Below are 135,323 nucleotides of genomic sequence, written 5' to 3' on the forward strand. Positions count from 1 at the left end.
ATCCTCAATTTTCTCCTATCACAGCCAGTAAACTCTGTAACTGTTTTTAAATCACCATTGGCCTCATAGTGAAATCCCTGAGCAGTTTCCTTCCTCTCTGGCAACTGAGTTAGGAAGGATGCCTGTATCTTTGTATTGACTGGGTGTATTGATACACCATCCAAAGTGTAATTAATATATTCACCGTGCTCAAAGGGCTATTCAATGTCTACTTTTTTTTTACCCATCTACCAATGGGTTCCCTTCTTTGTGAGGCATTGGAAAACCTCCCTGGTCTTTGGTTGAATCTGTGTTTGAAATTCACTGCTCGACTGAGTGACCATACAGATAATTGTACGTGTGGGGTACAGATATGAGGTAGTCATTTAGCATGTTAAACACTATTATTGCACACAGAGTGTGAATTTATTATGTGACTTGTTTAGCAAAATGTTACTGCAGAACTTATTTAAGCTTGCTATAACAAAGGGTGTGAATACTTATTGATTCAAGACATTTCAGCTTGAAATGTTTTATATATCTGTAAAAATGTCAAAAAACAACATTACTGGGTATTGTGTGTAGGCCAGTGACATAACATCTCAATTGAATCCGTTTTAAATTCAGGCTGTAACACAACAACATGTGGAAAAAGTCAAGTGGTGCGAATACTTTCTGAAGGCACTGTCGCTATGTGTGTGTGTGTGTGTGTGTGTGAGAGAGAGAGAGATGTGGGGGAGGAGAGACAGAGACAGACGCGAGATGACAAGCACGCTGTCTCTCCTCGATAGATTTTCTAAATCTGAACCCAATCTTCGGGGACGCGCAGCTCTCTTTGGTACCACCCCCTTCCCCATTTCGGGCTCTCTCTCCTTATTTCTCCTTCTCTTGCAGTGTGATGTGTGGTCATATGACAGGGTCTGAATACCAACACACTCGACATGAGCGAGGAGGCGTAAACCGGAGAAAACAAGTGGCTAAGTGTGTGTCGCGGACACTGAGAGAGCGTGAGCGGTTACTGGGGAACGCCTATCTGACTGTGAAACTGCGGAGAAGAAAATTAGTTTAAAGCAACGGGGGGCACTAACTAACTTTAACTAGAGTTTAGGCATATCCGACCCAGCGAAGTTAAAATATATATATATTTACAAATCGCCTCGCGCTATTGCTTTCCCCTTTTCAGAGCGGTGTGTGCCAAATCTCAGAATCGGAGGAGGCTGGGGCTTGAGGAAGCAGTTCGGACATAACTTTAAAATAAAAGTATAATTTTTTTGTTAAGCGTCGGCCCTGATTTTGGCTGGTAAACTTGAGTTGTGAGTTTGACAATGGTCGGTGAGATGAGTGAGCAGGTCCGGGAAAGACCCAGACCAAGGCCCAGCCCGGACTACCTGATGCAGTTGATGACAGACCGGAAGGTGATGAGCTCGCTGCCCAACTTCACTGGCATCTTCACTCACCTGGAGCGGCTCTTAGACGAAGGTAAGTGCTTAGGCTACAATGCATATATATTTTTAAAGATTTACAAAAAATATGGTAGGTCTATAATTAGCAGTGGTGAAAAAAGTAGCAAATTGTCATTCTTGAGTAAAAGTAAAGATACCTTAATAGAAAATGACTCACGTAAAAGTGAAAGTCACCCAGTAAAATACTTATTGAGTAAATGTCTAAAAGTATTTGGTTTTAAATATACTTAAGTATCAAAAGTACATTTTAGCAATTACATTTATTTAAGTATCAAAAGTACAAGTATAATTAATTTCTAACTCCTTATATTAAGCAAAGTAGATGGCCACATTTTCTAGTTTTTAAATTTATTTACGGATAGCAAGGGGCATGCTCCAACTCAGAAATAATTTACAAACGAAGCATGTGTTTAAATCAAATCAAATCAAATGTATTTATATATCCCTTCTTACATCAGCTGATTTAGTGAGTCTACCAGATCAGAGGCAGTAGGGATGACCAGGGATGTTCTCTTGATAAGTGTGTGAATTAGACCATTTTATTGTCCTGCTAAGCATTCAAAATGTAACGGAGTATGTATGGAGTAAAAAGTACATCATTTTCTTTAGGAATGTAGTGAAGTAAAATTTGTCAAAAATATGAATAGTAAAGTACGGATACCCCAAAAACAACTTAGTACTTTAAAGTATTTCTACTTAAGTACTTTAAACCACTGATAATTAGTTGATTGATATTTCAACTATGTTGTTTGGTGAGATACTGTGACACACATTAATAAACAGGCACACCATAGACACTAAGAGACACACACCAGGCAGTTGGTGATGTGAACAAACGGACAGTTGTTAGTCTGGGTTGGTGACCTATTGTGCAAGGCGGTGTGAATGTGGCGGCCCATCCCCGGTTAGTCACGAGGCTCAGTACACGGTCAACGGGATGTCAACCTGAAAATACTTGACTTTGGAGGGTGTGCTTAGACTGTATGTATGTGAATAGAGAGCCAATCAACTGTGTGTGTGTGTGTGTATACAGTATGGCTGACTGATTGCTTGATTGATTGTAGTCTCTGAAGAGGACCCCCATCACAACAACCAAAAACACACCAAGCAGGTCAAACAACATAGTAACAAACAATGAGATGTCATTTGGAATTAATGATCAGATTATATTGATTTTGACAAAGGACAAGGAGATGGGGAGAAATAACGTAAAAATGACTAAGAGAGGAAGACAACGGGAGAAAGACAAGAGGGGAAGAGGCCGGGGAGGTATTTCTGCTTAGCTTTATCTCAACACTTCAACCTGCGATTACACTATCTAGAGTTCTCTCTGTGTATATATATATATATATAGACTGCACATACTCACTCACAGTCATGCACCATCTCTTTCCATTCTGCAGCCACATTATTCTTATTGTGGCAGTTAACTACTGTGGCTGTCTCATCCAAGACACATTTCCATTGTGTGTGTGTGTGTGTGTGTGTTGTACGCAGGGCTCTAAATTATTTATTTTTATTGGTAGCACTGGTACTCCCAACAATTTAGGAGCACCAGAAAATACGATTTTTATTTTATTGATTGCGATACAGCCTATATGAAATCTAGCTACTTTTTAAACACATGTTGTGCCCCAGAAACTAATATGCAACACTGTAAAGACAGTTTGTTATTAAAGCTAAGATGTTGCTACGAATACCTGTCATTGAAATTACAAAGTCATTAGTGGAATATTAGGTTTCTACATTTCCTTTTCTACGTTTCCTTTTTGTTGCTGTAATTGTTATTTCACTTTTCTTTTTTTGTTGACAAACAAAAACCTACTTAACATTGACATACATTTCCACCAACTGTAACGGCCGTCCCTCGGTGAGTGAGTAGACCAAGGCGCAGCGGGTGATGAATACATAATGTTTATTTGACAAGACGGAAAAACACGAAACGAAATACACTTGAATGATTAACAAAATAACAAAACGAACTAGACAGACCTAAACTATGAACTTACATGAAACGAGGAACACATAAACAGGAACGACCGAACGAACGAGACGAGACAGTACCGTGTGGTGCAAAATACACAGACACAGCGACAATCACCCACAAACAAACAGTGAGTTCCCCCAAGGTTGCTTAGCAGTTCAGACGTCTTTTTCTGTTCCGTATTGTTTGTGTCCTGTATATATATTTACACCTCTCTTCACTTATCTTTTATTTATTTTATTATCCAAGAACTCAACTACAAAAGCTTTCCTGCAAAAACTTTCCTGCAACCCGCTTCACCAATTACTAAAAAGTAATATTTACCTCAAACTGAAAATCCATCGTGGAAGCCAGCCAGGGGCTAATTCAGAAGCTAGCCTGAAAGCTAACCAGTAGCTACTCCGATAGCTAGCCAGAAGCTAATCTGTAGCTGCCCCGAAATTAGCCGGTTTGCTGGCTAGCGTTGGTTTTCAGCTGCCCTCGTGTTGTGGTCATCAGCTATTCCTCTAGCTCGATAATCTACCGGCACTTTTGTGCAACGCGACTCGGACCGGAGCATTCCGGGACTTTTCTTCTCTCTCAGTTTCCCCGGATTCCAGCCGCAGGCTCTGGTCACTTGCACCTTGACTTCGCAGCTAGCTAGCTGCAAACCGTGTGACGATTGGCTTACGTCGACCCCGGAGCATACTCAAATCATCCTGGAGCTAGCCAGCTGAGGAGTTCCATCACCATCCGGACACGTTTCTTTTGTTGCTGCTGCAGATACGGAACCCCACCGGGCCTTCACGTCTGACTGCCGACGTTATCTGCCCGAGGGATTTATCCAACTGGCACCTCCGTCCCGACGTTACCTGAACGCTCACCTGAGGCCCGCTAACCGTTAGCTGTCTTATCGGCTGCTACCTGAATAAGCATACCGGACAACTATTATTTATTTTTATTTTTATTTTTTATTTATTTTTTTTCTCCTTGGGTCACTATATCTATTCTGCCAATTTGGATTGATCCCCTCTTCCACACGGAACCCCACTACACGGAACCCCACTAACTTACCGACGGAAACGCACGAGGTATCTACAAACAGACCTCCATCCCATGCTGCTACCGAGAGCCACATACCCGGCCAGCTGTCTGGATCGCCACGACCCCAACCAACCTCTACTCACTGGACCCTTATTGATCACCCGATTAAGCATGCCTCTCCTTAATGTAAATATGCCTTGTCCATTGCTGTTCTGGTTAATGTTTATTGGCTTATTTCACTGTAGAGATTCTAGCCCTGTTCACTATACCATATCCAACCTCTCAGTTCCACCACCCACATATGCGATGACATCACCTGGTTTCAATGATGTTTCTAGAGACAATATCTCTCTCATCATCACTCAATACCTAGGTCTACCTCCACTGTATTCACATCCTACCATACCTTTGTCTGTACATTATTCCTTTAAACTATTTTATCGCCCCCAGAAACCTCCTCTTACTCTCTGCTCCAGTAGCTCTAGGCGACCAATTCTCATAGCTTTTAGCCGTACCCTTATCCTACTCCTCCTCTGTTCCTCTGGTGATGTAGAGGTGAATCCAGGCCCTGCAGTACCTGGCTCCACTCCTATTCCCCAGGCGCTCTCTTTTGATGACTTCTGTAACCGTAATAGCCTTGGCTTCATGCATGTTAACATTAGAAGCCTCCTCCCTAAGTTTGTTTTGTTCACTGCTTTAGCACACTCTGCCAACCCGGATGTTTTAGCCGTGTCTGAATCCTGGCTTAGAAAGACCACCAAAAACTCAGATATTTTCATCCCCAATTACAAGATTTTCAGACAAGATAGAACGGCCAAAGGGGGCGGTGTTGCAATCTACTGCAAAGACTGCCTGCAGAGTTCTGTCTTACTATCCAGGTCTGTTCCCAAACAATTTGAACTTCTACTTTTAAAAATCCACCTCTCTAAAAACAAGTCTCTCACCGTTGCCGCCTGCTATAGACCACCCTCTGCCCCCAGCTGTGCTCTGGACACTATATGTGAACTGATTGCCCCCCATCTATCTTCAGAGTTCGTGCTGCTAGGCGACCTAAATTTGAACATGCTCAAAACCCCAGCCACCCTACAATCTAAGCTTGATGCCCTCAATCTCACACAAATTATCAATGAACCTACCAGGTACCACCCCAATTCCGTAAACTCGGGTACCCTCATAGATATCATCCTAACAAACTTGCCCTCCAAATACACCTCTGCTGTTTTCAACCAAGATCTCAGCGATCACTGCCTCATTGCCTGTATCCGTAATGGGTCAGCGGTCAAACGACCTCCACTCATCACTGTCAAACGCTCCCTGAAACACTTCAGCGAGCAGGCCTTTCTAATCGACCTGGCCGGGGTATCCTGGAAGGATATCGATCTCATCCCGTCAGTAGAGGATGCCTGGTCATTTTTTAAAAATGCCTTCCTCACCATCTTGAATAAGCATGCCCCATTCAAGAAATTTAGAACCAGGAACAGATATAGCCCTTGGTTCTCTCCTGACCTGACTGCCCTTAACCAACAGAAAAACATCCTATGGCGTTCTGCATTAGCATCGAACAGCCCCCGTGATATGCAACTTTTCAGGGAAGCCAGAAACCAATATACACAGGCAGTTAGAACAGCCAAGGCTAGCTTTTTCAAGCAGAAATTTGCTTCCTGCAACACAAATTCAAAAAAGTTCTGGGACACCGTAAAGTCCATGGAGAATAAGAACACCTCCTCCCAGCTTCCAACCGCTCTGAAGATAGGAAACACTGTCACCACCGACAAATCCACTATAATTGAGAATTTCAATAAGCATTTTTCCACGGCTGGCCATGCTTTCCATCTGGCTGCCCCTACCCCGGACAACAGCACTGCCCTCCCCTCTGCTACTCGCCCAAGCTTCCCCCATTTCTCTTTCTCCCAAATACAGTCAGCTGATGTCCTAAATGAGCTGCAAAATCTGGACCCTTACAAATCAGCCGGGCTAGATAATCTGGACCCTTTCTTTCTAAAACTATCTGCTGAAATTGTTGCCACCCCTATTACTAGCCTCTTCAACCTCTCTTTCGTGTCGTCCGAGATCCCCAAAGATTGGAAAGCAGCTGCGGTTATCCCCCTCTTCAAAGGGGGGGACACCCTTGACCCTAACTGCTACAGACCTATATCTATCCTACCCTGCCTTTCTAAGGTCTTCGAAAGCCAAGTCAACAAACAGATTACCGACCATTTCGAATCCCACCACACCTTCTCCGCTATGCAATCTGGTTTCAGAGCTGGTCATGGGTGCACCTCAGCCACGCTCAAGGTCATAAACGACATCGTAACCGCCATCGATAGGAAACAATACTGTGCAGCCGTATTCATTGACCTGGCCAAGGCTTTTGACTCTGTCAATCACCACATCCTCATTGGCAGACTCGACAGCCTTGGTTTCTCTAATGATTGCCTCGCCTGGTTCACCAACTACTTCTCTGATCGAGTTCAGTGTGTCAAATCGGAGGGTCTGTTGTCCGGGCCTCTGGCAGTCTCTATGGGGGTGCCACAGGGTTCAATTCTTGGACCGACTCTCTTCTCTGTATACATCAATGATGTCGCTCTTGCTGCTGGTGATTCTCTGATCCACCTCTACGCAGACGACACTATTCTGTATACTTCTGGCCCTTCTTTTGACACTGTGTTAACAACTCTCCAGGCGAGCTTCAATGCCATACAACTCTCCTTCCGTGGCCTCCAACTGCTCTTAAATACAAGTAAAACCAAATGCATGCTCTTCAACCGATCGCTGCCTGCCCCTGCCCGCCTGTCCAACATCACTACTTTGGACGGTTCTGACTTAGAATATGTGGACAACTACAAATACCTAGGTGTCTGGTTAGACTGTAAACTCTCCTTCCAGACTCACATCAAACATCTCCAATCCAAAGTCAAATCTAGAATTGGCTTCCTATTCCGCAACAAAGCATCCTTTACTCATGCTGCCAAACATACCCTTGTAAAACTGACCATCCTACCAATCCTCGACTTCGGTGATGTCATTTACAAAATAGCCTCCAAAACCCTACTCAATAAATTGGATGCAGTCTATCACAGTGCCATCCGTTTTGTCACCAAAGCCCCATATACTACCCACCACTGCGACCTGTACACTCTCGTTGGCTGGCCCTCGCTTCATACTCGTCGCCAAACCCACTGGTTCCAGGTCATCTACAAGACCCTGCTAGGTAAAGTCCCCCCTTATCTCTGCTCGCTGGTCACCATAGCAGCACCTATCTGTAGCACGCGCTCCAGCAGGTATATCTCTCTAGTCACCCCCAAAACCAATTCTTCCTTTGGACGCCTCTCCTTCCAGTTCTCTGCTGCCAATGACTGGAACGAACTACAAAAATCTCTGAAATTGGAAACACCTATCTCCCTCACTAGCTTTAAGCACCAGCTGTCAGAGCAGCTCATAGATTACTGCACCTGTACATAACCCATCTACAATTTAGCCCAAACAACTACCTCTTTACCTACTGTATTTATTTTATTAATTTATTTTGCTCCTTTGCACCCCATTATTTTCTGTCTCTACTTTGCACTTTCTTCCGCTGCAAACCAACCATTCCAGGTTTTTTTTTTAGTTTTATTTTACTTGCTGTGTTGTGTTTGGTTCACCTCCATGGCCTTTTATATTTTTATTTATTTATTTTATTTATTTATACATATATTTGTTTGCCTTCACCTCCCTTATCTCACCTCACTTGCTCACATTGTATATAGACTTATTTTTTTTTTCACTGTATTATTGACTATATGTTTGTTTTACTCCATGTGTAACTATGTGTTGTTGTATGTGTCGAACTGCTTTGCTTTATCTTGGCCAGGTCGCAATTGTAAATGAGAACGTGTTCTCAATTTGCCTACCTGGTTAAATAAAGGTTAAATAAAAAAAAAATAAAAAGTGAGAACAACCTACCTTAATATGACTCTCAATTAGAGGAAAACGCAAAACACCTGCCTCTAATTAAGAGCCATACCAGGCAACCCAAAACCAACATAGAAACAGCAAACATAGACTGCCCACCCAAAACTCACGCCCTGACCATCACACACATACAAAACAACAGAAAACAGGTCAGGAACGTGACAGAACCCCCCCCTCAAGGTGCGAACGCCGGGCGCACCAGCACAAAGTCCAGGGGAGGGTCTGGGTGGGCATCTGACCACGGTGGTGGCTCAGGCTCCGGACGCTGTCCCCACACCACCATAGTCACTCCCCGCTTCTGTATCCCCCTCCCAATGACCACCCTCCAACTAAACCCACCTAGATGAAGGGGCAGCATCGGGATAAGGGGCAGCAGCTCCGGGCTGAGGGACTCCGGCAGGTCCGGGCTGAGGGACTCCGGCAGGTCCGGGCTGAGGGACTCCGGCAGGTCCGGGCTGAGGGACTCCGGCAGGTCCGGGCTGAGGGACTCCGGCAGGTCCGGGCTGAGGGACTCCGGCAGGTCCGGGCTGAGGGACTCCGGCAGGTCCGGGCTGAGGGACTCCGGCAGGTCCGGGCTGAGGGACTCCGGCAGGTCCGGGCTGAGGGACTCCGGCAGGTCCTGGCTGGACGGCTCTGGCAGGTCCTGGCTGGACGGCTCTGGCAGGTCCTGGCTGGACGGCTCTGGCAGGTCCTGGCTGGACGGCTCTGGCAGGTCCTGGCTGGACGGCTCTGGCTGATCCGGTCTGGCGGAAGGCTCTGGCTGATCCGGTCTGGCGGAAGGCTCTGGCTGATCCGGTCTGGCGGAAGGCTCTGGCTGATCCGGTCTGGCGGAAGGCTCTGGCTGATCCGGTCTGGCGGAAGGCTCTGGCTGATCCGGTCTGGCGGAAGGCTCTGGCTGATCCGGTCTGGCGGAAGGCTCTGGCTGATCCGGTCTGGCGGAAGGCTCTGTAGGCTCTTGGCAGACGGGCGGCTTTGCAGGCTCATGGCAGACGGGCGAGCTTTGCGGCTGGCAGACGGGCAGTTCAGGCGCCGCTGGGCAGACGGGCAGTTCAGGCGCCGCTTGGGCAGACGGGCAGTTCAGGCGCCGCTGGGCAGACGGGCAGTTCAGGCGCCGCTGGGCAGACGGGCAGTTCAGGCGCCGCTGGGCAGACGGGCAGTTCAGGCGCCGCTGGGCAGACGGGCAGTTCAGGCGCCGCTGGGCAGACGGGCAGTTCAGGCGCCGCTGGGCAGACGGGCAGTTCTGTAGGGAGGAGACGGAGAGACAGCCTGGTGCGCGGTACCGGAACTGGAGGCACTGGGCTGGAGACACGCACCATAGGGAGAGTGCGTGGAGGAGGAACAGGGCTCTGGAGATGCACTGGAAGCCTGGTGCGTGGTGTCGGCACTGGTGGTACTAGGCTGGGGCGGGAAGGTGGCGCCGGATATACCGGACCGTGAAGGAGAACACGTGCTCTTGAGCACCGAGCCTCCCCAACCTTACCAGGTTGAATGGTCCCCGTAGCCCTGCCAGTGCGGCGAGGTGGAATAGCCCGCACTGGGCTATGCAGGCGAACCGGGGACACCACCTGTAAGGCTGGTGCCATGTACGCCGGCCCGAGGAGACGTACTGGAGACCAGATACGTTGGGCCGGCTTCATGGCACTCGGCTCGATGCCCAACCTAGCCCTCCCAGTGCGGCAAGGTGGAATAGCCCGCACTGGGCTAAGCACGCGTACTGGGGACACCGTGCGCTTTACCGCATAACACGGTGTCTGACCAGTACGACGCCCTCTTACTCCACGGCAAGCCCGGGGAGTTGGCTCAGGTATCCAACCCGGCTTCGCCACACTCCCCTTTAGCCCCCCCCCCAAGAAATTTTTGGGTGTTACTCACGGGCCTCCAGCCTTGCTTCCGTGCTGCCTCCTCATAACGTCGCCTCTCCGCTTTCGCTGCCTCCAGTTCCGCTTTGGGGCGGCGACACTCCACTGGCTCTGCCCAGGGTCCTTTACCGTCCAGGATCTCTTCCCATGTCCAATCCTCCTTTTCCCACTGCTGCTGTCGTGGCTGTGCGTTAACCCGCTGCTTGATCTGGGTTTGGTGGGTGATTCTGTAACGGCCGTCCCTCGGTGAGTGAGTAGACCAAGGCGCAGCGGGTGATGAATACATAATGTTTATTTGACAAGACGGAAAAACACGAAACGAAATACACTTGAATGATTAACAAAATAACAAAACGAACTAGACAGACCTAAACTATGAACTTACATGAACCGAGGAACACATAAACAGGAACGACCGAGACAGTACCGTGTGGTGCAAAATACACAGACACAGCGACAATCACCCACAAACAAACAGTGAGAACAACCTACCTTAATATGACTCTCAATTAGAGGAAAACGCAAAACACCTGCCTCTAATTAAGAGCCATACCAGGCAACCCAAAACCAACATAGAAACAGCAAACATAGACTGCCCACCCAAAACTCACGCCCTGACCATCACACACATACAAAACAACAGAAAACAGGTCAGGAACGTGACACCAACATTATGTTGTTTCTGTGTGTAGCCAGATTTCTAAACAAATATTTAAATGATAAAACATTTGAATCTACCAATATTTACATACATTTCCACCAACATTAATGACATCACACTTGCTCAGACCTACGTTCCAATCGTACCCACATCTAAATGTTGTTTCTAATGCTTTGTAAGACTCTGACTTCAAATTGTGTTATGACGTTGCTGTCTGTAGCTGTCACGTTCTGACCTTTTATTTCCTTTATTTTTGTCTTTATTTAGTATGGTCAGGGCGTGAGTTGGGGTGGGTAGTCTATGTGTGTTTTTCTATGTTGGGGTTTTGAGTTTGGCCTGGTATGATTCTCAATCAGTGGCAGCTGTCAATCGTTGTCCCTGATTGAGAATCATACTTAGGTAGCCTGGGTTTCACTTTTGAGTTGTGGGTGTTTGTTGCCGTGTCAGTGTTTGTTCGCCACACGGTACGGTTTCGTTCATTTGTTGTTTTGTATTTTGTAGTGTTCTGTTTGTTGGATTAGCATTAAAATTCATCATCATGAGCACTTACCACGCTGCGCCTTGGTCCTCCTCTCGTTCACCCGAAGACGAGCGTTACAGTAGCCAGTTTCAAAAAGAATAATAAAGCATTTGATTGGTCCAGTATTTAAGTAATAGCTTTTTCAATATAAGTGCTAAAAATAATATTGTCCGAACCATTGAGTATCTTACTGCACCCCAATATGCCATGTCTTGAAATATGCAGATAGATGGATGAAAAGTAAATGTATATTGTAAAACTTCTGACAGCCAGTTTCTAACTCCGCCCATAACTTTTGGACTTTATAGTACTCCCAGAAGGCATGTGTCATTGAGTCACTGTTAGTTTTACACTTAAGACATGACTCTGAAGTTGTGCTGTAGAATTTGTATAATACATTTTATACATTAGTTTATACTGGATTAAGCGTACATTTGAGGTAACTGTGTAATTTTCTGTCTTGGTTCCAATAGTTTATATTTTTTTCTAAGAGATTGTCAGTTGGACAGGCTCTCTGCAAGGTTTTGTATAAATTCCATATCATATTAGTATATTTTTCTGTCTCAAATAGGATTGCTCTGATGTCCAAAAGCTTTCAGGTCAAAATGTTGTAATATAAAATTTAAGTTGCAAATATTTGAAAATGTCTATGTTGGTCAGTCCAAAATTGCTTTTGAATTCTGTCATGGAAATAAATGTATTTCCCATTACCACATCATTTACGGTGTCTATTCATTTAGTTTTCAATGTGTGCCAATTTGTCGGTGAATTCTGAAAAGCCAAGGATTGTTCCGTAGGGGTGTGTTTTTAGAGGGTGATATTGGTCCTTGTAGGATCCGTTTAATTTTCTTCCATGTCATAATGTTCTTAACTAAAAAGTTGTTAATGTGCTCAGCTCCATCCTTTAAAAACAAACACGTGAGAAGATTCTGGGGAAAAGCATGCACCTCTTCAATATGTACCCATTCTTCCTCTTTAGTGCATTTAATAATATGTTGCAAGTAAAAGCCTTGGGTTGTGAGTTGATACAATTTAGGGACATTGTCACGTTCGTCGTAATGATGAGACCAAGGCGCAGCGTGATTATAATACATCTTCCTTTTAAATAAATAAAGAAACACGAAGAACACGTGACGCTAATAATAACGAGTGCAGACATGCAACATCACATAGACAATAACCCACAAAACCTAAATGGAAAATGGCAACCTAAATAGGATCCCCAATCAGAGACAACGATAAACAGCTGTCTCTGATTGGGAACCAATTCAGGCCACCATAGACCTATAATATGCCTAGACTAACCAAAACCCCTAGACATACAAAAAAAAACTAGACAATACAAAAACTAAACAAACCACCCTTAAGGTCAGGGTGTGACAGACATGTATACTTTTTTAAAGAATGTCTTCGGTGGGGTAATTGGTATTACTGAAAATAAATATTAAAACTTTCGGAGCCATGCCATTCTGAAGATGTTTATTCTACCTGTAAGATTTATGAGGAGATTTTTCCATTTAATTAGATCTGCCTTAACTTTATTTCATTACTCAACAACATTATCTTTATATATTTGTTGTTAATTGTCACTTATTAAGCATCCAAAGTATTTAATATTTTTTGTTGTCCACTTAAAGGATTGCTGTAAATCATGAGTTATTATTTTTCCTATTGCCATTATTTAAAAAAATTCCACGTTCATTTTATATCCTGAGATTTTAGAGTATTCCAAAAATATTTTTAACAAGGGGGGCATTGAGTTTTCAATATTAGTGAGGTATATCAGGAGATTTTGAGCAAATAAGTTACGTTTGTATTCATGTTTGCCAATATTGATACCTGTTACGTTTGGTGCCTGTTTAATTATATCTGCAAGCAGTTCAATTGCCAGTGCAAACATGAGGGGGTAGAAAGGACATCCCTGTCTCAAATCAAATCAAACTTTATTTGTCACATGCGCCGAATACAACAAGTGTAGAACTTACTGTTAAATGCTTACTTACAGTTACAGAGTTAAGAAAATATTTACCAAATTCACTAAAATAAAAAGTAACACAATAACGAGGCTATATAAAGGGGGTACCGGAACCGAGTCAGTGTGCGGGGGTACAGGTTAGAGGTAAATTGTACATGTAGGTAGGAATGAAGTGACTATGCATAGATAATAAACAGAGAGTAGCAGCAGTGACCCCCCCCCCCTGTAATATGTAATAGTCCGGTGGCCATTTGATTAATTGTTCAGCAGTCTTATGGCTTGGGGGTAGAAGCTTTTAAGGAGCCTTTTTGTCCTAGACTTGGCGCTCCAGTACCGCTTGCCGTGCAGTAGCAGAGAAAACAGTCTATGACTTGGGTAACTGGAGTCTCTGACAATTTAATGGGCTTTCCTCTGACACTGCCAATTATGTAGGTCCTGAATTGCAGGAAGCTTGGCCCCAGTGATGTACTGGGCCGTACCCACTACCCTCTGTAGTGCCTTATGGTCAGATGCCGAGCAGTTGCCATACCAGGCAGTGACGGTCAGGATGCTCTCGATGGTGCAGCTGTAGAACTTTTTGATGATCTGGGGACCCATGCCAAAAATGTTCAGTCTCCTGAGGGGGAAAAGGTTTTGTCGGTGCCCTCTTCACGACTGTCTTGGTGTGTTTGGACCATGATAGATCATTGGTGATGTGGACACCAAGGAACTTGAAACCTTCGACCTGCTCCATTACAGCCCCGTTGATGTTAATGGGGGCCTGTTTGGCCCGCCTTTTCCTGTAGTCCACAATCAGCTCCTTTGTCTTGCTCACATTGAGGGAGAGGTTGTTGTCCTGGCACCACACTGCCAGTTCCCTGACCTCCCTATAGGCTGTCTCATCATTGTCTGTGATCAGGCCTACCACTGTTGTGTCTTCAGCAAACTTAATGATGGTGTTGGAGTCGTGTTTGTCCACTCAGTCGTGGGTGAACAGGGAGTACAGGAGGGGACTAAGTACACACCCCTGAGGGGCCCCAGTGTTGAGGATCAGCGTGGCAGATGTGTTGTTGCCTACCCTTTCCACCTGGGGCCGGCCTGTCAGGAAGTCCAGGATCCAGTTGTAGAGGGAGGTGTTTAGTCCCAGGGTCCTTAACTTAGTGATGAGCTTCATGGGCACTATGGTGTTGAATGCTGAGCTATAGTCAATGAACAGCATTCTCACATAGATGTTCCTTTTGTCCAGGTGGGAAAGGACAGTGTGGGGTGCGATTGAGATTGCGTCATCTGTGGATCTGTTGGGGCAGTATGCGAATTGGAGTGGGCCTAGGGTATCCGGGAGGATGCTGTTGATGTGAGCCATGACCAGCCTTTCAAAGAACTTCATGGCTATCGACGTGAGTGCTACGGGGCGGTAATCATTTAGGCAGGTTACCTTTGCTTCCTTTGGAACAGGGACTATGGTGGTCTGCTTGAAACATGTAGGTATTACAGACTCGGTTAGGGAGAAGTTGAAAATGTCAGTGAAGACACCTGCCAGTTGGTCCGCACATGTTTTGAGTACACGTCCTGGTAATCCATCTGGCCCCGCGGCTTTGTGAATGTTGACCTGTTTAACTTCTTGAGGGCAGGGGGCAGCTTTTTCACTTTCGGGAAAAATAGCATGCCAAAATTCAACTGCTTGCTACTCATCCCCAGAATATAAGATATGCATATTATTAGTAGATTTGGATAGAAAACACTCTGAAGTTTCTAAAACTGTTTGAATCATGTCTGTGAGAATAACAGAACTTATGTAGCAGGCAAAACCCTGAGGACAAACCATTCAGAATTTGTATTTATTTGATGTCACTGTCTTTTCAATTAGTTTTTTAAGAGACACCAGATTTTTAAAGGACTTGCTTGCAGTTCCTACCGCTTCCACTGGATGTCACCAGTCCTTGGAAATCGGTTGAGGCTATTCCTTTGTGTACTGAAGAAGTAGGGCTGTCGTAAATGAGGGTCACATGAAGTAAATGTTTGGAGAGAGTCATGTTATGAAAAAAGTTGCGTCAGTTTGGTTTCGTTTTGTATTGAACACAGATCATCCCGTCTTCAAATTGATCGATTATTAGCATTTAAAAATACCTAACGTTGTATGACAAAAGTAGTTTGAAATGTTTTGGTAAATTTACATGTAACTTTTGATATATTTTGTAGTGACTTGGCGAAAGTTGGAACCAAATAAATTGACATTTTGGATATATATCGACGGAATTAATCGAACAAAATGACCATTTGTGATGTTTATGGGACATATTGGAGTGCCAACAAAAGAATTTCGTCAAAGGTAAGGCATGATTTATATTTTATTTCTGCGTTTTGTGTCGTGCTTGCAGTGTTGAAATATGCTACTCTGTTTGTTTACAGATGTGCTGTCATCAGATAATAGCATCTTATGCTTTCGCCGAAAAGCTTTTTTGAAATCTGACATGTTGGCTGGATTGAGAACGAGTGTAGCTTTAATTTGGTATCTTACATGTGTGATTTAATGAAAGTTTGATTTTTTTATCATGTTATTTGAATATGGCTCGCTGTATTTTCCCTGGCTATTGGCCGGTGGGACGTTTGCGTCCGCAAACTCCCACTGCCATCAAGTACAATTGATGGCAGTGGGAGTTTACTCGCTCGCCTAAGGATTCTCAAAGGCAGCCCGATCTGCGTCCTCTTTTCCTCCGTCAAACTGAGCAATCGGGGGAGAAGGGCCTTGGTCAGGGAGGTGACCAAGAATCCGATGGTCACTCTGACAGAGCTCCAGAGTTCCTCTGTGGAGATGGGAGAACCTTCCAGAAGGACAACCATCTCGGCAGCACTCCACCAATCAGGCCTTTATGGTAGAGTGACCAGACGGAAGCCACTCCTCAGTAAAAGGCACATGACATAATTGGAGTTTGCTAAAAGCCACTTAAGGGACTCTGACCATGAGAAACAAGATTGTCTGGGCTGATGAAACCAAGATTGAAGTCTTTGTTCTGAATGCCAAAAGTCACATCTGAAGGAAACCTGGCACAATCCCTACGGTGAAGCATGGTGGTGGCAGCATCATGCTGTAGGGATGTACACTGCTCAAAAAAATAAAGGGAAAACTAAAATAACACATCCTAGATCTGAATGAATGAAATATTCTTATTAAATACTTTTTTCTTTACATAGTTGAATGTGCTGACAACAAAATCACACACAAATTATCAATGGAAATCAAATTTATCAACCCATGGAGGTCTGGATTTGGAGTCACACTCAAAATTAAAGTGGAAAACCACACTACAGGCTGATCCAACTTTGATGTATTGTCCTTAAAACAAGTCAAAATGAGGCTCAGTAGTGTGTGTGGCCTCCACGTGCCTGTATGACCTCCCTACAACGCCTGGGCATGCTCCTGATGAGGTGGCGGATGGTCTCCTGAGGGATCTCCTCCCAGACCTGGACTAAAGCATCCGCCAACTCCTGGACAGTCTATGGTGCAACGTGGCGTTGGTGGATGGAGCGAGACATGATGTCCCAGATGTGCTCAATTGGATTCAGGTCTGGGGAACGGGCGGGCCAGTCCATAGCATCAATGCCTTCCTCTTGCAGGAATTGCTGACACACTCCAGCCACATGAGGTCTAGCATTGTCTTGCATTAGGAGGAACCCAGGGCCAACCGCACCAGCATATAGACACAAGGGGTCTGAGGATCTCATCTCGGTACCTAATGGCAGTCAGGCTACCTCTGGCGAGCACATGGAGGGCTGTGCGGCCCCCCAAAGAAATGCCACCCCACACCATGACTGACCCACCGCCAAACCGGTCATGCTGGAGGATGTTGCAGGCAGCAGAACGTTCTCCACGGCGTCTCCAGACTCTGTCACGTCTGTCACATGTGCTCATTGTGAACCTGCTTTCATCTGTGAAGAGCACAGGGCGCCAGTGGCGAATTTGCCAATCTTGGTGTTCTCTGGCAAATGCCAAACGTCCTGCACGGTGTTGGGCTGTAAGTACAACCCCCACCTGTGGACGTCGGGCCCTCATACCACCCTCATGGAGTCTGTTTCTGACCGTTTGAGCAGACACATGCACATTTGTGGCCTGCTGGAGGTCATTTTGCAGGGCTCTGGCAGTGCTCCCCCTGCTCCTCCTTGCACAAAGGCGGAGGTAGCGGTCCTGCTGCTGGGTTGTTGCCCTCCTACGGCCTCCTCCACGTCTCCTGATGTACTGGCCTGTCTCCTGGTAGCGCCTCCATGCTCTGGACACTACGCTGACAGACACAGCAAACCTTCTTGCCACAGCTCACATTGATGTGCCATCCTGGATGAGCTGCACTACCTGAGCCACTTGTGTGGGTTGTAGACTCCGTCTCATGCTACCACTAGAGTGAACCTGAGACCATTCATGTGTGGGGTTGCTTCTCAGCCAAGGGAGTGGGCTCACTCACAATTTTGCCTAAGAACACAGCCATGAATAAAGAATGGTACCAACACATCCTCCAAGAGCAACTTCTCCCAACCATCCAGGAACAGTTTGGTGACGAACAATGCCTTTTCCAGCATGATGGAGCACCTTGCCATAAGGCAAAGGTGATAACTAAGTTGCTCATGGAACAAAACATCGATATTTTGGGTCCATGGCCAAGAAACTCCCCAGGCCTTAATCCCATTGAGAACTTGTGTTCAATCCTCAAGAGGCGGGTGGACAAACAAAAACCCACAAATTCTGACAAACTCCAAGCATTGATTATGCAAGAATGGGCTGCCATCAGTCAGGATGTGGCCCAGAAGTTAATTGACAGCATGCCAGGGCGGATTGCAGAGGTCTTGAAAAAGAAGGGTCAACACTGCAAATATTGACTCTTGGCATCAACTTCATGTAATTGTCAATATAAGCCTTTGACACTTATAAAATGCTTGTAATTATACTTTTAGTATTCCATATTAACATCTGACAAAAATATCTAAAGACACTGAAGCAGCAAACTTTGTGGAAATTAATATTTGTGTCATTCTCAAAACTTTTGGCCACGACTGTACTGTACCAAAAATCTGTGGATTATGTCATTGTAAATACATTGGAGAAAGACTGCCACTTAAATACTGTGGTCAGTTTGCAATACCTTGTGAATTAAAGTATAGTGCCTGGTGGGTCTCTATTGGGTGCACTGAGAGACCTAGGTGAGATAAGTGGAGGCACCACACATACTTCAGGGAAGTGTCTGATGCCCTCCCAGCTCCCTCATTCCGATCCCTCGGATATCTCCACTCTCGCCAATAACCACTGTTGGATCTTAACTATGTTTAATGGCAAACAAAGAATAATAATGACCTGACGTCCTCTCCTAATTTGGCCAGAACACTTATTCATTTTACAGCAGTCTTGCCAGTCCCGGACCTGCTGTTTTCGACTCTCGCTCTTTCTACCGCACCTGCTGTCTCGACCTCTGAATGCTTATTTGTGAAAATAAATCAAATGGAAGGTGTTCCTAATGTTTGGTATACTTGTGTATACCCTATGCATCCACCCATTCTCTCCCGCCTTCCTACGCATATTCAAATTCACCATTCGTCACACCTCCCTCACACATCCATTCATATACACACACATACCCACCCAAATACACACACTCATACCCACACACACACACATCCATAGGACAGTTATTGACATATACAGTGCATTCAGAAAGTATTCATGCCCCTTTACTTTTTCCACATTTTGTTACGTTACAGCTTTATTCTAAAATTGATTGAATAGTTTTTCCCCCTCATCAATCTACACACATTACCCCATAATGGCAAAGCAAAAACAGGTTTTTATATTTTTTTTGCAAATGTATTACAAATAAAAAACATATCACATTTACGTAAATATTCAGACCCTTTACTCAGTACTTTGTCAATCTACTTTTTTAACAACAGATTGTAGCAGTTTGTTAGTTTTGGTGGGCACTGAGAATTTTTGTATTGTTTTCCTGGAGAGCATTTAACTGTTCATTACTCTCGTTTGCATTTCCAAGTTGCCCTTTGTCCTTTCCTTTGACGGAGGCCATGATCTGTTGGGTTCGTGTTGCTGCACTGTTTACAAACTGATTGGTTCACTGTTGTACAAAATGGATTGCTCACCCTCTCCCAGTTGCTTGGGAATATGTTGATTTATCAACTTGAGGCTTGATTGTTTCTACATATAACCACAGTTTTGTCGATATGCGCCTCACTATTTTCCTATTGAGATGCATTGCATTGCATTGAACATATTACACTCTCTTTAAGAATGACAGGTTTGTGATGACGAAATGCAATAGATCTGCCGTTCATTGATCATTGACACAGATTATATTGACCAGACGCTCTAGTGGCTGCTCTAACATTGAAAATAAATGTCTTAAAAAATGGGACTAGGGCTGTGTCAGCTGGTGATTGTCAAGCAAATAATTGCCGGTCTCATGGTAATTTACCATGAATTAACATAAATACGTTTGGCATCTCCTGGCTTCGTCGCGTAGACTACAAGCCACCGATGCAGACCAGTGGAACATCTGCATTAAAAAACAAACATTTAATATAGCCTACACCATCACAATAAATCCATTATTTATTTTAAACAGGTCTAAAGAAACATGATATGAAAAAAATCTAGTCTATTTCAGAAGAACAGAATATCATACTCTGAGTTGTCCGTCTGGCTATGCCATATGCTTGTGTGCTACACTAGTTCATTTAGCAGACAATTTGCTTAGAATTCCTTGACATTATTTTATATTTATTTCTGAGGGAATGTGTTTAACAAAAGGAGTGCGTTAACAAAGAAACAGGTCCTCCTATATGCTTAATTTAGAGTTATTTATGCAACTTCAGTTGTGATTCAAACGCTGGGCTATATGTTTTGATTATTAAGACATTTTTAAGACATTCTAATTATGATTTGTAAATAGTCACATGAAAGGCATGAACTCTGCTTTGATTATTGTGCAGGCTGCACACACTTCATCAGTCTCTCATTCACAATTTGACAAGCACTTGATAATATTCTCACCGATCCTCGAATTTCCTGGTGGCATCCCCCTTGTGTGGCTGTAATGCCCCCTAAAAAAATCCATGCCTTTTGCGGCCAAAGTGGCCCGTTGTGCCCTTGTGCTGAATATTATAATTCCCTTCTCCTGACTGCCAATCGCCGTGCTCCGAAGCACCTCTCACTCACATGGCTCTCTCAGATATCTCAATTCTTATTAGCCAATGCCTGTCACATGATCGGATCCTTCTCACAGGTATCTCAGCTCTAAAGTAGGCTACAAGTGAAAATAGACACATCAGAGACGCAACTGCGTGTGTCCTTCTAATCGAATTCCGAGGCACATATTGAAGATGTTAAAAGAACTGTCCACATTTACTTTTCATCAGCCAACACGATGAGTAAGCCTAACGAACAGAAAAAACACTAGCCTATGTAAATCTACTATCCCCCCCATAGTACAAAAGTTGACCTATTCTATTGGTCAACTTGTCCTTCTGTGCGAGAAATAAATATTTGGAATATTCTCCGGGACAACTGGCTGTCCCCAGTCCACCTGGTCATGCTGCTGCTCCAGTTTCAACTGTTATGCCTGCGGCTAGGGAACCCTGATCTTTTCACCGGACGTGTTACCTTGTCCCGGACTTGCTGTTTTCAACTCTCTCTCTCTCTACCGCACCAGCTGTCTCGACCTCATAATGATCGGCTATGAAAAGCCAACTGACATTTACTCCTGAGGTGCTGACCTGTTGCACCCTCTACAACCACTGATTATTATTTGACCTTGATGGTCATCTATGAACGTTTGAACAGCTTGAAGAACAATCTGGCCTTAAATGGACATGTGCTCTTATAATCTCCACCCGGCACATCCAGAAGAGGACTGGCTACCCTTCAGAGCCTGGTTCCTTTCTAGGTTTCTTTCTAGGTTCCTGCCTTTCTAGGGAGTTTTTCCTAGCCACAGTGCTTCTACATCTGCATTGCTTGCTGTTTGGGGTTTTAGCCTGGGTTTCTGTACAGCACATTGTGACATCTGCTGATGTAAAAAAAGGGCTTTATAAATACATTGATTGATTGGAATGCGATAGATTCCAAATTTAATACAACCACTCGCATCAAACAATCTTTTAAAAGCAATGAGGTTGATGCAAAAGATCAGAGCGTTTAGCTTAAAATGCTGGTAAACGATTAGGCTATTTCTTCATATTATAAGCGCAGCAATGCGCACACGGCAGTAGGCTATAAGAGCAAATGTTTCAAAATGCAATCAATTAGCGGGAAAACACCATTCTCAAAAGTGACCGCAAATGTGATTATGCATGTAATGCATTATTATAAAGGTGCATTTTTATGGTGAAAATTGTCTTCCCCAAACTTAACTTAACTTCTAAAAATAATTTGGCCACTTTAGTTGTGATGCAAACCTTATCAACATATAGGCCTATGGGCTAGGCTACATGAGGTGTGTGACTATCATTTTTTTAAGTCACAAAAATAAGCATGCGCTGTTTCCTGCCTTACTGCACACTGGGCATCATTCACAAGCGATAATACATCATTCACAAGTGATAATACATAATTCACAAGCGATAATATTGTCACCCACCAGACTATTCTTAATTTAATCTTGTCTTTACATATACTAAATAATATATGTGTGAAATAAGTTTTGATTTAGAATGGACCATTATCATGCACCTCTCAGAACAGGGGCCGGGGAATAAAATACATGTCATCTATGCACTTAAATAGCGAATGGAGGACGCTTTTCCCGTGGTTCATTTGCATGCCAGGCAGGTAAGCTATACTCCTGTTGTAAAGCGAAGGAATGTGCTTAATAGTAGGAAAGTTGATAAGTAAATATGTAGGCTTAGTCTATAGAAAGCTGTAGGGATCCTCCTCTTTTTAATAGAGGCCATCAAACTCTGTTTACTCACGCAATTGCATAGCCTATAGAAATGTTGCGCAACATGAGCTGATGGGCTCTCATGAAGTGTTTGACTTGATTTTCGATTACATTTGCATTGATGTCAGAGTGATTAGAGGGACAATAGAGTGCTGAGTACCAGGCAGTTCACAAGTTTGGCAGGCTACTGATGACCAGCAGCAGCATCAGAGTTTGGAGAAGCCTAGTTAACATGACTAAACGGTCACGTGGAATTTGACTGCGGTCATGACTCGTGACTGCCGGTGTGGTGCTAATATGGTCACCGTATCACCCCTAGGTGGGACCACTCTAGCCAATGAGAGGGCAGATAAGCTCAACAGTTTCCAATAGTTACCACAAACACAGTCTAAATTGGCTATATCGTAAAAATGCATGTTTTTTTTGTTGCTTTTTGGTCTTAATTTAAGTTTAGGGCTAGGCATAAGGTTAGCAGTGTGGTTAAGGTTAGGTTTAAAATCTAATTTTAAGGAGAGAAATTGCAGACATAGGTGGGGTTTATAACTTTGTGGCTGAGGTAACTAGTGACGACAAGGCACAAGTGTTTTTTCTCAGTTTCCAGTATGTCCAGTACTCGTAAAACCCTAATCATTACGGAACTTCTATTCAATCAAGTAAGCCACACGTAGCAAATAAGCCATTCATTTTTTTGTTAACCAAATTTGACACTCTCCCTGACCTCCATACAAAAACTCCTCTCTTGGTCCGCGGTAAAAAAACGCCATCTGCTGGAGAAGACTGATTTTGGGCCCAGTTATCCCTCTCGCTTCGCCTCTTTCGTTCTGTCGTTGATCTCCTGAAGAAGCTAACCCTTACTTTTTTTCTGTTCCCCAAAATGTTTGGATATAAACCTACCAGGTTGTTAGCTAGCCAATGAGGTAACATGACTGAACAAAGTGTAAACAAATGGTTAACGACACGCGAGTAGTTTTACATTTTATCCAGAGCGACTTACAGTAGTGAGTGCATACATTTATTTATACATTTTTCATACTGGTCCCCCATTTTTTCATACTGGTCCCCCATGGGAGTTGAACCCACAACCCTGGCGCTAGACCACCATGCTCTACCAACTGAGCTACACTAGAACTGCCCACGACATGGTTTATGAATGTAAAATGCGGTCCCGGCGAGGAAGATAAAAATGTTGCACTGGTAATATATTATTTTTTTACCTGGTTGGGCCACAAGCAAGCTGTTTTCACTGTAGTAATGGTGCAACCATGACACTATCAAATCTGCGCTCTTTTCTCTAGGGCACTCGGAAACAACAGTACGGCGGTAGCCTAATCATTAAAACAATTATTATCTGGAATATATTTTTCCTAGTTGCACTGTGCCCCCAACAACAACTGCTCCCCTGGCGCCGATGATGTTTACGTCGATTAAGGCAGCCCCTCGCACCTCTCCGATTCAGAGGCGTTGGGTTAAATGCGGAAGACACGTTTCGGTTGAATGCATTCAGTTGTGTAACTGACTAAGCATCCCCTTTCCCTCTCCCAAATTGGTCGCTCTTTAGAGCCCTGAGTGTATGTGTGTATGTGTGTGTGTGTGTGTGTGTGTGTGTGTGTGTGTAACCAGGTTTACGTGTGAGGTCAAGTGTGTTATTAGTGGCGTATAGCTGTTGTGAATATAGCTTTAGATAATTATAGTTTCAGTTATTATAACTATGTTCACACTTAGTTATCACTCAGCTTCCGTCAGGCCATAGTTATTTCACAAGGGTATGTGTGTGTGGTGTGTGTGTGTGTGTGTGTGTGTGTGTGTGTGTGTGTCTAGCCTAGCAGGTTATTATAGTGGTTGGCATGCTGTTAGTAATGCATCGTGCAACAATATTGAAAGTCTGAGTCAGACAGCTTTAAACAAACACACACTGTCTCGATCTTTATTTTGTAGTGCTTGACTTTTTTATTTATTATCTGTTTCTCTCTCTCCCTCTTGCTCTCCCTCACTCTCTTTCTCTCTCTTCCCTTCTCTCAATCTCTTTCTCTCTCTCCCAATCTCTCTTCTCTTTCTCCCTCCATCAGAGATAGGTAGAGTGCGCAAGGACATGTATAACGACTCAATGAATGGCGGTGTGGCTGCCGAGGGGCGGGACTCCGAGGAGCTGCCTGATGGGATTGGTCCAGTGGCTCAGCTGCAGGAGAAGCTCTACGTGCCCGTTAAAGAGTACCCCGACGTGAGTAGACAAACCTTTTTTCAACCTTTTATAGATGACTTTATGTCAGTGTCTAAATGAATAACAGAATATCTATCGCTTTCCATAACAGAAACATCCAGCCCATTGGAGGGTAAGGTAAAGCCGATATATATAGAACGGGCTTGGAACCTTTAACCCTTGCAATTTCACTGGTAAACTCACGAGTACACTCACAATGGCTGCCTGGTATTGTGATGCAATAATTTCCATGGTAAGGTAGAATTTTTGTTCAAATGATGCTAACTGATGTGGCTCATGCAATGAATATATTTTCTGTAATGTCAGTTGCGTTGATTCAACAAATCACCACACAGATTGATGGGTACACTTCCTGCTTTTACTTCCTTCCTGCTTTGCTCCTAGATTGAAGATGTCAAAGGTTAAGACAACTGCATTCTAATATCCTATAACTCTTTGCAACAATGGGATCAGCTATGCTAGTTAGCAACGGCGCTGGTAGTTAGCAACAGCTCTGGTCCCAGATGTTTGACGACGTTGTCTTGAGCTGTATATTTTCAACCTAACTTTGATCCTTACTAGCATAGCTGCTCCAATTGTTGAAAAGAGTTGTCTTAACCTTTGACATCTTCAACGCAGCTCTGGTCCTATGGGTATACTCGCAATGGCCACCAGTCCAACCATGCCATCATTGACCTCTATTTTTATGGTAGAGCCATCACCATGTTGCTTACTCATGTCTGGTCCATCCGGATTGGTTAACATAGATGGGGTAGCAGTAAAGGGTAAAGGGCTGCTTTCTAAGCTCCCAGCCCTTATTAAAGTGGGTTAGAATGTATGGCTGAGGACATCAGATAGGGGTGACGACCAACAAGCTCTCACAGTCTCACTGCAGAATTAGACGTTTATCCACGTTACTCCAATGTTAAAAGTCAAAGTTGCTCCAAACGTCAAATTTCAGAAGTGTTTTGACACCCTGGGTTGACCACTCCTGCTCAGTATCATTATTTTTCTCCAAAGTCAAATTTGCTCCAAACTTCAATGACAGAAGCTTCTCTTCCTTCACATGATAAAATTACAATATAACCACGGTTAGTGCTATCCGGAATCATTGGGAAGTCCCGACCTTAACTTTTACAATGACCCTTTTAAATTTCAACTTCAATGGGGTAACGTCTGAGATGGGACGTCCAAGGATCCCAAATAGCATGGACAGTGTAACCACTGGTAACACACATAGACACATGCAAACACACAGAAGCACGCACACAAACCGATGGAACAGATGAGATCAGGGCTAAAAATACATTAGAATATCCCCTGTGTGTGTGTGTGTGTGTGTGTGTGTGTGTGTGTGTGTGTGTGTGTGTGTGTGTGTGTGTGTGTGTGTGTGTGTGTGTGTGTTCACTTTAAAGGGGTTATTTCGGGAAGGAAGAGAATGCGTTCACATCCGTATAAAAGTGTGGGGGTCAGAGAAACAAATAAAGACAGACACAACGGGTGTGAGAGAGGAGAGCGAGAAGAGGGCAGCTGTCTTGTTAATCTCTCAGCTCCAGTGACAGATAAGGTGAAGAGAGTGGCCTCACCACCACCTGCCAAAACAAACAATGACCTATTCCTGACTCACACGCTCTAAAGTGCGACAAAATATTTTCATGCGCCAAGGGGAGTTTTATTTTGGGAGCACTGTGCGACTGTGAAAAATATCTCCCAGATAATTGTTGTAATGATAAGGCTTCGCTGTACAGTTTTTTTCCGTGTGCCATAGAGGAAAAAAAGCGAATGCAGACTCATTAGCGTCATGGTTGCGCCATTACTATAGTGGAAACGTTAATTCACACACTGCGTAGCGTGTACACACTTAATTGTAAGGATAATCGCTATGTAGCCCTTGTGAATTATTGTTTGTTACTTTTGACTCCCCTTATATGTTCTACTGGAGCCACCTTACCTGCCTGTGCTAAACAGTTATGTTAGCTTACGAACGCGAGGACAGTTGTAGCTAATACACCCGCAGTGTTGCCAACTCCTCAGTAAGGAAAGTAGCTATTGGCTGTCCTAAAAGTCGCTAAATGACGTCATCACCTAATTTGCATAATTGACCATGTGCATGTAATTGTGATGGACGCTGTAGGAGAAAGGAATAACGTCATGGGAGAGGCAAAAAGTGAGTAAAAAACACCCTAAATATGTTTAGAACTACAAATGAACTTTCTTCTGTCTATTTTTTTATTTTTTTTATGTCACAATTCCAACCCCCCTCCTTTATCCGGGCTTGGGACTGGTAAAAGTGACCCAAAAGAGACACTCTGGCGGAGTTACTTCGTTTTTTTTTCTCCTTCGTTTTTTTCCTTATTTTTTTCGTTTAGTTTTTTACATTTACATCCCACCCTGAATGTAAGCTAGGGCGGGATCAGCCAGCGGCGGCTTCCCGCATGCGCGATTCATTTGCAGTCTGGACGCGGAGGTGTGAACATCTCCTACTCTGACTGCAGCTGGGAGGGACTGCTGCGCGAGGACTTTGGGACCGGGGTGGGGCCCACGGCAGCACCCGCTGCTCGTTGAGAAGAGTGCGATATGTGCTGATACGTGCTTTCACGTCAGAGTCCAATAACACCAGAAAAAGTTCCTAGATTTGTCGCTAGTCGCTTTTTTGAAAATGTGTCGCTAGAGGGGTCTGAATACTCGCTAAATATAGCGACTACGTCGCTAAGTTGGCAACACTGTACACCCGAGCAGTTTCTGAAGAATTTAGCTAGTCTCGTTTCTTGAGTTTTCCAGAAATAGCTATTCCTAGGCTACATTCCTATGATCGAAATCAACCCAGGTAGGCTGCGATTGTTTTCAAAAATGTTTAGCTGATTTCACTGAGAAACCTTAGCTTACAGCCCAAATAAATGTTAAACTACATCTTTAGACTTCTTAGCATAGGGAAGATCATAACAATTCCTCAAATCCTTTTCTACAAACAACCCACACAATTTATCTGCTTATTTTATAAGCATTGTTCCGCGGAGACACAATAAAAATAGACTTGCTTTCTAATTTGACACGCTATGATGCATCTGTTTTCTCTCGTTCACTTTTCGTACTTTTTACTCCATACATTTTCCCTGACACGCAAAAGTACTTGTTACATTTTGAATGCTTAACCGGACAGGAAAATGGTCAAATTCACACACTTATAAAGAGAACATACCTACTGCCTCTGATCTGGTGGACTCATTAAACACAAATGCTTGGTTTGTAAATGATGTCTGAGTGTTGGAGTGTGCACCTGGCTATCCGTAAAAATATATAATAATGGCGCTGTCTAGTTTGCGTAGATTTTGAAATAATTTGTTACTTTTGAACCTTAAGTATATTTTAGCAATTACATTTACTTTTGATACTTAAGTATATTTAAAACCAAATACTTTGACTTTTACTCAAGCAGTATTTTACTGGGTAACTTTTAGTTGAGTAATTTTCTATTAAAGTATGACAAATTGGGTACCTTTTCCACAAATAGTGATTTTTCACAATATAGAAACCTAATATTACACAAATGACTTGTCAATGACATGTATTCGTAGCAACATTTGAGCTTTTATAATAAACTAATGTGTTTGCAGTTTTTCATATTCGTTTTCTAGAGCACAACATGTGCTGCAAAGTAGTTTGAATATAGGCCCAATAAAGGATGTATCTCAATAACGGTAAATCATATTTTCTGGCACTCTTAAATTTCATGCGGTAAGTTGGGAGCACCAGTGCTACCAATGAAAAATGTCATGGAGTATTTCATGGCCAGGCCAACCGAGACCAAGTTACCGTCCAGGACCAGGATTATTTCATGGCCAGGCCAACCGAGACCAAGTTACCGTCCAGGACCAGGATTATTTCATGGCCAGGTGTAACGATCGTCCTGGAAAGAAGGTGACCAAAACGCAGCGTGGTAAGTGTTCATTGTAATTTAATAAAATAACCTGAACACTGAAACAACAAAAACAACAAAGAGAGTGAACGAAACGAAACAGTTCTGTCTGGTGCAATAACAGAAAACAGAAAACAACTACCCACAACAAACAGGTGGGAAAAGGCTACCTAAGTATGGTTCTCAATCAGAGACAACGATAGACAGCTGCCTCTGATTGAGAACCACACCTGGCCAAACACATAGAAATAGAAAATCATAGAACATAGAACATAGACTGCCCACCCAAATCACACCCTGACCAAACCAAAATAGAGACATAAAACGCTCTCTATGGTCAGGGCGTGACAGTAGGTGCAGGATTCTGTAACGCTCTGGGCGTAGTGGGTGCGAAGTCAGGCGCAGGAAGCAGAGAGTACAGGGTAGTGCTATTTATTGCACACAAGCGAGCATAAGCCACCCCACGAAACACAGGGCGCACACAAAACAAATGCCCCAAACAGGGGGACTCAAACAGTCCGGAGGAAGACCCACGCACGAAACACATCAAACTAGAACGTGTTCAGAGCAACACAAAACAGAAAACAACTACCCACAAAACACAGGTGGGAAAAGGCTACCTAAGTATGGTTCTCAATCAGAGACAACGATAGACAGCTGCCTCTGATTGAGAACCACACCCGGCCAAACACATAGAAATAGTAAATCATAGAACATAGACTGCCCACCCAAATCACACCCTGACCAAACCAAAATAGAGACATAAAACGCTCTCTACGGTCAGGGCGTGACACCAGGCCAACTTAGACCAAGTTACCAACCAGGCCATATAAAATAAAATACTATTTTATTGGTCACATACACATGGTTAGCAGATGTTAATGCGAGTGTAGCGAAATGCTTGTGCTGCTAGTTCCGACCGTGCTGTAATATCTAACAAGTAATCTAACAATTTCACAACAATTACCTTATACACACAAGTGTATAGGAATTAATAAGAATACGTACATATAAATATATGGATGAGCGATGTCCGTCATAGGCTCAGGAGTATTTCATGGCCAGGCCAATTTAGACCAAGTTACCAACCAGCTCCAGGAGTGTTTCATGGAAAGACCAACTTAGACCAACTCCTGGCCCTTCTTCTTCTTCTTAAAATGTCTCTCTCTCTCTCTCCCTATGTGTGTGTGTTTAGTTTAACTTTGTAGGTAGGATACTGGGTCCAAGGGGTCTAACAGCCAAACAGCTGGAGGCAGAGACGGGCTGTAAGATCATGGTACGAGGAAAAGGATCCATGAGAGACAAGAAGAAGGTATGTGTACACACACACACACACGCTCACACACACACACACACACACACACACACACACACACACACACACACACACACACACACACACACACACACACACACACACACGCACACACACACACGCTCACACACACGCTCACACACACACGCTCACACACACACGCTCACACACACACACACACACACACACACACACACACACACACACACACGCTCACACACAGATGCAAGCCCGAACACACAAACAAAAGCATGCACACACACACACACAGCATGTGTATTTATTTTTGGTAGTAGAGTCTAAAGAGTGGAGTAGAGGTGAATAGAGCTGGGTCCGTATGTTTCTCTGCTGGTTTAGGTTCTCTGGTCAGCCTTCCAGTGGAGCGGCTAACGGCAGGTGGAGCACAGCCAGCATTCCATCCACCTCTCATGAGAATACACCCATTCCATACCTCAGAGAAAGAAAGAGGGAGGGATGGAGAGATGTGGAAATTAGTTGAAAGAGTGGTTAGACATTAGAGATGAAACGGTATGGAAATTTCATATCACAATTATAGTGACCAAAATGATCACAGTTAATCAGTATTATCATATAATCAGTATTATCAGTATAATCAGTATAATCAGTATTATCATGGTATTATCAGTATAATCAGTATAATCAGTATAATCAGTATTATCAGTATTATCAGTATTATCAGTATTATCAGTGTTATCATGGTATTGTTCAAATGTGCCGGAAATGTTCAAAAAGCACAGATACAGACTGAAATCATTTCACCAAGTTTTATATTGAAAACCAACAAATAACAATAACATTAGCAACACTATGCACTTTGTGTGCATAAACAAAGTAATAACATTAATGTTAAAGATGGCACCATGTGGACATGAGAGGTAAAAGTTTCCCTAGTGCAGGTTTTAATGAACACAACCTTAAGTAAATCAAATGTGCATATAAAAGCAACACAAGTAAAGCAATGTCCAATTAAGAACGATACAACCATATGTAAACACATCCAATGTGCCTGTAAGAACGATACAACCATATGGAAACACATCCAATGTGCCTGTAAGAACAATACAACCATATGTAAACACATCCAATGTGCAGGTGTTGACATTAAAATAACACCACACAATATGTAAACAAATCAAATGAACAGCACTGATTGTATGTCCGTTCTCTCCTTCATACAGAAATAAGGTTCTGCTGGCCTAACATCCTGTATGCATCTTTGTTCACTTGAGATTGAATTGTAAAAATGGCATTATACAGTATTTACTTTGTCCGATTTTAAGTAGTGATCTACGAGGGGAGACAATGTGCCCGCTGGCACTGAACACACTTTCTGATGGCATGCTGAGATGCACAAAAGCTTCTTGACAACCCTGGCAAGGTGAGGCAGCTCTCATGCAGGGCCCCTCCACCACACCAGTGGATCCTCTTCTGCTGGAATGGGTGGCAGAGACAAGTAGACCTTCTTCCACTCTGTCTTCTAGGGGGGTCGGAATCTGACCCTCTTCACCTCTCTGCTGCCTTGTTGAGGTAATCTTTCTCAGCAACCCAGCCAGGCCTTTCCCCTCCGATGCCTCTGTGGGGCTGGTGGAGGTGCTGCTGGTGCTTTGTGGTTCTTTCCTGACTTGTGCAGCTGCAAGCTTCAAGGCCTCCTGGACACAGCTGTCAGTGTCAACTTTGGCAGCCCCAGGCTCATCTAAAAAGGTTCCTTTTGAAGCGGTGGTCAATGAAACAAGCCATGTGCATGACTCTCTTTGCATCTGTTGTTAAGGTCTTCTCTCATTACTCTTTTCATCTCCTTGGTCAGGGATGGCTCTGTATCCTTTTCCACCAGAACGTCACGGGTGATGTGGTCCAGGACAGGCTTGATGGCTGACAGTGTCACTCGTGTCTATGAGGCAAGTGCATCTGTAAACTTGCTCAGAGGTTCAAGGCGCTGGCACAGTTGCTCCATGACACTTATGTCGGCATCCTTGGGGCATCAGATGCCATGTTCCTCTTTCTCCAGCCAGTGTCGCACAGACTGGCTGCTGTTGACTGAGGAAACGCTCAAGCATCTTGTGTGTAGATCCCCATCGGGTCACCACATCATGGATCAGAGCCTTCTGTGGCATGTTGAGGGCAGCTTGCTTTTCTCTCAGTTCTCTCCTTCTCTTCCAGCACCGTGAGAAGCCTTGGACCAGATGATGGCAGGCCTTGACTGCTGTGTCAACTCTCTGAATTTTCAGAGCCTTTGAGATGGCCAGGTTCAAATGATGGCCAAAGCACCCAAGCCACAGATCTGGGAACTCTTCAAAAGCCTTGATCATGTTTGTTGCAATGTCTGTGGTTATGCAGACCAGGTCATTCTTGTTGACCCCCCCCCCCCCCCCACTCTTCCAGCATATTCTCAAAAAACTCTCTGATGTTGTGATCGTCTGGGAAGAACTGTGTTTCCAGGCAGTTTGATTCCAGTTGCCTGTCTGGGGTGAGGTAATGGATAGTGAAGGTGATGTAGGGTTGACCACCCCAGGGGCCAGTCTGGGGTGAGGTAATGGATAGTGAAGGTGATGTAGGGTTGACCACCCCAGGGGTCCAGTTGCCAGTCTGGGGTGAGGTAATGGATAGTGAAGCTGATGTAGGGTTGACCACCCCAGGGGTCCAGGGGCCAGTCTGGGGTGAGGTAATGGATAGTGAAGCTGATATAGGGTTGACCACACCTGCTTTCACTGGTCCAGAGGTCAGTAGTTGCAGCAAACCATTTGCTTTGAGCCAAACTTTTTCCAACATCAGTTTTAACCTGGTTGTACAGGTTTGGGATTTCAGTCATGGAAAATAATGTTTGTGATGACACTTTGTAGTAGGCACGGCAACCTTCATCAGGCTCAGAAAGCCAGGCCTCTCAACAATATGAAATGGCATCATGTCCTTTGCAATGTAATATGAAAGGGCTGCAGCGAGGTCTTGAGTATGTTTTGATGTGGGTCCATAAGCAGCCTGCCTTTTAAATGCTTGCTGGAGTGTCTGTGTCACAACTGTAGAGGAGGGACCAGTAGCATTACTGGGTTTGCCTGCTGCACGCCCACTCTTTAAACAAGGGAATAGCAAATGTATTATTATTACATTATAATTATTATTATTCACACACACAGTCTATCTTCTGTGTTGCATTTGAGCATATGCAATGACCCCATGCACAATTGACATAAATACAAATGAGTCTTAAGAAGACAGTGATAATAATTGCAATGAGCCCAACAATTGACATAAATACAGGAGTCTTGTATAGGAGTCTATAGTGTTTCTCCTGTTGCAACACTTTTACAACCAAGTCGACGTCTGCCTGATTTTAAATTAACGAAATATGTTGGTTGGGTGACTACACTACATAACCTTGTTATCGTGTTTAAGACACATGATGCAGACACATGATGCATACAGCAGCAGAACAACGTGTAGTGTTCCCTCAAAACAAAACCCACGTAGCTGCGCCTGCGTCGGACTGTTGCTAACTTTGGTTGATGCTGGACAGTATTTACCATGACTTTTAATGATGATTAAAATTTGAAACGGTAATACCGTTGGGAATTTTACCGTGGTTTATCGTGAAACCGCTAACCGTTTCATCCCTAGTAGACATTCTGACCTTCATGAGTGGGGATTATTCAATTAAATGGCTACAGTGTAAAACCAAGTGTTTAGGACCTGAACACATAACTAAACGCTTTTCTGTAACACTTTTTAAACACGTCAAGGCATTTAGAATGGCAATGAAAAAGCATCACAGTGTTTATATTGTAAACACCAGAACGTGTTTAATCCTTGTAACACTTTTTAAACACATGAACACGTTTATTCAGCACAAGACGTTCAGGTTTTAAACCCTAAACACTTGGTGTGAAGCCGTAATTTCATATTTCCCAGCATGCCTTTCGAGTGAATGTGAGAGATGCCCACTAATGACTGCTTGTTAGTGACAGAGACATGGTTCTTGCGTTCAGTTACATCTATTCTTGAAGCCTTCACTAAGTGATTGCTTAAGTGAATGTGTTTGAATTAAAACTAAACCCTTTATGACCTAAAATTATACATTTCATAAGGCCTTTAGTTATGGCCTAGTTATCCTTGACATTTTGGTCTGAAAATAATGGGCCACATCAGACCTGCAATTAACAGTACGCTGGTTTGTGAAGTGATTAGTACTTCCTATCGGAATCCAGCCAGAGGGAAGATATCCAAGAATTTAAATATTTGATCACAAACAAGAAAAAAATCTACCTGAAACAAAGGACGCTGGGAAATATGATAATGAGGCCACTGCCACGTCCTTTTCACTCTGAGAGACTTCAAGGAAAGGAACTCTACACAGTCGAGTAACGAGCACTCGACGATTTGAAAATAATTATTGAATCAAATGTCCTGTTCAGTTATACGTAAGTAAGGTGACAGACATTCTTAACACTGATCTGAATAAAAGGCATGGAAAGTCACATATATATTTTTTTATGACTAAAGTCTCAACAGGACAGTAGGAAAGGAAACGCTATTGTTTAAAATGTGAAGACTTAGGAGATATAGGTGTTCTCCTGGTTGGAAACCGACAGGAAAAAGATGACTATCATGTTTAATCTAGCCTCAATGGCAAATCTAAATACCTAATGGTTAAGTTTTAAACACTGACATTTAGTTTATGAGTGTGTCACATGTTTCTGGTTCTTACAGTGTACCGTGTCATTACAGAACTGAAGCCAATGTGGACAGTCTTCTGGGAAACGTAAACATTTTTTATGGATGAAGGAAGATGCTCACATACACACTCAAACACATACACACACACCGTAATATTATTGTTTTGTATGTGTATCAGGAAGAGCTGAACAGAGGGAAACCTAACTGGGAACACCTAAGTGAGGAACTTCATGTTCTCATCACAGTGGAAGACTCACACAACAGAGCTCAGATCAAACTACTAAGAGCTACCGCAGAGGTCAAGAAACTACTCGTACCAGCTGTGAGTACCAGGAGTTTCATGCTATAATTGTGTGTGTGTGTGTGTGTGTGTGTGTGTGTGTGTGTGTGTGTGTGTGTGTGTGTGTGTGTGTGTGTGTGTGTGTGTGTGTGTGTGTGTGTGTGTGTGTGTGTGTGTGTGTGTGTGTGTGTGTGTGTGTGTGTGTGTGTGTTGGGTAATTCGCCAGGCAGCATGTATAAAGGCGTAACCATGGTAATGCATGTGAAATTAGGGGATGAATGGTGAGACTGTTCACACTTTCTTTTCACTCTATCACTCCTTTCACTCCTCACACTTAATGAATTCCCTCTTCCTCTCTCTCTCTATTTTATTTTCTCACATCAACTCTTTCCATGTGTCCTCAACATTTCTCCCATTCTCTTAGCCTCCTGCCCCCTCACCTCACACAGACACATTTTTGCTAACAATGTTGCTCTACTGAAATTCAACTTTGAATAGAGTAGTTATGAACCCTCAACGAACTCTCAGATCACACTGCATTGATTTACAGTAATATAACTAATGCGGTCAACTTGTTCTGTCCCGCCCCTGTCTCTTAAAATGTCCAATCAGGGTGCAGTATCAACACCAGAGAGGTTATAATGATACATGTTAAAGGCCCAATGCAGCCGTTTTTATCTCAATATCAAATTATTTCTGGGTAACAATGAAGTACCTTAATGTGATTGTTTTCAAATTAAAATTGTAAATCATTTACAAAAATAGCTTCTTAGGAAAGAGCCATTTCTCAAACAAGAGTTTTGCTGGGGAAACTTAAAACTAGCTGTTATTGGCGAAGAGGTTTGAATTTTTTTTGGTCTATTAACTAATTTACCGCATGGTGATGTCACCATGGAATGCCAAAACTCCATCCCACCAAAACAGGCTGAAATTTCAGGTGGTCTTTTCAAACAGCTCTTACACTAAAAATGCATTATCATAATTTTCACAATTTAACAGTATTGTTCCAACCTCATAGTGTGGAAATAAATATAAAACACAGGAAAATCACATTTTTGGCCTTTAACTTAACCCAGAAAATCAGAGTGTGTGGGTAGGGGTTAATGATACAGTTGAAGTTGGAAGTTTACATACACTTAGGTTGGAGTCATTAAAACTCGTTTTTCAACCACGCCACAAATTTCTTGTTAACAAACTATAGTTTTGGCAAGTCAGTTAGGACTTCTACTTTGTGCATGACACAAGTGTTTACAGACAGATTATTTCACTTATAATTCACTGTATCACAATTCCAGTGGGTCAGAAGTTTACATACACTAAGTTGACTGTGCCTTTAAACAGCTTGGAAAATTCCAGAAAATGATGTAATGGCTTTAGAAGCTTCTGATAGGCTAATTTACGTAATTTAAGTCAATTGGAGGTGTCCCTGTGGATGTATTTCAAGGCCTATCTTCAAACTCAGTGCTTCTTTGCTTGACATCATGGAAAAATCTAAAGAATTCAGCCAAGACCTCAGAAACAAAACTGTAGACCTCCAAGTCTGCTTCATCCTTGGGAGCAATTTCCAAACGCCTGAAGGTACCACGTTCATCTGTACAAACAATAGTACGCAAGTATAAACACCATGGGACCACGCAGCCGTCATACGGCTCAGGAAGGAGACGCGTTCTGTCTCCTAGAGATGAACGTACTTTGGTGCGAAAAGTGCAAATCATTCCCAGAACAACAGCAAAGGAAGATGCTGGAGGAAACCGGTACAAAAGTATCTACAGTGGGGAGAACAAGTATTTGATACACTGCCGATTTTGCAGGTTTTCCTACTTACAAAGCATGTAGAGGTCTGTAATTTTTATCATAGGTACACTTCAACTGTGAGAGACGGAATCTAAAACAAAAATCCAGAAAATCACATTGTATGATTTTTAAGTAATTCATTTGCATTTTATTGCATGACATAAGTATTTGATCACCTACCAACCAGTAAGAATTCCGGCTCTCACAGACCTGTTAGTTTTTCTTTAAGAAGCCCTCCTGTTCTCCACTCATTACCTGTATTAACTGCACCTGTTTGAACTCGTTACCTGTATAAAAGACACCTGTCCACACACTCAATCAAACAGACTCCAACCTCTCCACAATGGCCAAGACCAGAGAGCTGTGTAAGGACATCAGGGATAAAATTGTAGACCTGCACAAGGCTGGGATGGGCTACAGGACAATAGGCAAGCAGCTTGGTGAGAAGGCAACAACTGTTGGCGCAATTATTAGAAAATAGAAGAAAATAGAAGAAGTTCAAGATGATGGTCAATCACCCTCGGTCTGGGGCTCCATGCAAGATCTCACCTCGTGGGGCATCAATGATCATGAGGAAGGTGAGGGATCAGCCCAGAACTACACGGCAGGACCTGGTCAATGACCTGAAGAGAGCTGGGACCACAGTCTCAAAGAAAACCATTAGTAACACACTACGCCGTCATGGATTAAAATCCTGCAGCGCACACAAGGTCCCCCTGCTCAAGCAGGCGCATGTCCAGGCCCGTCTGAAGTTTGCCAATGACCATCTGGATGATCCAGAGGAGGAATGGGAGAAGGTCATGTGGTCTGATGATTCAAAAATAAAGCTTTTTGGTCTAAACTCCACTCGCCGTGTTTGGAGGAAGAAGAAGGATGAGTACAACCCCAAGAACACCATCCCAACCGTGAAGCATGGAGGTGGAAACATCATTCTTTGGGGATGCTTTTCTGCAAAGGGGACAGGACGACTGCACCGTATTGAGGGGAGGATGGATGGGGCCATTTATTGCGAGATCTTAGCCAACAACCTCCTTCCCTCAGTAAGAGCATTGATGATGGGTCGTGGCTGGGTCTTCCAGCATGACAACGACCCGAAACACACAGCCAGGGCAACTAAGGAGTGGCTCCGTAAGAAGTATCTCAAGGTCCTGGAGTGGCCTAGCCAGTCTCCAGACCTGAACCCAATAGAAAATCTTTGGAGGGAGCTGAAAGTCCGTATTGCCCAGCGACAGCCCCGAAACCTGAAGGATCTGGAGAAGGTCTGTATGGAGGAAAGGGCCTAAATCCCTGCTGCAGTGTGTGCAAACCTGGTCAAGAACTACAGGAAACGTATGATCTCTGTAATTGCAAACAAAGGATTCTGTACCAAATATTAAGTTCTGCTTTTCTGATGTATCAAATACTTATGTCATGCAAAAAAATGCTAATTAATTACTTAAAAATCATACAATGTGATTTTCGGGATTTTTGTTTTAGATTCCGTCTCTCACAGTTGAAGTGTACCTATGATAAAAATGACAGACCTCTACATGCTTTGTAAGTAGGAAAATCGGCAAAATCGGCAGTGTATCAAATACTTGTTCTCCCCACTGTATATCCACAGTAAAACGAAAGGCCGCTCAGCAAGGAAGATGCCACTGCTCCAAAACCGCCATAAAAAAGCCAGACTACGGTTTGCAACTGCACATGGGGACAAAGATCGTACTTTTTGGAGAAATGTCCTCTGGTCTGATGAAACAAAAATAGAACTGTTTGGCCATAATGACCATCGTTATGTTTGGAGGAAAAAGGGGAGGCTTGCAAGCCGAGAACACCATCCCAACTGTGAAGCACGGGGGTGGCAGCATCATGCTGTGGGGGTGCTTTGCTGCAGGAGGGACTGGCGCACTTCACAAAATAGATGGCATCATGAGGCAGGAAAATTATGTGGATATATTGAAGCAACATCTCAAGACATCAGTCAGGAAGTGAAAGCTTGGTCGCAAATGGGTCTTCCAAATGGACAATGACCCCAAGCATACTTCCAAAGTTGTGACAACAAAGTCAAGGTATTGGAGTGGCCATCACAAAGCCCTGACCTCAATTCCATCAAAAATTTGTGGGCAGAACTGAAAAAGTGTGTGTGAGCGAGGAGGCCTACAAACCTGACTCAGTTACACCAGCTCTGTCAGGAGGAATGGGCCAAAATTCACCCAATTTATGTGGGAAGTTTGTGGAAGGCGCCCCGAAACGTTTGACCCAAGTTAAACCATTTAAAGACAATGGTACTAAATACTAATTGAATGTACGTAAACTTCTGACCCACTGGGATTGTGATGAAAGAAATAAAAGCTGAAATAAATCCTTCTCTCTACTATTATTCTGACATTGAACATTATTAAAATAGTGGTGATCCTAACTGACCTAAGACAGGGAATTTTTACTAGGATTAAATGTCAGCAATTGTGAAAAACGGAGTTTAAATGTATTTGGCTAAGGTGTATGTAAACTTCCGACTTCAAGTGTATCTGTTAGTTTAACCTGACCTAGCTGTACATCCCTCACAATCTGTTGGCCAGAGCGTAGCATAATCCAAACTTCAACCAACTGTGTGTGTGTGTGTGTGTGTGTGTGTGTGTGTGTGTGTGTGTGTGTGTGTGTGTGTGTGTGTGTGTGTGTGTGTGTGTGTGTGTGTGTGTGTGTGTGTGTGTGTGTGTGTGTGTGTGTAGGCTGATGGAGAGGACAGTCTAAAAAAGATGCAGCTAATGGAGCTCGCCATTCTCAACGGAACCTACAGAGACGCCAACATCAAGCAACGTAAGGATGACATCATCAGGAAGCGGTCTCTCTCTCTCTATGTGTCTGTGGGTGTGTCTGTGTGGGTGTGTCTGTGTGGGTGGCTGTGGGTGTGTCTGTGGGTTTGGCTGTGTCTGTGGGTGTGTGTGTGGGTGCATGATGTGTGATGACATCTTCAGGAAGCGCCTGTCCTGAAACTGACTTTTTGAGGGAGGTGTTTTCTTTTCCATCTAGTAATGGATTGTCTATTTGTTCTTTCTCTCGGTCTCTCTCTCTCTCTCTATGTGTGTGGGTGTGTGTCTGTGTGGATATCTGTGGGTGTGTCTGTGTGGGTGTGTCTGTGGGTGTGTGTCTGTGTGGGTGTGTCTGTGGGTGTGTCTGTGTGTGCATGATGTGTGTAGCCACTATGGCCTTTTCCCTAGCCTCCTCTCAGCAGCCTCGGCTCATCTCCAGCCCCTCCCCTGTCATGCAGCAGGCTATGCGAAGCCCCGCCCCTGGTCAACAGCCCAACCTCATGCCTCACCTGATTCGTCAGATCCAGAGTCAGCAGGCCCTCATGCAAGGAGCCAATCAGCACGCAGCACTGATGCAGCAATCACCTGAATCAGGAGGGTTCTTCTACACTCCCTACGAATATTCCCCCTACACCCTAACTCCATCTATACTAGAATACCCCATGGACACTACTGGTGTACTAGGTAAACACAGATACACTGATACACTGATACAGACAATTATAGCATGAAACTCCTGGTACTCACAGCTGGTACGAGTAGTTTCTTGACCTCTGCTGTAGCTCTTAGTAGTTTGATCTGAGCTCTGTTGTGTGAGTCTTCCACTGTGATGAGAACATGAAGTTCCTCACTTAGGTGTTCCCAGTTTGGTTTCTCTCTGTTCAGCTCACACACACACACACACACACACACACACACACACACACACACACACACACAGATCAAGTTGATTTGGGCATGAGGGTTGTGTTGTTGTGTTGTGACCTGGTTCTATTTCTCTCTCTGTCTCCAGGTATGGCTTTCCAAACCAAAGGCTGAGAGATGAACTCTCTCCTACACATGGACCTCTCTCACACACACATGCACACACACACACACACACACACTGGACAGGCTTATCTGAAATGGGCCTCTTGTCTGTCTTCTTAATGATTCTGTCACTGTTTGATGATGTCACTGTTTGATGATGTCACTGTTAACCTCCTGTGTTTTGGTGATGTGGTTGCGTGGTGAGCAGGAGCGATGACGGCTCAGGTGCAACGCCACAATATGAGAGCCCATCCTTACCAAAGAGTAGTGAACACCGACAGAGGTCAGTTAGATCACCAGACTGTGTGAGTGGGAATACGCATTCGTGAGTGGTTTTCATTGTGTTTGCGCGACAGTGTGTGTGTGTGTCCGTCAGTTGACCAATGTGTGCCGCCTGCTAAGAGAGGAATGAGACCAGAATGTGAGGGGAAAGTCAAACAGTGGGCTGTGTGTAAATGTCTAACAACAGTCTGTTGTCCCCTGCTTTTAGAATGGACCGTTCCTCCATCTGACTGTGACCTTGTGACTCTCTTTAGAGTTCTGAGAGCTCTCTTCACATATTATGTTTCTCACTCTCTTTCTCACTGTCTCTCCTCTCCCCTCTCCCCTCTCCTCTCTCCCCTCTCCTCTCTCCCCTCTCCTCTCCCCTCTCCTCTCTCTCCCCTCTCCTCTCTCTCCCCTCTCCTCTCTCTCCTCTCCTTTCCTTCCTCTCTCATATATATATATATATATACACATATCTATACAAATATACTGTATATACAGTTTAAGTCGGAGGTTTACATACACCTTAGCCAAATACATTTAAACTCAGTTTTTCACAATTCCTGACATTTAATCCTAGTAACAATTCCCTGTCTTAGGTCAGGATCACCACTTTATTTTAAGAATGTGAAATGTCAGAATAATAGTAGAGAGAATTATTTATTTCAGCTTTTATTTCTTTCATCACATTCCCAGTTTACATACACTCAATTAGTATTTAGTAACATTGCCTTTAAATTGTTTAACTTGGGTCAAACGTTTCGGGTAGCCTTCCACAAGCTTCCCACAATAAGTTGGGTGAATTTTGGCCCATTCCTCCTGACAGAGCTGGTGTAACTGAGTCAGGTTTTTAGGCCTCCTTGCTCGCACACGCTTTTTTTGTTCTGCCCACAGATTTTCTATAGGATTGAGGTCAGGGCTTTATGATGGCCACTCCAATACCTTGAATTTGTTGTCCTTAAGCCATTTTGCCACAACTTTGGAAGTATGCTTGGGGTCATTGTCCATTTGGAAGATCCATTTGCGACCAAGCTTTAACTTCCTGACTGATGTCTTGAGATGTTGCTTCAATATATCCACATAATTTTTCTTCCACATGAAGTCATCTATTTTGTGAAGTGCACCAGTCCCTTCTGCAGCAAAGCACCCCCACATCATGATGTTGCCACCCCTGTGCTTCACGGTTGGGATGGTGTTCTTCGGCTTGCAAGCCGGTCATTATGGCCAAACAGTTCTATTTTTGTTTCATCAGACCAGAGGACATTTCTCCAAAAAGTACGATCTTTGTCCCCATGTGCAGTTGCAAACCGTAGTCTGGCTTTTTTATGGTGGTTTTGGAGCAGTGGCTTCTTCCTTGCTGAGCGGCCTTTCAGGTTATGTCGATATAGGACTCGTTTTACTGTGGATATAAATACTTTGGTACCTGTTTCCTCCAGCATCTTCACAAGGTCCTTTGCTGTTGTTCTGTGATTGATTTGCACTTTTCGCACCAAGGTACGTTCATCTCTAGGAGACAGAACGCGTCTCCTTCCTCCTTCCTACTATTGTTTGTACAGATGAGCGTGGTACCTTCAGGCGTTTGGAAATTGCTCCCAAGGATGAATCAGACATGTGGAGGTCTACAAAAAAAAATTCTGAGGTCTTGCCTGATTTCTTTTGATTTTCCCAAGCAAATAGGCACTGAGTTTGAAGGTAGGCCTTGAAATAAATCCACAGGTACACCTCCCAATTGACTCAGATGATGTCAAGTAGCCTATCAGAAGCTTCTAAAGCAATGACATACTTTTCTGGAATTTTCCAAGCTGTTTAAATGCACAGTCAACTTAGTGTATGTAAACTTCTGACCCACTGGAATTGTGATACAGTGAGTTATAAGTGAAATAATCTGTCTGTAAACAATTGTTGGAAAAATTACTTGTTTCATGCACAAAGTAGATGTCCTAACCGACTTGCCAAAACTATAGTTTGTTAACAAGAAATTTGTGGAGTGGTTGAAAAACGAGTTTTAATGACTCCAACCCAAGTGTATGTAAACTTACAACTTCAACTGTATATTCATACATACATACAGTACTAGTCAAAGGTTTGGACACACCTACTCATTCAAGGGTTTTTCTTTATTTGTACTATTTTCTACATTGTATAATAATAGTGAAGACATCAAAACTATGAAATAACAAATATGGAATCATGTAGTAACCAAAAAAGTGTTAAACAAATTAAAATATATGTTATATTTGAGATTCTTCAAAGTAGCCACCATTTGCCTTGATGACAGCTTTGCATACTCTTGGCATTCTCTCAACCAGCTTCATGAGGTAGTCACCTGGAATGCATTTAAATTAACAGGTGTGCCTTGTTAAAAGTACATTTGTGGAATTTCTTTCCTTCTTAATGCGTTTGAGCAAGACCAAGACCAAGTCCATATCAGCAAAGAGAAATGACAGTCCATCATGACTTTAAGACATGAAGGTCAGTCAATCTGGAAAATTTCAAGAACACTTTTTTGGTTACTACATGATTCTATATGTGTTATTTCATAGTTTTGATGTCTTCACTATTATTATACAATGTAGAAAATAGTACAAATAAAGAAAAACCCTTGAATGAGAAGGTGTGTCCCTTGCTTTCTTCTCTCTCTCTTTCTCTCTCTTTCCTGGTTATTTCACTACTGTTCAACCTTAGAGACAAGTAGTCATCTTTTTTATATTGTCTTACATTACACCATTCCTTTCATTTGATTTTGTCAAAGTAAACTCTACCTTTTAATCTACTCTTTTATTTATTGATGTGGTTTTATAATGATTGTTTTGTGGATCTCATGGATCAGAGACATACAGTACTTGAAGCTGAAACAGCCACCTCATAGCCATACTCCATATGATCCTATATACTGTGTAGTATATGACCCTATACTTCTAAAAGACTACTGAAATCTCTATTAGGAGATTTCCGTAGTGTGTGTGTGTAAAGTAAGCATTACTGGACCTTCGGGGTGGGGATGGGTTTACACGAGAGAGAATTTAGATTGACATTCCGTTGTCATCTCATTATGCGTAGCCTGTTCTTTTTAGATAATTGTCATTTTTGCTCATGTGCTTTCCAAAAATAAATGGATGTTTTCTTTAGAGTTTAGACTTGAAGCTCTAATTCATATTTATGAAGCAAGCGGTTCAAGGGTTGTTTCGGTATGACTTTGTGTGTTAAAGTGATGTTGGTGTTTTCTTGGTGTCACTTTGGTAACAGTAGGACTTGCCTTGCTGTGTGTCAGCTATAGTTTAACTGGTGTGCATAGAGAACCAAAGATTGAGATTTAAAATAAATAAATAATAATAATCTGAAAACCAATGTAAATTATTATAATTTGAAAATATCTGTTAAAATATCTGTTCTTAATTCCTTCTAAAAACCACATCTCTTAACATGTCATGGCTCTCTGTTAACTGCAGGCCTCGTTTCTTCTCTAATGCTTAACAGCAGTCTGGAAATCATCACCAGATCATTTTTAATCAATTAATTGGTCATCATTGCATTTGGTCTTTTCTGTGAAGACACCATAACGTTACACCGTGACTACTGCTAACCACTGCTGAACCCAACCTCTAGGACCTAGTGGTCATTTCACATGTCTGATTTGGTCCATCAAGGCATTGATGATTAGGACTAGATTATGTGAGACAACTTGTGGTCCACACAAGTCGACTGGGTTGAGAAACACACTGGGTTAGTCAGAGCAGCTTTAGACGTCATTGACACTCACAAGAAACCATACCCTCTGCTCTCTCCATGGTTTCTCAGTCTGTAATGCAGCTAGCCTCACTGTAACAGTGTTCAAACCTTCTACAAAGGCTCTTTTACAATGCCTTCATTAGCAGTACATAAGCATTTATAAGTGCCTATGTCAGCAGTCACTGGTTGGCATCTCACATCGTGTCACTCACTTAATGCAGATGCCAGACCTTATGTCAACCTGCGGCTACTGACTTGTAACTGTCAATGTAGTGTTTATGAAGGTGTTGTGTGTGTGTGTGTTTGTGTGACTGGAGTAGATCTTTCATGTGGTCATCTTGACACCACTAGCTGACACTAATCTCTTTCTATCTTTTTCTGTGTGTCTTTTTTATGTTCTCATTTCTGTGTGTATGTCCGTCTGTCTCCTAACCCCCCCCCCCCCCCCCCAGCTGCCACGGCAACTAACCCCTGACCTCTGCCCACTGATGACCCACCCGTCTCCGCCCGTGCCTCGCTCGTTGCCATGCTCTGGACAGCAGCCACGCCCCTCCCCCAGAGTCACCTCTGCCTAACCAACCAGAGACCAGCGGCCATGGTAACGACCCTTCAGGACCCAATCAGGACCCAGTCACCAGCCACACCCACCCAAACACTACACTATCAAGCCATGTGCCACTTTTATAGGAAACCCCACAGCCAAACCACCCAACCACAACCCCCTTTAACCAAATCTCCCCAATCTGCACTGGTCAGATAACCTGGCTCTATTCCTTGCCCTGCACTGAGTCAATGTGGAGCTATAATATTATAATAATTCAATAATCCATATAATAACAGTCATATGTATGATCATAATTATACTTGTCGAGCACACTGACCCTCCACCCCCACTAGTCTGACTGTCCCTGTTCTCAAAACGTCACTGTCACACAAAACGTTACTTAGATCGGGTTTACCAGGTCACACCAGTTTCACACGATGTCCTCTCTAAGACTAGAGTCTCGACTGTTGCACCATGCCTGCCTTTCTACAGTGAGCTGAGCCTATCTAATGTGTAAGATCTAAGCTCTCCAGGTATAGTCTCAACCACAACGTTACAGTATTATAGAAATGCGGAGAACAAAGTGCCTTTTAGTTATTTAAATAGATCTGTTACAGACCAGCCTTTTTATGAAGGCTTTCTAATCTCCATGAAAGAGGAATAACCTGACGCCATCTTTTCTATCAACACAGTGAAAGAGATGTGGTGTATTTTACAGAAACCATCTCAATGTTGTGGTTTAACATAAACCCACACGTCTTCTGGGTTTAGAGTGAAGTGCCAAAGGGTCTGTTCCTTCCGTTCGTGCAGTAGGACCTTCTCAACACAGTATTAATGTTGTGTGTTTATTTTATTTTGGGGAGTGATGTTTATGTATTTGTGTGTGTGTGTCTGCCTTTGAGAACACACTCTATCGTATAGTGTTGTGTTATTAGATGTGTGTGTGTGTGTGTGTGTGTGTGTGTGTGTGTGTGTGTGTGTGTGTGTGTGTGTGTGTGTGTGTGTGTGTGTGTGTGTGTGTGTGTGTGTGTGTGTGTGTGTGTGTGTGTGTGTGTGTGTGTGTGTGTGTGTGTGTGTGTGTGTTACATATTTGACCCCCTAACTAGCCTCTTGCCAAGCGGTTGTGTTTACTCCACACAAACCGTCTCCTTCAAGACAAAACATGGACAATACTGTACATGTATAACATCTGTAACATCTGTTTTATAATGCAATTTTATATTATATTTTTTATGTGAGAAATAACATTAAATTATGTTTTCAGATAAGAACAGTATGCCTTACTATGAATATATTTTTTCATTCAGTTTAAGAGATAATATTGCCTCCAACCAATGTGCCATTCACAAAGTGTCCGGAGTGTTTTTAAAGTCCTGATATACTGAAAACCTTCACATTTTCTGGAAGATTCTTGTTTTTCAAGTTAATCTCAGTGTTGCTTACCTTCTGTAACTTCTGTATGTAAAGGAGGATTAACTCTGTAGTACTGAATATTAATCTACTCTTTGTACTAACTGACCAGTCCTGTACTTTTAACCTCTTTACTCATATCTGTCTCTGCTTTGGTTTCTTTTCAAATATATACTGTGTGAATCAGATAATTAAAAAGTGTTGTTAATGTTTAACTTTTTAAAAGCTGGTTAAAAAAATAACTCTTTGTACTGGAAAACGATAACATATTATTAAACTGGTAGTTTAAAAAAACTAACAAACTTTGTCACTTTTTCTCTGTAGCATCTAAAGTTTCCTCAGAGCTTCCTTTCTGCGTACTAATCTTAGACACACTGCAGATACCATTGGAATACACTTATATACTTTAGAAAGAAAGTACGCTAGACATACTTGTTCCCCCTTCCCCCTCATCTCTCTGGCTCTCTCCCACTCAAACAGCTAGACAGATTTCAAAAAGGAGATTCCAAGATGATGGGCAATCTGAAGCAAATCGATTGTGCAACCTAACCTCACTCACTCACACCTACCTACCTACCTACCCACACACAAACATGCAAACACATCTGCTGAGCGAACTATACTGGAACACTGTGGCTCTCCCTAACGTATAGTATCTCTCTCATTCCACGGTTAATTACAGCCATGTGTCATATTTTAACTGCTGTACATTCTTTCTCTCGAAGACTGCACCCGAGCACACATACGGTATATAGACCTATAAAATATTTATTTGACAGGGCTGTCAGTGGGTTGTTCTCTCCCTGCCCTTCCTGCACCCTCTCTGGGTGTAATTGAGGTAATTGAGCCCCAGGCTTGGCTCTGGGCCTGTGTTCCGGATACTGCCCCTGCAGCTGTTGGGGGAGAAGGAGTATGATCTGGCAACCCGCTAGACTAGAGTGTGGGAGCAAGAACATCAATATGACATTCCTATGGAAGGAGAGTGGGCTAAAAGAGAAAGATTGAGAATGAGTGCGAGGGAGAAGAAGAAATGCCAAGGAAGAGAAGATAAAGGTTTGCCTTTCCCCATATGCTCCCTTTTCCTACTGCGTCATTCTCCCATTTGGGGTTTGAGGCAGATGCACCTGTCAGAAACATCTAGAACACTGTGTGTGTGTGTGTGTGTGTGCTCTCGATTTTGGCTGTTCCTGTTTTGTCTAGTTTTATGATGTTCAGTCCAGGATCCAGTGGTGGAAAAAGTTCCTTTACAGAAAATTACTCAAGTGAAAGTAACCCAGTAAAATACTACTTGAGTAAAAGTCTAAGTATTTTGTTTTAAATATACTTAAGTATCAAAAGTAAATGTAATTGCTAAAATATACTTGGGTATCAAAATTAAAAGTATAAATCGATTAAAATTCCTTATATTAAGCAAACCTGGATAGCCAGGGGCACACCTACACTCAGACATAATTTACAAACGATGCATTTGTGTTGAGTTAGTCAGCCCGATCCGAGGCAGTTGAGATGACCAGGGATATTCTCTTGACAAGTGTGTGAATTGGACCATTTTCCTGTCCTGCTAAGCATTCCAAATGTAACGAGTACTCTTGGGTGTCAGGGAAAATGTAAAAAAAATTCTTAACGAATGTAGTGAAGTAAAACTTTTCATAAATATAAATAGTAAAATATTTTTTTCTTAAGTACTTAACACCACTGCCAGGATCTCTCAGACCATCGCCAGACCATGTGGTAAGCTCCTCTCCTCTCTGTCTAATCTAGCCTACAGACAATACTAGCCCACAGCTTCCAATACTCGGATAACCATGTCATCGCTACCTTGAAAGGAAATTCATATAGCAAGTCAAAACGTACAAATATCTAGGAGTTTGAGTGAATGAGAAGCTGAGCTTCACTAATCATGTTGAGAAGCTGGTAAAGAAACTCAAGTTGGGCCTCCCGAGTGGCGCGGCGGTCTAAGGCGTCACTACAGACCCAGGTTCCTTCCCAGGCTGTGTAACAGCCTGCCGAGACCCATGAGGCGGCACACAATTGGCCCAGCGTCGTTCGGGTTAGGGGAGTGTTTGGCCGGCCAGGATTTCCTTGTCCCTTCACGCTCTAGCGACTCCTTGTGGAGGACCGGGCGCCTGTAAGCTGACCTGGGTCGCCAGCTGGACGGTGTTTCCTCCGACACATTGGTGCGGCTGGCTTCCGGCTTAAGCGAGCAGTGTCAAGAAGCAGTGCGGCTTGGCAGGGTCGTGTTTCGGAGGACGCATGGTTCTCGACCTTCGCCTTTCCCGAGTCCATAGGGGAGTTGCAGCGATGGGACAAGACTGTAACTACCATTTGGATATCCCGAAATTGGGGAGAAAAAGTGTTAAAAGTAAAAAAACGTTGAGAATAGGTTTTTATTACCTTCATAAGGTTTGTTTTTCTTTGGAGCCAGAAAAGCGCTGATACGGTGTACATTCCTGTCTGTGTTGGACTACAGTAATGTTATTTACATGCAAACCTCAAGTTCTACCCTGAAGACACTTGATTCTGTGTAGCATGCATCACTATGATCTCTATAGTGCTGTTGGCTGGTCTTCTTTGACTCCACGTAGGCTTAAATATAGGTATACTATGATCTACACTGAATATACAAACATTAAGAACCCCTTCCTAACATTGGGTTGCACCCTCCCACCCCCCACCCCCACACTTTTGCTCTCAGAACAGCCTCAATTTGTCAGGGCATGGAATCTACAAGGTGTGGAAAGCGTTCCACAGGGATACTGGCCCATGTTGACTCCAAATCTTCCCACAGTTGTCAAGTTGGCTTGATGTCCTTTGGGTGGGTGACACTACACATAGGAAACTGTTGAGCGTGAACAATCCAGCAGTGTAGCAGTGTTGCAGTTCCTGACACAAAACAATGTGCCTGGCACCTACTACCAGACCATAGCTTGAAACACCAGAATCTTGTTTCCTTGGAGGAGTTTAAAAGTTTGCTTGACTCACATGTTACTGAGGAATGTGATTGTCATTAGGGCTTCATGCGGTGTTACATATGGTTGATTTTTATCTACGACGTTTGAATGTTTCTGTAATTGTAACGTATAAATGTTGTTAACGGTGTGTCTATGCCTGATATTTGTCTGAAACATGGTCCCCCCCTGTCTTGTTAGGACCAGGTCTCACTTGAAAAATAGATTTGATCTCAATGAGACTAACCTGGATATATAAAGGCTATATCAAATAAAATTGTAAAACACTGCACTGAGCCTGTTTAAAGAGCCACAATGTTCACTTCTTGTCTCTGTGACAGCAAGCACACACACACACGGGTCCTGTTGAGGCCCCTTTCTGTACTGGTTTAGTTCAGCTGAGAGAAAAAAGAGAGGGTGGAGATAGCTAAGATCGAGAGAGATCTAGTAACAAGTGTGCATGTGGGATAGAGAAGAAGAAGAAGATTAAAGATGACATCACAGCTATTTTTCTCACATACACCATTTTTTGGGCTGTGCCCCCTCCTCCCTCCTGGTGATTGGCTGAGGATGAGCTAGCCTCTTGGCCAGTCCGTATGTGTGTGTGCGTGTGTGCATGCGTGCGCGTGAGACTGAATAGGGTATTGTATGAGGCCAGCGGGTTCACATATCTCCCATTCGGAGACAACAGTTACTCACAGACTGTGCCAGGCAGCTTGAACACACACACACACACACACACACACACACACACACACACACACACACACACACACACACACACACACACACACACACACACACACACACACACAGCAACAATGACAATCTTCATCGCTCCACTTGGACTGGGCTGAATACACAATAACACAAGGCAGCTACAGTGGCTGCATCTAAATAAGATGTTATTTGTGGGTGTTTTTTTTAAATCACAATAAATGTATTCAGTATCCCTCTGACCCGCAACAGATGGCTGGACTGTGTGTGTAGGCCAGGCCTACACACACTAAGGAGGGCGCAAGCCAAAACATTTGTGTGTGTGGGTGTGTCTATGCAAAGCAAAACAGATTTAGAGTGAACAAAGACCTAACACACATTAAAGTCTCATCAAAGAGAGTACTGGTGGTCTCCATAGTCTGGTCACAGATGAAATGGGAATTAAAGGGAAGATGAAAGGAGTTAGTTATTATACTCTTTGGGGTCTGGTCTTTCGGTTACAGACGAACTGGCGTTGAGCGATTTAATGTTACTTTGCTTCCATCTAGCGCAATATATTAGTACTTTAACTGACCCTGTGATGTCATGAACTGTCGCAAAGATTATCGGACACTTTACGCTTCATTTACATCTGAATGTATGGCTTTTGTCACTTCAGTCATCTCAAATATATTTCGATATGTTTATAGCCCCGTATCAAATGCAACAATTGCTTTATTTCACCCGTTTTACGTTTAGTTATTGACCTCAATGCTGTGTTTACGTTTTTTTACGTAATCACCTGTGTGGTCGCTTTACGGCAGAGCGTGGAGGTCAGAGAAGCATGATGAAAAGGCGAACCCAACCATCCATTACAAAAAGCAGATCAGTTCAATACCTGACTACTTACAGTAAGACAGTGTACAAACCCATTGAAACGTAAACATATTACTGCGTTGTAGATACCAGGAAATATCGCTATATAGCTTTTCCAACGAGAACTGTCGGTCTCTTGGCTTGCATTATACCGTTTGGTCTGCTAGGCTAGCTAGCTAGCTCACGCAACCAGCATCTCCAATCCGAAGCATTTGCCGGGTGTGTTTCCAGATCTTCCCCAGACATGGACAACAATTCCCCCGGATCGGGAGGGAAAGGTGGCTTCGGGAGTCTCTTTGGCGGCAGCGAATACTCCAACACAGAACTCGCCGGTGTCCCATGTAAGTGCCCCTGCCAATTTATGCATGTACCTAGCTAGCATGCTAACTAGCGTTAGCTAGACAAGTTGACATCACAGAGGTGGTTAAGGTTTATGTTGAACATGACAACTGTTGAATTGTCCAATTTTCTACACAGTGACTGGAATGAGCCCTCTGTCACCTTATCTCAATGTCGACCCCCGCTACCTCGTACAGGTAAAATATTCTAGTTAGTTAGTAGTATACATTTGACCTCAATCAATAAATGTAGAATTGATTTGTGACATTCCCAATAACATGTCGACTAAGATAACAGATGTTAACCTGTGTGTGTTCCAGGACACAGATGAGTTCATTCTGCCCACAGGGGCCAGCAAAACCAGAGGGAGGTTTGAACTGGCCTTCTTCACCATTGGGGGCTGCTGCATCACAGGTGAGAGGCATACTCCCTCTCTCCCTTCCTTCCTCCCTCAGTTTCTCTCTCTCCCTCTCTCATCTCTTCTCTCTGTCCCTTTCACTCCCCCTCTCCCAGATTAAGTTATGTTGTCTGCTGGTTCTGCTTGTATCTGATTCTCTCCATCTCTAGGAGCTGCGTTTGGGACAGTGAATGGTCTGAGGATGGGGTTGAAGGATACAAGAGAAATGGGCTGGACTAAACCTCGCAACGTCCAGTAAGCACCACTATGTTCTTCCAGTAGTATGTGGCTTTAGTGTTATCACGTTGGAGGCGGGTCTTAGTCATGCTAATAGAAATGCTATATTGTATGGCGCTCTATATACTGCTCTCTGATTGGCTCGCTTATCTGACCTCTGACCTTGACCGCAGGATTCTCAACATGGTGACCAGACAAGGTGCATCGTGGGCCAACACACTGGGCTCTGTTGGTGAGTACTCACATCTTCCTCTCTCCTCATCTCTTCTTCATCACCATGCTAACCAGGTGTCAGGGTCTTCTGTCCTTAGTATTGTTGTATTAACCAGTGTGTGTGTGTGTGTGTGTGTGTGTGTGTGTGTGTGTGTGTGTGTGTGTGCAGCATTGTTGTACAGTGTATTTGGCGTTGCCATAGAGAAGGCTAGAGGAGCAGAGGATGATATCAACACTGTGGCTGCTGGGACTCTCACAGGCATGCTCTTCAAATCCACAGGTAGGTGTGTGTGTGTGCCCTGTCTGTGATTAGTCAAGGAGCTGTGTAAACACCATGGTCTGTCTCACTCATCTTATTGTGTGTGTGTGTTGTGTTTCAGGAGGGCTGAAGGGAGTGGCGCGTGGTGGTCTGGCGGGGTTAGCCTTGTCCGGTGCCTACGCTCTCTACAGCAACTGGGACCATATCAGAGGCGGCTCCTCTTCAAGTGTCTACTGAACACGTCCCTGTCTATTTGGTTTATTCCAAAATGGCACCCTCTTCCCTCCCTCCAGATCCTCAGGGAATAGGGTGCCAGTAGTCAAACCCCTCCCACAAATATCAACAGCCTATCCCCCTGTTCACTTCCTGATTTATTTTATTATTATTATTTTTTAAGCGGTTCTGGGATATTGGAGGAAGGACTGAGATGTCGTTAAACCATGGACAAAATGACCTCCGAGAAACATCCCTCTGTCTACACACAACTGCCCCTGCTGCCCCGCCCACCCGGTGACAGAGCCCAGTCCCTTTGGGGTACCTCCCCTCTCACCCCCCATAGATCTGAAAAGCTATTTCCAAGGGGTTCATGTGTTATTGTATTGGGAACTGTTTTTAGAAATGTATCTTTTGTTATATTATTGAATGCTGAGTCTAGTAGCCGGGAAGAAAGAGAGAGAGAGAGACATGTTAAGAGTATTTAGTAAGCAGAGGGAGACTGGGGCCCTGTTGTAATACTTTTCACATGCCTCCTCCCTCCCTGTGAAGTAGTCACTGATCTGACATGACTGGAGCGATGGAAACAATGCAGTGGAGATCTGTTTACACCTATCTAGTCAAGCTCTCCCGAGTGGCGCAGTGGTGTAAGGCAAGAGGCGTCACTACAGTCCCTGGTTTGAATCCAGGCTGTATCACATCTGGCCGTGATTGGGAATCTCATAGGGCGGCGCACAATTGGCCCAGTGTCGTCCAGGTTTGGCCCGGGGTAGGCCATCATTGTAAATACGAATTTGTTCTTAACGGACTTACCTAGTTAAATAAAGGTTAAATGTAAAAAATAAAATGTCCGATCAGTGATTACATCGAGAAGGGGTGAAGGAATGATGGATATATTTGAAGACCTCTGCTGGTGTTACCGACTAGGTATTTAAAGGGCAACTCCTCCACTTTTCAACCTAATTTTCATTTTCTCCAACACAATACGTGTCAACGTTTTGTGAAAACGGTGCATTTCTACATTTTGTAGAAAAGAAATGTGAAGTTTAAAAAGTTCTACCTGATAACATCAAAAGTGATTTTTAAACACTGAGATTTGCAGTGACGTGGGGAGCAGGAACAAACCCTGCCTTGGGCCAGAAACTCGTTGTAGGTTTTAATCTTACCCTGTGATGTCAGTTTTTTTAGGACATTCTTTTAAACCACAGATCCTAGAAACACTGTTTTCACATATGTATACATTGTTTTGATGATGGATAGGAGGTTGAAAAGTGGTGGAATTGCCCTTTAACATGTAAAGACTATTAGCTCCCTATTGTAAAGCCTAGTGGTTAGTACAGAGAGCAAGTCTTCTCAGGCAAGGTTATTCATCATCTAACACTGGTTCATTGAACAACCTCTACCACACTGGTCTTAGACCTGATCAGAAAGCTGCTGGAAACCATGATTGTAGTCCTGTCTCTTGATGTTGGTTGTAGTCCTTCAGATACGAACCACAAGACTCTTCTCTTCAAACTGAAGAGCAATGAGAAACTTTCCCCACACACACCCTACCAAGGCCTTACCATCAGTACTGTTCTAATGCAGCTGTTCATAGTGAGTACTATTTTCCTGTTAGTTGGGCTTGATGCTGGCCTGTTTAAAAAGTTACCTCCAAACAGTACTGGAAGTGTGTATATTATCTGTGTCGCCTTGCCTGTTAATCCCACTGTAAGAACAATACAACAAACAATGGAAATACGAATGTGTTGCCCTGGGTCTTTGTCAGTTGTGCTCATGCTGTTTACACGGTGAAAGCCTGTGTGGGGGGGGGGGGGGGTGCGCCATTGTGACTGACTGGGTTTGAATTCACCTGCCACAATCTCAGCTACACTATCGGTCAGTAAGCTAAACTAATAACCATAGTGTTCTACACCAGAAAGAAGAGCTTCACAATGTTCTGCTTTTTCTGCTAACTTTATTGGGTGCATGGTGGGAAATGTAGTCAGGAAAGAGTACAACCAGGAAGTGGAGTAGTGGTTGGGGACAGGGTGGGGGTCAAGGTGTCATAAATGCCATGCAAATATTGCACCATTTAAAATAGGATAACATGATTCTGAATGTTACATTTAGCAGAACAGAATGCTCAAGACAAAATTGATAGGTTATGGACATGGAACAACACTGAATCATTGACATGAGTGTGATTACGAAACAAACTGCAATATGCTATCTCTCCCCAAAAAACACTGCTGTAGTTTGATGGGTGCAGAAGGGTTGTAAGGTTCTGTGTGTGTGGTCTAGTGCAGGAAGAAGTCTCTGATGCGGGTAGCCTCGATCCAGGGGATGTAGTTGGCGGTGCGGGTGAACACGCTGGGCTTGTTCTCCACAGTGCAGCCGATGGGGCCGAAGCTCACCACACCGTGCACCTCCCACCTGTCACGCCCCAGCTGACACAGCAGAGGACCCCCTGAGTCACCCTGAGAGGAGAGGGGGTAGAGACATTGTTAGATCACATTACGATGTTAATACAAAGTACAAGTATGTATTTCTTCCTCTCTTTTCTTTCCCATTCCTGCCTCTGTCTCTCCCTTCTCTCCCTTGCTCCCTCCCTCTCTGTCCCCATCTCCCTCCTGCTCTCCCTTGCTCTCTCCTCCGTCCCTTTCTACCTGGCAGGCAGCAGGTGGTCCTTCTGTATCTCTGAAGCCGGCACAGATCATGGAGTCCCGGACGCGGTCTCCCCAGAACTTCTTCTGACGGCAGGTCTTGAAGTCGATGATGGGCAGACGGGCCTGGTTCAGAGCCTCAGCCAGAGACACGTTCTCCTTCCCACCTGATACACAGACAGGGATACACCACAGGATTACCTTTGAGTAACATTCTTGTTACTACTGAACACAACCCTGGTCGATGCTCTCTTGTCCTCAGTCTTAGTTCTCACATAAGTGGTTATAGTCTCCCTCCAGCCTCCCACCTCAACCCTTGTGCCTCCCCCTCATCCCACCTTACCCCGAGTGTCTCCCCAGCCGGTCACCCAGCAGTATTGTCCAGGCTTCAGGTTGATCTGTTTGCGCGGCAGGCATGCGTAGCGTATATGGTTGTTGGGCACGATGTCGGTGGCAGCCTTGACCAGGGCGATGTCATAGTCCAGCTCGCTGTGTGTGGGGTAACGGAAGTGCTCGTGACGGTAGATCCTCTTCACCGGGATAGTCCTCTCGGGCGTCTCGGAACGTTTCAGCCGATGCTTCCCCAGGACGATCCTCCAACTCCCAGCATCCTCGGCTTTACCCCTGAGACACACAGCATGGTGGGTAACTGAGTTCACACAGGGTTCAGACTGAAGCTGTCACAATCCACACAGGTAATCTAGTAGTCTACTAGTCGTTGACGTTTTCTGAAGATGTTTTGACTCTAGTCTTAACTGAGTTTTAGTGTAGGTTAATGAGGTTAATGAGTGGTAGCACACAACATTATTGAAATGGCTCATCTTACTTAGGGAGTCCGTGTGTGTCTACTGTCTAACTGGTCTTACTTCTGGAAGCAGTGGGCAGCGGTGAGGACCCAGTTCTTGTGGATGAGTGTTCCGCCACAGACGTGGATGTAGTGCTTACTGCCTCTGGGACGAACCTGAGACACACAGGTACCATTAACCCACAAGCAAGACCTTCCTCTACAAGTAACTGTTCAGTGTTTCCAGATTTCTATGAAATATAACCTGCATTTAATTACAATATGAGTGGAATATTTTTCCTTCCAAAAAATGGCAATAAAGTATATTTAAAAAGCAGCCTTTCTGTATTGGAATGGTGTGGGCGTACCCCGACAACAGAATGGTGTGGACGTACCCCGACAACAGAATGGTGTGGACGTACCCCGACAACAGAATGGTGTGGGCGTACCCCGACAACAGAATGGTGTGGGCGTACCCCGACAACAGAATGGTGTGAGCGTACCCCGACAACAGAATGGAGTGGGCGTACCCCGACAACAGAATGGTGTGGGCGTACCCCGACAACAGAATGGTGTGGGCGTACCCCGACAACAGAATGGTGTGGGCGTATACCGGTCATTAAAAATATTAATGCGAGTAGACCGCTGATTGGTCAGCTCAGCCAATGAGCCAACATGACATCATGTTCTATTTAAGCAATAAGGCCCGAGGAGGTGTGGTTCCTTATTGCTTTTATAAACCAGTTACCAGCGTAAATATAACAGTAAACAAGTCATTTTGCATATATATTCTCAAATTTCTGCTTTGGCCATATACGATTATCCGACTAGTCAATAACATTATTTGGAAACAAGTTAAATTATGGACAGTTACTTTTAAGTCAAAGTTTCACTTCGTCTCTAAGTACAAATGAGATGCCCTAAATTAGCAGGTAGAAGTATGTTTATTGGTTGATTTGTTGATTGATTACCTGTAGGGAGACCTGCCATGGCCAGGAGTGAGGTCTGGCCTCGTTGCCAGAGACAATCCGTTCAGCCATGTTGGGTTTGTAGTGTGCCATGCCACAGTCCTTAGGCCAGTCTATAGGAGACAAAATACACATGAACTGTCAGTACAGTCAGACTAATACTGATCCTTGATCAGCCATGTCAAAGTCTGTGGGCCGGTTCAAGAATATAAGAGATCAGAGACTATGGCTGCGTTTACACAGGCACCCCAATTCTGATACTTTTTCCACTAATTGGTCTATTGACCAATCAGATCCGCTCTTTTGCTGATATTTGGGCTGCTTGTGTAAACACAGCCTTTGTGACTGTCACAGGTCAGAACAATTAGAATTATATATTTTTATGTTTGACTTTGTTTTAGTTATTGGCCCAATTAGGAAGGGTTGAGATCACACTGAATAAATGAGAGAGAGGTGTAGTTAAGATGACTGTGTGTTTCTGGCTCACCTAGTTGCAGGACTTTGTGCTGGGCCTGGGGCAGTCTGCCGGGGGTCAGGGTGTATGCGGCGGCAGGCAGAGCCGACACACTCAACAGCAGCAGCAGAGATATGAGCGGAGGTCCAGGAACATCAACCATCTTCAGCAGAATCACTGCCTCGTGCCCACAGCTCACTATTTATACAGCACTGGACAAACTCAGTCATATACACATACACACACTCATAAACAAACTAATATGCGCACACCCCCCCCCCCCCCCCCTTCCCCCAAGGACAAAAAGGACCACAAAGCACCAGCGTTGGATTGTTCTCCTGCAGCCAGGGGCTTCTGGGAGGCCCATCAGCACTTTCAACACACACGCACACATTCATACATGCGCATGCATGAATACATACACACAGGCACAACACGCTCCCTTGGCCGCAGACATAGGACAAACATGTAGGTCAAACACAGCTGTACTCGCCACTCACCCCATCAGTCCACCTCCTGATCCTCTGTCACCTGACCCGGTGACCTCTAGATGACCTTACCTGTACCCCCCCCCAAACCCCACCCCCTACCCCCATAAACACACACACAATTGATCAAATCATCACTCTACCCATTCATGCCTACAAGCTATTACACCCCATTACTTGTAATTATAAACTTGGTGGTTTGAGCCCTGAATGCTGATTGGCTGACAGCCATGATATATCAGACCGTATACAATGGGTATGACAAAACACTTATTTTTACTGCTTTAATGACGTTGGTAACCAGTTTATAACTCCGCGTTGTATTGTGCCTAAGAACACCCCTTAGCCGTGGTATATTGGCCATGTACTACACCTCCCCGGGCCTTATTGCTTAAATAACATCCCTCACAAGGCTTACTTTTATTTATCTAAACATTTACTTAACTATAAATTGTCACCAGTTAACCTCTGTAACCTATCCAATAAAATACAAAACCACTTCATTGGAAATACATTACATTAAATTCATCCAAACCTCCCTAGGGCTGTGGATGGATGAAGTCATCCTATATAAGTACGGCCTGCAACTAGGCCCAAGACTGTACCACTTTCATCCCACAGGGGGCATGATGTAAAAAGAGAGAGAGAGGGAGTGAGAGCTTTGTTACTCTACATGATACATACAACTACCGTGTTTGTTCGTGAACAGTGAGACATGACAACAGTAGAAGCAGCTAGCGAGGTAAGGTTTCAGGCCTTTACTACGGTGAAAGACAGGGAATGTGCCTGCTCATCTGAACAGTGGCACTACACAGGGCCTGAATGAACCGAACATATATAGTATAGACTCACTCACCACCATGGTTCACCAAGTTTACACACACTCTGTGAGTACCTGTGTGTTTATTTTGAGAGGGTGAGGGAGTGTACTGTATATGTATAGTGCAGAGAATACATATGAAAGTGACAATAGTTATGTTTTGACCGGATTATTTAATACATGACATAGTTTTTTTTCTTCCATTGTAGATTCTTTACAATCAACCATAGCATCCATACATTCACATTCCCACACGTATTGTAATACCCTGCAGTTAGGCAGTAACTGATAAATAAAAACACATATTGACGTCAAGGAATCCTGGACCTTTATGTTATTGCAGCCCTGAACCCAAGTAGTATCTCTTCTATTAAAAAGCCCAAACTTGTTTTACCTACTGGCAGATACATTTGAATACCAACAGAAATACATTTTGTTTGAGGTAACAACAAAAATATGAAGTAGCTAAAAACTACACTACATCAGTACGGAGTCCAGGTTTATACAGATGGAGACCAGTGTTAGGTTTATACAGATGGAGTCCAGGTTTATACAGATGGAGTCCAGGTTTATACAGATGGAGTCCAGGTTTATACAGATGGAGTCCAGTGTTAGGGCAATAAAGATGGAGTCCAGTGTTAGGGCAATAAAGATGGAGTCCAGTGTTAGGGCAATACAGATGGAGTCCAGTGTTAGGGCAATAAAGATGGAGTCCAGTGTTAGGGCAATACAGATGGAGTCCAGTGTTAGGGCAATAAAGATGGAGTCCAGTGTTAGGGCAATACAGATGGAGTCCAGTGTTAGGGCAATACAGATGGAGTCCAGTGTTAGGGCAATAAAGATGGAGTCCAGTGTTAGGGCAATACAGATGGAGTCCAGTGTTAGGGCAATACAGATGGAGTCCAGTGTTAGGGCAATACAGATGGACTCCAGTGTTAGGGCAATACAGATGGAGTCCAGTGTTAGGGCAATACAGATGGAGTCCAGTGTTAGGGCAATACAGATGGAGTCCAGTGTTAGGGCAATACAGATGGACTCCAGTGTTAGGGCAATACAGATGGACTCCAGTGTTAGGCCAATACAGATGTACTCCAGTGTTAGGGCAATACAGATGGACTCCAGTGTTGGGGCTATACAGATGGAGTCCAGTGTTAGGGCAATACAGATGGACTCCAGTGTTAGGGCAATACAGATGGACTCCAGTGTTAGGGCAATACAGATGGACTCCAGTGTTGGGGCAATACAGATGGACTCCAGTGTTAGGGTAATAGAGATGGAGTCCAGTGTTGGGGCAATACAGATGGACTCCAGTGTTAGGGCAATACAGATGGATTCCAGTGTTGGGGCAATACAGATGCACTCCAGTGTTAGGGCAATACAGATGGATTCCAGTGTTAGGGCAATACAGATGGAGTCCAGTGTTGGGGCAATACAGATGGACTCCAGTGTTAGGGCAATACATATGGACTCCAGTGTTGGGGCAATACAGATGGACTCCAGTGTTGGGGCAATACAGATGGAGTCCAGTGTTGGGGCTATACAGATGGACTCCAGTGTTGGGGCTATACGATGACTCTTTTCCCTTTTAGACTGAACCCCACCAACCCCCTGTGTTAGTCCTATACAGTCATCGGTTAGTCTTATAATGGGAGAATGTCCACCTCTGGGTGTGCTTCCAGTGTTAGTCATTGGGGTTTGAGGAGCGAATGCATCGCTTTAGTGACCTCATCACTCCTCCACTCTTCTTTCTGCGCCGCCCACTCTCACGGGACGACGACTTACGAGACAGCACCGGTGTCCCCTCCTCCTCTGTACCTTCTCCCTCCTCCTCTCCTCTCTTTACCTCTCCTCTCTCTCCCTTTATTTCTCCCTCTGCTTCTCTCTGTACATCTCCTTCTCTCTCTAGCTCTCCTCGCTTTCTATCTCCCCCTCTGTCTCCCTCTCCTTTAGTGTCAGTCTCAGTCTCTAGGGCAGCAGTTACCATGGTATTAATCGATAAGGGTGTGACAAGGGTTGCCATTGGGGAAGTTGCCATGAAAGTGGCCTTTCTTTTGTTTGTGACAGGGGTTGACGTGGTAGCGGTTTCCATGGGAGGGGTCTTGGTCTTAGAAATGATCTTAACCCTTGACTTGGGATTGGTCTTGGAAGTGGTTTCTGCGTTTGTGCTGTCTGTCCTGGTCAGGAGTTGTAGGTGTTTCTGGAAGACACAATAAGATAAGATTGGAGAAAAAAATTTACATATAGAAACCATCACCTGAATAGTCAAGCTACACACACACACCTGTAGGGACGGAAACCACGCAGGGTTAACACACACACGCACCTACACACACACACCTGTAGGGAAGGAAACCACACAGGGTTAACACACACACACACACGCACCTACACACACACACCTGTAGGGACGGAAACCACGCAGGGTTAACACACACGCACCTACACACACACACCTGTAGGGACGGAAACCACGCAGGGTTAACACACACACGCACCTACACACACACACACCTGTAGGGACGGAAACCACGCAGGGTTAACACACACACGCACGCACCTACACACACACACACCTGTAGGGACGGAAACCACGAAGGGTTAACACACACACACACGCACCTACACACACACACCTGTAGGGACGGAAACCACGAAGGGTTAACACACACACACACGCACCTACACACACACACACCTGTAGGGACGGAAAACACGCAGGATTAACACACACACACACACACACACCTACACACACACACACCTGTAGGGACGGAAACCACGCAGGGTTAACACACACACGCACCTACACACACACACCTGTAGGGATGGAAACCACGCAGGGTTAACACACACACACCTGTAGGGATGGAAACCACGCAGGGTTAACACACACACACCTGTATGGATGGAAACCATGCAGGGTTAACACACACACACCTGTAGGGACGGAAACCACGCAGGGTTAACACACACACACACACCTGTAGGGACGGAAACCACACAGGGTTAACACACACACACCTGTAGGGACGGAAACCACGCAGGGTTAACACACACACACCTGTAGGGACGGAAACCACGCAGGGTTAACACACACACACACACCTGTAGGGACGGAAACCACACAGGGTTAACACACACACACCTGTAGGGAAGGAAACCACGCAGGGTTAACACACACACACCTGTAGGGACGGAAACCACGCAGGGTTAACACACACACGCACCTACACACACACACACCTGTAGGGACGGAAACCACGCAGGGTTAACACACACACGCACGCACCTACACACACACACACCTGTAGGGACGGAAACCACGAAGGGTTAACACACACACACACGCACCTACACACACACACACCTGTAGGGACGGAAAACACGCAGGATTAACACACACACACACACCTACACACACACACACCTGTAGGGACGGAAACCACGCAGGGTTAACACACACACGCACCTACACACACACACCTGTAGGGATGGAAACCACGCAGGGTTAACACACACACACCTGTAGGGATGGAAACCACGCAGGGTTAACACACACACACCTGTATGGATGGAAACCACGCAGGGTTAACACACACACACCTGTAGGGACGGAAACCACGCAGGGTTAACACACACACACACACCTGTAGGGACGGAAACCACACAGGGTTAACACACACACACCTGTAGGGAAGGAAACCACGCAGGGTTAACACACACACACCTGTAGGGACGGAAACCACGCAGGGTTAACACACACACGCACCTACACACACACACCTGTAGGGACGGAAACCACGCAGGGTTAACACACACACGCACGCACCTACACACACACACACCTGTAGGGACGGAAACCACGAAGGGTTAACACACACACACACGCACCTACACACACACACCTGTAGGGACGGAAACCACGAAGGGTTAACACACACACACACGCACCTACACACACACACACCTGTAGGGACGGAAAACACGCAGGGTTAACACACACACACCTGTAGGGATGGAAACCACGCAGGGTTAACACACACACCTGTATGGCTGAGCTGAGCACCTCTGGGTCCAGGGAGGCTCCGTAAACATCCCAGGTCAGTCCCTCTTCATTCCACTGCACCTGTTTCATACTACTCCTTTTGCTGTGATCCCTCTCTCCACTCCTCCTCTCCTCCTCCTGTACCCCCACCTTCAGACAGGACCTCCTCCTCCCCATCTCCCCCAGCGGGGGAGAGCTGCTCTCCTCCCACTTCACCTCCTCCTCACTCTCCTCTCCAGGGCTGTCCAGACGGAACATACTGGAAGAAGGCGACATCAGGTTGGAGTGGGAGCCAAGCGATGACCTCAGGTTCAACCTTGACCCCGGAGGGGACCCCAAGATAGACTGTGAACCTAGATAAGAGTTGGAGCCAATGTAGGAGTGGGACCGAGGGGGAGACCCCAGATTACTGTCCGACCCATGATCCTTTATGGAGCTCTGGAAGGACTTTGACTTAAAGTTCAACTTTGACCCAAGAGGTGACCCCGCCTGCACCCCTACCTCAACCAGCTCCCTCTGTGATGTCATCGTCCCCTCCTCCTTGAACCCTGACCCCTGGGGTGATGACGTCATCAAGTTCATGACCCCTGAGTGGGCAGAGTTATAGCAGCAGCGGTGGCAGCCATCCAATCGCGAGTCACTGAGGGAGGAGACTAAAGCCACCGACCTCTGACCTCGGCCAGACGGACAGGTGTGCCTCTGTAACCATGACAACGCCAGGTGAGATGGTGGGCTCGGGAAAAACACCCAAGGGTCCATCTCCACATCTTGCTGCTGTACAGGGCTGCCCAGGCTAACACCCAGGGGATGTGTGTTGTTATTAGGACTGGGACTGGGTTTTGCACTCAGGATAGGGGGCTTCTCTCCATAGCATGTCCCCACACTGGTGCACCCTGGCTGGGGTGGGACCAGCTCATTGCTGCCCCTCTCCACTAGACCTTCCTCACCTTGAGCTCTACAGGAAGGAGAGGGGAAGGGGTAGGGGGAAGAGGGATGCTTGTGGGGGGAACGAGCCTCGTCTGTGTAAGGATTTGGTGTGCATCCTTTATGTGTCAGGGATGAGGCTAGGGGTGAGGTTACTGGTAGGGGTGAGGGTAGGGGTGAGGTTACAGGTAGGGGTGAGGTTACAGGTAGGGGTGAGGTTACAGGTAGGGGTGAGGTTACAGGTAGGGGTGAGGTTACAGGTAGGGGTGAGGGTAGGGGTGAGGTTACAGGTAGGGGTGAGGTTACAGGTAGGGGTGAGGTTACAGGTAGGGGTGAGGTTACAGGTAGGGGTGAGGTTACAGGTAGGGATGAGGCTAGGGGTGAGATTACAGATAGGGGTGAGGGTAGGGGTGAGGTTACAGGTAGGGGTGAGGTTACAGGTAGGGGTGAGGGTAAGGGTGAGGTTACAGGTAGGGGTGAGGTTACAGGTAGGGGTGAGGGTAGAGGTGAGGTTACAGGTAGGGGTGAGGGTTGAGGTGAGGTTACAGGTAGGGGTGAGGTTACAGGTAGGGGTGAGGGTTGAGGTGAGGTTACAGGTAGGGGTGAGGTTACAGGTAGGGGTGAGGGTAGAGGTGAGGTTACAGGTAGGGGTGAGGTTACAGGTAGGGGTGAGGGTTGAGGTGAGGTTACAGGTAGGGGTGAGGGTAGAGGTGAGGTTACAGGTAGGGGTGAGGGTAGGGAGGATATTAAAGGTAGGGGTGAGAACACAGGTGAGGGTGTGTGTGTCTGATGGGGTGTGTCTACAGTTAGGTGTGATGGTATGTATTGGAGGGGGTGTAGGGGGTGGCGTGATTGTAGTGTTGGGGCGGGTGTGGGTGTGTTTAGGGGTGAGGTTACAGCTAGGGGTGAGGAAGACTGAGACTCTGACGCCAGTTTGGAGCAGCGAGTGAAGTATGGGACGCAGGGGCTCTCCTCAGTTATAATCCAGGCCCCTCCCTTCCATATGACCGTCTCTGGCGTGCTACCACCACTACACACACTCCAACTCTCCACACTCTCGTTGCCAAGGGGAGATCCGTGCCCGTGTGTGTTTTGAGATGTGTGTGAGGGTGTGTGTTGTCTGTATTGCTGCAGCTGTGTGAGCTTTGGTGTTTGTGTGTTTGGGGAAGAGTGTGTGGTATGGCTGGCACTCCGTCTCAGCTCCAGTTTTGCCCAGGCCGGGTCTAGCAGATGCTGGTGTCCGGTTGCCATGACTATGTCCATGGAGCTCTTGGAGAGAGAGTAGATGGGCGAGCGTTCTTCCTCCTCTTCCTCTTCTTCCCCCCCTTCATTTCTCTTTGTCCTGAATCCACCTGTTGATCCAAAATGGCAGCTGGCAGCGGGGAAGTGGTCCGATGACGGACGCCAGCGCCTCGCCATGGCAACAACACTGACAAATAGGAAGAAGGGATCAATCAATGCGTCTTCCAGCAGTGGCCTGGTTGTTTGTTCTACTCAGGTTCATTCTTTCCTTCTTTCTTTCTTCTTTCATTTCTTTCCCTCTACCCCCTGTCTTTCTCTCCTTTCATAAACCTTTCCTGTCAAATGCTCCCTGACTCTTCTCTTACTCTCTCGTAACACACACACACACACACACACACACACATACACACACAGACACACACACACACACACACACAGACAGATTAACTTCCGGTAATAAGATTACAGGGTCCAGATTATTAGATTATTTAGTAAAACGTACGATTGAGTTAGAGTTAAGAGATCATTTAGCCCTAACAGGTGGCCACTTCCTCTCCCTTCTGTCTCTCTTCCTCTCTCTCCCTTCATTGTCTTTTCCCTGGCGAACAGCCTTCGTTGTGTTTTCGCTGGTGACCAGCCTTCTCTGTGATTTCGCTGGTGACCAGCCGCTGTGTTTTTCGTGTGTCAAGTTGGCTGGGTGTCCTTGGGTGGTGGACCATTCTTGATACACACAGGAAACTGTTGAGCATCAAAAACCCAGCAGCGTTGCAGTTCTTGACACACTCAAACCGGTGCGCCTGGCATCTACTACCCCGTTCAGAGGCACTTCAATATTTTTTTCTTGCCCATTCACTAGTGATGGGGAAACAAAGCTTCCTGAACCATTAAGCCTTTACAACCAATTGTGTTGAAAATAGATTCATTACTCGAGACTTTGATCAACACAGTGTACGCTAGTGGCACCTGCTGGTCAAAATCATTTAGAGCAGCCTAATTATTATAGATGACGTCCCACACCCCGTAGCACGTGCGCAGAGTAGCATTTTTGTCTTTGACCCGAAACCAATACCAAAGCAATCAGGTGGTTGTTCGGCGAAACAAAGCTTTGGACGTAATGCCCCAAAAATATAAATAACGTACATTTTTCTAAACCAATCCGATCTGTTAGTTGGATTTATTACACCCATTTCTGAAATGGTTGTTCCAGTTTAGATGGTTTAGGTATTCTCATTCATTCATCTTTCAAACTGTGGCAGCCATTCTAAATGCAGACTATGGAAATCCACTCTAGGATTTCAATTGTAATTATATATCACTATGCTAGCCAGTTTGTGACTTGATGATGGTTTTTCTTTAGCTTATGCTGGTCTCCAGTGTCCAAAACACAGTGAAGGCTGGTCACCAGCAGAAACACAATGAAGGCCTGTTACCAACGAAAACACCATGAAGGCTGGTCACCAGCAAAAACACCATGAAGGCTGGTCTGCCAGCTAGACCATGCTGGTCAGATCAGCTTTACCACCCAGACCCTCATATTCAACTAACAGATCCAGAGTTGAGTTTTATCTATTTTTTCTGCAATAATAATGTATGCACACTAATAAAGCAGCTCACTGTTTGCATCTGCATTCTTTTCACACGACAACCAAGTAACGCAGGGCAGGATCAACTAGGAAATCATTGTGTAATGTGAGCACCCACGTCCTGGGGTTGAGGATAAACGGAAAGAAATGGGGAAATGTGAGCACGTCTAAGTTAAGATTTTAGAAGTTGTGTAGTGTATGCCCAGCATTAAACAATGCTAGTCAGACCACATTGAGCAGCACCCAACAAGCACTGACCAGCACTGACCAGCACTGACCAGCTGAAGAGCACAACAATAGGCTCATGGAAAACAATTCAACTAAGTTTAGCTCTCTGGATCCTATAATTGAGTTAGCGATGAATTGAAAAAATACAAAGCCACATGACCTACGCCAACTGAGTGTTTGTCCTGTGTCCTGTGTCTGTGCCAGACAGTGTGTTTGTGGGTGTATTAAACCTTCCAGATAGTTGAGAAGCTTTTGAAAACCCAGTCAAACTGCCTGCTATTGGAAAGAAAAACACACAACACAGATCCACATTAGTCCCCAGTCAAACCCACACATCCCCTCTGTCTCCTGTCTCTCTCGCACAAACTGACCTCACCGTACAAATGCTTTAGGCCAGTTTCACACACTCAGATTAAACCTACAGATGAGGTTAAATATATTGGCACCCTTGCTTGGTTAACTATTTCTTTTAAAATAAGTTGCGATTTAAACACTTTTGGTGTTTAAACATTTATTTGTTTGATTTACAACTGCACAGGACCAAGAAAACATATATTTTTTAAATTGAAATTAAGATTTTTCACTTCAAAGTAAAAAACTTTCAAAGTAAATTATAAAAAATTCAAATAAATTTGGTTGGAAGCGATTATTGTCCTTTACTGTGGTACGTTTCAGGTGCCTACAGGGTAAAACATTACCATTTAACCAGTTTTGAAAGAAAAAACGAAACATTCTGCTCGAATTTAACTAGGCAAGTCAGTTAAGAACAAATTCTTATTTACAATGTCCGCCTACCCCAGCCAAACCCAAACCCGGATGATGCTGGGCCAATTGTGTGGCGCCCTATGGGACTCCCAATCACGGCTGGTTGTGGTACTGCCTAGAATTGAACCAGGGTGTGTAGTAACGCCTCTAGCACTGAGATGCAGTGCCTTAGACCGCTGCGCCACGCATTGTAAAATACAAGGGTGACAAATATTTTACTGTATTCCCAGACTAAAATACTTTCAATGGAGAGTCAATATTGAGCGTGCCATCTAGTACAGGAGTATGGTTAATCTGGGCTGTGGAAATCAACCCTGTACTCACGAACACTCACTCTTTATCAACCGTGGGATACACTCTATAGTGTCTTACCTTTATGAGTCCTGTTGTACTGCTCTTCTCCTCCACACCTGACTCTACCTGCTTCATACTGCTCCTCCTCTTGTACACCTCTCCTCCACACCTGACTCTACCTGCTTCATACTGCTCCTCCTCTTGTACACCTCTCCTCCACACCTGACTCTACCTGCTTCATACTGCTCCTCCTCTTGTACACCTCTCCTCCACACCTGACTCTACCTGCTTCATACTGCTCCTCCTCTTGTACACCTCTCCTCCACACCTGACTCTACCTGCTTCATACTGCTCCTCCTCTTGTACACCTCTCCTCCACACCTGACTCTACCTGCTTCATACTGCTCCTCCTCTTGTACACCTCTCCTCCACACCTGACTCTACCTGCTTCATACTGCTCCTCCTCTTGTACACCTCTCCTCCACACCTGACTCTACCTGCTTCATACTGCTCCTCCTCTTGTACACCTCTCCTCCACACCTGACTCTACCTGCTTCATACTGCTCCTCCTCTTGTACACCTCTCCTCCACACCTGACTCTACCTGCTTCATACTGCTCCTCCTCTTGTACACCTCTCCTCCACACCTGACTCTACCTGCTTCATACTGCTCCTCCTCTTGTACACCTCTCCTCCACACCTGACTCTACCTGCTTCATACTGCTCCTCCTCTTGTACACCTCTCCTCCACACCTGACTCTACCTGCTTCATACTGCTCCTCCTCTTGTACACCTCTCCTCCACACCTGACTCAACCTGCTTCATACTGCTCCTCCTCTTGTACACCTCTCCTCCACACCTGACTCTACCTGCTTCATACTGCTCCTCCTCTTGTACACCTCTCCTCCACACCTGACTCTACCTGCTTCATACTGCTCCTCCTCTTGTACAGCTCTCCTTCATTCCCTTCTTTCCCCTCACACACATTCTATCACTTCCTTTCTTCTTCTGTCTCGCTCTCTAACTCTCTCTGAGCCCAAGATGGGCAGGTGGCTGTGTGTGTGTGACTTAGAGCTGTAGCATTAGCATTAGCCCTAAGGATTAGCATCTTGTCATCTCATTAGCTGCAGCTCTGCTCTCTCAGACTGACCAAATCCCTGAGCAAAGTGTGTGTGTGTGTGTGTGTGTGTGTGTGTGTGTGTGTGTGCGCAACGATTACTGCTCAGATGTAAAATCAACATTTTTGTGGCCCAATAAAAAAAAATATGAATAATATTTGTGTGTGTTGATTTCCATGGCCCAGATTAAGCGTACTCCTGGACTAAATGGCACGCTCAATGTTGAATCTCCATTGAAAGTATTTTTAGCCTGAGAAAACAGTTGCAGTCTGATATATTGGCACCCTTGCGTTTTATAATAGAGTGCAAATGAGCAGAATGTTCAGTTTTTTCTTTCAAAACTGGTTAAATGGCAATGTTTTACCCTGTAGGCACCTGAAAGGCACCACAGGTGAGATACATTACACAGTCAGGGACAATAATTGCTTCCAATGAAATTCATTTGAATTTTTACAAATTTAGTCCAGGCCATTTTTTACTTTGAAATGAAAAATAGTTTTTTCATTTTTGAAAGTTTGTTTAAACACAATCTACATGAGCACGCCCCCATCCATATCAATGAAGCTTAGGACTCAAAACATATTCCACACACACCCACACAGTCGTGTAGAGGGTACTACAACGCCTTTCCCCCCTCAGGAGTCTTGATCATCTTGATTGGCTGTATCACCACTTGGTATGGGAAATGCACCACCCTCGATTGCTACAGAGGGTGGTGCGGACAGTCCAGTACGTCACCGGGGCCAAGCTCCCTGCCATTCAGGACCTCCATATCATGCGGTTACAGAGGGCCCGAAAAATTGCCTAAGAATCCAGCCACCCAACCCATAGATTGTTCACTTTGCTACCATCTGGCAAAAGGTACGGGAGCATCTGCTCTCGGAACAACAGGCTCCAAGACTGCTAAATAGTTAATTAATGGTTACACAGTCTATCTGCACTGACCCTACCCACTAGGCACATACAGGTTGAATCAATGTTGTTTCTATGTCATTTCAATGAAATGACATTGAACCAATAGACGTTCAATTGACGTCTGCCCAGTGGGTATCTTGCACTGACTGTATGCACACTCACAAGATGATATATATATATAACACACACACACACACACACACACAATTTGCTGCTGCTACTCTGTTCTTTATTTTACTCTTATCCTGATGCCTAGTCACTTTACCCTGCCTTCATGTACATATCTACCTCAAATACCTTATTATTATCTATCCTGATGCCTAGTCACTTTACCCTGCCTTCATGTACATATCTACCTCAAATACCTTATTATTATCTATCCTGATGCCTAGTCACTTTACCCTGCTTTCATGTACATACAGTATCTACCTCAAATACCTCATACCTCTGCACATTGATCTGGTACTGGTACTCCCTGTATATAACTCCACATTGATCTGGTACTGGTACTCCCTGTATATAACTCCACATTGATCTGGTACTGATACTCCCTGTCTATAACTCCACATTGATCTGGTACTGGTACTCCCTGTATATAACTCCACATTGATCTGGTACTGGTACTTCCTGTATATAGCTCCACATTGATCTGGTACTCCCTGTATATAACTCCACATTGATCTGGTACTGTAACGGTGTTCCTCCTCCCCTTCATACGAAGAGGAGGAGTAGTGATTCGACCAAAATGCAGCGGGTTTTGAATACATAATGATTTATTAAATCAATCCATGAGACACGAAAACAAACACTGGGAAGGATTACAAAATACGAATGTAGACTGACCTACACCATGAGTACTTACATAAAACACGAAGCACGTAGGAACAGGTACAGACTATAACAAACGAACGAACAAACGCTACAGTCCCGTGTGGTACGCAGACACAGACACGGAAGACAATCACCCACAAACAAACAGTGAGAACAACCTACCTTAATATGACTCTCAATTAGAGGAAAACGCAAAACACCTGCCTCTAATTAAGAGCCATACCAGGCAACCCAAAACCAACATAGAAACAGCAAACATAGACTGCCCACCCAAAACTCACGCCCTGACCATCACACACATACAAAACAACAGAAAACAGGTCAGGAACGTGACAGAACCCCCCCCCTCAAGGTGCGAACGCCGGGCGCACCAGCACAAAGTCCAGGGGAGGGTCTGGGTGGGCATCTGACCACGGTGGTGGCTCAGGCTCCGGACGCTGTCCCCACACCACCATAGTCACTCCCCGTTTCTGTATCCCCCTCCCAATGACCCCCCTCCAACTAAACCCACCTAAATGAAGGGGCAGCATCGGGATAAGGGGCAGCAGCTCCGGGCTGAGGGACTCTGGCAGGTCCGGGCTGAGGGACTCTGGCAGGTCCGGGCTGAGGGACTCTGGCAGGTCCGGGCTGAGGGACTCTGGCAGGTCCGGGCTGAGGGACTCTGGCAGGTCCGGGCTGAGGGACTCTGGCAGGTCCGGGCTGAGGGACTCTGGCAGGTCCGGGCTGAGGGACTCTGGCAGGTCCGGGCTGAGGGACTCTGGCAGGTCCTGGCTGGATGACGGCTCTGGCAGATCCTGGCTCGCTGACGGCTCTGGCTGGTCATGGCTCGCTGACGGCTCTGGCTGGTCATGGCTCGCTGACGGCTCTGGCTGGTCATGGCTCGCTGACGGCTCTGGCTGGTCATGGCTCGCTGACGGCTCTGGCTGGTCATGGCTCGCTGACGGCTCTGGCTGGTCATGGCTCGCTGACGGCTCTGGCTGGTCATGGCTCGCTGACGGCTCTGGCTGGTCATGGCTCGCTGACGGCTCTGGCTGGTCATGGCTGGACGGCTCTGGCTGGTCCTGGCTGGACGGCTCTGGCTGGTCCTGGCTGGACGGCTCTGAAGGCTGGTCCTGGCTGGACGGCTCTGAAGGCTGGTCCTGGCTGGACGGCTCTGAAGGCTGGTCCTGGCTGGACGGCTCTGAAGGCTGGTCCTGGCTGGACGGCTCTGAAGGCTGGTCCTGGCTGGACGGCTCTGAAGGCTGGTCCTGGCTGGACGGCTCTGAAGGCTGGTCCTGGCTGGACGGCTCTGAAGGCTGGTCCGGTCTGGCGGAAGGCTCCGGCTGATCCGGTCTGGCGGAAGGCTCCGGCTGATCCGGTCTGGCGGAAGGCTCCGGCTGATCCGGTCTGGCGGAAGGCTCCGGCTGATCCGATCTGGCGGAAGGCTCCGGCTGATCCGATCTGGCGGAAGGCTCCGGCTGATCCGATCTGGCGGAAGGCTCCGGCTGATCCGGTCTGGCGGAAGGCTCCGGCTGATCCGGTCTGGCGGAAGGCTCCGGCTGATCCGATCTGGCGGAAGGCTCCGGCTGATCCGGTCTGGCGGAAGGCTCCGGCTGATCCGGTCTGGCGGAAGGCTCCGGCTGATCCGGTCTGGCGGAAGGCTCCGGCTGATCCGGTCTGGCGGAAGGCTCCGGCTGATCCGGTCTGGCGGAAGGCTCCGGCTGATCCGGTCTGGCGGAAGGCTCCGGCTGATCCGGTCTGGCGGAAGGCTCTGGCTGATCCGGTCTGGCGGCTTTGCAGGCTCATGGCAGACGGGCAGCTTTGCAGGCTCATGGCAGACGGGCAGTTCAGGCGCCGTTGGGCAGACGGGCAGTTCAGGCGCCGCTGGGCAGACGGGCAGTTCAGGCGCCGCTGGGCAGACGGGCAGTTCAGGTGCCGCTGGGCAGACGGGCAGTTCAGGCGCCGCTGGGCAGACGGGCAGTTCAGGCGCCGCTGGGCAGACGGGCAGTTCTGTAGGGAGGAGACGGAGAGACAGCCTGGTGCGCGGTACCGGAACTGGAGGCACTGGGCTGGAGACACGCACCATAGGGAGAGTGCGTGGAGGAGGAACAGGGCTCTGGAGATGCACTGGAAGCCTGGTGCGTGGTGTCGGCACTGGTGGTACTAGGCTGGGGCGGGAAGGTGGCGCCGGATATACCGGACCGTGAAGGAGGACACGTGCTCTTGAGCACCGAGCCTCCCCAACCTTACCAGGTTGAATGGTCCCCGTAGCCCTGCCAGTGCGGCGAGGTGGAATAGCCCGCACTGGGCTATGCAGGCGAACCGGGGACACCACCTGTAAGGCTGGTGCCATGTACGCCGGCCCGAGGAGACGTACTGGAGACCAGATACGTTGGGCCGGCTTCATGGCACTCGGCTCGATGCCCAACCTAGCCCTCCCAGTGCGGCAAGGTGGAATAGCCCGCACTGGGCTAAGCACGCGTACTGGGGACACCGTGCGCTTTACCGCATAACACGGTGTCTGACCAGTACGACGCCCTCTTACTCCACGGCAAGCCCGGGGAGTTGTCTCAGGTATCCAACCCGGCTTCGCCACACTCCCCTTTAGCCCCCCCCCCCAAGAAATTTTTGGGTGTTACTCACGGGCCTCCAGCCTTGCTTCCGTGCTGCCTCCTCATAACGTCGCCTCTCCGCTTTCGCTGCCTCCAGCTCCGCTTTGGGGCGGCGACACTCCACTGGCTCTGCCCAGGGTCCTTTACCGTCCAGGATCTCTTCCCATGTCCAATCCTCCTTTTCCCACTGCTGCTGTCGTGGCTGTCCGTTAACCCGCTGCTTGATCTGGGTTTGGTGGGTGATTCTGTAACGGTGTTCCTCCTCCCCTTCATACGAAGAGGAGGAGTAGTGATTCGACCAAAATGCAGCGGGTTTTGAATACATAATGATTTATTAAATCAATCGACGAGACACGAAAACAAACACTGGGAAGGATTACAAAATAACAAAAAACGAATGTAGACTGACCTACACCATGAGTACTTACATAAAACACGAAGCACGTAGGAACAGGTACAGACTATAACAAACGAACGAACAAACGCTACAGTCCCGTGTGGTACACAGACACGGAAGACAATCACCCACAAACAAACAGTGAGAACAACCTACCTTAATATGACTCTCAATTAGAGGAAAACGCAAAACACCTGCCTCTAATTAAGAGCCATACCAGGCAACCCAAAACCAACATAGAAACAGCAAACATAGACTGCCCACCCAAAACTCACGCCCTGACCATCACACACATACAAAACAACAGAAAACAGGTCAGGAACGTGACAGGTACTTCCTGTATATAGCTCCACATTGACCTGGTACTGGTACTCCCTGTATATAACTCCACATTGATCTGGTACTGGTACTTCCTTTATATAGCTCCACATTGACCTGGTACTGGTACTCCCTGTATATAATTCCACATTGATCTGGTACTGGTACTCCCTGTATATAACTCCACATTGATCTGGTACTTCCTGTATATAGCTCCACATTGACCTGGTACTGGTACTCCCTGTATATAACTCCACATTGATCTGGTACTGGTACTTCCTGTATATAGCTCCACATTGACCTGGTACTGGTACTCCCTGTATATAACTCCACATTGATCTGGTACTTCCTGTATATAACTCCACATTTACCTGGTACTGGTACTCCCTGTATATAACTCCACATTGATCTGGTACTGGTACTTCCTGTATATAGCTCCACATTGACCTGGTACTGGTACTCCCTGCATATAGCTCCACATTGATCTGGTACTGGTACTCCCTGTATATAACTCCACATTGATCTGGTACTTCCTGTATATAGCTCCACATTGACCTGGTACTGGTACTCCCTGTATATAACTCCACATTGATCTGGTATTGGTACTCCCTGTATATAACTCCACATTGATCTGGTACTGATACTCCCTGTATATAACTCCACATTGATCTGGTACTGGTACTTCCTGTATATAGCTCCACATTGATCTGGTACTGGTACTTCCTGTATATAGCTCCACATTGACCTGGTACTGGTACTCCCTGTATATAACTCCACATTGATCTGGTACTTCCTGTATATAACTCCACATTGACCTGGTACTGGTACTCCCTGTATATAACTCCACATTGATCTGGTACTGGTACTTCCTGTATATAGCTCCACATTGACCTGGTACTGGTACTCCCTGTATATAGCTCCACATTGATCTGGTACTGGTACTCCCTGTATATAACTCCACATTGATCTGGTACTGGTACTTCCTGTATATAGCTCCACATTGACCTGGTACTGGTACTCCCTGTATATAATTCCACATTGATCTGGTACTGGTACTCCCTGTATATAACTCCACATTGATCTGGTACTTCCTGTATATAGCTCCACATTGACCTGGTACTGGTACTCCCTGTATATAACTCCACATTGATCTGGTACTGGTACTTCCTGTATATAGCTCCACATTGACCTGGTACTGGTACTCCCTGTATATAACTCCACATTGATCTGGTACTTCCTGTATATAACTCCACATTTACCTGGTACTGGTACTCCCTGTATATAACTTCACATTGATCTGGTACTGGTACTTCCTGTATATAGCTCCACATTGACCTGGTACTGGTACTCCCTGTATATAGCTCCACATTGATCTGGTACTGGTACTCCCTGTATATAACTCCACATTGATCTGGTACTTCCTGTATATAGCTCCACATTGACCTGGTACTGGTACTCCCTGTATATAACTCCACATTGATCTGGTATTGGTACTCCCTGTATATAACTCCACATTGATCTGGTACTGATACTCCCTGTATATAACTCCACATTGATCTGGTACTGGTACTTCCTGTATATAGCTCCACATTGATCTGGTACTGGTACTTCCTGTATATAGCTCCACATTGACCTGGTACTGGTACTCCCTGTATATAACTCCACATTGATCTGGTACTTCCTGTATATAACTCCACATTGACCTGGTACTGGTACTCCCTGTATATAACTCCACATTGATCTGGTACTGGTACTTCCTGTATATAGCTCCACATTGACCTGGTACTGGTACTCCCTGTATATAGCTCCACATTGATCTGGTACTGGTACTCCCTGTATATAACTCCACATTGATCTGGTACTGGTACTTCCTGTATATAGCTCCACATTGACCTGGTACTGGTACTTCCTGTATATAGCTCCATTCTTGTCTATTTTATTCCTCTTGTGTTACCAATTCATTTTTTTTATTCGTCATCGTACCGGAAGGGCTCATAAGCAACATTCCACAGTTACAGTCTACACCTACACCTGTAGTCTACACCTACACCCGTAGTCTACACCTACACCTGTAGTCTACACCTGTTGTATTCGGTGCATGTGACAAATAACATTTGATTTGTGTGTGTGTGTGTGTGTGTGTGTGTGTGGCCTTCGTTGTGTTTTCACTGTTGACCAGCCACCGTTTTGCTTTCGATGGTGACCAGCCTTCATTGTGTTTTCGCTGGTGACCAGCTTTCATTGTGTTTTCGCTGGTGACCAGCGTTCGTGGTGATTGTGCTGGTGACCAGCATTGTGTGTGTTTTCACTGGTGACCAGCCTTTGTTGTGTTTTCGCTGTTGACCAGCATTGTGTGTTTTCACTGGTGACCAGCCTTCAATGTGTTTTCACTGTTGACCAGCCTTCATTGTATTTGCATTGGTGACTAGCCTTGGTTGTTTTCACTGGTGACCAGCCTTTGTTTTTTATTGGTGAACATGCTTCATTGTCTTTTCACTGGTGACCAGCCTTCATTTTGTTTTCAATGGTGACCAGCCTTCGTTGTGTTTGTGCTGGTGACCAGCATTTGTTGTATTTGTGCTGGTGACCAGCCTTCAGTGTCTTTTTGCTGGTGAATATATTTTGTGTTTTCCCCTAACCCAAGTCACACTCACTCTGTGTGCAATTATTGTGTATAACATGATTTTGAAAGACTACTTCATCTCTGTACCCCACACATACAATTATCTGTAAGGTGCATTTCAAACACAGATTCAACCACAAAAAACAGGGAGGTTTTCCAATGCCTCACAAAGGGCACCTATTGGTTGATGGGTAAAAAAAAGCAGACATTGAATATCCCTTTAAGCATGGTGAAGTTAGACTTTGATTGGTGAATCAATACACCCAGCCACTACAAAGATACAGGCGTCCTTCCTGACTCAGATGCCAGAGAGGAAGGAAACTTCTCATGGAATTCACCAGGAGGCCAATCGTGACATTAAAACAGTCACTGAGTTTAAACTAAGGATGGATCAACAACATTGTAGTTATGCCACAATACTAACCTAATTGACATAGTGAAAAGAAGGAAGCCAGAAAAAAAATATTCCAAAACATGCATCCTTTTTTTAACAAGGCACTAAAGTAATACTGCAAAAAAGGTGGTAAAGCAATGAACTTTTGGTCCTGAATACAGTGTTATGTTTGGGACAAATCCAATACAACACATTACTGAGTACCACTCTCCAAATTTTCAAGCATAATGGTGGCGCCATCATGTTATGGGTATGATTGTAATCGTTAAGGATGGGGGAGGTTTTCAGGATAAAAAATAAACTAAATGGAGCTAAGCACAGGCAAAATCCTAGAGGTTAACCTGGTTTAGTCTGCTTTCCAGCAGACACTGGGAGATTAATTCTATCATGACACAAGGCGAGACCCAGATGCAGACACAGGAGGCAGATGGTTGGAGTTTATGGTGTTTAATAAACCAAAAAGGAGTAGGGAAGAGAATGGTTGTGGACAGACAAAAGGTCAAAACCAGTTCAGAGTCCAGGAGGACCAGCGTGGCAGACAGGCTCGAGGTCAAGGCAGGCAGACTGGTCAGGCAGGCGGGTACAGAGTCCAGAAACAGACAAGGGTCAAAACCGGCAGGACTAGAAAAAGGAGAATAGCAAAGGTAGGAGTACGGGACATACAGGACAAACTGGCACAGAGAGAAAGGAAACACAGGGATAAATACACTGGGGAAAACAAGTGACACCTAGAGGGGGTGGAGACAATAACAAGTACAGGTGAAACAGATCAGGGTGTGACAAATTCACCTATCAGCAGGACAATAACCTAAGACGCAAGGCCAAATCTACACTGGAGTTGCTTACCAAGAAGACCGTGAATACAGTTTTGACTTAAATCGGCTTGAAAATCTATATCAAAACCTGAAAATGATTGTCTGGCAATGATCAACAACCAATTTGACAGAGCTTGAAGAATTATTATTTTTTTATCCACAAGTGTCAAGGGTCAATTGTCAGGTTCATTACAATTGTTTTATAGAAAAATTTAAATTCACAGTCATTATTAATAGAAAAATATTCATTCACATACTTTTATATCTTATATTCAGTCTCTTTAACAGTACATATAGATATTGTTATTCAATGAATTAGTATCTGTACCAAAATAAAGGCATTTCACTTACAAAAGGTATGCAATCTAAAACCATCAAATTGTATGTATGTTGTCCAACACATATCAACAGATTACCCACTATAGTAGTGTAATAATAAATGTTACACAATTCTACACAGTCGCCAAGCATGAGGCTACGCTAGCTAGCAAACTTTCTAACCATTAATTACGGCAACAATATCAAATACTAAAACAACTAAATACAAGGATTAATTTTAGAATAAGGCTGTAACGTAACAAAATGTGTAAAAAGTCAAGGGTTCTGAATACTTTCCGAAGGCCCTGTATTTCTTATTAAATATATTTAATTAAAATACATTTTTACACACATACAATGCTAATACATTTAAAAAATGTATATTATTTGACCAATTCTGAACATTTTGACATACAGTATATTGCAAAAATGTATTTTAAATTAATACAAATTTAATGAATGTGAATAAATAAATAAAAACAAAATGTATTTTAAATGTATTTTTTCTGTTTGTGTGGTGATAACACCATGCTAGAAGCGGACATCTGGTTATAATTGGCAAACTGTTTCAACATTGCAATGACAGGTTTCAGTGAAACCCAGCCTTCCTTTCCGCTGAATAGTCTTATCACTAGTGGTCTGTCACTGATAGTGAAAGTGGATCAGAGTGGCTCAGGGGCGGATTGGCCATCTGGCAATTCTGGAAAATGCCAGATGGGCTGGACATTTTTGTTGTTGGGTGGTCTGGTCAAAGTTGACACACACACACACAAACAATGATATACTAAATAGAACAATGAGAAAGGTGACATGGCCATTCTAATCTATAATGAGCCTTTGGCTGATCAGTGGACAACAGCCGGCCCCCCGACCAAGATGGGCCGGACCGTTTTTTCTGATAGGCTGAGCTGAGGTCACGCAAAGACACATTCAATGTCAAATGTGACATCAGCAGAGACCTGCTCCAACTCTCTCATCAGTTAGATAGACAACATCATGGATTGTAATACAGTGGCTTGCAAAAGGTATTCACCCCCCTTGGCGTTTTTCCTATTTTGTTGTATTACAACCTGTAATTGAAATTCATTTTTATTTGGGCTTCATGTAATGGACATACACAAAATGGTTTAAAAAAACAACGGAAAAATGGTGCGTGCATATGTATTCACCCCCTTTGCTATGAAGCCGCTAAAAACAATCTGTCGCCACCAATTACCTTCAGAAGTCACATAATTAGTTAAATAAAGTCCACCTGTGTGCAATCTTAGTGTCACATGCTCTCAGTATGTATACACCTGTTCTGAAAGGCTCCAGAGTCTGCAACACTACTAAGCAAGGGGCACCACCAAGCAAGTGGCACCATGAAGACCAAGGAGCTCTCCAAACAGGTCAGGGACAAAGTAGTGGAGAAGTACAGATCAGGGTTGGGTTATAAAAAATATCAGAAATTTGAACATCCCATGGAGCACCATTAAATCCATTGTTAAAAATGGAAAGAATATGGCACCACAACAAACCTGCCAAGAGAGGGCCACCCACCAAAACTCACGGACCAGGCAAGGAGGGCATTAATCAGAGAGGCAACAAAGAGACCAAAGATTACCCTGAAGGAGCTGCAAAGCTCCACAGCGGAGATTGGAGTATCTGTCCATAGGACCACTTTAAGCCGTACACTCCACAGAGCTGGCCTTAATGGAAGAGTGGCCAGAAAAAGCCGTTGCTTAAAGAAAAAAATATGCAAACATGCTTGGTGTTCGCCAGAAGGCATGTGGGAGATTCCTCAAACATATGGAAGAAGGTACTCTGGTCAGATGAGACAAAAATTTAGCTTTTTGGACATCAAGGAAAACGCTATGTCTGATGCAAACCCAACACCTCTCATCACCCCGAGAACAACATCCCCACAGTGAAGCATGGTGGTGGCAGCATCATGGGGGTGTTTTTCATCAGCAGGGACTGGGAAACTAGTCAGAATTTAAGGAATGATGGATGGCGCTAAATACAGGGAAATTCTTGAGGGAAACCTGTTTCAGTCTTCCAGAGATTTGAGACTGGGACGGAGGTTCACCTTCCAGCAGGACCATGACCCAAAGCATACTGCTAAAGCAACACTCGAGTGGTTTAAGGGAAACATTTAAATGTCTTGGAATGGCCTAAAGCCCAGACCTCAATCTAATTGAGAATCTGTGGTATGACTTAAAGATTGCTGTACACCAGCGGAATCCATCCAACTTGAAGGAGCTGGAGCAGTTCTGCCTTGAAGAATGGGCAAAGATCCCAGTGGCTAGATGTGCCAAGCTTATAGAGACATACCCCAAGAGACTTGCAGCTGTAATTGCTGCAAAAGGTGCCTCTACAAAGTATTGACTTTGGGGGGGTGAATAGTTATGCACGCTCAAGATTTCATTTTTTTTTGTCTTATTTCTTGTTTGTTTCACAATAAAAATTATTTTGCATCTTCAAAGTGGTAGGCATGTTGTGTAAATCAAATGATACAAACCCTCCCCCAAATACATTTTAATTTCAGGTTGTAAGGCAACAAAATAGGAAAAATGCCAAGGGGGATGAATAATTTCGCAAGCCACTGTACATGTAGAAAGAGCACAATCTACATTGTAACCTCACTCAAAACGTCCTATTTTTTGGGTGGCTAAAACCATGATTTGGTCAAACAGTAAAAGTGCATTATCCTCATGATTCCTGTAATGAAAGTGTCTGCCCTGCTCCTGTGCCTGTGCCCTTGCTGGGCCATGCTGCTGTGATGAGCGAGCCACTCTCCTCTACCCCCATAGCTCGAGAGAAAAATGCAGTCTGATCATATAACATTTCAAAATGTAAAAACACAGCTTTGGAAGCTTCGTCCCCTTGTCGAAGAGATGAGGGTCTCAGCTTTCTGTAGGTATAATTTGTACTTCTCAACTCTCAATATTCAGCTCAATAGCAACTATTTTATATTTGATATGGCTTTGAGATATGGAGTGGCGAGCGTGAAATGCGGACTGGCCATTGCGAGGGGATAGCCCTAAAGGCCACATGGGTAGTAGCCTACAACTGCAAAGTTTTTTAGGACATTACATTTACTGTTGGATGAATACATGACTACTGGCAGTGGGTGTTATATTTAAAGTTAGCAGTGGGTTTTGAGTTTCCACTTCCTCAGGTGTTGAACCCCACATTAATTAGCCTATGATATTAATTAGTGCACGTAAAGATGTATGTAATTCATCTCTATTGAACCCCAAAAATTCTGGAAATTCTGGAGTCCTATTTTGACTAGGATGACCAGACGTCCCTGATTAGCCCTCATAAAGAAAAAAACAACTCTGAAGTTACATTTAATCCAATATTTCAATAATCAAACGGTGTATCCAATGAGATTTGGCATGTAAAAGTCTATCCCTGTACCAAACTCGTTTGCTTGTGTGGTGATCAGTAATAGATTGTAACCACCGCATGAACAACCCACTGCATGAACAACCATGCCCAAGGCCAGACAGTTCACCCAACAGCATAGGCTACCAAACCTGATTGTAAAATTACTAGATAGGCAATTTTTTCTATCCGATTATCATTTCCAAAATCTGCAACTATAGTCTACATATCAACCCAAAATCCATGACTATCACTGGATTCGGTTGCACATCAAAATATCCTGCTTGGACGTGTTAGATGAAACAACTTCTGAATTACTTTATAAGATGTTCAGCCTACTCATGATATGGGTCCAACAAATCATGGGCTGCTGCCACCAACTGTAAAGTTAGTGGCACCGGTAATAATGAGTTTGCGGTGCGCAGTGATGTGGTCTGGTGTGGATAAAATTCTAGGGCCGAATTGTCCCAGTCTTCCCCTGGAGTGGCTACAGGTTATATGAGCAGGTAACACACCTGCCTTACACCTGTTATGAAAAATATTCCTATCAGAAAAAAACATTAAGTCCCCTATTTAAGGGACTTTCGTTTACAATGTCATTGTTTTATCAAGGCATATCAAGGTAATTCGCTTTTAAATCAAATTCTGTTAGGCCAAATCGCTTCGCGACTGTTCTGGCTGACAGACCCGTTTTCCTACAGTATGGGTAGCTGTAGCCCATAGGAGGTTGGTGGTACCTTAATTGGGGAGAACGGGCTTGTGGAAACAACTGGTGCGGAATCAGTGGAATGGCATCAAATACATCAAACACATGGTTTCCAGATGCCATTCCATTTGCGCCGTTACGGACATTATTATGATTAATTGGGCTGCACGGCTAGTTGATAAGCCGGCAACCAGTGAACCTGTTTCCACTAGATAGCACAGCCACAAAGTCAAAGTGCCTGCCGACTTATTTCTTAATTTTTTTTTTAAACCTTTATTTAACTAGGCAAGTCAGTTAATGGCTCCTTGAATCACCTATTGTTGCTCATCGGACCCTATGATCACTCGGCTACACAGCTGATGCCTGCTGGTCTGTTCATTAACACTGTATGTCATTTTGTTTATCTGTTGGCCCCAGCCTCGAACTCAGGTCCTGTATGTACCTAACTGACCCTCTCTGCCCATTCATCGCCATTTACACGTTTTTGTGTTAGCTCTTCCGACAAACACCCATGATTGCTTTATGCCTATCTCTAATGTCAATATGCCTTGTCTACTGCTGTTTCGGTTAGTTATTATTGTTTTATTTTACTGTAGAGCCCCCAGTCCTGCTCAACATGCCTTAGATAGATCTTTTGTCCCACCTCCCACGCATGCAGAGACCTCACCTGGCTTAACTGGTGCCTCCAGAGACGCCACCTCTCCCATCGTCACTCAATGCCTAGGTTTACCTCCACTGGACTCACATCCTACCATACCCTTGTCTGTATATTATGCCCTGAATCTATTCTACCACTCCCAGAAATCTGCTCCTTTTATTCTCTGTTCCCAACGCACTAGACGATCAGTTCTGATAGCCTTTAGCCGTACCCTTATCCTACTCCTCCTCTGTTCCTCTGGTAATGTAGAGGTTAACCCAGACCCTGTAGCCCCCAGTTCTACACCTATTCCCCAGGCGCTCTCATTTGTTGACTTCTGTAACCGTAAAAGCCTTGGTTTCATGCATGTTAACATCAGAAGCCTCCTCCCTAAGTTTATTTTATTCACTGCTTTAGCACACTCCGCCAACCCTGATGCCCTAGCCTTGTCTGAATCCTGGCTTAGGAAAGCCACAACAAATTCTGAAATCTCCATCCCCAGCTACAACATTTTCCGTCAAGATAGAACTGCCAAAGGGGGCGGAGTTGCAATCTACTGCAGAGTTAGCCTGCAGAGTTCTGTCTTACTATCCAGGTCTGTGTCCAAACAGTTCGAGCTTCTACTTTTAAAAATCTACCTTTCCAGAAACAAGTCTCCAGAAACAAATCATCCTGACCAACTTGCCCTCCAAATACACCTCTGCTGTCTTCAACCAGGATCTCAGCGATCACTGCCTCATTGCCTACGTCCGTAATGGGACCGCGGTCAAACGACCACCCCTCAGCACTGTCAAACGCTCCCTAAAACCCTTCAGCGACCAGGCCTTTCTAATCGACCTGGCCCGGGTATCCTGGAAGGATATTGGCCTCATCCCGTCAGTAGAGGGTGCCTGGGTGTTCTTTAAAAGTGCTTTCCTCACCATCTTAAATAAGCATGCCCCATTCACAAAATGTAGAACTAAGAACAGATATAGCCCCTGGTTCACTCCTGACTTGACTGCCCTTGACCAACACAAAAACATCCTGTGGTGTACTGCATTAGCATCGAATAGCCCCCGCGATATGCAACTTTTCAGGGACGCCAGGAACCAATATACACAGTCAGTTAGGAAAGCAAAGGCTAGCTTTTTCAAACAGAAATTTGCATCCTGTAGCACTAATTCCAAAAAGTTTTGGGACACTGTAAAATCCATGGAGAATAAGAGCACCTCCTCCCAGCTGCCCACTGCACTGAGGCTAGGAAACACTGTCACCACCGATAAATCTACGATAATCGAGAATATCAATAAGCATTTTTCTGCGGCCGGCCATGCTTTCCACCTGGTTACCACTACCCCGGCCAACAGCAACCAGCCCCCCCCCAAAAAAATCTACTACTTACTTCATACTATTTACTGTTGAGTGTCACAGTATGAGTCATAAAACCCGGAAATGGTTCCAATTGTTCCATCTGGGATTTTATAACTACTTCATATAAAGTCTGTGTTTCGTGTAGGATTACCCTGGCATGACATTTCGATAACCACGCAAATCTCTCTCTGACAAGGTAACTTTCATCAATAATTAGCATTGCGAATTTTTAAGAGTAAATTGAGGCGAATTAATTGATAAAACTCATCTTGTCTGAGAGAGAATTACACGGCTATTAAAACGTCATGCCAAGGTAAACCTACACCAAACACAATTAATTATACTTTTTTATTTATTCACAATGTGAAAAATGAATGGCGGGAAAACCATTGGAACCATTTCCGTGTTTTAATCGGTATTATGACGCGTCAACTGTGGCGGATTATAGCAGTGCATACTACTGCAAAAATGCATAAAATCACAAATAATGAATACCTAATAAAAAAGCACTAAATCTGAGCCTTCTAACAGTATAAGGCATTACTAGGTACTGTTCATGGCCTTCATGGAGATATGTTTTACACAGCCATCCACTTAACATTAACATTCAACAGGTTAAAATTATGTAGAATGAGGATGAAATACTGGTGAGGTAAAATTGACTAACGAATTGTCAAAAACATGGTTTTATATGGCACAGCAGAAATTACAAGTGTCACTCGTTCTTGCATATGACATTTTTTTTATGAGAAAACTACTGTTCTGACATTTTAAACATTGTGTATGATACAAAACCTAGAAATAGAGAGAAAGAGCTACACAGTAAGAAGTTCAGTCTAAGATTGTATTGTGTATAATGAATGTTATGAACAAACCTATCGGCCGCTATACGGACCTAGTAGTGTGTGTGGGTAAATCCATTTGAATTGAATCACTTTTTGACAGCATCACTTTTGATTAAGCAAAATGTATCATACATGTTTGTCCATTTAAGAAGTGGTCAGAAAGGGACATTTTGGACCTGAATGCCAAAACCTTCAAAAGATAAAGGTGCTCAAAGTTGACCCATTTTGCATACCCCACCATACCATGATACATGTCTTCATCACTGATTGAAAAAGATAAAAGTTTGATATAATTTAAAAGTGTACAAAACAGGGTTGTCAAACTATTTTAGAATTTCTTAAAAACAAAATAAAGAAATACATTTGAACCTTTAATGTCAATTTTGAAAAAAAAATGTAGCCACAACACCCACAGTCATCTCGGTTTCTGTCTGCAGTCCTGATGTATCTGCAGTGACTTTCAGGGTCAACCTGTTTGTAGTCCATAAAATGCCATGTTTGTAGTCCGTTCCTCTCTAAGAAGGTGTGAATGAGTTCTCCTGTTTGTCAATGATAGAATACCATATTCATAGTCAATGAAAAATGTTTTTAGTTCATAATATGGTGCGTTGTTTGTAAACCATGATATGCTGCCATGTTTGTAGTCCATAATATGCTGCCATGTTTGTAGTCCATTCCCCTCTCAAAGGAAGATGTGGAAGATCAGTGACTTGAGGCTTCTACTGTTGGGAATGTTCTGGACGGAGTACTTGATGGCTTTGTAGAACCTAGGACACGTTCCCAGGTGAGAGAGTGGCGAACGTCGCACTGTCCGGCGGTTGTTATGCATTGTCCAGAACCCGATGGAGTAACGGGATAACACCTCGATGCTGACGGTGTGTTGCCCGGGCGACCACTGGGTCAGTCTGACGACTGTAACCATGGAGCCAAAGCCGCAGGAGTGACAAGTCACGCCACGAAACACAGACTCCTCGGGACATAGCGACACGCCTCTCTCCCACGATATACCTCCATCTTCCCCCCCCTCTCCCATGTCACCTAGGTTACACAGGGCCACAAGACACACACCCTCCAGAGCCTGGTTGCTTTTAAAACCCAGCAGGATTCCGACCAGCCTAGGGACCACCCCCAAACGCAACAACTGCTCCTGTTGACACCCTGAGAGAGAGAAATATGTGTAAGAAAGGTTAGGTTAAGGGCTTAGACTTGAAGCGTTAGAGATAAGGCTGTGGTCGAGGGTTAGGGGTCAGTGGTTAGCGATGACTCACTGCTCTCGTAGCAGATACGAGCGATAGCGCGGCCAGCGTGTATCAGCAGCTCCTGATCCCTGGAGAGCAGCACAGACAGCAGAGCAGATGACACCCCTGTCTCACCACACCTCTCCCTGATCACCGCTGATGGAGAAAGAAGCAGTGAATGACAACCATGAGAGGCAGAGCGAGAGAGAGGCAGAAAGAGAGAGAGAGAGAGAGGCAAAGAGAGAGAGAGAGAGAGGCAAAGAGAGAGAGAGAGGCAAAGAGAGAGAGAGAGGTAAAGAGAGAGAGGCAGAGAGAGAGCGAGAGAGGCAAAGAGAGAGAGAGAGGCAGAGAGAGAGAGAGAGGCAAAGAGAGAGAGGCAGAGCAAGAGAGAGAGAGGCAAAGAGAGAGAGAGAGGTAAAGAGAGAGAGGCAGAGCGAGCGAGAGAGAGGCAAAGAGAGAGAGAGGTAAAGAGAGAGAGGCAGAGAGAGAGCGAGAGAGGCAAAGAGAGAGAGGCAAAGAAAGAGAGGCAGAGAGAGGCAGAGAGCGAGAGAGAGGCAAAGAGAGAGGCAGAGCGAGAGAGAGAGAGGCAAAGAGAGAGAGAGAGGCAGAGAGAGAGAGAGAGGCAGAGAGAGAGACTTACTTTCTCTGGCCAGTTCTGACACCAGTTTAGCAGTAATTAAAGTAAGCGGACCTCTCCTCCTAAGGGCTTGAGCCAGAGTAGGTAATACACCACTCACTGCCACCTGTTCTGCAGCCCCACGCTCTACACACCACACACACACAGAGAGGTTAAATGCACAGCATCATATTAACAAGCACAATATACACTCTTTACTGTATTCTCCCTCCATTTACCTACGAGCCATCCAGGCATGCATGCGAATACTGTGTGTACGTAACTGTGTGAATACTGTGTGTGCCATGTAAACTCAGCAAAAAAAGAAACGTCCCTTTTTCAGGACCCTGTCTTTCAAAGATAATTTATAAAAATCCAAATAACTTCACAGATCTTCATTGTAAAGGGTTTAAACACTGTTTCCCATGCTTGTTCAATGAACCATAAACAATTAATGAACATGCACCCGTGGAACGGTCAGGAGATGCACTGCAGTACTTAATGCAGCTGGTGGCCACACCAGATACTGACTGTTACTTCTGATTTTGACCACCCCTTTGTTCAGGGACACATTATTCCATTTCTGTTAGTCACATGTCGGTGGAACTTGTTCAGTTTATGTCTCAGTTGTTGAATCTTGTTAAGTTCATACAAATATTTACACATGTTAAGTTTGCTGAAAAAAAACACAGTTGACAGTGAGAGGACGTTTCTTTTTTTGCTGAGTTTATGTACATTGTGTATGGTTTGTTTACGTGTGTGTTAGTTTAATCCAGGCAGGTTAATCAACCCTGTGACCTTTTCGCCTCTCCCTCCTGTTTCGTCTCTTTCTCCCGCCCTCCCTCTCTCTCTCCCTCAGACACAAACGGCTTAGCGACTGTTTGTCCAATTGGTCACGCATCCAACTCTCTCGCTCTTAACCCCTTCCTTCCTTCTCTCCCTTGTTCCTCACTTGTTACCACAAATTTCTCTTCTTAAAATTTGATTTTAAACCTAACCTTAACCCTAAACTGAAAAACACACTGCTAACCCTAACCTAAAATAAGACCAAAAAGCACATTTTGGTGTTCATGATTTTCTACGATATTTTGACTTTGTGGCTGCTGTAACTAATGGAAACCCACCCTCCCATCCTGTTTAACAATGGCTTGGCTACTGTACATTATATACTTTTGGAGAATAGACAAAATCGAAGTTCTCCCTTGAGGGAAAGGCCACGTTTTGTGTAACTTTTGGTTTCGTTGGCAGGTAGTGGCCTCTTGGCTGTGGTCAGAGGTGTGTGTGTGTGTGTGTGTGTGTGTGACTCACGTTTTTCCTGTATGACAGTAAGTACTGTTTCCAGGTGAGGTCGGAGTTCATCCTCGATGAGATCAGTACTGACCACAATGGCATCTAATGCATTAGTGAGAGGGTCTGAGAGGGTGAGAGAGCGAGATGATTGAATATGAATACTTCCTGTACCAGTTCGCTTGTTACGATCTCCCTATAACCATATTACAGCATTGGTTAATACGTTTGGCTATGGGCTGGGAGACCTGGGGTCAAGACCCTTCAATATGAACCCTGGTACAGTAAAATTATGGTGAGCTCTGGCATCGTTTTCATCCCACTTCAAGTACTGATTTGAAATGACTAACATTGTACCACATATACATGACAGCGCTATAGACACCACAAGCAAACGTAGCAGACATGAGTTTAACGGTCAAGACGTTGGTTTCTCCCATTGGAGACCCGGGTTCAGATCCCCGCCTGTGACACATACAACACGTACCCTACTGAGTAGTGTAAGCATAAGTGACCATGTCAGTGTATACTTAAGCAATAAGGCACGAGGGTTGTGGCATATGGCCATTATACCACGGCTAAGGGCTGTATCCAGGCACTCCGCTTTTCGTTGTGCGAAAGAACAGCTCTTAGCCGTGGTATATTGGCCGTATACCACAAACCCCCGAGGTGTCACTGGTTACCAACGTAATTTAGCAGTAAAAAATAAACGTTTAGTCATACCCGTGCTATATACCACGCCTGTCAGCAGGGCTCGAACCCCCCAGTTTATAATGTACTGATATAGAAGTGTAAGGTCCATAGCAACAGCAGCTGTGTCAGGTCACATAGTAATCTCCTCTCCCGTGGCGCGCTGCACACACTGGCGCCATGCTAGTGTTCATATCAAATGAAGCGATATCCGTGGTGTAATGCTCAGTGCTCAATAGTATGTTTAGGTAGGTGTGTGGCTCAGTCCAACACAGCGTAGTGTCTATCTTCACACACCAAACTTTAAAAAAAAATGCAATTCTACTCAACAATCGCGCATACCAACACTAATCACTCACCTTTGGGTACCACTGGCAGTAGTCGACCGGAGTCACTGGTCGGCGGCAGTCTAGCCATGTGTGTGTTGTGGGTGTGTATGCGTGCATTTGTCTCAGTATAGACTCCCATCCGGCCTTTTTGTTGCAGTCGTTTCTCTGCACACCTCTGCACTTCCCCTCTCCTCCTTTCCCCTTTTCTTATCCGTATCTCTTCGCCAGCTTTCTGGAACATCTGTCTGTTGCTGTTTCAGACACCATCTTCTCCTTTCTTTCTACCTCGTCTCTCTTCTCACTGTCCCGTTCTCTATGATACGCTCAGCAAGCCCCGAATCCATTTATTTCCTTCTTGCCTTTTATGTTACATATTCACGTACTCCCGCTCTTTCAGGCGTGTTTCTTTCTCTCCTACTCTAACTCCTGTGCTCTCCCTCTCTCTCTACACTAATACGGAGTAAATCCTAATTCCCTGCAAAGCTGCTCTCCCTCGGTCACTCCCTCCCTTTCACCCGCCGTGTTGGCAGGTAATACAGTACCACAGTAAAAATATCCTTACAACCTAGAGTTGAAACAGGGACATGGTTCCAATCGTTTTTCTACCCTTAATTCTTCTATGGGATTTTAGAAACACTTATAATTCATTTTATCAATATATTTGCCTGTATTTACCCTCATCAAATGAAATGCTGATTAGCTGCTAATGTGGCTATCATAAAGAACTACAAATGCCATGATGATCTGGACGAGGCTGACAAATCGAGGCAAAATTAAACATCTCTGGATTAACTATCTAAAGTTAGCTAAATGTTGTAATGAATAAATTGGCAACATTTCTTTAAATTGACAATTCTGAACTGTCTTGGGCAAGTTCTAAATCGACACAATACCTGTTAGCAAAGGTGTCGGCTAGAGATGAGGTGCAGGACCTTGCAGGGATTTATAGTCTTGCATGATGTCTACTTTGATGTTAATTAGCACTTTCGAATCAGAGCCGAATATATTGAATAAAGTCAACCTTGTCCAAAAGAGATTTACATGGTTATCAAAACTCCCCGCCAGCGTAAGCCTACATGAAACACAGCCCTTATTTTAGGCGTTTCTAAAATCCCCTTTGGGAAAAATGAATGGTGGAAAAAGGATTGGAACCATTTCCCTGTTTGAGCGCCAGTTTTATGGGGCTTGATAGGCTCTTGGCTTGGTTGACTCGACCGAATTACATTTGGCTGATTTAGCAAAGTGTTTCGCTAATCCTTGTACGTGAGGACTTCTTACTGGGTAGTTCTTTAGAATGCAGGATGATTTGTAGATCAGTGGTTCTGCACAGCACCTCGCTTAAACAATTTTAAAGTAGTACATTTCCTTATTTGTGTTTTGAAAAAAAGCTTAAGGCTAATAATGCTAATAATGCATTGTCTGATCGCTCCCAACCCATAGGAATGCCCACCCAGTTTACTTTAAAATGGTGGAAGCCCTCTACAGGAGAACTCCCCTACTGCAAGCAGTGAGGACAGCAGGAAAGAGTGATCTATCATCCTGCCTGTCCAGATGGAAGGTTTATCTCATGCGTTAAATACTTTTAATATTTCAGCAGCATCTGTTTATCTAACTTGAGGTTCAGCCTCTATAGTCCAATGAGTGTGTGTTTGATACAGCCAGAGGCTGACTGTTAGTAATCAATCAATGAGTGTGTGTTTGATACAGCCAGAGGCTGACTGTTAGTAATCAATCAATGAGTGTGTGTTTGATACAGCCAGAAGCTGACTGTTAGTAATCAATCAATGAGTGACAGGAATATTAGGGTCTTATGGTTACTGTCTGGTTGTCTTTAGTTTATAGATATTAAACATTCCACATTTTCTTTAGATGTACATGTTATTTTTTTTAGATGTAGTGAAAAAGCAATTAACCCTCCCAATTTTACTTTTGCTGTTCTAAAATGGATGTACAGCCTTCGACGGCTATGAAGCTTAGGCTCGCAGGCAGTTTTTGGCCTAGCATGCTGTTGGATTTGTTGATTTTAAATGTGTAATAAGCCCAACCTTTCTAACCATCAATAGGATAATCTAGCTAATTAGACAGGCATGTCAGTCTGTTAGCGCTTCATCAAACGCAGAACCAGATTGAAACTAAGACACAGTGGCAATCTCAAGTCTGTTGTTACGCACAATAACCTGTTGATGGTTGGAATTAAACGCATGCTAAATCGGACACAGGAAACTCTGAAATTTGGTTGAACGCGGAACTACAATCAAGTGGGACATTACTGAGTTTCCTAGTTCGGACTAGCACGTGAACGAGGCAAGTAAGAGACATGTTCAAGTCTTGCGTGGATGCAACGTTTTATTTATAATTGTAAACAAAACAGAAGTAACCAAGAGCTAAAAAGTATAAAGACATGTCTATGTGAAACAAAACATTTACCAGACCGCATCAATTGACAGAGTAGAAAGTCTGCACTAGGCTACACATATATTTTCTGCCTCAATGGCAATGTCCATGCTAAAACGGGTTATATCCATCTAGTCTGCCATCTATCTCTACGTGTGAGGCAGAGCTCCTCGCTCCCTAAAATCTCCCTGAATGTACCAAAACACCCAACCGCCAAAACAGTGAGATAAAGACATCAACTAGCTTCAGTAACTCTATAGAAAAGGATTCTCAAACTGATAGAAGAATTTGTATGTTTAAGATAATGACTAAAGTAGTCCACCCTGAAACCATATAATTGTATTAAATGTGTTAGAGTCATAAGACAATAATGTGTGTGACTATACCTTTTAAGACTAGGCCATTGTGTTACTTTTTAGCTATGTAAGCAGGGTGCAAGTGTGAAACAAATGACAAGGAGCTATCGACAGACAACTTGTGCAACTGTGAAACCAATAACAGGACATTCTGTCCCCACCCGTGGAGTGGAGAAACTTTTAGGCTTGCAGAAAATTATGAAACATGTTGCAGAATATGATAAACAATGTATGTGTGTAGTGGAAAAGAACAGACTGTCTGAGCAAGGCGTAGCTTAAGATGACAACTTGTTTGTGTGTGTGTATAAAAGATTCGCTCTGCACTTGAAGGGCAGAGCACTCTCCGAATAAAGAATTGATCTATTGCAGGCTGAGACTCTGTCTATTTCTTTGAACTGGAGCTTTACAACCTTCAGGAATCAGACAGAGATATAAAATAGTTCAGTGAGAACATTGAGATAGAAATTCTCGTGACACAAACTCCACTGCATGTGCAGGATTTTGGTCCATCCCTGTTCTAACACCCCTGATTCTACTAATTGTCTGTTCATCCAGACCTTGATTATCTGAATCAGGTGTTAGCAGTAGCTATTCAGGACCAGTCGGAGAACCCTGATCTAGGCATGGCTCTCTCTACTCAAAGGAATCACCATGCTTTGGAAAATTACAACTTTAATATAAAGTTGTCCCAATAGTCAATGTAAATATATTACAGTAATTTACAATTTAGTCAATGTGTTCCAAGGCACTTAAACTCTTTTGCCTCTTATATCCTTCTTCCATTTCTCTGTCCTCACATCACTGAGTGCTCAGTCCACTTCCCAAATCAACACTTGGCCCCTACCCCCTAGGTATAATAATGGCACCGGAGAGGATGGCTGCCATTTTATAGGCTCCTAACCAATTGTGCTATTTTGTGTGTTTTTTTTCACATTGTTTGTACCTTATTTTGTACATAATGTTGCTGCTACCGTCTCTTATGACCGAAAAGAGCGTCTGGATATCAGAACAGCGATTACTCCCCTCGAACTGGACAAAGATATTTTCTTTTAATGAGTCCGACGCAAAGGATATACTGCTTCTCTGAGACCAGGCCCAAATCCCAGTCATTCGCATGAAGGAAAGACGGAAATACAGGGGGCGGAGATCGGTTCCATTGGCCAACGTGCAATCACTGACAAATAGACTGGATGATCTCCGTTCGAGACTGTCCTACCAACGGGACATTAACTTCTTATGGCTGCAGGAGCAGTATTGAGTAGCTTGGATGAAAGGTGCACAGAGGTGCCCATAGTAAACTGCCTGCTCCTCAGTCACAGTTGCTAATATATGCATATTATTATTCATATTAGATAGAAAACACTCTGAAGTTTCTAAAACTGTTTGAGTGATGTCTGTGAGTATAACAGAACTCATATGGCAGGCAAAAACCTGAGAAAAAAATCCAAACAGGAAGTGGGAATTCTGAGGCTGGTCGATTTTCAACCAAGATCCTATTGAAATCACAGCAAGATATGGATGAGTTTGCACTTCCTACGGCTTCCACTAGATGTCAACAATCTGTAGAACCTTGTCTGATGCCTCTACTGTGAAGGGGGGCCGAATGAGAGGGGAATTAGTCAGGTCTGCCATGACGTGACCATGCTCTAACCATGCGAGGGAGCTCTGTTACATCGCTCATCTGAAGTCAATGTAATTCTCCGATTGGAACGTTATTCAAGATTTATGTTAAAAACATTCTAAAGATTGATTCAAAACATCGTTTGACATGTTTCTACTGACTGTTACGGAACTTTTGGACATTTCATCAGCTTTTAGTAAACGCGCTTCCTGACGTTGGATTTGTTTACCAAACACGCTAACAAAAATAGCTATTTAGACATAAATGGACATTACCGAACAAAACAAACATTTCTTGTGGAAGTGGGAGTCCTGGGAGTGCATTCCGACGAAGATCAGCAAAGGTAAGTGAAGATTTATAATGCTTTTTATGGGTTTTGTTGACTGCACAATTTGGCGGGTAACTGTATGGCTTGCTTTTGTGACTGAACGCTGTTTTCAGATTATTGAATATTGTGTTTTGCCGTAAAGCTTTTTGAAATCTGACACAGCGGTTGCATTAAGAACAAGTGTATCTTTAATTCTATGTAAAACATGTATCTTTCATCAAAGTTTATGATGAGTATTTATGTTATTTGACGTGGCTCTCTGCAATTTCTCCGGATATTTTGGAGGCATTTCTGAACATGGCGCCAATGTAAACTGAGTTTTTTTAATATAAATATTAACTTTATCGAAAGGAAAAGGGAAGCCCAGCCACGAACTGCCCAGTGACGCGAGCCTACCAGACGAGCCAAATGTCTTTTATTTGGTATTTTATTAAGATCCCCATTAGCTGTTGCAAAAGCAGCAGCTACTCTTCCTGGGGTTCACACAAAACATAATACAGAATGGCATAATACAGAACATCAATAGAAAACAGCAGCTCAAGGACAGAACTACATACATTTTTTAAAAGACACACGTAGCCTACATATCATAACATACACACAAACTATCTAGGTCAAATAGGGGCGAGGCGTTGTGCCGCGACGTGTTGCTTTATCTGTTTTTTAAACCAGATTTTCTGTTTATTTGAGCAATATGAGATGGAAGTTCCATGCAATAAGGGCCCTATATAATATCGTATGTTTTCTTGAATTTATTCTGGATTTGGGGACTGTGAAAAGACCTCTGGTGGCATGCCTGGTGGGATAAGTGTGTGTGTCAGAGCTGTGTGTAAGTTGACAATGCAAACAATTTGGGATTTTCAACACATTAATGATTCTTATAAAAATAAGAAGTGATGCAGTCAGTCTCTCCTCAACTCTTATCCAAGGGAGACTGGCATGCATAGTATTTATATCAGCCCTCTGAATACAATTAAGAGCAAAACGTGCCACTCTGTTCTGGGCCAGCTGCAGCTTAACTAGGTCTTTCCTTGCAGCACTGGACCACATGACTGGACAATAATCAAGATTAGACAAAACTAGAGTCTGCAGAACTTACTTTTTGGAATGTGGTGTCAAAAAAGCAGAGCATCTTTATTACGGCTAGACCTCTCATCTTTACAACCATTGAATCTATATGTTTTGACCATGACAGTTTACAATCTAAGGTAACACCAAGTAATTTAGTCTCCTAAACATGTTCAACAGCCACACCATTCATTACCAGATTCAGCTGAGGTCTAGCACTTATGGAATTATTTGTACCAAATACAATGCTCTTAGTTTTAGAGATGTTCAGGACCACTTTATTATTGGCTACCCATTCCAAAACATACTGCAACTCTTTGTTAAGGGTTTCAGTGACTTCATTAGCTGTGGTTGCTGATGCACATACAGTTGAATCATCAGCATACATGGACACACATGCTTTGTTTAATGCTAGTGGCAGGTCATTGGTAAAATAGAAAAGAGTAGAGGGCCTAGAGAGCTGCCCTGCGGTACACAACATGCTCGCTTCGAGGCAAGCAACACTGAAGCATGCATGAGAGCACCAGCTGTTCCAGACGACTGTGTGATCACACTCTCCGTAGCCAATGTGAGCAAGATCTTTAAGACAGGACAACATTCACAGATTACCAGGATGTGTACTCAGAGCATGCGCGGACCAACTGGCAAGTGTTTTCACTGACAATTTCAACCTCTCCCTGACCAAGTCTGTAATACCTAGATGTTTCAAGCAGACCAGCAAAGTCCCTGTGTCCTAGAAAGCGAAGGTAACCTGCCTAAATGACTACTGCCCTGTAGAACTCACGTCGGTAGCCATGAAGTACTTTGAAAGGCTGGTCATGGCTCACAACACCATCATCCTGGAAACCCTAGATCCACTCCAATTCGCATACCGCCCCAACAGATCCACAGATGATGCAATCGCACTCCACACTGCCCTTTCCCACCTGAACAAAAGGAACTCCTGTGAGAATGCTGTTCATTGACTACAGCTCAGTGTTCAACACCATAGTGCCCACAAAGCTCATCACTAAGCTGAGGACCCTGGGACTAAACACCTCCCTCTGCAACTGGATCCTGGACTTCCTGACTGCCCCCCCCCCAGGTGGTAAGGGTAGGCAACAACACATCTACCACGCTGATCCTCAACACGGGGTGCGTGTCCCTCCTGTACTCCCTGTTCACCCACGACTGCGTGACCAAGCACGACTCCAACACCATCATTAAGTTTGCTGACGACACAACAGTGATCACCGACAATGATGAGACAGCCTATAGGGAGATCAGAGACCTGGCAGTGTGGTGCCAGGATAACAACCTCTACTTCAACGTGATCAAGACAAAAGGAGCTGATCGTGGACTACAGGAAAAGAATGGCCGAACACACCCCCATTCACATCGACAGGGCCGTAGTGGAGCGGGTAGAGAGTTTGATGTCCCTTGGTGTCTACATCACCGGTAAACTATCATGGTCCAACCACACCAAGACAACCGTGAAGAGGGCACGACAACACCTTTTCCCCCCCAGGAGACTGAAAATATTTGGTATGGGTCCCATTATCCTCAAAAAGTTCTAGAGCTGCACCATCACCGCCTGGCATGGCAACGGCTTGGCATCCAACCGTAAGGAGCTACAGAGGGTAGTACGTACGGCCCAGTACATCACTGGGGCCAAGCTTCCTGCCATCCAGGACCTAAATACTAGGCGGTGTCAGAGTAAGGCCCAAAAAATTGTCAAAGACTCCAGTCTCCCAAGTCATAGACTGTTCTCTCTTCTACCGCAGGGCAAGCGGTATCGGAGCGCCAAGTCTAGGTCCAAAAGGCTCCTTAACAGCTTCTATCCCAAGCCATAAGACTGCTGAACAATTAACCAAATGGCCAACTGGACTATTTATATTGACCCCCACCCCCCCGACTAACCTGTACCCCCGCACATTGATCCAGTGCTGGTACCCCCTGTATATAGCATTGTTATTGTGTTACATTTTATTTTTTTTGTTAATTTTGTAAACATTTTCTTAACTCTTTCTTGAACTGCATTATTGGTTAAGGGCATGTAAGTAAGCATTTCAAGGTAAGGTCTACACCTGTTGTATTCGGTGCATGTGACAAATAAAATTTGATTTGCTATACCTATCCAATTGCTTTCACCTATCCAATCCCCTTATATCTAGGCCTACACAAGTGTAGGAGCCAGAAATTGTTTCTGGAATGAGGCTATGTTTCTGTTGGCGCAAATGTTGGGGTTTCCTTTCTGCTGGAGCTTGCAGCTGCACATTCTGTAACTTTTCAATTAGTTTGTGTACGTTCAGCTGCAGAGTTTCCTTCTGTGTTGCCAGGAGTTCTCTTTTTGGTCGTCTATGCATTCCCCTCTTCCTCGGTATCCATGGCAACGTGTGGGGAAGGGTTCAGCTTAACCTTCTTACCCCTCCCCTTCTCCTGAGCCGCTCCCTGTTTCCTGTCTGAGGCCCCTGAAGTGGCTCTCTTTCTGTAAGGTCCCCTGGGGTCACGCTGGACGTCTCGACCCTTCTGCTGTTTCAGTGGTTTCTTAGGGAGCTGGGTGTCTGTCTGGGTCTCGCTCTGGGTCTCGCGGCAGCACAGCAGGGGCTGGGTTTGAGTCCCGTTGTGGTGGGGCTGGGCTATCACATTGAGCCGTTTCAAGGGGAGTAGGGAGGCGAATGGGCCCTGGGAATTCGGAATGGTGATAACAGGGGGGTTGGCGAGGGACGACCGAAGGCCCGGGTAAGGCCTAGTTTTGACAGCCGTCCTAGTGGGAGTTTGGTGTGAAGGCATGGTGTTTACTAGACAGGCGATTAGCTGCACCTGGTAGTCAATGAGGGTAGAGATGATGTTGAAGGCGGCGTCCATCACGCCCGTGCTCATACCGTGGGTCACGTTGTCCATCAGACGACTGTTAGCTGGGTCCCTGAAACACAGTCTCATCTCCTCTAGTTGGGCTCTGAGAGGGGTGGGGGAGGAGTGAGAGGACTAATTAACAAACTGACAAATAGGAAAATATTAAACGGTGACGGATACATCATTCTCCTATCTATGGGACATAGTCAGAAGTTAAGATGCTTTGAAATACCAGTAGTAACTGGCATTGATGAATGGATGACCTTGGACCCAACATACAGTATACGTCTATGAGAGCTTACTTGGTATCGATGATCTTGGACCAGTGCTGCACAGGGTTGGTCTCTTCTATGAGCTGCTCGGCCATGTTGGTGAAGTTGAGGTGTTTGATAGCTAGGGACTTCATGTCACTACACAGCATTGTGGTGTCGCCTGAAGGAACACACACACACGTTACAGAAGTTGAGGTAATCATTTTAGGTAGCTAGGGACACGCCACTACCCAGCGTTCGTGTCACCTGGAGAAAATCTCTCTCTCCCTCTTACCCTCGGTGAGCCTGGTGAAGGCACTGGTGATATAGGCAGGGGTCTCGACAGGGGGGATTCCAGCCTTAATCAGGTTTTTCACCAATCTGTTCTTGCTGTCTAGGTCTGCCGGGTTCTTCCCAGTGTACATCAGCAATGTCCTCACTGACATCTTCTCTGGCGCATCCATCCTCCTCAACACCTATCAATCAATGGGTAAACATCAATAATTTAAATGACCATTGAACAATCCCAGATCCCAAAGTGTACCTTTAAATTAAATGAAAACAATATATACACTGAACAAAAATATAAAACGCAACATGTAAAGTGTTGGTCCCATGTTTCATGAGCTGAAATAAAAGATCCCAGAAACGTTCCATACGCACAAAAAGCTAATTTCTCTCAGATGTTGTGCACAAATTTCTCCTTTGCCAAGATAATCCATCCACCTGACAGGTGTGGCATATCAAGAAGCTGATTAAACAGCATGATCGTTACACAGGTACGCCTTGTGCGGGGGACAATAAAGTACTCTAAAATGTGCAGTTTTGTCGCACAATACCACAGATATCTCAAGTTTTGAGGGAGCGTGCAATTGGCATGCTGACTGCAGGAATGTCCACCAGAGCTGTTGCACTGAGAATTTAATGCTAATTTCTCTACCTTACGCCGCCTCCAATACCGTTTTAGAGAATTTGGCAGTACGTCCAACAGGCCTCACAACTGCAGACCACATGTAACCACGCCAGCCCAGGACCTCCACATCCGGCTTCTTCACCTGCAGGATCGTCTGAGACCAGCCACTAGGACAGCTGATGAAACTGAGGAGTATTTCTGTATGTAATAAAGCCCTTTTGTATGGAAAATCCTATTCTGATTGGCTGGGCCTAGCTCCCCAGTGGGTGGGCCTATGCCCTCCCAGGCCCATCCATGGCTGAGCCTCTGCCCAGTCATGTGAAATCCATAGATTAGGGCCTAATCAATTTATTTCAATTGACTGATTTCCTTACATGAACTGTAACTTTATTTAATAAAAACTTTTTTAGCCCTTTTTCTCCCCAATTTTGTAATATCCAATTGGTAGTTGCAGTCTTGTCCCATCGCTGCAATTCCCGTATGCGTCCTCTGAAACACGACCCTGCCAAGCCGCACTGCTTCTTGACACAATACTTGCTTAACCCGGAAGCCAGGAAACACCGTACCTCTGGCGACCGTGTCAGCGTGCATGCGCCTGGACCGTCACAGGAGTCGCTAGAGCGCCGGCCAAACCCCCCCCTAACCCGGACAACGCTGGGCCAATTGTGCGCCAATTTATGGGTCACCCGGTGGCGGCCGGCTACAACACAGCCCGGGATCAAACCCGGTCTGTAGTGACGCCTCAAGCACGGCGATGCAGTGCCTTAGACCGCTGCGCCACTCGGGAGGCCTAAATCGTTGAAATTGTTGCGTTTATATTTTTGTTCAGTATATGATATTTACTGTTACCTCTTCTTTGTGGACCAGGTATGGCTGCGGTGCAGGTCTCACATCTCCGTGTTGCAGCATAGAGACCACCTCTGCCACGACGGTAGGGGTCTGAGTCTGGGCATCAGTCTTGGTTGGGGCTGCATCTCTGGCTGTCGGAGGCTGGTGTTGGAAGTGAACCATCTTCCTAGTCTGCCTTGGAGCATTAGGAGGGTCTGTTCTCCCTACTGCAGGCTGGGTTTGGGCTTTGACACTGGCTACATTCTGGGATTGAACTGTGACCCCAGTTGGAGTCTTGATCTGGGACTGTCCTGGCACTTTAAGTGGGTCTATTTTCCCAGCTGTAGTTTGGGGTTGAGTCGTGATCCTGGCTGTAGTTTGGGGTTGGATCCTGACCCTAGCAGCATTCTGGGGCTGAGCTAGTACGTAGATGTGTTTCCTAGTGCCTGGTACCTGGGTTTGCGTCGAGCCCCCAGCGGAGAAAGGTTGGGATACAATATAGATGTGTTTTGTGGATGGGACTGGAGTCCGGGTTTGGGTTGCATCTGCAGTGGGACTCTGAATCTGGATTTGTGGCTCTTTAGGAGCCCGCCGGGGCATGGGTACTACGTAGATGCGCTTCTTGGGGACACCGACTGATGTCTGAGAGTGGGTCACGACCACAACTGGAGTCGAGACCTGGGAAGGCCCTGGCAGTTTGGAGGGAAGTAAAAGCATTTAAAATCCACAGTAACTGTGTTGTTTTCTGACAACATGTACTTTGCAATTTGTTTCAAATTGCAGTATTCATACGTTTATTAAAGTGTATTCAGCCAGCACCTCCAAGTTCATGCTAAATGCTCTGCCTTTTCTCTAGTCACAAAAATACAAGCCGAGAGAACCATATACCTACCGGCTCTCTAAAAAGTCGGGTTAACAATTATTCCCTGTGGACATTTGTATCAAATTTCGAGTGGTTGAAAGACTAACCGCTCAGACAACTGGTAGAGCGTTCAAATGTAATTTTATTCAACATTTTGGCTTATAAGGAAAAAAATCGAAAGTTTCAGACTTTACATCAAGCATTGGTATAAAAATCTGATTAATAAGGCAACCTTTAATTCATGCTTCAGACAATGTATAGGGTAGCCATCTACATACCTGCATATTTCTCTACATTCTTGGCCAGATGGATCATATCCTTTCCCTCAGGGGTTCTGTTCCCTGCAATTAAATTAGAGAAGTCCTTGGTCACCAGCAAAGCAGGGTTTCTTATCAATCCTGGTTTTGGAGATATGTAAACATTGTATTATTGTCCAGTACTAACACATTAAAATCAGCCAATCAAGGACTGGATAGTTAGTTGATACTAGTTTGTCAGGTGTGTTATTGTCAGTGCACAGCTAAAATGTAAATGTGAAACCCTTATGGGTTCCTAGAACGAGGGAAGCATCGCAAGTCAATGCACACACCTAATCACCACCTTCCCTCCCACACACTCCCCTGCCGCATTCAAAACAACTGGGAACTCTGGGGGGGAAATGAGCTCCGTTCAAATCAAATTTTCCCTGTCAAAGATCGTTTTTTTCCCCCAGTTCACAGTTGTTTTGAAAGCACTGAAGTCAGATTTCCCAGTTGTCTTGAAAGCGCCATCCTTTTCTCTCCTGCTCTGACTGTGACGGTCCAGACATATCAAAGAGTTTTATAACTAACCCAAGAAAGACCAAAGCCTGTCGTTTCCAATGAGAGCAAATTAATCATAGTAGGTAGAACAAGCAAGGGGGTGGGCAGACCCAAGCACTAGCCAGTGAGATCTTATGGGCGCATTCTAGAATGATTTGCATATTTCCGTTATGGAACGCCTACCCTGTGAAGTGCGCAATAACTCAATTCGCCCTTGCACTCCTAAACAACACACTTGTCTACAAAACTTTGTCAACTCTATTCGTAACAGATTTTAGTTTTGGGAACAGAAAACTGTAATGATATCTAATGTTTAAATGATGAGAAAATTATCTGAATGTCAGCCAAAATCCATCTCACTCCATCTCCTCCCACTGCCGGCCACTGGGCTTCCTTTCATCACCATGTGGGAACGCCAACCGGATGCTTAAGATTTATACATCCGGTGAAACATCTGGATCATTGTTCAAGCTGTGATATCATCATCATACCCAACCAGCTAGCTAATTAGCTACAACATCATGCTGATAGGCAATAACTAGCGTACAGCTAACACATAAATGCATGCATTTGAAATGCAAACAGTCACAAACTCGTTCATTTTCTGACTGGCTAGCAAAGCGAAGCAAAGCAAACATCACAAACTAGCTATCGCTTGTTAGCTAGCTAGTTAGCTACTTTGCTAGTACTACAGTTAGCTAACGTTACAATCTGTTTTTGCCAGTTAACAAACACCTTGTGAAATGTAAATAGTTACGTTAATATTTACTAAATAATATCCATGCACTCCCAATCGCTAGTAAGTTTATGCGAGGGTGAAATAATTTAGCAAGCTACCTGAGGGCTCCATGTTGATGATGCGCTATAAAATAACGTTGGTGTGCGGCCAAAAATAGCTGCCGTCTGATTGGTTTGACGCTGAAAATAATAGTGCACAGTGATTGGCTTGAATCTACAACCCAATCATATCTCTGCAAAGTGAATATAAATGTCGCGTTCAAAACAACTTCCAACTCCGGAACTCGGAAATCGCTGACTTGGAAAAAACTTCGGAAATGTACATATTACCTCGACTAACCGGTGGCCCCGCACATTGACTCTGTACTGGTACCCCCTCTATATAGCCTCGCTGTAGTTATTTTACCGCTGCTCTTTAATTATTTGTTACTTTTATTTAGATATATTTATATATATTTTTTTTAACGTTTATTTTTTAAAACTGCATTGTTGGTTAAGGGCTTGCATAAGCATTTCAGTGTAAGGTGTGTTTGTATTCAGCGCATGTGACAAATAAAATGTGATATTTGGGCATTTTGGTGCTTTCAAGACAACTGTGATATACAGGTCAGAAAGATGCCCGAGTACCCAGTTGTTTTAAATGCTGCTTCTTAAATAAAATAAAGTGATTTCACCTTAATTTAACCAGGTAGGCTAGTTGAGAACAAGTTCTCATTTGCAACTGCGACCTGACCAAGATAAAGCATAGCAGTTCGACACATACATCAACACAATTACACATGGAATAAACAAACATTTCTAACAAACTTTCTAGAGCTCTGACTTTGACCTTAAGATCACTGATGTCATGATTTTACCTTATTCCCAGTTGTCTTCAAGACACCAAGAGATCTCTACTGTCTTTGCTGTAACATTATCCAGTGTCACTGTTTTATTGTAGCATTGCTACATTTTGAGGACACTTGACTAAATAGGTGTTCATATAGGTCGAGAAACACTGGCCAGTTGTTCGGCGTCTCCACTGGCTGAAAAGTGATTGCATTTATTTTGAAACTGATGGTTTGTGGTTTGTTGACAACTGTAGCATTTTAGCTAAGCCTAATCCAGCTATGGACAGCAGTGCACTTACATCAGCAGAGGCGGGTGGGAGGAGCTATAGGAGGATGGGCTCATTGTAATGGTTGGAATGATAAACATATGGAAACCACATGTTTGACTCCGTTCCATTTATTCAATTCCAGCCATTAATTAATGAGCCCGTCCTTCTATAGCTCCTCCCACCAGGCGCCACTGACTTACATTGCAGGTTAGGAGAATGGGGTTAAGGTTAGGATTAGCTAAAATGCTACAGTTGTTTATAACTGTTATCCCAGACAACTAGATGGAGCAGTACTGGTAGCCACAACCGTACAAACCACCAGTATTATAACACCGGCTTGCCGTATGTCAAGCACGTGCAGTTATCAAATCAAATCAAATTTATTAGTCACATACACATGGTTAGCAGATGTTAATGCGAGTGTAGCGAAATGCTTGTGCTTCTAGTTCCGACAATGCAGTAATAACAACAAGTAATCTAACCTAACAATTCCGCAACTACTACCTTATACACGCAAGTGTAAAGGGATAAAGAATATGTACATAAAGATATATGAATGAGTGATGGTACAGACGGCATAGGCAAGGTGCAGTAGATGGTATAGAGTACGGTATATACCTATGAGATGAGTACTGTAGGGTATGTAAACATAAAGTGGCATAGTTTAAAGTGGCTAGTGGTCCATGTATTACATAAGATGGCAAGATGCAGTAGATGATATAGAGTACAGTATATACATATACATAAGAGATGTGTAATGTAGGGTATGTAAACATTATATTAGGTGACATTGTTTAAAGTGGCTGGTGGTACATTTTTACATAATTTCCATCAATTCCCATTTTTAAGGTGGCTGGAGCTGAGTCAGTTTGTTGGCAGCGGCCGCTAAATGTTAGTGGTGGCTGTTTAACAGTCTGATGGCCTTGAGATAGAAGCTGTTTTTCAGTCTCTCGGTCCCTGCTTGGATGCACCTGTACTGACCTCGCCTTCTGGATGATAGCGGGGTGAACAGGTAGTGGCTTGGGTGGTTGTTGTCCTTGATGATCTTTATGGCCTTCCTGTGACATCGGGTGGTGTAGGTGTCCTGGAGGGCAGGTAGTTTGCCCCGGGTGATGCGTTCTGCCGACCTCACTACCCTCTGGAGAGCCTTACGGTTGTGTGCGGAGCAGTTGCCGTACCAGGCGGTGATACAGCCCGACTTAAGGTTCCAAGGTTTCACATGAAAAACATTTTTGCTCTCGTGATAAAAACACATGATGTACTTTATCTGCCTTCAAGGAAAATGAATTTGAAAAGATGCACCATGTTTCTGAATGATGCTGCCTGGTTGACAATATGACCGGGCGACACAGATTACTATTCAATTTGAGAAGGGCGCTCCTTCCTTATCGCTTTTTCCCGGTCACGTCACAGGCCACCCCGGTTCAGCTTAGTCAAACTCCCTCAGTGAAATAGATCAGATACTATGCCATTGATTCTGTCAGAAATAAAGACATTCACGCTGGTTAATAAAATGAAAGCTTTAATACAAGTATTTCAGCAAACCAGGTTTCAATATAAACATACAATCATTGACAAAGTACTGTCATGATGTGTTCCCCATGTTACAATCATGGAGATTGAGAGAGGGCTATAACTAGTCCACTCATGATATAAATAAACAGGGCAATCAAATACCAGATGAGTAGGCGGAATGAAGGGATTGCCTTTAACAAAGACTAATTTCTACAGTGTAGGTTTTTCAATATAATCAGTTATCTTTGGATTGACTTGAATTCCACTTCAAAGCTGCGTTCATCACCTCTGTGCTAACTGACAAAAAAAACTAAATTCAATTGATTGAATTTATCAGTAGGCAAGAGCTGCAACACTCAAAAACAAAACTCTAAACCAGAATGCTGTGACGTCACTGAATGCCTCCCTCTCAGTGTTTGGGGTTCTGTGGGCCAGAGCAGAGTTGCGTCTAAACATCACAATGTTCCACAACGTTACTAAGACAGTTCCGCTCCCAGCTTCCCCACGGGAAAATGTTAAGCAAAGTCCGATTCCCGTGTTAAGCATTGTTTGTTCAACCGTTAAACATCTTCAGATCTGTCCTGTGGCATTGAGGCCGCTGGAGATGGTCTCGTAACCAACAGAGACGAGTGTGAGAACACTGCTCTCCACATCCTCCGGCTGACAATGCTCTTGATCCTGCTGCTGGGTTGTATCCATGGCAACACCAACTCCAGACTCCTGCAGCCGCATCTTCTTCCTGCCTCTGCCCCTCCCTTTGCCCTTCCCTGACCCTTTCTCTTGACCTTTAACCCCGCCCAGCGACCGGTGCGATTTGTCGTTGCCGTTGTCTCGGGGCTTGCGGTGGCGGCGGCGGATGCGTCTCATTGGAGGGCCGGTGTCGACGGGATCGGTTGCCGCAGCGCCAGACAGGATGCGAATTTGTTTGTCGATCACCATGGTAATCATGTCGAGGGCGGCGTCGAGCATCCCGAGGCCCAAGCCGTGAGTCACGTTGTCGAACGACGCACTGTTGACCGGGTCACGAAAACACTTCCTCATCGCCTCCAGGTGGCTCCTATCGCAGAATGAAGGTGTGTTAGGGTCTGTCTCACTGTACAGAAAACAATCATAGTTAAACTCGTGAATACACCATGCTGTAACCACACTGACCTGGTTTCTATGACCTTGGACCAGTGTTGGACAGTGTTGGTCTCTGGAATAAGCTGCTTGGCCATGTTGCCAAAGTCTATGTAGTCATGGGAAAAGTCCTTCATGTCGTTACACAGGGCTTTGGTGTCACCTGGAAAACACAAAAATCTATAAAGCACAAGAGATGCTCACCCACCCACCCACCCACCCACCCACCCACCCACCCACCCACACACACGCTTACCCTCTGTGAGCTTGGAAAAGGAAGAGGACACAGAAGTAGTAGTACCAGGGGTAAGGCCCAGTATATTTAGAGACTCCTGCAGGGTTTTCTTGCTGGCCGGGCCACGGCTGACCCTGGTGTAGGCTGCTAGTGAACGCAGAGACATCTTCTCTGGAGCATCCAGACGACGCTTGATCTCGTCATAGGGTATCAGGTACTTACCTAGGACCAGAGGAAAAACAGACAAATTGTGTTGAGTTTTCTACTTATTCCATATTTACAGCAGGTGTGGCCAACCTGCCACCTGCTACTGGGTGTGCAGGGTTTTGCTCCAGCACTGCTCTAACAACTGATTCAGGTAATTATGGTCCTGAGAATCAGCTGATTAGTAGAACCAGGTGTGTTCGAGTAGTATTTTTTTCTTCTTTAATTTAACCTTAATTTAACTTGGCAAGTCAGTTAAGAAAATATTCTTATTTACAATGACAGCCTACCCCGGATGACGCTGGGCCAATTGTGCACCCCCCTATGGAACTCCCAATCACGGCCAGATGTGATACAGCCTCTGTGCACTGCAACTCAGTGCCTCTTGCACTGAGTTGCAGTGCCTTAGACCGCTGCGCCACTCGGGAGCCCAAGAACATCCTGCAGGAAGAGAGGTCTCCAGTAGGAGGGGCCACACCTGGCCTGTTTCCCTCTCTGGCTGTGGTACTTACGGGCCTTGGAACTCTTCATGTTGGGGTCCAAGAGAGACGACACCTCTGCAAACGGAACATGGGGTACGTGGTTGTGGTTCGGAGCGGCAACCTGGGTCTGGGACATGTCCTCTGCCGGGATCTGAATCTGGGCTTGCATCTGGTTCACGTGCCCCATTCGCTGCTGGCCCTGACCCTGTCCATCCCCCAGCACCATGGAGGGGAGGTTGGATAACCCTTGTAACCCCGTCAGCCCCCCAACCATCATCTGCTGCGACCCCCCCTGACCGACAGAGTTGGTCTGTTCTGAGGAGACTTGGAAGATGCCCATGACAGGTTTAACCACTCTGAACACTATGTTGCCCTGGGAGTCCACCCCCGCCAGGCTGGGATTTGATTCCATCTGCTCTGATGTCACTTCCTCTTCAATTCCTGGGTGACTGTTTTGGAGTGTGGAAGAGTTTCTCCTGAACCTTTCTGTATTTGTCGCAGTGTCCGCGGTAGGATGAGAATGAGTTTACACACTGCTCTAAGGTCAGTTTATGGGTAAAGTCTATAGGACAGAAAAAAATACAGACATCAAACTGTAGTCTACAGAGTAATAGTCATCATTAATAAGCCATTACAATAATAAAAGAATATCTGTGATTTCCTAATTAGATTCCCCAAGTACCTCACATCCAGACTAGGATTGTTGTTTTTATGAAACTCTGTCTCATCGAGTCGCTATGCAGTCGATGCTTCAAAAATGTGAATTCTTAAACCCTTACGTTAGCCCGCCATTTTTTGTCTGCTGAAATCCATACCTTTTAATAAAACGTTAATAAAATACAACGACCAACTGTTTCCTTGTTGATTTTCAATTGGCAAGTGCCGAGTTGCCATCTTAAAGGAACAGCAATGAGAAAACAGTCGGTGGTTGTTTTTAAATAACGTTGTATTAAAAAGTATGGATTTCAGCAAACAAAGGCACGCAGATGAGAAACATAGGTACATAATATGGGTTTAAGAATTTTCACTTTCGAAGTATCGACTGCATAGCGAGTCGGAGGTTCGTTTCAAAAACTGTAGTCTGTGCCCAACTCGTGAATCATAATAATTAAATAAATCCCACCAGTCGCAGATATTTATCCTCTTTCCCACCCTCTCCAATTCAGCAATGTATATTACTTATATTTAAGATTCTATTCTGGTAAATAATGAATGCCTATAACTTTTGTATGACATATTGTGAGCTCGTAATAAGAACGCTTTTTCGTCATGCAAAAAACAACGTTAGGAGTTTTGACGTCACATTCTAAATCGCCCTCTGTTGGTCACCGACGCGCACACCGGAGGCGCTCCGGTCGGACGTCGCTAGCAAGCTAGGTATCTTCTATTTGGCAAGGACACCTGCTTCCTATGTAAATCCAACACAGTGCATTCATTAAAAGCATGTAGCTAGCTACTCAGATAATAGATTGGGCCCAATAAAGTTTGTTATAAGTCCACAGTAACTGCTACCGTTGCAAGTTACCCGAACCACAGTCGCAATTCTGTTTAGTGAAAAGTAAATATTCGCTATTTTCGTCTAAACCTAAATATGGCTGGCTAGGCCTCAAAGGGGGAAGGTTGCGCCTTTGATAAGGCCCAATCGAAATTATAATACAACACATTCAGAACAGGTTGCACAACATTTTCGCGCTAACCTTCACTGCAGTGCAACTAGTGAGGGTTTTCCGACTCACCACTTTGCTGTTTGCGTTTTCCTAACGGCCAGCTGATCCTAGAACGGTGCGTGTGGAGACAGGAGACATTTTCCTTCTTCTCCAGATCTGCTTCGGCGGGTTGCAAATCAGCTCTAGATCTTCTTCTTCTTTGATGAGGTTTAACGGCGGTTGGCATCCAATAAATGTTGCATTACCGCCACCTACTAGACTGGAGAATAACTCCCTTCTACTTTGCTTGAAGGAATACATGAATATGCAAATACCCTACCATCTAACACAACACTCACAATATATATATATATATTGAGTACCAGTCAAAAGTTTGGACACACCTACTCATTCAAGGGTTTTTCTTTATTTTTACTATGTTCTACATTGTAGAATAATAGTGAAGACATCAAAACTATGAAATGACATATATGGAATCATATAGTAACCAAAACATTGTTAAACAAATCAAAATATATTTTATATTTGAGATTCTTCAAAGTAGCCACCCTTTGCCTTGATGACAGCTTTGCACACTCTTGGCATTCTCTCAACCAGCTTCACCTGGAATGCTTTTACAACAGTCTTGAAGGAGTTCCCACATATGCTGAGCACTTGTTGGCTGCTTTTCCTTCACTCTGCGGTCCAACTCATCCCAAACGATTTCAATTGGTTTGAGGTCGAGTGATTGTTGAGGCCAGGTCATCTGATGCAGCACTCCATCACTCTCCTTCTTGGTCAAATAGCCCTTACACCGCCTGGAGGTGTGTTGGGTTATTGTCCTGTTGAAAAACAAATGATATTCCCACTAAGCACTAGCCATGCTGATTAAGTGTTCCTTGAATTCTAAAGAAATCACTGACAGTGTCACCAGCAAAGCACCCCCACACCATCACACCTCCTCCTCCATGCTTCACGGTGGGAACCACACATGCAGAGATCATCCGTTCACCTACTTTGCATCTCACAAAGACACAGTGGTTGGGAACCAAAAATCTCAAATTTGGACTCATCAGACCAAAGAACACCGGTCTAATGTCCATTGCTTGTGTTTCTTGGCCCAAGCAAGTCTCTTTTTCTTATTGGTGTCCTTTAGTAGTGGTTTCTTTGCAGCAATTCGACCATGAAGGCCAGATTCACACAGTCTCCTCTGAACAGTTGATGTTGAGATGTGTCTGTTACTTGAACTCTGTGAAGCATTTATTTGGGCTGCAATTTCTGAGGCTGGTAACTCTAATGAACTTATCAAACCAAATCAAAGGTTATTTGTCACGTGCGCAGAATACAGTGAAATGCTTACTTACAGGCTCTAACCAATAGTGCGGAAAAAAGGTGTGTGTGTGTGTGTGTGTGTAAGTAAAGAAATAAAACAACAGTAAAAATACATTTGAAAATAAGAGTAGCAAGGCTATACACAGACACCGGTTAGTCAGGCTTATTGGGGTAGTATGTACATGTAGGTATAGTTAAAGTGACTATGCATATATGATGAACAGAGAGTAGCAGTAGCATAAAAAGAGGGGTTGGCGGTTGGTGGGACACAATGCAGATAGCCCGGTTAGCCAATGTGCAGGAGCACTGGTCGGTCGGGCCAATTGAGGTAGTATGTACATGAACGTATAGTTAAAGTGACTCTGCATATAAGATAAACAGAGAGTAGCAGCAGCGTAAAAGAGGGGTTGGGGGGGGGGGGGGGGCACACAATGTAAATAGTCCGGGTAACCATTTGGTTACCTGTTCAGGAGTCTTATGGCTTGGGGGTAAAAAGCGTTGAGAAGCCTTTTTGTCCTAGACTTGGCACTCCGGTACCGCTTGCCATGAGGTAGTAGAGAGAACAGTCTATGACTGGGGTGGCTGGGGTCTTTGCCAATTTTTAGGGCCTTCCTCTGACACCGCCTGGTGTAGAGGTCCTGGATGGCAGGCAGCTTTGCCCCAGTGATGTACTGGGCCGTACGCACTACCCTCTGAAGTGCCTTGCGGTCGGAGGCCGAGCAATTGCCGTACCAGACAGTGATGCAACCGGTCAGGATGCTCTCGATGTTGCAGCTGTAGAACCTTTTGAGGATCTCAGGACCCATGCCAAATCTTTTTAGTTTCCCGAGGGGGAATAGGCTTTGTCGTGCCCTCTTCACAACTGTCTTGGTGTGTTTGGACCATTCTAGTTTGTTGTTGATGTGGACACCAAGGATTTTGAAGCTCTCAACCTGCTCCACTACAGCCCCGTCGATGAGAATGGGGACGTGCTCGGTGCTCCTTTTCCTGTAGTCCACAATCATCTGCTTAGTCTTGGTTACGTTGAGGGATAGGTTGTTATTCTGGCACCACCCGGCCAGGTCTCTGACCTCCTCCCTATAGGCTGTCTCGTCGTTGTCGGTGATCAGACCTACCATTGTTGTGTCATCTGCAAACTTAATGATGGTGTTGGAGTCGTGCCTGGCCATGCAGTCGTGGGTGAACAGGGAGTACAAGAGGGGACTGAGCACGCACCCCTGGGGAGCTCCAGTGTTGAGGATCAGCGTGGCAGATGTGTTGCTTCCTACCCTCACCACCTGGGGGCGGCCCGTCAGGAAGTCCAGGATCCACTCCTCTGCAGTAGAGGTAATTTTGGGTCGTCCTTTCCTGTTGCGGTCCTCATGAGAGCCAGTTTCATCATAGCGCTTGATGGTTTTTGCGACTGCACTTGAAGAAACATTCAAAATTCTAGAAATGTTCCGCATTGACTGACCTTCATGTCTTAAAGTAATGATGGGCTGTCCTTTATCTTTGCTTATTTGAGCTGTATGGACTTGGTCTTTTACCAAATAGTGATATCTTCTGTATACCACATCTACTTTGTCACAACACAACTGATTGTCTGAAATGCATTAAGAAGGAAATAAATTACACAATTAACTTTTAACAAGACACACCAATTCATTGAGATGCATTCCAGGTGACTACATCATAAAAATGGTTTAGAGAATGCCAAGAGTGTGCAAAGCTGTCATCAAGGCAAATGGTGGCTACTTTGAAGAATCTCAAATATAAAATATGTTTTGATTTATTTAACACTTCTTTGGTTACTACATGATTCCACATGTGCTATTTCATTGTTTTGATGTCTTCACTATTATTCTACAATGTAGAAAATAGTACAAAATAAAGAAAAACCCTTGAATGAGAAGGTATGTCCAAACTTTTGACTGGTACTGTATATTTTTGGGGATTTTCATTAACTTTAATGCATAGTCCTTCGAAAGAAGTATTGTTCACATATTTTTACATTTGTATCTAAAAGCATAATAGATATAATTCATATTTTGGCATATTTATGACATTTTGGCAATACCCAGGCCTCTTTTAAGACTCCACACTATTTCATCTGTAGTTGCTACAAAGCAGATATTGGTATAATAAATAATAATATGAGTAGCATGTTTATTTCAATAACAATTTTCTTACATTAATTAATGATATATGTCAACAATCCATCATCCAAATGACCATTCTATGAATTAGATTTCCTGAAAATCCCCCAAATCATGGTATGTTTTTGTTGTTGTCCTGGTTTCGTGTGGACTCACCCCATTTCCTGTTGTGACTACCTGGGCTCATACTACAGTGGTGTGTTGCCCCATAATGGTACAGAATTTCCGGTTCAGTCAGAGGTTACATTTGGAAAGTAATGGTTATGTATCAAATTGACCTCAAAATGGGTGTGGCCACACTTTAATCTCCAATCACTCAAGCTTACACACACACACACACACACACCTCTTCTCATCGCTGACTCCATATGGAGGGGGCGGAGATGCCGGTGGAAGAGAGTTCCTGTAAACATTTCCTGACAGACACACGCACACACTCTGCGGTGGATGATATCGCTGAACACCATCCGTGCCGGCGGCAGGAGAGGATAAACGATCTGTCGCTACATACTGCTGCTGAAGACAAACACCCCCGCCTCGCTCTCTGTTCATCTCTGTACCTCTCTGTTTTCCTGTCTGACTGTCTGTCTGTCTGTCTGTCCCTGTACCCCTTCGCTCTCTGTTCATCTCTGTACCTGTCTGTTGTCCTGTCTGTCTGTCTGTCTTCCTATCCCTGTACCCCCTTGCTCTCTTTCTCCCTCTCTCTAGCAGTACAGCATATTCACACATCCTTACAACCCACACAGGGAGGGTTAGTACTGTGTGTGTCTGATTGCCTCAGAGGGAAGGGTGTTCAAAAGGAGAGACTTGGAGTTTTACTGATCCGTAGCTGTGGGAGCTGGCTCGTTTTGATGGGACGGTTTGGGGATGAGGAGCGGGGGGGGGGGGGGGGGGGGTTAATGGGATTGGAGCCAAAGCCTCTGGGTAGGACTGTGAAACACACACACACACACACACACACACACTCTACAACGACATGAAACCTCATGAAAGCTTCAGATGAGCGTGTGCTGTCGTCACTCAGCCTGTGTGTTAAGTGAAGTTAAATCTTCACAGCTCCACCTATTATGACCCAGTGTCTATATCCATCAGAATAGGACAGAAGCCGACTCATGGCCTGATTCCACATGTCTAACTCTAATGCTGCAGTCTAATTCTAAATTCTAATTCTAATGTATTCTATACGTGATTATCCCTGGTCACATCCTCCCCTGACGAACAGTATGAGTGCTATTGTAGGTTCTCAAATTAGCAATAGGAACTGGAGAGAGCTCTGTCAACCACTCAGACATGTAGTAACCCTTGTGTTGCCATGACAACCGGGCGTTTGTAAAATCAGCACTGTACCATGTGACTCTTGTGTAGTAGGCGAGGTACAAGATGGGTATGGAACAACAGCAACAAAGAAACATGGACAGGTTGTGTGTGTGAGTGTGCCCTGTTTTGCTGAGTAGTAACAAGGTAATAGGTAGGTGTGATTCAGCCCGATTCCAATCCCCTCACTAGCCTCCATCATAAGGAGTCAACAAGAGCCAAAGGAAGGGTGCAAATTATCTGATTTGAACCATGCCTCTTCTTTGGCTGGAGGAGGTGAAGGAAAGGAGACAAGGAGAGTTGGATGAGAGAGAGAGAAGATAATCATCTACACATTGACAGGCTGGAGGAGGTGAAGGGAAGGAGACAAGGAGAGTTGGATGAGAGAGAGAGAAGATAATCATCTTCACATTGACAGGCTGGAGGAGGTGAAGGAAAGGATGAGAGAGAGAGAAGGAGACAAGGAGAGTTGGATGAGAGAGAGAGAGAAGATAATTATCTACACGTTGCATTGGCTTACAGCTCAGCACAGAGCTAACCAGAGAGTCAGCAGTCGCCTGCTCAATACACACACACACACACACACAGCAGAGATCTGGGTTAGAGATAACAAACCTTTAACAATGAACACCAAACTTCAAAGACTTGTGAAGACAAAAACACTAGCTTTTAATTTCATGAGGGATCTTATGCCCTTAAGTCAGTAGATAAAACAAAGTCTGTAAAAAAGATGAGTAGTTTTACTAATCTCTCTACAATCTAAGAAAAAAAAAATCCATAAAGAACCGAAAAGGGTTCTATCGCTTGCTTCATACCCCTTAAAGTTCGAGAACCTTTTTGTAGGGTTCTTTCATCAGAACCCTAGGGATTCTTCTTCACTGAACCAAAGGTAGCCCCATTTATAAGTGCAATTTAAATTGCACCTGTATGGTGCAATTTATTAATTAAGGCTACTACTTATGAATAGTAATATTTCTAGCAAAGAATATATTAAAATTGGGACTGTCAAACGATTAAAATGTAATTGAGTTAGTTACAGGATTTGCTACGATTAATCGCAAAATCTGAAATTAAGATTTTGTTCATATAAAAACATTACACTAATATTGACATATTGATTTTGTCTAAAGTAACGGTTAGCAAAATCAGATCAATTGAAAAAGCACACTTTCTTTAACCTCAATGTCAACTTGTTTTTACATGGCGTTGTTTTCTGTCACAATCGTTAGAATGATTGGACCAAGGCGCAGCGTGCGTAGAGTTCCACATGTTTATTTCAATTAAACTCCCAGAAAACAATAAAGAAACAAACAAACGAAACGTGAAGAAATGGAGTGCTCACAGGCACTACACAAAAACAAGATCCCACAAACAGGTGGGAAAAGGCTGCCTAAATATGATCCCCAATCAGAGACAACGATAGACAGCTGCCTCTGATTGGAAACCATACCAGGCCAACATAGAAAACGAAAAACTAGAATGCCCACCCTAATCACACCCTGACCTAACAAAATAGAGAAATAAAAAGGCTCTCTAACAGGGGTGTCAAACTCATTCCACGGAGGGCCTAGTGTCTGCAGGTTTTTGGTTTTTCCTTTCAATAAAGCCCTAGACAACCAGGTGTGGGGAGTTCCTAACTAATTAGTGATGTTAATTCATCACTCAAGTACAAGGGAGGAGCGAAAACCCGCAGACACTCGGGCCCCCGTGGAATGAGTTTGACACCTGTGCTCTCTAAGGTCAGGGCGTGACAGTTTTCAGTGTGTTTTCAGTGTCGCTGGCTGACTTCTTTATGGAACAGTAGGCCTGCAGTATGGGTTGTTGCCTGGCCTGAGAAGAAAAACGGAGCAAAAACACGAGTTAATCTTCAGAAATAAACATGAGTTAATCGGCCAAAATTAAGACAAAATGCCATGCAGATACAGTTGAAGTCGGAAGTTTACATACACCATAGCCAAATACATTTAACCAAATTTTTACACAATTCCTGACATTTAATCTTAGTAAAAATTATCTGTCTTGGGTCAGTTAGGCTCACCACTTTATTTTAAGAATGTGAAATGTCAGAATAATAGTAGAGAGAATTATTTATTTATTCGGCTTGCAAGCCTCCCCCTTTTTCCTCCAAAAATAACTAGGGTCATTATGGCCAAATAGTTATATTTTTGTCATTGTAAATTGTCCGGTGGCGATTTTTAGGAATTGTTCAGCAGTCTAATGGCTTGGGGGTAGAAGCTGTTGAGGAGCCTTTTGGTCCTAGACTTGGCGCTCCGGTCCAGCTTTCCATGTGGTAGCAGACAAAACAGTCTATAACTTGGGTGACTGGAGTCTCTGACAATTTTATGGACTTTCCTCTGACACCGCCTATTATATAGGTCCTGGATGGCAGGAAGCTTGGCCCCAGTGATGTACTGGGCCGTTCGCACTACCCTCTGTAGCGCCTTACAGTCAGATGCCGAGCAGTTGCCACACCAGGCAGTGATGCAACCGGTCAGGATGCTCTCGATGGTGCAGCTGTAGAACCTTTTGAGGATCTGGGGGCCCATGCCAAATACACTGCTCAAAAAAATAAAGGGAACACTTAAACAACACAATGTAACTCCAAGTCAATCACACTTCTGTGAAATCAAACTGTCCACTTAGGAAGCAACACTGATTGACAATAAATTTCACATGCTGTTGTGCAAATGGAATAGACAAAAGGTGGAAATTATAGGCAATTAGCAAGACACCCCCAAAAAAGGAGTGATTCTGCAGGTGGTGACCACAGACAACTTCTCAGTTCCTATGCTTCCTGGCTGATGTTTTGGTCACTTTTGAATGCTGGCGGTGCTCTCACTCTAGTGGTAGCATGAGACGGAGTCTACAACCCACACAAGTGGCTCAGGTAGTGCAGTTCATCCAGGATGGCACATCAATGCGAGCTGTGGCAAAAAGGTTTGCTGTGTCTGTCAGCGTAGTGTCCAGAGCATGGAGGCGCTACCAGGAGACAGGCCAGTACATCAGGAGACGTGGAGGAGGCCGTAGGAGGGCAACAACCCAGCAGCAGGACCGCTACCTCCGCCTTTGTGCAAGGAGGTGCACTGCCAGAGCCCTGCAAAATGACCTCCAGCAGGCCACAAATGTGCATGTGTCAGCATATGGTCTCACAAGGGGTCTGTGTTGTTTAAGTTACATTGTGTTGTTTAAGTGTTCCCTTTATTTTTTTGAGCAGTGTATTTTCAGTCTCTCCCAAGCCCGTTGAGGAGTTGCAGCAATGAGACAAGATCGTAAATACCAACTGATATCACGAAATTGGGGGTAAAATTTCATAAAAAAAAAAAATAGAGATAAAATATGAATGCATCATTAAAGTTACACTATCAGAAGTATTACATTTTTCTTGAAAAAAAGATTAAAGTTTAGATTGAATAAGCTTCCCTGTTCTTGAAAGGAAATTTGCCTTGAAAATATTAGAACCATAAATCAATTATCAAGTTTAGATGAATAGGAACAGACAAAACATTGTCCTGTAAAACAGTTGAAAAACAACATTGAACGTAGTGACATCTGTCTATGTGATGTGAAAAGTAAAATGTAGGTTCATATCGGATTAGAATTTGGCAAACTTATGTGTGCAGGTTTCTGGCTTTCGTTTCAAAATGATTTCCATGTTCTCAACAGACAGGTCATAAAAGTTTCTAATAGTCTGGGTAGTCAAGTGGTGCAGGGGTCAAAGGCGCTGCATCTCAGTTCTAGATGTATCACTACAGTACCTGGTTTGAATCCAGGCTGCATCACATCTGGCTGTGATTGGGAGTCCCACAGGGAGGTGCACAATTGGCCCAGCATCGTCCAGGCTGGGGTGGGCCGTCATTGTAAATAAGAATTTGTTCTTAACTGACTTGCCTGGTTAAATATAAAATTCTAAACCAGCAAGGGTCATGCAACTGAAATGTGTTCAAATCTATTAACAGGAAATAGAGACATTGCTGCATCTTCAAACATGGACTAAATGGTTTGTGTAACCAAGTCACTGTTGTGTTTCTGAAGACAGAGCTGTGGAATGCAACAAACATGACAAAATCACATTCAAAGATATGCAATAAAATGTGGGAATTCAATAACTTGTAAGTCCAAAGTGCCAGGTTCAAGGAAACAGCAATTCATGACAGGTTTGCATTTTAGCAGACACTCTTATCAAGTACAACTTTAGGGGTGAAGCAATTAGGGTTAAGTGCCTTGTTCAAGGGCACATAGACAGATTTTTGTTTTTTCGGTTCGGGATTTGAACCAGCGACCTTTCGGTTACTGGCCCAATGCTCTTAACCACTAGGCTACCTAAAGAAGTTAGGCAGTGACATCATAGGTGGGTGTGGTCAACAGGCCGATTTAACCATATGCACCGTTTCAACACAAAGAGATCCTTTGCACATTTACATATTTGTCGAGCATTGTGTGTGACATCAACGGGAGAAGAGTATGATTTCATGTGGACACCGCGCATGGATTTTATGTTGTTGTTGGCATCACCTAAAGCAAAACTTGTTAGCTTCTTGTTGAGAAAAGGTCAAGGTTATTCCACAAGACAGGAACTTCTTCAGGCTGCAAGCCCGACATCGGGATCAATATGACAACAGCCTGTCCAAGTGCAGGGCGCGAAATTCAAAATCTATTTTTGTAAAATATTTAACTTTCACACATTAACAAGTCCAATACAGCATTTGAAAGATAAACATCTTGTCAATCCAGCCAACATGTCCGATTTTTTAAATGTTTTACAGAGAAAACACCACATATATTTATGTTAGCTCACCACCAAATAAAAAAGAGGACAGACATTTTTCACAGCACAAGTAGGATGAAGTAGCATGCACAAGCCAACCTAACTAACCTAAAACCAACCTAAATAACCTAGAAAAAACTACCTCAGATGACAGTCCTATAACATGTTACACAATAAATCTATGTTTTGTTCAGAAAAAATGCATATTTTAGCTATAAATCAGTTTTACATTACTGCTACCATCATAGCTACAGTAAGAAATCGCACGGGAGTAGCCAGAGAAAATACAGACACCAACGTCAACTACCTTATTACACATCAGAAAACATTTCAGAGAAATATATGGTGGATAGCTAATGAAAGAGAAAGATCTTGTGAATACAGACAATATTTCAGATTCTTTAAATGTTTTACAGCGAAAACACCACATATATTCATGTTAGCTCACCACCAAATACAAAAAGAGAGACAGATATTTTTCACAGCACCGGTAGCATGCAGCTAGCATGCAGCTAGCATGCAAAGCCAACCTAACTAACCTAGAACTAACCTAAATAACCTAGAAAAAACTCCCTCAGATGACAGTCCTATAACATGTTACACAATAAATCTATGTTTTGTTCGAAAAAGTTGAATATTTTAGCTATAAATCAGTTTTACATTACTGCTACCATCTTAGCCACCATCATAGCTACAGTCAGAAATCGCACGGCAGTAGCCAGAGAAAACAGACACCAACGTCAACTTCTAATTTCACATCAGAAAAGATTTCAGAAAAATATATGGTGGATAGCTAATGAAAGAGAAAGATCTTGTGAATACAGACAATATTTCCGATTTCTGAAGTGTTTTACAGCGAAAACACAATATATCGTTATATTAGCTTACTACAATAGCTAACACACAGCAGCATTGATTCTAGTCAAACGCTAGCGATAGCACAGTTCGACAGATATATGAAAAAGCATCCCAAATTGGGTCCTTATCTTTGTTGATTTTCCATCAGAATGTTCTCCAAAGGGTCCTTTGTTCAGAACCGTGTTCATTTGGACCTAGAACGAACGATGTCCCTGTTGAATTAGCATGGCACACTGGCCATGCCGTGCTAACCTCTCCGTCTTGACAAAATTCTTGCGTCGCATCACGTCTAAAGTCCAGAATAAATTTCAATAATATAATTAAAGTATATTGAAAAAACATACTTTAGGATGAGATTGTGACATGTATCAAAGAAAATCGAAGCTGGAGGTCATATTCACCTATAACGAGTGTTTTCCAGGAGCGCAGTCCAGTTCCTACTTCGCGCCCAGAAAAAAAAATTAAGTGCGCACTTATCACTCAAAGATGTTCTTTTCAGTCCCTGACAGAGATAATCAAGTCATTCTTTCTCTCACTTCCGCATGACAACCAGGGGAAGATGTGTGACGTGTTTCTACAGTCCTAAGTGCCAAGGCCTTTTATAGAGAGTATCTTGAAGAGAGACATAGCTTCTTGGAAATGTCACTTTTTACAGAAAATGGGCTGTAAAAAGAGTTATGTTTCACTTAGAGAAATAATTAAACCTGTTTTAGAAACTAGAAGGTGTTTTATATCCAAAGGTAATAATAATATGCATATTGAACGAGCAAGAATTGAGTACGAGGCCGTTTGAAATGGCCACCTCTTTCCACTGCTGATACTTACTGCTGATTTTTGAGCCATAAGAGGTTTTAATCAAGTAAGACATAAGACAACAAGGAACATATAACATGGACAAACATAGGCCTATATGGGACATAGAGGAGGAGTTGTCTGGTCAAGGTCTTCTGTAAAAGTCCGTTCAAAATGGGGGAGAATCATAACCTCCCATTCACAGTACTAAAATCCACTGGTTTCATTTCAGAGCCGAGTATGGTATAGAAAACCAGCCAGGCTGACATGTTCCCCTGCTAATATGCACATAAACAGGAGCATCGAGCTGATGCCAAGAAATCGATCCGAAGACTCAGCTTTCTGTAGAGCCAGTGACGAGGCATAATGTTAGAAAGAAAACCGACAGTAAAAGGTTGTCACATAGTTGAAATCGGAAATCATCAGAAGAGTTCATCTCGCTGTGTAAGGGAGTCAATCGTCATTAGAACAACAAGCATACAAACGTTAATATAGTCTATGACATTAGACTATCCTGTGTAGGCTATCAATAAACAGCCACCCAGGCAGCTACTGGCTTTCAGAGGGGGTGAGATAGAGACATGCAACATTGTCATAAGAGCGCAAGCTACAAACCAAAGATCATGTAGCCTATAAAACAATGGCAAGTGTGGGTGTTCTAAAGCTAAGATGACGATAATAGGAGTTTATCATCAAGGGTTGTACAGCGCCTAGATCAGGACTGGGGTCAATTCCAATGGTTACAATTCTAACTCTGCAGCAGTTTATGGGACAGTTCTCAACCCTCAAGGTGCAGTGGTGGTGTTTTATGTTATTAGGATCTCTGTCCGTCCTGTTTTGGACTACTCTTCCAAGAGACCTTGTGTTTCTGTTCAGTAGAATGGATGTGAGAGAGGTTTAGGTTTAACCCAGAGGCTCTGGCTCCAATCCCAGTACCACCCCACACACTCCCCATTCTCAAACCGTCTCATCGAAACGAGCCAATCCCCACGCTAAAACCGTTGGTATGGAAACGGACCAGTAAAGCTCCAAATCTCTCATTTTTAACATCCACTTACTGGCACACAGGCACGCACACACACACGCACACACGCACGCACGCACGCACGCACGCACGCACGCACGCACGCACACACACACACACACACACACACACACACACACACACACACACACAAAAGAACCAAATAATTCTATATACAACACTATATATACAAAAGTATGTGGACACCACTCCTCTTTCTGTTTAACTGTCATTGTTCTGTATATCTTATTTTGTATTATCATTTTTTTTTTTACCTATAACTCTGTCTGTCTGCTCTTTTATGTTTATATAAGAATTGTATGCTTGTCTTTACTACAAGGTACCTATACACCATTCTTGTGTGTGTTCAATAAAACAAATTTGAGCAAGGCTACTGATCACATACTGTATGTTTGGTTCAGCTCTGTGAAGTCTTCAGCGTCAAGCGTTCTCATGGTCCTGTAGCTAGGTCCGGGCTGGTAGGCCCGAATCCACTAATTTGAAGGGATGTCAACATACTTTTGGCCTTGATCCCGAGTGGCGCTGCATCTCAGTGCAAGAGGGGTCACTGCAGTTCTTGGTTCGAATCCAGGCTGCATCACATCTGGCCGTGATTGGGAGTCCCATAGGGCAGTGCACAATTGGCCCACCGTTGTCCGGGTTTGGCCGGGGTAGGCTGTCATTGTAAATAAGAATTTGTTCTTAACTGACTTGCCTAGTTAAATAAATAAAAACATGTGTAACTCTGATGTAACATGAAAGACCAAATAAAATGTATTTTAGTTCAGTGATTTAAATAAACAGGAATATCAAAGTATATTCATAAAAACATTGAAATAATACATTTTCAAAAAAATCCACTTTAAAAATAAAATAATGTGCAGACCCCCTGCCGTACCTCTGTAGACCCCTAGGTGCCCGCGGACCCTTGATTTAGTCACCTTAATTTTGGCCATCCTACAAAGGTAAAAACTCCAATAGCTTTTGAACTGATTATGATAGAGACATGAGGTTTGGACCATTGGTTTTCTTAGAGGATTATTTACACAATTAACCAATGGTCAAAATATGCTTTTGTAATTGGACATCCTATTAATTCATTGATTAATTCTACGAATATATATTCTCTATGGCATATGATATTGATATTCATTTCCGGAGGGAGCTCTGTGGCTTCATCATAGGCAACTTTAGCCGAAACTCCCACCACAAAAAAAAAAAATTACGCCAGAATTGTAAAAAGTGATGTGCACCGCAGTGTTCGTCTGGTCCATACTCGGGTCAAAAGGCTGTCCTGATGGTAGTCTAGTCTTCCTTTGAACTGACAGCAGTACCGGTAGTAATAGACCTCACAGCAGTAGGGGTGAGATGTGTTGAGACACTCGAACTCTTTTTCATATTGTCCGCTCACGTCATGTAGTAACCAAGGCACGTATGGTGTCGTAGCCCAGTTTCGTCTCGTGGTCCTCGGTCGAGTGTTGTCCTGCGGCGAAGCGGTGGGAATCGCCGCGACGACGTTGGCTTCAATCGCCTTGTGCTTCACCTTCTTGCCTCCCGTGGCGGCGCAGAGAACGCTCAGGGGGTCCAGGTATATGAGAAGCAGCAATACGCGCCGTATCCCCATGGTGTGGTTAACTTGTCAGTTTGAGAGTTGCCACATGTGGTGTGGCAATTAGATCAGGATCAGCTCACGGAACAAATAGATCTCAACCGAAAGTGGTACTAGTCGCCTTCTCCACTCAAGGCGCGGAGGTGGTGTGGGTGTGTGTTTCTGTTCACTCGAAGGGGTGTGTATTTTATTCCGACACCTCACATCATCAGAGAGAGAGAAGAGAAACGGAGAGTTTTGGGTTGAAACGGGAGATGTTTCTGTCGTATCATTCATAAAACCAGGTTACCAGGCCTACACCTTCGCGCGCTCTCTTGGCATCCTCTGTCGAGTCCGTGCGCGGTGGTGAATAGCGATCCACCTCGCGGTCAGTTTGTGACAGAGATGGGAGAGGTGTGCCATTTCTTTACCAGGCGGTGACACTGACACAGCGGCCAGGATGGATCCAAACACCCGGAAAATGATGCTTCTGATCGGTCTCAACTGCCTCTGGCTCCAAGTGCTTTCAGAGGTAAGCTACTACGACCAGTAGCCAATTTAGTGGCCCCTATGTGCTATAATTGCGTTCCTTTTCAAGGTGAGACCTTTTTTCTCACACTTCCATATCCCGTACGTAGACTATGTTTACTCTTTCGGATATATTGGAAAAAGTCTATCTTGCAAAACATATTTGATCTAAATTAAATTAACCTTGAGAAATACGGTCAAATAAAACAACAGTGCCCCTTTTCTTTTTGAAGGTGCGCCTCATATTTTCTCCACCGACATAACGGTCATTAGGCTAGGTGCTATAGGCTACGTTTTATAATGGTTGGAATCACATACTTCATTATAATGGAACATTATGTACGTTTTGTTGCGTTTTTCATGATCATTTCATTCAACAATACTTCGTTTTAGCCTATAGGTACCACAAGGGGGTAGAGAGAGACTAATTGTGCTGGACGAAGCAGTTTGAATGTAGGTGCACGCATTCCTTAGATAGCCTTTATTATTAGTCAGGCATTAATAATATACATTATTGTTCTGCGTCAGTGTTTGCACACAAGAGTCTGTTTTATGTCTTTGTCTAATTGAGCGGATAAAGCGAGTTGTGCGCGCACGCACGCACGCACACGCACACACACACACACACACACACACACACACACACACACACACACACACACCACTCGGGAACGGTTCCCTCATGGCGGGGTGTCATAGGAACCAGCCCCTGCCTGTTTTCCCCTGGTGGTGCGTGGATGTACAGTTGCACCACGCGCTGTTTCCCGTTGTCGCAGCAATTCAATCACCCCCATGCCCAGCATGCCCAGTACACTGATTCATTCTAAGTGGTATGTTAGTGTGAAAATTGGAACAGATCGAGCCTCTCTCTGTCCAGATGTGTTGGTTTGGTCTCAGCTGTCCTGTGGTAACATCTGATTTGCTGCTGTAACAGTATGATAACTGTGAGATTGATATGAGTGGAGATATCAACAGCATGTTAGCTTTTCATCAGAAACCCCTGTTCACTGTGTAATATGATTAGGCAGTGCAATAGCATAGGGAGGTGACACTCGTGTGTGTGTGTGTGTGTGTGTGCCTGTGTGCGTGCCTGTGTGTGTGCCTGTGCTTGCATTCTAACTCCCTTGAGTGGAAATGAACTGTCGAAGTCAAGGTGAAGAGGATGAAATGTTTATAGATGTTATCTGAGTCGTCTTTTATCCACTTTCCTCTCCTCTTCTTGTCTCTCCTCTCTGACCTGGTTTCTGTGACTATGAGAGACTGTACCACACAGCATTCTGTCAGATACTATCTGAAACGGTCTAATACTGGCTTCTTCATGACGCAGGTCTCTGTATTCTGCATGCCTGTGTGTCTGAAATGTTTGTACGTGTGACAGGAAGGAATTTAACCTGCATCGTCTGCACATCACAAGACAAGCCCACTGAGCTAAAGCCTCTTAGACAAGGTCATTCATCATGCGAGCGGGTTTCAACAAACCACTTTGGTTACTTTTGTCTTTTATTGGTGGTAAACCCAATTTTCCCTCTGAGGGTCAATATAGTATTTATTTGTTCTGTAACAGATATGATGTGAAATGTTGACAGTAGGTTGTGTTATCTGACGTTGTGTGAATCTGAAACTATGTCTGTGTTCCTCTCCTCTCAGGTGATAGCTGATGACAGTTATTTAAACGAGGTGCAAAACGCAGGTAGGCTAACAATCCCTTCTTTTCTCTTCTTCCTATTCTCCCCTCTCCCCTCTCCTATTCCCCTCCCCTCTCCCCCCCCCCCTCTCCTATTCCCTTCCCCTCTCCCCTCTCCCCTCTCCTATTCCCCTCCCCTCTCCCCTCTCCCCTCTCCTATTCCCCTCCCCTCTCCCCTCTCCCCTCTCCTATTCCCTTCCCCTCTCCCCCTCCCCTCTCCTATTCCCCTCCCCCTCCCCCTTTCCCTCTCCTATTCCCATCCCCTCTCCTATTCCCCCCCTCTCCTATTCCCCTCCCTTCCCTCTCCTATTCCCCTACCTTCCCTCTCCTATTCCCCTCCCCCTCATATTCCCCTCCCCCTCATATTCCCCTCCCCCCATCTCCTATTCCCCTCCCCCCCTATTCCCCCCTCTCTTATTCCCCCTCGCTCTCCTTTCCCCCCTCTCTTCCCTCTCCTATTCCCCTCCCCCCTACTATTCCCCTCCCCCTCCTATTCCCCTACCCCATCTCCTATTCCCCGTTCTCTCTCCTATTCCTCTTTCCCTCTCCTATTCCCCTCCCCCTTTCCCTCTCCTATTCCCTTTCCTATTTCCTCCCCTTTCTTCTCTCCTATTTCCTCCCCCTTTCCCCTCTCCTATTTCCTCCCCCTTTCCACTCTCCTATTCCCTTTCCTATTTCCTCCCCCTTTCCCCTCTCCTATTCCCTCCCCCTTTCCTCTCTCCTATTTCCTCCCCCCTTTCCCCTCTCCTATTCCCTCCCCCTTTCCCTCTCCCCATTTCTTTGTGTTCCATAAAATGTCCCACCCCTTCTACCCCTACTCATATTGTCTCCATTCCTACTCACTCATGTCCTTCTAGACTCTTTTCCCCCTCCTCCCGTTTACTCCATCCATCTCTATTTCCTCTTTCTCTCTGTGGCTGGTGGTTGTGATGGGGGTGGGGTTCTCTCTCTCACTGCAAAGACCAGCTGATTCATCATTTCTGGTCTCACTCCAAGTGTCAAAATCCACAAAGCACACATACTGTATGCACACACACAAGCAGCCAAATCCCTACAGTGCTAATGATTCATTGAGACCTTTTGATGTCACCGCATCAAGGAAAATAAACCCCTCCCACTGTCCTCTGGCCAATCAGACAGAAGAGTCTTTAAAAAAAGGCTATTTAAAAAAACAACTAACAATTGTTTATTTACAACACACAACAAATCACACTCAACCAACCTCAAAACACACCGCATGTAAACACACAACATTTTTCTCCCTCATCCTGGTCTAAATAATTTTGTTAAATCATAAAGGCACATTTCTCTCTCTCGCTCTCTCTCTCTATATATAAAAAGACAGCAGAGTCTCTAACTGGGCAGGGGATGGTTCTGATTGGGTGAAATGTGCGTTAGGATTTGTCTGGGATATGATGATGCAAAAGGCCCTCCTTGGTTTAATTAGCGTACAGCACATCAGTATGCTTTACTATTGTGTGTGTAGCTGATGGTGTAGACATGAGTGTCTCGCGTGTGTGTGTGCACCGCATGCATGTGTGTTAGAGCACAGACACACACCAACCCCCCATATGGTCTCAACTCTCTGTGTGTTAGAGCACAGACACACACCAACCCCCCATGTGGTCTCAACTCTCTGTGTGTGTTTGTGAACCGTGTCAAATGCTCATTGAGAATGTGAAATGGATTATGGGAGCTGAGAGAATGGTGATGGTTCCCATAGCGATGGAGGAGAGTGTGGTTGTCGTAGCAACGCCGTATTGTCGTCCTAGCGATCGGTGTTGGTATGTGTGTCTGCATGCGGTGATTGGAGCTTTGAGTTTACAAACTGATTCATGATGCAATGGTCAATTATTATTCCAATTAAATTCAAATAGGCATTATGGAATCTTGACAAAATAGAAACATTTATTAGGCCTACAGAATATAATACAATTCTCTTATCAATGCTACAGGGAGAGATGGAGATGGAGGGATACAGGAAAGAAGAGGAGTCAGTTACAAGCAGAGGGACTGGAGGATAAGAGATGGTGTGTACAGCAGGCTAGAGAGTAGAAGTTTCTAGTCATTTAGCAGACGCTCTTATCCAGAGCAACTAAGGTTAATAAGTGCCTTGCTCAAGGGCACGTCGATTCACACGTTTTTCACCTAGTCCAATGGGGCTATCATAGTACCGTCATAATTATCACAGGGATTGAAGTACGGGTAAAGTTTCTCAGTGAAGGTGTAGCCAGTAAAATAGTAGATATAAGACCTGGCCTCCACATTTATAGTTATATAGTAATATTTCAACCCAGTACATCCCCATTTATCTATAGACTATATACAGTTGAAGTCGGAAGTTTACATACACTTAGGTTGGAGTCATAAAACTCGTTTTTCAACCACTCCACTAATTTCTTGTTAACAAACTATAGTTTTGGCAAGTTGGTTAGGACATCTACTTTGTGCATGACACAAGTAATGTTTCCAACAATTGTTTACAGACAGATTATTTCACTTATAATTCACTGTATCACAATTCCAGTGGGTCAGAAGTTTACATACACTAAGTTGACTGTGACTTTAAACAGCTCGGAAAATTCCAGAAAATTATGTCATGGCTTTAGAAGCTTCTGATAGGCTAACTGACATCATTTGAGTCAATTGGAGGTGTACCTGTGGATGTATTTCAAGGCCTACCTTCAAACTTTGTGCCTCTTTGCTTGGCATCATGGGGAAATCAAAAGAAATCAGCCAAGACCTCAGAAAAAAAATTGTAGACCTCCACAAGTCTGCTTCATCCTTGGGAGAAATTTCCAAATGCCTGAAGGTACCACGTTCATCTGTACAAACAATAGTATGCAAGTATAAACACCATGGGACCATGCAGCCGTCATACTGCTCAGGAAGGAGACGCATTCTGTCTCCTAGAGATGAACGTACTTTTGTGCGAAAAGTGCAAATCAATCCCAGAACAACAGTAAAGGACCTTGTGAAGATGCTGGAGGAAACAGGTACAAAAGTATCTACATCCACAGTAAAACGAGTCCTATATCAACATAACCTGAAAGGCTGCTCAGCAAGGAAGAAGCCACTGCTCCAAAACCGCCATAAAAAAGCCAGACTACGGTTTGCTACTACACATGGGGACAAAGATCGTACTTTTTGGAGAAATGTCCTCTGGTCTGATGAAACAAAAATAAAACTGTTTGGCCATAATGACCATAGTTATGTTTGGAGGAAAAAGGGGGAGGCTTGCAAGCCGAAGAACACCATACCAACCGTGAAGCACGGGGGTGGCAGCATCATATTGTGGGGGTGCTTTGCTGCAGAAGGGACTGGTGCACTAAACAAAATAGATGGCATCATGAGGATGGACAATTATGTGGATATATTGAAGCAATATCTCAAGAGATCAGTCAGAAAGTTAAAGCTTGGTCGCAAATGGGTCTTCCAAATGGACAATGACCCCAAGCATACTTCCAAAGTTGTGGCAAAATGGCTTAAGGACAACAAGGTCAAGGTATTGGAGTGGCCATCACAAAGCCCTGACCTCAATCCTATAGAACATTTGTGGGCAGAACTGAAAAAGTGTGTGCGAGCAAGGAGGCCTACAAACCTGACTCAGTTACACCAGCTCTGTCAGGAGGAATGGGCCAAAATTCACCCAACTTATTGTGGGAAGCTTGTGGAAGGCTACCAGAAACGTTTGACCCAAGTTAAACAATTTAAAGGCAATGCTACCAAATACTAATTGAGTGTATGTAAACTTCTGACCCACTGGGAATGTGATGAAAGAAATAAAAGCTGAAATAAATAATTCTCTCTACTATTATTCTGACATTTCACATTCTTAAAAAAAAGTGGTGATCCTAACTGACTTAAGACAGAGAATTTTTACTTGGATTAAATGTCAGGAATTGTGGAAAAACGGAGTTTAAATGTATTTGGCTAAGGTGTATGTAAACTTCCAACTTCAACTGTACATAACACCATATTACTTCGGATGTTATTTCTTCTCATCATTGCGCCATAGGATTACATGTCCATACTAATTACAGATAAAATCATGTGCCAAAGTACAACATTTCATTCAGTCTGTGTGATTGACAGGACAGATGACAAATGGGGCTAAGTTTGGACCGAGTTCATTATCACAGGTGTTGAAGTATGGATAGAGTTTCTCAGTGAAGGCGCAGCCAATGAAAGAGTAGATATGAGCCCTGGCCTCCACATTGTAGAAGGAGACACGACCCCCCTCATAATCCACAAACACCCCCACTTTCTGGGGCTTCTCTCTCAGGGAGAGAGGGACAGGGGGAGAGGTGTAGGCCTCATAGATATCCTCACCCCTCATATACACAGTCCAGAGGCCATCGACAGGGCTCATATTTATGTCATCCTTCCTGTTGATGGACTCCCTGGCCACTCCTAAAAGCCACTCAGCTTTTCCATTCACCTGCACCTCATAGTAGAATCTCCCCGAGGAGAAACTCTCTTTTCCCAGGACAGAGAGGTGATTCAAAAACCTCTCTGGGTTATAGAATTTATTTGCGTTGTCAGGGAGTTTCTGCCGTGTGCCTCCATATCTCACTTGTTTCCGGTCCCTAGACAAGATGAGGAATGGATGTGCTGTATCAGGGTCCAGGGTCACATCCGCTGACCACTGCTGAATTGTCTTCAGCTCAACATCACACAACCTCTTCACCTCTCTCTCTAGTTCTTCCTGAAGTGTCTGCTCCAGCTCAGACACAGCTCTCCTCAGTCCCCCCAAACACATATCACTGTGAACACTGACCTCAGACCAGTCCTTTGTGTGTTTCGGGGTACACAGGGATGGGAAGGTCTGGAGGAGGAGGAGGTGGTCCTCAGTGTGTGAGTACTGCTCCAGCTCAGTGCTTTTCCTCTGTAGCTCAGTCATTTCCTGCTCCAGCTCTTTAATGAGCCCATCAGCACGATTCTCTGCTGCTTTCTGCTTCTCCTCAACCACTTCCGTGAAATCAGCCTGGCTTCTCTGAATGGAATACACCAGAGCAGTGAAGACCTGCAGGCCGTCCGCTATTTCTCTCTCTGCGTCTCTCTTGTTGAGCTCTACTGAATGTTTGACCTCCTGAACCTTCTGCATTCGCTCCTGGGTCATCTGCCGTATCTGTCGCTCCGTCTTCCCCAGCTGAACCTTCCTCTCTCCACACTCTTCTTCTAGAGGGACGGTGTGGTGATTCTTGTGGTCTGTCTCAATGCAGAACTGACACACACACGTCTGGTCGGTCCTACAGAACAGCTCCAGCAGTCTGTCATGCTTCTTACACATCCTGTCTTCCAGGTTCTCCACGGGGTCTATTAGCTTGTGCCTTTTCAGGCCGGTGACTCTCTGATGAGGCTGCAGGTGAGTCTCACAGAAAGAGGTCAGACACTCCAGGCAGGACTTCAGGGCCTTGAGCCTTGTCCCAGTGCAGACGTCACAGGACACTTCTCCAGCCTCGGCAGGGGACTCGTCTGTGTCTCTGATTCTGATCATCTTAAAATGCTCTACAATATCTCTGAATGCTGTGTTGGTTTTTAGCTCTGGTCTTTGGTGGAATATTTGTTTACACATTGGACACTGGCACAGGTCAGTTATATCCCAGTATCCACTGATACAGACCTTGCAGAAGTTGTGTCCACATGGAGTAGAGACAGGCTCAGTGAACACATCCAGACAGATAGAGCACTGGAACTGCTCTTCAGACAGGAGACGGCTAGAGGACGCCATTTCAGGAACACAATAACAGAGCAAACACAAGTCCTAGACTGAGTCAGCATTTAGACCGTAAACTGGTGGGGGTTTTTCTCACTCTCACAGTGACCTCGGTATCCTGAATGGTAGCTGCGGTTCAGCTGTCAAGGTTTTTCCATCTCCCTCTGTCTCTATTTCTCTTACACACCTAAAAATCTTGTATTTTCCTTTAATTTCTCTACAAAGGTAGACTCTTAAGCTGCAATGTTAACTTTCTGAGGAACAGGATAATGGTTGTTTCTGTGCGCAGTTTCCTCATCTATATTTAACTTTCACTTCAGCAAAGCGTCATCACTCAACTCTTTCCTTATTTGCTCTTTGCATATCTTTGCTCTTAAAGGGACAGCGTTGATATTGCATATGCCTGTCTGAAGTCTCTGCTGAGGGTTTTCCTCACATACTCTTTTCATGTTCTAGCATTCTGGGGGCCCTAAGTGACATTTTGTTGGGGGCGGGGCAAACTCGTGGCAAATTTTACAGTGGAAAGAAACATTTCCAGTTTAAGTTGATTTCCTGCAATTCTACACATTTTCCCATGGGCGTAGAGAAAACTGCAATTGTATAACACATTTCATAAAATTTGAGTCATTTAGCTCTTTAGTCCGGACATCTTTAGTCCAGGGCTCTTTAGTCCAGAGCTCTTTAGTCCGGGGCTCTTTAGTCCAGAGCTCTTTAGTCCAGAGCTCTTTAGTCCGGGGCTCTTTAGTCCAGAGCTCTTTAGTCCAGAGCTCTTTAGTCCGGGGCTCTTTAGTCCGGGGCTCTTTAGTCCGGGGCTCTTTAGTCCGGGGCTCTTTAGTCCAGAGCTCTTTAGTCCGGAGCTTTTTAGTCCGGGGCTCTTTAGTCCGGAGCTCTTTAGTCCGGAGCTCTTTAGTCCGGGGCTCTTTAGTCCGGGGCTCTTTAGTCCGGGGCTCTTTAGTCCGGGGCTCTTTAGTCCGGAGCTCTTTAGTCCGGGGCTCTTTAGTCCGGAGCTCTTTAGTCCGGAGCTCTTTAGTCCAGAGCTCTTTAGTCCAGAGCTCTTTAGTCCAGAGCTCTTTAGTCCGGAGCTCTTTAGTCCGGGGCTCTTTAGTCCAGAGCTCTTTAGTCCAGAGCTTTTTAGTCCGGGGCTAGGCTGCTTTTCCTTTGACTCCCCTCGCTCTTTCTCTCTTCCTCTCTCTTCCTCTTTCACTCTTCCTCTTTCTTCCTCTTTCTGTCGCTTCCTCTCCCTCTTTTGCTCTCTTCATCTTCCTCTATCTTCCTCTTCCAGATTGGAATGAGGTATGAGGGGTACAGCCTCCGGGAAAGACTGTCAGTGTGTTTGGCATGGTTAGATGATGTTCAAGGAAAGCCAAGCTGTGTTTTTGTGAGAGATAACTATTGCAGCTCCTCTCTCTGTCCTGGCCATTAATCACAGGGTGTGTGTGTGTCAGCCTGCATGTGTGTGTGTCTGGCAGAGTGTGTGCTGCATGAACTCTGTAGTCAGATTCAGCTCAGTGACAATAGAGTCTGATTCTGCTACTCTATGGAACGTCTGCTACATCTCTCTCTCTCTCTCCCTGCCTCTCTCTCTGCCCCTCTTTCTCTCTCGCTCTCTACCCCCCTCTTTCTCTCTCTCTCAATTCAATCCAAGGGCGTTATTTACATGGGAAACACAACTTAACATTGCCAAAGCAAGTGTAATAGATAATAAACAAAAGTGAAATAAACAGTAAAAATGAACAGTAAACATTACACTCACAGAGTCTCAAAACAGTAAAGACATTTCAAATGTCATATTATGTCTATATATACAGTGTTGTAACGATGTACAAATGGTTAAAGTACAAAAGGGAAAATAAATAAACAAATATAGGTTGTATTTACAATGGTGTTTGTTCTTCACTGGTTAACCTTTTCTTGTGGCAACAGGTCACGAATCTTGCTGCTGTGATGGAACACTGTGGTATTTGACCCAGTAGATATGGGAGTTTATCAAAATTGGGTTTGTTTTCGAATTCTTTGTGGATCTGTGTATTCTGATGGAAATATGTGTCTCTAATATTGTCATACATTTGGCAGGAGGTTAGGAGGTGAAGCTCAGTTTACACCTCATTTTGTGGGCAGTGTGCACATAGCCTGTCTTCTCTTGAGAGCCAGGTCTGCCTACGGCGGCCTTTCTCAATAGCAAGGCTATGCTCACTGAGTCTATACATAGTCAAAGCTTTCCTTAAGTTTGGGTCAGTCACAGTGGTCAGGTATTCTGCCACTGTGTACTCCCTGTTTAGGGCCAAATAGCATTCTAGTTCTGTTTTTTTGTTAATTTTTTCCAATGTGACAAGTAATTATCTTTTAGTTTTCTCATGATTTGGTTGGGTCTAATTGTGTTGCTGTCTTGGGGTTCTGTGTAGGTGATGGCTTTGTTATGGAAGGTTTGGGAGTCACTTCCTTTATTTAGGTGGTTGTAGAATTGAACACTTATTTTCTGGATTTTTTTAGCGGGTATCGGCCTAATTCTGCTTTGCATGCGTTATTTGTTTTTTTACGTTGTACACTGTGAATTCTGCATGTAGAATTCTGCATACAGAGTCTCAATTTGGTATTTGTCCTATTTTGTGAGTTCTTAGTTGGTGAGCGGACCTCAGACCTCACAACCATAAAGGGCAATGGGTTCTATTAATGATTCAAGTATTTTTATCCAGATCTTAATTGGTATGTCAAATTTTATGTTCCTTTTGATGGCGTTGAAGGCCCTTTTTGCTTTGTCTCTCAGCTCGTTCACAGCTTTGTGGAAGTTACCTGTGTCGCTGATGTTTAGGCCGAGGTATGTATCGTTTTTTGTGTGCTCTAGGGCAACGATGTCTAGATGGAATTTGTATTTGTGGTTCTGGCAACTGGACCTTTTTGGAACACCATTATTTTTGTCTTACTAAGATTTACTGTCAGGGCCCAGGTCTGACAGAATCTGTACAGAAGATCTAGGTGCTGCTGTGCCCTACTTGGTTGGTGACAGAAGTACCAGATCATCAGCAAACAGACATTTTACTTCAGATTCTAGTAGGGTGAGGCCGGGTGCTGCAGACTGTTCTAGTGCCCACACCAATTCATTGATATATATGTTGAAGAGGGTGGGGCTCAAGCTGTATCCCTGTCTCCCCCCACAGCCCTGTGGAAAGAAATGTGTGTGTTTTCTGCCAATTTTAACCACGGACTTGTTGTTTGTGTACATGGATTTTATAATGTCGTATGTTTTCCCCCAACACTGTTTTCCATCATTTTGCCTAGCAGACCCTGATGCCAAATTGAGTCAAAAGCTTTTCTGAAATCAACAAAGCATGAGAAGACTGTGCCTTTGTTTTGGTTTGTTTGTTTGTCAATTAGGGTGTGCAGGGTGAATACGTGGTCTGTCGTACGGTAATTTGGTAAAAAGGCAATTTGACATTTGCTCAGTACATTGTTTTCACTGAAGAAATGCACCTGTCTGTTGTTAATGACAATGCAGAGGATTTTCCCACGGTTGCTGTTGACGCATATCCCACGGTAGTTATTGGGGTCAAATCTGTCTCCACTTTTGTGGATTTGGGTGATCAGGCCTTGGCTCCAAATATTGGGGAAGATGCCAGAGCTGAGGATGATGTTAAGGAGTTTAAATATTGCTGATTGAAATGTGTGTGTGTGTGTGTGGGGGGGGGGGGGGGGGGGGTTGTATTTTGAGTGTGCAAAGCTGTCATCAAGGCAAAGGGTGAATACTTTGAAGAATCTAAAATCTAAAATATATTTTTATTTGTTTAACACTTTTTTGGTTGTTTCATGATTCCATATGTGTTATTTCATAGTTCTGATGTCTTCACTATTATTCTACAATGTGGATAGGTTTTTCTGTGTTTCGGTATTGTTTTAGTGATTCACCATAGTGAAGGCTCAGGTTTTCTGGGTCTCTGTTTTTGGTTGGATAGGATTCTCAATTTCTTTCAAAGGTTTTTGCATTCTTCATCAAGCCATTTCTCATTGTTGTTAATTTTCTTCGGTTGTTTACTTGACATTTTTAGATTTGATAGGGAAGCTGAGAGGTCAAATATACTGTTGAAGATTTCTACTGCCAGGTTTACACCTTCACTATTACAGTGTTATGTTTTGTTCAGGAAGTTGTCAAAAAGGCTTGAATTTGTTGTTTTTTGGTAGGTTTCTACACTGCTTTACTTCCATCAATAGCATTTCTTAATATTATTCAGTTCCTTTGGCTTTGATGCCTCATTGAGTATTGGTCTATTCAAAGTACACTGTGATTTTGCTGAGTTGAGGTCTCTCTTTCTTGGCCTCTCTCTCTCTCTGACTCTCTCTCTCCCTGCCTCTCTCTCTCGGCCTCTCTCTCTCTCTCCCTGCCTCTCTCTCTTGGCCCCTCTGTCTCTCTTTCTCTGCCTCTCTCTCTTTCTCTGCCTCTCTCGCTCTCTCTCTCCCTCTCTCGGGCCTCTCTCTTTCTCGGCCTCTCTCAGCCTATCCCTCGCTCTGTCTCGCTCTCTCTCTTTCTCTCTTTCTCTCTCGCTCTGCCTCTCTCACGGGCCTCTCTCTCTCCGGCCTCTCTCTCTCTCGGGCCTCTGCCTCTCTCTCGGCCTGACTCGCTCTCACTCTCTCTTTCTGCCTTGCTCTCTCTCTCTCTCTCTCTCTCTCTGCCTCTCTCTCTCTCTGCCTCTCTTTCTCTCTCTCAGCCTCTCTCTCGGGCCTACCTCTCTCTTTCTCTTTCTCTGCCTCTCTTTCTCGGCCTCTCTCTGTCTCGCTCTCTCTCTCTCTGCCTCTCTCTCTCAGCCCCTCTGTCTCTCTCTGCCTCTCTCTTTCTCTGCCTCGTTCTCTCTCAGGCCTGACTCTGCCTCTCTCTTGCTCTCGCTCTCTCTCTGCCTCGCTCTTGCTCTCTCTCTGCCTCTCTCTCTCCCTGCCTCTCTCTCTCGGCCTCTCTCTCTCTCCCTGCCTCTCTCTCTCGGCCCCTCTGTCTCTCTTTCTCTGCCTCTCTCTCTTTCTCTGCCTCTCTTGCTCTCTCTCTCCCTCTCTCGGGCCTCTCTCTTTCTCGGCCTCTCTCAGCCTATCCCTCGCTCTGTCTCGCTCTCTCTCTTTCTCTCTTTCTCTCTCGCTCTGCCTCTCTCACGGGCCTCTCTCTCTCTGGCCTCTCTCTCTCTCGGGCCTCTGCCTCTCTCTCGGCCTGACTCGCTCTCACTCTCTCTCT

The 135,323-nt window shown here is 44.5% G+C and overlaps 8 protein-coding genes and 1 pseudogene across 15 annotated transcripts in view; 3 read left to right on the forward strand and 6 right to left on the reverse strand.

Annotated features, from left to right (window-relative positions):
- The first annotated feature begins 774 nt into the window (after positions 1-774).
- On the forward strand, positions 775-46,579 carry LOC139570057 (protein quaking-B-like). Of its 5 annotated transcripts, none has more exons than XR_011674009.1 (8): positions 775-1,458; positions 24,391-24,542; positions 29,633-29,749; positions 34,617-34,760; positions 39,221-39,308; positions 39,689-39,985; positions 40,314-40,635; positions 44,776-46,579. XR_011674009.1 is itself a non-coding variant. In XM_071391536.1 (8 exons), the coding sequence occupies exons 1-8, from the start codon at positions 1,305-1,307 to the stop codon at positions 44,789-44,791; spliced, it is 1,065 nt and encodes a 354-aa protein (XP_071247637.1). In that variant the 5' UTR covers positions 775-1,304; the 3' UTR covers positions 44,792-46,579. The 5 variants fall into 5 exon arrangements, 3 of the variants coding, with proteins under 3 accessions (XP_071247637.1, XP_071247638.1, XP_071247639.1); XR_011674008.1 differs by having other exon boundaries at positions 40,314-40,613; XM_071391536.1 differs by having other exon boundaries at positions 40,539-40,635.
- A 4,159-nt stretch (positions 46,580-50,738) lies between these two features.
- On the forward strand, positions 50,739-54,199 carry LOC139570058 (mitochondrial import inner membrane translocase subunit Tim23). Its single transcript, XM_071391540.1, has 7 exons — positions 50,739-51,138; positions 51,275-51,333; positions 51,457-51,550; positions 51,704-51,788; positions 51,944-52,002; positions 52,153-52,263; positions 52,364-54,199. The coding sequence occupies exons 1-7, from the start codon at positions 51,042-51,044 to the stop codon at positions 52,477-52,479; spliced, it is 621 nt and encodes a 206-aa protein (XP_071247641.1). The 5' UTR covers positions 50,739-51,041; the 3' UTR covers positions 52,480-54,199.
- Positions 54,200-54,411: 212 nt separating this feature from the next.
- On the reverse strand, positions 54,412-57,505 carry LOC139570059 (chymotrypsin-like elastase family member 2A). The gene is made up of 6 exons (XM_071391541.1): positions 57,340-57,505; positions 56,856-56,965; positions 55,967-56,061; positions 55,444-55,724; positions 55,104-55,267; positions 54,412-54,914 (listed from the first exon to the last, which is right to left on the reverse strand). Exons 1-6 carry the CDS (start codon positions 57,467-57,469, stop codon positions 54,735-54,737), a joined length of 960 nt encoding a protein of 319 aa, XP_071247642.1. The 5' UTR covers positions 57,470-57,505; the 3' UTR covers positions 54,412-54,734.
- Positions 57,506-84,486: 26,981 nt separating this feature from the next.
- On the reverse strand, positions 84,487-89,708 carry LOC139570060 (uncharacterized). The gene is made up of 5 exons (XM_071391542.1): positions 89,115-89,708; positions 88,087-88,191; positions 86,803-86,925; positions 86,193-86,318; positions 84,487-86,082 (listed from the first exon to the last, which is right to left on the reverse strand). Exons 1-5 carry the CDS (start codon positions 89,323-89,325, stop codon positions 85,607-85,609), a joined length of 1,041 nt encoding a protein of 346 aa, XP_071247643.1. The 5' UTR covers positions 89,326-89,708; the 3' UTR covers positions 84,487-85,606.
- A 7,110-nt stretch (positions 89,709-96,818) lies between these two features.
- On the reverse strand, positions 96,819-102,253 carry LOC139570061 (uncharacterized). Of its 2 annotated transcripts, none has more exons than XM_071391544.1 (6): positions 102,178-102,253; positions 100,819-100,881; positions 99,700-100,367; positions 98,233-98,413; positions 97,989-98,118; positions 96,819-97,789 (listed from the first exon to the last, which is right to left on the reverse strand). In XM_071391544.1, exons 1-6 carry the CDS (start codon positions 102,188-102,190, stop codon positions 97,189-97,191), a joined length of 1,656 nt encoding a protein of 551 aa, XP_071247645.1. In that variant the 5' UTR covers positions 102,191-102,253; the 3' UTR covers positions 96,819-97,188. The 2 variants fall into 2 exon arrangements, with proteins under 2 accessions (XP_071247645.1, XP_071247644.1); XM_071391543.1 differs by having other exon boundaries at positions 100,819-100,938; positions 102,178-102,233.
- Positions 102,254-104,682: 2,429 nt separating this feature from the next.
- On the reverse strand, positions 104,683-108,611 carry LOC139570062 (uncharacterized). 3 transcript variants are annotated; one of them, XM_071391546.1, is made up of 6 exons: positions 108,469-108,585; positions 108,016-108,140; positions 106,763-107,294; positions 106,068-106,268; positions 105,845-105,974; positions 104,683-105,749 (listed from the first exon to the last, which is right to left on the reverse strand). In XM_071391546.1, exons 3-6 carry the CDS (start codon positions 107,142-107,144, stop codon positions 105,263-105,265), a joined length of 1,200 nt encoding a protein of 399 aa, XP_071247647.1. In that variant the 5' UTR covers positions 107,145-107,294; positions 108,016-108,140; positions 108,469-108,585; the 3' UTR covers positions 104,683-105,262. The 3 variants fall into 3 exon arrangements, with proteins under 3 accessions (XP_071247647.1, XP_071247646.1, XP_071247648.1); XM_071391545.1 differs by lacking the exon at positions 108,016-108,140 and having other exon boundaries at positions 108,469-108,611; XM_071391547.1 differs by lacking the exon at positions 108,016-108,140 and having other exon boundaries at positions 108,430-108,585.
- Positions 108,612-114,415: 5,804 nt separating this feature from the next.
- Positions 114,416-122,222, reverse strand: LOC139570066 (protein shisa-6-like; annotated as a pseudogene).
- A 13-nt stretch (positions 122,223-122,235) lies between these two features.
- The window catches only part of LOC139570065 (neurotrypsin-like), a 21,720-nt gene continuing 8,632 nt past the window's right edge, over positions 122,236-135,323 (forward strand). Inside the window, exons 1-2 of the mRNA XM_071391549.1 lie at positions 122,236-122,718; positions 124,362-124,404. Coding sequence (XP_071247650.1) covers positions 122,647-122,718; positions 124,362-124,404 — 115 coding nt within the window. The 5' untranslated portion in view covers positions 122,236-122,646. The remainder of the gene's footprint in view (positions 122,719-124,361; positions 124,405-135,323) is intronic.
- On the reverse strand, positions 126,284-130,420 carry LOC139570064 (E3 ubiquitin-protein ligase TRIM21-like). The gene has a single exon (XM_071391548.1). The coding sequence runs from the start codon at positions 130,130-130,132 to the stop codon at positions 128,474-128,476; it is 1,659 nt and encodes a 552-aa protein (XP_071247649.1). The 5' UTR covers positions 130,133-130,420; the 3' UTR covers positions 126,284-128,473.

Source organism: Salvelinus alpinus, chromosome 3, assembly GCF_045679555.1.
Source record: "Salvelinus alpinus chromosome 3, SLU_Salpinus.1, whole genome shotgun sequence".
Taxonomy (NCBI): domain Eukaryota; kingdom Metazoa; phylum Chordata; class Actinopteri; order Salmoniformes; family Salmonidae; genus Salvelinus; species Salvelinus alpinus.

Coding starts and splice junctions, on each gene's coding strand:
- LOC139570059 (XM_071391541.1), bottom strand. CDS start 57,469: ATGGTTGATGTTCCTGGACCTCCGCTCATATCTCTGCTGCTGCTGTTG. Junction 56,062..56,855: donor CATGGCAGGTCTCCCTACAG/GTAATCAATCAA, acceptor TGTGTGTCTCAG/GTTCGTCCCAGAGGCAGTAA. Junction 55,725..55,966: donor GCTGCCCACTGCTTCCAGAA/GTAAGACCAGTT, acceptor TGTGTGTCTCAG/GGGTAAAGCCGAGGATGCTG.
- LOC139570057 (XM_071391536.1), top strand. CDS start 1,305: ATGGTCGGTGAGATGAGTGAGCAGGTCCGGGAAAGACCCAGACCAAGG. Junction 24,543..29,632: donor CCGTTAAAGAGTACCCCGAC/GTGAGTAGACAA, acceptor GTGTGTGTTTAG/TTTAACTTTGTAGGTAGGAT. Junction 39,309..39,688: donor AGACGCCAACATCAAGCAAC/GTAAGGATGACA, acceptor TGATGTGTGTAG/CCACTATGGCCTTTTCCCTA.
- LOC139570061 (XM_071391543.1), bottom strand. Junction 100,368..100,818: donor GAATGTAGAGAAATATGCAG/GTATGTAGATGG, acceptor CCAAACTGCCAG/GGCCTTCCCAGGTCTCGACT. Junction 98,414..99,699: donor ACCTGGTCCACAAAGAAGAG/GTAACAGTAAAT, acceptor ATTGATTGATAG/GTGTTGAGGAGGATGGATGC.
- LOC139570064 (XM_071391548.1), bottom strand. CDS start 130,132: ATGGCGTCCTCTAGCCGTCTCCTGTCTGAAGAGCAGTTCCAGTGCTCT.
- LOC139570060 (XM_071391542.1), bottom strand. CDS start 89,325: ATGTTCCAGAAAGCTGGCGAAGAGATACGGATAAGAAAAGGGGAAAGG. Junction 86,926..88,086: donor TACTGTCATACAGGAAAAAC/GTGAGTCACACA, acceptor TGTGGTGTGTAG/AGCGTGGGGCTGCAGAACAG. Junction 86,083..86,192: donor TCGTATCTGCTACGAGAGCA/GTGAGTCATCGC, acceptor TCTCTCTCTCAG/GGTGTCAACAGGAGCAGTTG.
- LOC139570058 (XM_071391540.1), top strand. CDS start 51,042: ATGGACAACAATTCCCCCGGATCGGGAGGGAAAGGTGGCTTCGGGAGT. Junction 51,334..51,456: donor ACCCCCGCTACCTCGTACAG/GTAAAATATTCT, acceptor TGTGTGTTCCAG/GACACAGATGAGTTCATTCT. Junction 52,003..52,152: donor CAACACACTGGGCTCTGTTG/GTGAGTACTCAC, acceptor GTGTGTGTGCAG/CATTGTTGTACAGTGTATTT.
- LOC139570062 (XM_071391545.1), bottom strand. CDS start 107,144: ATGGAATCAAATCCCAGCCTGGCGGGGGTGGACTCCCAGGGCAACATA. Junction 105,975..106,067: donor CTTTTCCAAGCTCACAGAGG/GTAAGCGTGTGT, acceptor TGTGTTTTCCAG/GTGACACCAAAGCCCTGTGT. Junction 105,750..105,844: donor TCCAAGGTCATAGAAACCAG/GTCAGTGTGGTT, acceptor ATTCTGCGATAG/GAGCCACCTGGAGGCGATGA.